This window comes from Balaenoptera borealis (genome assembly GCF_965194805.1).
Source record: "Balaenoptera borealis genome assembly, chromosome: 12".
NCBI lineage: Eukaryota > Metazoa > Chordata > Mammalia > Artiodactyla > Balaenopteridae > Balaenoptera > Balaenoptera borealis.
The window spans coordinates 41,667,233-41,807,178 of NC_138869.1; the positions used below are offsets into that span (position 1 = coordinate 41,667,233).

At 52.0% G+C, this 139,946-nt stretch overlaps 5 protein-coding genes across 31 annotated transcripts in view; 2 read left to right on the top strand and 3 right to left on the bottom strand.

Moving 5' to 3' along the window:
- DOCK3 (dedicator of cytokinesis 3) overlaps positions 1 to 8,512 on the bottom strand; it is a 384,134-nt gene extending 375,622 nt beyond the window's left edge. For 2 of the 4 annotated variants that reach the window (XM_082348082.1, XM_082348083.1), the window contains exon 1: positions 8,146 to 8,512. In XM_082348082.1, the coding sequence (XP_082204208.1) occupies positions 8,146 to 8,182 (37 nt within the window). In that variant the 5' untranslated portion in view covers positions 8,183 to 8,512. The remainder of the gene's footprint in view (positions 1 to 8,145) is intronic. The other 2 variants (XM_082348081.1, XM_082348084.1) reach the window with 2 other exon arrangements.
- A 13,947-nt stretch (positions 8,513 to 22,459) lies between these two features.
- On the bottom strand, positions 22,460 to 76,149 carry MAPKAPK3 (MAPK activated protein kinase 3). Of its 7 annotated transcripts, none has more exons than XM_082346091.1 (12): positions 75,844 to 76,149; positions 75,366 to 75,528; positions 64,804 to 65,080; positions 46,662 to 46,801; positions 45,431 to 45,495; positions 44,889 to 44,968; positions 43,024 to 43,147; positions 41,746 to 41,821; positions 41,293 to 41,417; positions 40,760 to 40,845; positions 40,408 to 40,488; positions 22,460 to 22,922 (listed from the first exon to the last, which is right to left on the bottom strand). In XM_082346091.1, exons 1-12 carry the CDS (start codon positions 76,022 to 76,024, stop codon positions 22,866 to 22,868), a joined length of 1,455 nt encoding a protein of 484 aa, XP_082202217.1. In that variant the 5' UTR covers positions 76,025 to 76,149; the 3' UTR covers positions 22,460 to 22,865. The 7 variants fall into 7 exon arrangements, with proteins under 7 accessions (XP_082202217.1, XP_082202216.1, XP_082202222.1 ...); XM_082346090.1 differs by lacking the exon at positions 22,460 to 22,922 and adding an exon at positions 38,258 to 39,701 and having other exon boundaries at positions 75,844 to 76,145; XM_082346096.1 differs by lacking the exons at positions 22,460 to 22,922; positions 75,844 to 76,149 and adding an exon at positions 38,258 to 39,701 and having other exon boundaries at positions 75,366 to 75,495.
- On the top strand, positions 70,908 to 76,150 carry CISH (cytokine inducible SH2 containing protein). The gene is made up of 3 exons (XM_082346105.1): positions 70,908 to 71,254; positions 74,079 to 74,299; positions 74,541 to 76,150. Exons 1-3 carry the CDS (start codon positions 71,235 to 71,237, stop codon positions 75,062 to 75,064), a joined length of 765 nt encoding a protein of 254 aa, XP_082202231.1. The 5' UTR covers positions 70,908 to 71,234; the 3' UTR covers positions 75,065 to 76,150.
- HEMK1 (HemK methyltransferase 1, mitochondrial release factors N(5)-glutamine) lies at positions 75,856 to 109,816 on the bottom strand. 15 transcript variants are annotated; one of them, XM_082346103.1, is made up of 12 exons: positions 109,693 to 109,816; positions 108,279 to 108,662; positions 107,897 to 107,988; positions 107,487 to 107,580; positions 103,100 to 103,234; positions 102,700 to 102,764; positions 102,351 to 102,400; positions 101,242 to 101,350; positions 100,298 to 100,393; positions 100,016 to 100,126; positions 81,776 to 81,913; positions 75,856 to 75,994 (listed from the first exon to the last, which is right to left on the bottom strand). In XM_082346103.1, exons 2-11 carry the CDS (start codon positions 108,486 to 108,488, stop codon positions 81,820 to 81,822), a joined length of 1,056 nt encoding a protein of 351 aa, XP_082202229.1. In that variant the 5' UTR covers positions 108,489 to 108,662; positions 109,693 to 109,816; the 3' UTR covers positions 75,856 to 75,994; positions 81,776 to 81,819. The 15 variants fall into 15 exon arrangements, 8 of the variants coding, with proteins under 8 accessions (XP_082202229.1, XP_082202223.1, XP_082202228.1 ...); XM_082346097.1 differs by having other exon boundaries at positions 100,016 to 100,129; XM_082346102.1 differs by having other exon boundaries at positions 100,016 to 100,129; positions 109,697 to 109,783.
- On the top strand, positions 109,659 to 120,235 carry LOC309607508 (uncharacterized protein C3orf18). 4 transcript variants are annotated; one of them, XM_082346109.1, is made up of 5 exons: positions 109,659 to 109,773; positions 113,126 to 113,498; positions 116,626 to 116,651; positions 117,205 to 117,352; positions 118,614 to 120,235. In XM_082346109.1, the coding sequence occupies exons 2-5, from the start codon at positions 113,265 to 113,267 to the stop codon at positions 118,692 to 118,694; spliced, it is 489 nt and encodes a 162-aa protein (XP_082202235.1). In that variant the 5' UTR covers positions 109,659 to 109,773; positions 113,126 to 113,264; the 3' UTR covers positions 118,695 to 120,235. The 4 variants fall into 4 exon arrangements, with proteins under 4 accessions (XP_082202235.1, XP_082202233.1, XP_082202234.1 ...); XM_082346107.1 differs by lacking the exon at positions 109,659 to 109,773 and adding an exon at positions 111,227 to 111,274; XM_082346108.1 differs by lacking the exon at positions 109,659 to 109,773 and adding an exon at positions 111,281 to 111,577.
- The last annotated feature ends 19,711 nt before the right edge of the window (positions 120,236 to 139,946 follow it).

The window sequence follows — 139,946 nt, forward strand, 5'->3', positions numbered from 1 at the left end:
ACATTTCAGCTTTTTAAGGTGGCATTTCCCAGGCAGAGAAAGGTAGTCATTGCATTCCTGTCATATTATAACAACCAAGCAAAGCGACAAAGGTAGGAGAGTTTTAGGCTTGTCTGGAAAAGGGTGAGTTGTCCAGCATATCTAAAGTGTAGGGAATGTGGAAAGAACATCAGAAACAAAACTCAAGAAAAGTTTCGTGCCACCCTTCCTCCTATACATGAAGATGAAAATGGACTTCAGATCTTTTTAATGCTAATATATCTTTATCACTCCCCACACTTAAAAGTAAGGCCACACAGACTTCAGCAGCATCCTTCCTCCTTGGCCATAGACCACAGTCTGGTCAGGAACACATCCTAACCCCGAACACTATCAGGTTCACAAAGGTGGCACAGCTGGCACTGTCATGAAGCATTCAGTAAGTCATCCTGATAATTTGCATTCAAAACACAACATAATAAAATCTACTCCTTTATAAACTGGACACTTCCCTCTAGGTAATGAAATTTTTTTCCTATTCTGTTCAACATTTTTATCAGCCACTTGGAAAAGGACAGAAGACAGGTTTATCAACTGTGTAGGTGAAACTTCAAGGAAAAGATAATAATATGTGGGATGACAAACTCAAGCTACAAAAAAGACTTGACAAGTTGTATTAATGAGCCAAATACAGAGAGCCCACCCCCCATTTAGGACCAACAGTGGCAAGCCAAATATGCTCCCCCTCAATGAAATGTAATGAAAATAAATGTAAAATCTTTTTTAAATGAAACTAAAATTTTACATTTATGTTTATTATCAATAGCACACATTCAGGATGGAGATCTAGCTTTACTTCAGTTAATATGAAATAAAATCTAGAGTTTAGCTGTTACAAAACCAGTATGAGTAATTAGTGTGAAATGGCAGCTCAAAAGTCTCCGAATATCAGGCTTTATACCACATTAACAAAAAATATCCAATTCAATGCTAAAATACATGTATAAAACCTTCTACATGCCTGGTACTGAGTTATGTCTGTCAAGAACACAAAGATACAGTTGACCCTTGAACAACACAGGTTTGAACTATGCAGGTCCATTTATACACAATTTTTTTCAATAAATATAGTACCTGTATTTTCATGTTACAGATCTTTAAATTAACTAAGCATGGGGAAAAGTTTGCATTTAATTAGAGATCACAATATGTGGAATCAAAAGAACTAGGGTTTGAGTTCTGATTCCATCCAAACTGTTTCAGCTTCCTGCCCTTGGGTGAGTCATTTTATCATCTCCTTTGTTTTTGAGGCAGAAATAGCGGAACACAGATTTCTGACTGTGTGAGGGGCTGGCGCTCCAACCCCTGCATTGTTCAAGGGTCAACTGTAAATATGGCACAATCCCTACTTTTTAAGAGTTTATAGCCTAAATCAGAGTTAACCATGGGTCAAAAAATCAATTGAGCTGCCACCAATATTTTTTAATGAAATAGAAATGAATAGAAACATCAGAGTACACTCTACAAAATACTATACCATGAAACTTTTGTTTAACTTTTTCATGTGTGTGTATAGTATAAACATACACACATAAGAGATAATAATTTTAATTGTATTTCTTATTGTAGATCGTAGTCAAAAGTTGGAAGGACATTAATCTAATGGAAGAGGATAGAATAAATATACCACTGTAAAATATAAAGTATCATAGAATAAAATCTATCTGGTTGGAGAAAGAAAGGGGTATGGTCAAGGGTCTAGAAAAAGATTTACAAAGACAGTAATACATGATAGAAGCCTTAACAGATAGGAAAGAATCTGAGAGATGAAGATGGGGCGGGGGGAGGCACCCCACAGAGAAAGAATATGAACAGAGACATGATGCAGCAAATAACAAGAAGTGTTTAATAGATGGCAAACAGTCCTGGTACACGGCAGCACTGGTATAATTAAGTCCAGACAGAAGGACTTGGGGAAAGTTCAGCTTGGCTAAAGTGTAAAATACAAGCAAGTCAGCAGATGAGGCTGAAAATGCAAATTTGAGCCATAACATGCAAGTGCTGGGCACACAGTAAACACTTAATGAATGTTAGCTATTCCACTGGCCTTACTTAGCTCTGGAGCCTTAAACCATATTATCTCTAAGATCCCTTACAATACTAAAATTTTATGAATTACTGAAGGGCTATGATGGAAGTTATTTATATGTAAACACAGAACACAAACTTATAAGAAATTACAAGGAGTCTATTCAACAAGGAAGAATGTTCTCATCACAGCTGTCTAACAGTAAAATGGGCTGTCTCAAAAAGTGGTGAGGGCACTGTCACTAGACGTATTTGAAGAAAGGTCAAAGTATGATACTAAGTCTGTAATATAAAGTTCTGCGTTTATCATACATTACTTCTTCCATCAATTTTTGTTCTCATTCATCAATCAACAAGAGCTCATGAATGAGTTCTAAAGAGAGAGGGAGAAACAGATGGAAGCAGGAGGTTGAGATTTTATTCCATTGTAGATAAGTAGAAAAACAGGAAGTTTCTGAACGACATTTCCCAACATAGTAATTATCCTTACTAGAGTATCCTAATGTGTGATATAGCAAGTCAACTGTAGTTACTTGGGCCACAGTTAAAATAATTTGGCAACGTACTTATGAAAAAAATTTTAAAGTTCCCAGAACCTTTATGTGGAAAAAAAATCTTGCTTTTCTATACAAAATCTATCAAGAGGGGGTATACAAGAGTCTTTAGAGCATAATCATAATAAACAGATGTGTTCATTATGGTAAAAGTACAACATTGGAATAAAGCCCTAATATAGCATATCCAATAATGCTTACACATTGGAAATAAATTCAGATCATTCTTATCTTCAAGAATAAAGACACAAGAATTCAAAAAAAAATCATAATACAAACTATTAAAAATTGAAATTCAGCACCAATGTAAAAGTATAGTATGAATATAAAGCACTTTCAACCTCAATGACCATTCTTTTGAGACATCATGCTTCAGAATGTGTCTAAAAATGATAGAAAAGGGTGTCATGTTTACAATTAAGCTTTATGTTTCTAAAGCATATTCTCTCATAACACTGCATGATAAAATTAACCATAACATTTGAATAGTCTATAGAATATTGCTGCATATTGACTTTCCTGTTAAAATACTGATCATTTCCTGCTGATTATTTCCTGCTTGCTTTACAGAATGGCAGATCAAAACAAAGCCATCTCGGTTTAAGAAGGCACTCAATAAATGTTTGCTGAAATCAACTTCTTTCTTCCCTACTAACAACGTCTTTAAAAGAGGGCAAAAGAACCCAACATACTCCTCAAGGCTGTTAAAAACCTGCCTTATGAATTGTCATGCCTTGAATCTGTACTCATCAGCAATGCAAATCATATATTCAGAAGCAGAACGATAAATACTATGTAGTCTTATAAAAATGTTTAATATAGAAATAAAATTCCTTAAATATAACTGTTCAATTTAAATTTGAAGTCTGTTAAAAAGGCCTTATTTTTTGAGCCAGAGACATACACTGCCGACAAATTCTTTTCAGAGGCAACATGGTGTAATGAAAGCAGCTGTGTATTAGAATCCCAAAGTCCTAGGTTGAAATCTCAAATCGGCACTTAGTTGGCTTAAGTATCTTAGATCAGTCACTTAATTTCTTTCAGTTAAAGTTTCTTTGTCATCTGTTTTCAAAAAAAAAAAAAAAAAAAAAGGAGCTTTATGGTGTAAAGCTCAAGCAGAATCATGATGTGGAAGTTCCCTGTAAACACTAAACCCCTGATCATAAAACGTCAAGCACATCCTCACTTTTCAGGGCAAAATAAAGTCCTGGGTTTATGACGTCTTCTCTACCCCTAGTGGATGCCTTTACCTCTGAGAGATAAAGATATAGGGCCTTTTCCAAGGCTTCAAAGGCTGGGATTTCCTTACAGAGCAAGTAACTAAAGAGCCCACTGCCCTCGCACTATTTCACTGAGGTGTAGCCCATTTACCAACAGATTTAGTGAAATATTGTGAACACTGGTTCTTTCAGATGTGGTTTCATGGACCTATTCCCTTCCCACCTTCATATGCCTCTGCACCACAGGATCATTAGAAGTTAAATTTCTTTTAAGGATTCAGGGCTTTTTTTAAGTGTTGTTTGGGTTTTTTTTTCCTATCTGGGGAAAATCAAGCAGAAGGAAATCAGGTAAAAGTAAGGCAGAAAATATGCATTGTTTTTAAATTAGAAAAAAAATAAATATGACATTACAAAACTAAAATAGAAGGTAATCTGGTTGGTAATGAGGAAATTTTTTCATGGTCTGCTAAGTGGGGATTAGAAAAAAATAAGCAATAAATGCTCTGAATTATTACAAAATTTACCGCAGGAGAGCAGAATAAACAAGATGACATTATGAAGCAGCTTTCACTGCTAAGATGCCAAACTAATACACATGTACTCAAATCTCTGCTGCTATTCTATTCTAGGAATTTAATTACAAACTCTTGTTTCATTTGTTGGTGGTGTTTACTGCTGCTGCTGTTAGAGGATGGGAAAAGTATTTCCTTGGTCTTCAGTTTCTATATTTGGTAGTTTGGGTGCAGTCAATATGGGAAAAGACAGGTGTTTCACAAAAATGGTTGGATTTTTCTCACCTAATTCACTCTAGAATAGGAAGCTTCTTGAAAAGGTAAAATAAAGAATGGTAAGATGCAGGACTTTCCAAGCATTTATGGCAACAGAAAGAAAAGCAGAGAATCTCTAAGAGGAAGAGACATAAGGAGTCAGAACACAGGCTAAAAGGGTTCAGTAAAGAACAGCTCCTTGTGATACTAGAGAAGTACAGTAAGAGAGTCAAGTATATGGCAAAATATTGCCCATTGCCAAGAAGAAAATTAAGGGGAATATTTAATTGTTAAAGGACAAAAAAGGATTAACAACCTCTGAGATCCAATTTCATCATCTGTGTAATGAAGATAACAACATTAAGACTGCTCTGGGGATCTATATGGTATAACATAAGTGAGAATCCCCAGCACACTGACTGGTCCATCATTGATCTTCAAAAAAGGGTAGTTTCCTCCCTTCCCTCTAAACTCAATCACAGAATATTACAATGGAAAGGGAAGCTCAGATATTGCCTAGTCCTAAGCAAATAAATCAAATAATTTGAAAGTGTTATAACTTGTACAGAATTTTTATATCATAAAAAATTTTAAAGGCATTAAGATATTACTACATGATCTCAAAAACCTTACCAATGTCAAATACAGATGAACAGCTGCACTGGGAAAAACTCCTTTGCACTGCTGCAACAGGGGACTCCTTCCCTCACCAACATCCAAGCAATTTACACAAATTGGTGGGAAAAAGATATGTTTTCCCTCCTTGCTGTAAGGATTATGGGTTAGCAAGCAGAGATAGAAATCTGTGCTCCATGCTGCTCATAAAAATCAAAGTTGAAATCTGAAATATTTTCTCATAGGAATAATGACAATGTTTAGATTTTCTTTTTTTATTTATTTTTATTTATTTATTTATTTATTTTATCTTTGGCCATGTTGGGTCTTCATTGCTGCATGTGGGCTTTTCTCTAGTTGCAGCGAGTGGGGGCTATTCTTCGTTGCAGTGCACAGGTTTCTCATTGCAGTGGCTTCTCTTGTTGTGGAACACAGGCTCTAGGCGTGCAGGCTTCAGTAGTTGTGGCACGCGGGCTCAGCAGTTGTGGCATGCGGGCTCAGCAGTTGTGGCTCACGGGCTCTAGAGCGCAGGCTCAGTAGTTGTGGCACATGGGCTTAGTTGCTCTGTGGCATGTGGGATCTTCCCAGACCAGGGCTCGAACCCGTGTCCCCTGCATTGGCAGGCGGATTCTTAACCACTGCACCACCAGAGAAGTCCAATGTTTAGATTTTCAAGCTAACAATTAAACAATGCAGCTAACATACCATTTTTAATTGACTATTTTTCTCTTTGTAAGTACAATATTTAGGCTCTTTATAGACTGAACTGGCTTTTATGGAAAGGCCTCGGAGTGTAACCCTGAAATACTTATGGAAAAAACATATTCTGAGTGTGAACAATCTACACAAGAACTTTTAGACCATAGCTGAGGAAGGGATAGTAGAAGAAAGCTGTGAGAGAAGATGATGGAGACTTTCTTTGTTTGGCAGAAAGGGCAAATAAATTACACTAAATCACAGCTGCTAATGTTTTCAGAATAACTGTCTCTCTCATTTAACAAGCATTTAAGTCCTACCCTGTGCCCAATGCTGTACCCCTCCACAGGAAAAAATTTTTCTAAAGCTAAACCCACAGTCCAAGGAATGCAAAAATTTCCTTCCATCTTCCTGAGTAAATCACACACCAAATCCTAGTGCTTTGAGAGTCACATATGCCTATCTTGATTACCCTGCATTGCCTCCATCTCAGAACCAACACACCTGAGGAAATGCCTAGTGTTGTTATTACTCTAAGTACTGTACTAAGGGGAAAAGGAGAAATTAACATTTATTAAGCATTTGGTATGCTCTCATTTGATTTTCACAACCCTGTAGGTAAATATTATCCCCAATTTACACATTAAGAAAATGATGTTAAATAACTTGCCCACAACACCAGTGAAGAGAAGCCAGGACTAAGAAATCTGCCAATTCCACTACTCATAGGTTCCAACCCGGCAGGAAAGAAATTATCACAATTAAACTGCCACTGGACAGTTGACCACTTTCACATCAATTATTTGTTATTCGAGTTAAGCAGGTCTGAGAGCAAGTTACGGAAAAGATAAACCATCAACTCTTCACATCACAAAATGTATTTAGTATTTAGGGAATGCTCTAAGAGAAAGGATAAAATGTTCCCAGAGGTGAATCCCGGCTTTTCACATCATTTCCCAATCCCATTTCAACAGAGACTCTAGCACTAGGGCTCCTTTTATCACTTCCATCCTAGCCTATATCATTATGCCCTTAGAGCATAGCTAATTAAAAACTTCAGAAAGTTACCTTTCAAAACAAGATTTTCTACCAGCACAGATCTCTCTGCAGGTCCTTAAATTTAAATACATTCAGTTCCCACATAATTTGCCTGATGGTATTCCTAAACGTTTGTTACCACTGACAGTTTAAAAGTTATTTTGTAGTGAACTGTGAACTAAACCTTGACTGAGCTGCAGTAAACATGGGAAACAAAAGCCTATGTTTAGACAGATTTCCCCATCTAAAATTTTCCATTAAAACTTAGGTGGAAAAAAAACCTGTACACGCATTTTTCTATCTGTTTCTAACTGAATGACAGGTGACTTACAATAATGCAGTGTGGCTGAACTCCTCTCTCATGTAATCACCACAAAACACTAACACCATAAAAGTAAAACTAATATTCAATCCCTTAAATTATTGAATATGCTTTTTAAAGAAGTTGAGTACTATAAGAATTATTTAGCTTCTGGAGTTTAACACTTGTAACAGATAAAAAGAGGATTCTAAGAGGAATAATGGTCTCATCTAAAAACGGGTTCGTTTGTTTCTTAACAAAACCGTGACTGTAATATACACTAAACATTGGGACATGTGCAAAAACACTTCCTATTTTAAGTAATAATTATTTATAATATTGAAGGCAAAACAAACTAAAACGGATCAAACATTTCCAGTCAAATGTCTGCAAAATTCTGAACTGGGAAAATGATGTCAACGTATTTTATCCCTTTTTTTTTTCTAAGGCTCCACTCCAAAAATAAAGAGTCAGCGGGCTTATCAACTCAGGTGCAGAAACTCACTAAAATTGAGGTTTGAGAAAGGAGAAAACAGGTTCCCAGGATTTGGCTTTTTGGGTGAAACTGCCCTGTGCCCCACACCAAAAACCTCGGGGAGCCGCTGGGGCCCTGCCCACCCCTCCCTCCGGCCGCATCTGCCGAGGCCGCGCTGCCAGCGCCCCCTGCCGCCCTCCCCGCGCCCAGGGACCCGCTCCCACCCCCGCGCCTCGCGCCCGCGCCGCCCCCACCCCGCACACACCCCGCGCACACCCCGCGCCGAGGCCGCGCAGCCTGCGGGCAGCGGCGGGAGGCGCGCGGGCGCGAATCGAGGCGGGGCTGGCGCGAGGCCGAGAGCAAGGGCGCGTCCCCCGAACGCCCGCCGCGGCCAGGCCGGAGCCTCACCTACCTACGCCGTATTTCTCTTCCTCCGTGGGGGTCCACATGGCCGGGCCGGGCGCGACCCCGCGGGCGCGGCGGCGGCCCGGCGACAGCGCGGCGGGGACAGCCGCGGGCCCGGCTGTGGCGCACCGCGAGGCGAGGCGGGGGCGGTCAGGCGGCGCAGGGCAGTGGGCGGCGCATCCCTCACAGGCCGTCCGGGATGCCACCGCCGCCACGCCCGGACCGCCAGGTTCCGCGGGCGCCCCAGCAAACCCGATCAGCGCGAGCGAGGGTTTGCCACCTGTCAGTCCCTGCCGTTCTCACGCCACCGCTCGTTCCTCACAGCTCCGCTGCTCGGCTCCCGGCGCCGCCGCGATTCGGCTCGCCTCAGCGGGCTCGCAGGACGCCCGCGCATGCGCCGCTTCCAGGCGCGCGGGGGCTCGCGCTGCCCGGGCTCGCGCCGCCCGAGCCCGCGCGCGAACCCACGTGTCGCCACCGCCGCGCGGCAGCGGAGGGAAATCCACGAGAGGCGATTGAATGGCCCCGCCGGGGTCAGGACTGGCTCTTAGGCCCAAGGCCCCGGGCGGCAGCAAGCGCTGGAGGAGGCGGGGCTGGGCAGGTGGGAGGCCCTCGGACCCCTGGGCTTCGGCGTCCAGTGCCTCCTGCCAGGCACGCCGAGATCCCTGCGAGATCCGCCGGTCGGAGACGGGAGAGCAGGGAAAGGAGGGAAGGATACAGTTTTAAGACCCATCCAGGTGTCATCCACGGCGCTGTCACGACCCCATCCCTGGAAAGGTCCCAGGAGCCACCCTGAGCAGCGCCCGGGCCCGCAGGGTGGGGTCGCCGCGGGAGAACCAAGTGGGGCATACTCGTGCCCCTCGCTCTTAGGTCTCTGGGACTCCGCCTAGGCCGAAGCCGCTAGCGCCTCCTTGGTTCTTGTTTCGATGAGTTGGCCTGCGTAGTAAATGTTTGGGGCCAGAACAATCACTGCAGGCTTCCTAGTAAGGAAGCAGTTGCTCATTGGGTTGGGGGAAGGGGGAGTAGGCGGCGGGAAGGAGGTGCTGTTCCTGCCCTGGGCACCGCCTCTGCTGCTCCTAGGTCTCTGCCTTACAGGCCATCCTGAGCTTCCGGTTCGGTCCCAAAACTTTTCTCCTTCCTCTCCTCCTTAAGAATCCATTCACTCTTAGGCCTGCAAATATCACCTTGTGACCCTAGGTCAACCGCTCAAAGACCAGGAAAGTCCTGGCAACTGCAGGACTTCTCCTTTCCACCTACATCTGGATTGCATGGTGTTCCTAGCCCTAATACCAGAAGATCTGTACAATTCTGTCACCAGCACTACCAAGTCAAAATCCTGGTGTCATCCCTCACTATCAGTTTTGGACACCCCCACTCTACAAAGCCCAGCTCAAGGCCTCACCTCCAGAAAACCTTCCCTGATCCTGCAGCTAGCATACTGGATCCTTCTTTTGCCTGGGATTCAAGCTGTGTGCCTTTGTGCCTTATTTTTCCTATAAGACTGTCAGCTCCAAAAGGCAAGCTCCAGGCTAAAGTCACCTTTCTGGTCCATCATGATGCAGCCCAGCACCTGACACACACTTGTTGAATAGGAAGCAAGACTAATACAAGAATATCTTGGTAATCAACAGATCTTGTTGATTCTTCACTCACAATATTCTTTATGACTGGTAACTCCTCCCAGGCCTGATTGTGTTCACCTGGATTATTGCCACAGACTCCTGACCTATAGACTCCTCCTCCCACCAGTGAAGGCTGCCCACTCCTGCCCCTGGAACATGTTCCGTAAATGACTGAGTTTCTCAATAGCTAGATATATATATTTTTTGATCCAAGAACATAATAAAAGACATATCCTTATTTATGTAGCTGACTATTCCAGGAAGATAGACCCCTGCCCAATGGCCACCATGGAATGTTTACCGCAGAATGAAGCCACATTCCCACAAAGTTTTCTCCAGGGAGCTATCCAGCAAGAGATGCCAAGTTATACAGACCTTCTGAACAACCTTTTTTTTAAAAAGGAAATTGATTTTTTTTTAACATCTTTATTGGAGTATAACTGCTTTACAATGGTGTGTTAGTTTCTGCTTTATAACAAAGTGATTCAGTTACACATATACATATGTTCCCATATCTCTTCCCTCTTGCGTCTCCCTCCCTCCCACCCTCCCTATCCCACCCCTCTAGGTGGTCACAAAGCACCGAACTGATCTCCCTGTGCTATGTGGCTGCTTCCCACTACCTATCTATTTTATGTTTGGTAGTGTATATATGTCCATGCCACTCTCTCACTTTGTCCCAGCTTACCCTTCCCCCTCCCCATATCCTCAAGTCCATTCTCTAGTAAGTCTGTATCTTTATTCCCATCTTGCCCCTAGGTTCTTCATGACCATTTTTTTTTTCTTAGATTCCATATATATGTGTTAGCATACGGTATTTGTTTTTCTCTTTCTGACTTACTTCACTCTGTATGACAGACTCTAGGTCCATCCACCTCACTACAAATAACTCAATTTCGTTTCTTTTTATGGCTGAGTAATATTCCATTGTATATATGTGCCACATCTTCTTTGTCCATTCATCTGTCAATGGACACTTAGGTTGCTTCCATGTCCTGGCTATTGTAAATAGAGCTGCAATGAACATTTTGGTACATGACTCTTTTTGAACTATGGTTTTCTCAGGGTATATGCCCAGTAGTGGGATTGCTGGGTCATATGGTAGTTCTATTTTTAGTTTTTTAAGGAACCTCCATACTGTTCTCCATAGTGGCTGTATCAATTTACATTCCCACCAACAGTGCAAGAGGGTTCCCTTTCCTCCACACCCTCTCCAGCATTTATTGTTTGTATATTTTTGGATGATGGCCATTCTGACCGGTGTGAGATGATATCTCATTGTAGTTTTGATCTGCATTTCTCTAATGATTAATGATGTTGAGCATACTTTCATGTGTTTGTTGGCAATCTGTAGATCTTCTTTGGAGAAATGTCTATTTAGGTCTTCTGCCCATTTTTGGATTGGGTTGTTTGTTTTTTTGATATTGAGCTGCATGAGCTGCTTGTAAATTTTGGAGATTAATCCTTTGTCAGTTGCTTCATTTGCAAATATTTTCTCCCATTCTGAGGGTTGTCTTTTCGTCTTGTTTATGGTTTCCTTTGCTGTGCAAAAGCTTTTAAGTTTCATTAGGTCCCATTTGTTTATTTTTGTTTTTATTTCCATTTCTCTAGGAGGTGGGTCAAAAAGGATCTTGCTGTGATTTATGTCATAGAGTGTTCTGCCTATGTTTTCCTCTAAGAGTTTGATAGTGTCTGGCCTTACATTTAGGTCTTTAATCCATTTTGAGTTTATTTTTGTGTATGGTGTTAGGGAGTGCTCTAATTTCATTCTTTTACATTTACCTGTCCAGTTTTCCCAGCACAACTTATTGAAGAGGCTGTCTTTTCTCCATTGTATATTCTTGCCTCCTTTATCAAAGATAAGGTGACCATATGTGCGTGGGTTTACCTCTGGGCTTTCTATCCTGTTCCATTGATCTATATTTCTGTTTTTGTGCCAGTACCATACTGTCTTGATTACTGTAGCTTTGTAGTATAGTCTGAAGTCAGGGAGTCTGATTCCTCCAGCTTCGTTTTTCTTTCTCAAGATTGCTTTGGCTATTCGGGGTCTTTTGTGTTTACATACAAATTGTGAAATTTTTTGTTCTAGTTCTGTGAAAAATGCCAGTGGTAGTTTGATAGGGATTGCATTGAATCTGTAGATTGCTTTGGGTAGTAGAGTCATTTTCACAATGTTGATTCTCCCAATCCAAGAACATGGTCTATCTCTCCATCAGTTTGTATCATCTTTAATTTCTTTCATCAGTGTCTTATAGTTTTCTGCATACAGGTCTTTTGTCTCACTAGGTAGGTTTATTCCTAGGTATTTTATTCTTTTTGTTGTGATGGTAAATGGGAGTGTTTTCTTAATTTCACTTTCAGATTTTTCATCATTAGTGTATAAGAATGCTAGAGATTTCTGTGCATTAATTTTGTATCCTGCTACTTTACCAAATTCATTGATTAGCTCTAGTAGTTTTCTGGTAGCATCTTTAGGATTCTCTATGTATAGTATCATGTCATCTGCAAACAGTGACAGTTTTACTTCTTCTTTTCCAATTTGGATTCCTTTTATTTCTTTTTCTTCTCTGATTGCTGTGGCTAAAACTTCCAAAACTATGTTGAATAATAGTGGTGAGAGTGGGCAACCTTGTCTTGTTCCTGATCTTAGTGGAAATGGTTTCAGTTTTTCACCATTGAGGATGATGTTGGCTGTGGGTTTGTCATATATGGCCTTTATTATGTTGAGGAAAGTTCCCTCTATGCCTACTTTCTGGAGGGTTTTTATCATAAATGGGTGTTGAATTTTGTTGAAAGCTTTCTCTGCATCTATTGAGATGATCATACGGTTTTTCTCCTTCAATTTGTTAATATGGTGTATCACGTTGATTGATTTGCATATATTGAAGAATCCTTGCATTCCTGGGATAAACCCCACTTGATCATGGTGTATGATCCTTTTAATGTGTTGCTGGATTCTGTTTGCTAGTATTTTGCTAGATTTTTGCATCTATGTTCATCAGTGATATTGGTCTGTAGTTTTCTTTCTTTGTGACACCTTTGTCTGGTTTTGGTATCAGGGTGATGGTGGCCTCGTAGAATGAGTTTGGGAGTGATCCTCCCTCTGCTATATTTTGGAAGATTTTGAGAAGGATAGGTGTTAGCTTTTCTCTAAATGTTTGATAGAATTCGCCTGTGAAGCCATCTGGTCCTGGGCTTTTGTTTGTTGGAAGATTTTTAATCACAGTTTCAATTTCAGTGCTTGTGATTGGTCTGTTCATATTTTCTATTTCTTCCTGGTTCAGTCTCGGAAGGTTGTGCATTTCTAAGAATTTGTCCATATCTTCCAGGTTGTCCATTTTATTAGCATAGAGTTGCTTGTAGTAATCTCTCACGATCCTTTGTATTTCTGCAGTGTCAGTTGTTACTTCTCTTTTTTCATTTCTAATTCTGTTGATTTGAGTCTTCTCCCTTTTTTTCTTCATGAGTCTGGCTAATGGCTTATCAATTTTGTTTATCTTCTCAAAGAACCAGCTTTTAGTTTTATTGATCTTTGCTATCATTTCCTTCGTTTCTTTTTCATTTATTTCTGATCTGATCTTTATGATTTCTTTCCTTCTGCTAACTTTGGGGTTTTTTTGTTCTTCTTTCTCTAATTGCTTTAGGTGTAAGCTTAGGTTGTTTATTTGAGATTTTTCTTGTTTCTTGAGGTAGGATTGTATTGCTATAAACTTCTCTCTTAGAACTGCTTTTGCTGCATCCCATAGGTTTTGGGTCATCGTGTTTTCATTGTCATTTGTTTCTAGGTATTTTTTGATTTCCTCTTTGATTTCTTCAGTGATCTCTTGGTTATTCAGTAGTGTATTGTTTAGCCTCCATGTGTTTGTATTTTTTACAGATTTTTTTCCTGTAATTGATATCTAGTCTCATAGCATTGTGGTCGGAAAAGATACTTGATACGATTTCAATTTTCTTAAATTTACCAAGGCTTGATTTGTGACCCAAGATATGATCTATCCTAGAGAATGTTCCATGAGCACTTGAGAAGAATGTGTATTCTGTTGTTTTTGGATGGAATGTCCTATAAATATCAATTAAGTCCATCTTGTTTAATGTGTCATTTGAAGCTTGTGTTTCCTTATTTATTTTCATTTTGGATGATCTGTCCATTGGTGAAAGTGGGGTGTTAAAGTCCCCTACTATGATTGTGTTACTGTTGATTTCCTCTTTTATGGCTGTTAGTATTTGCCTTATGTATTGAGGTGCTCCTATGTTGGGTGCATAAATATTTACAATTGTTGTATCTTCTTCTTGGATCGATCCCTTGATCATTATGTAGTGTCCTTCTTTGTCTCCTGTAATAGTCTTTTTTTTAAAGTCTATTTTGTCTGATATGAGAATTGCTACTCCAGCTTTCTTTTGATTTCCATTTGCATGGAATATCTTTTTCCACTCCCTCACTTTCAGTCTGTATGTGTCCCTTGGTCTGAAGTGGGTCTCCTGTAGACAGCATATATATGGGTCTTGTTTTTGTATCCATTCAGCCAGTCTATGTCTTTTGGTGGGAGCATTTAATCCATTTACATTTAAGGTAATTATTGATATGTATGTTCCTATTACCATTTTCTTAATTGTTTTGGGTTTGTTATTGTAGGTCTTTTCCTTCTCTTGTGTTTCCTGTCTAGAGAAGTTCCTTTAGCATTTGTTGTAAAGCTGGTTTGGTGGTGCTGAATTCTCTTAGCTTTTGCTTGTCCGTAAAGGTTTTAATTTCTCCATCAAATCTGAATGAGATCCTTACTGGGTAGAGTAATCTTGCTTGTAGGTTTTTCTACTTCATCACTTTAAATATGTCCTGCCACTCCTTTCTGGCTTGCAGAGTTTCTACTGAAAGATCAGCTGTTAACCTTATGGGGATTCCCTTGTGTGTTACTTGTTGTTTTTCCCTTGCTGGTTTTAATATTTTTTCTTTGTATTTAATTTTTGATAGTTTGATTAATATGTGTCTTGGTGTGTTTCTCCTTGGATTTATCCTGTATGGGACTCTCTGTGCTTCCTGGACTTGATTAACTATTTCCTTTCCCATATTAGGGAAGTTTTCAACTATAATCTCTTCAAATATTTTCTCAGTCCCTTTCTTTTTCTCTTCTTCTTCTGGGACCCCTATAATTCGAATGTTGGTGTGTTTAATGTTGTCCCAGAGGTCTCTGAGACTGTCCTCAATTCTTTTCATTCTTTTTTCTTTATTCTGCTCTGCAGTAGTTATTTCCACTATTTTATCTTCCAGGTCACTTATCCGTTCTTCTGTGAACAACCTTTTAAAAGCTCTTATTTTGTCTTCTAGCTCCACTCCATTGACTGATATACATGATGACAATCTCAGAGCCTAAGAACTAGTTTTCCCAAAGTTTACTCTCTTATTCCTTGTCTGAATCCATCTTAGATGATGGCTTCCCCATACAAAGACAATCCCAATTCATGACTGCACACTTCAGCTTAGGGGTGGGAGGGCTTTAATCCCAACTGGCAAAGGGAGAAGAAAGGGTGCCAAGGTGAGAAGGAGAGCATATGATAAATCCCAGACTCCTACAGTCTTGCTGTTTGCACTAAATTTAGAAAGTTGTCTTGAGTTGAAGCAAAAGGGCAAAGCACACGTTGTGGAAAACTGGCCTTCAGCAGGACTATGCACCTGCTCTCCTATACCCACAGCATCTGCTCTGAGCCCTTCCTCAGGCTCTCAGTCCACTCGACTAAGAAGGCTCTCAATCTACCCTCACCCCACACAAACACACCCCTCCCAGCATGTGAAGTGACTTCCAGCTTGCCTCTGAAAATCAGGACCCTCAGTGCCCTGCCCTCCCTTCCTTTCCACCCACTCTTCCATATGTTCTCACCACCACCCCTGTGGCACTCAGGATCCCCAGGAACCCCCTGCACCGCTGTTGCTCCCTGTCCCCCATTTTTACCCTGTTCTGCTCCACAGGATCTTTCTGTGGTCCCAGGTACACCTGTCCCGTTGGTACTCTCATCCCCCATTCCCTCTTTCTCCCTCCTTTCTCTATCTGACTCCAAAGGAGAATTATCCACTCCAGACCCCTTTATTTCGTTTTTCTTTCTTTTTTTATTTTTCTTTTTTTGGGGCTGCATCGGGTCTCAGTTGCAGCACACGGGATCTCTGTTGAGGCATGTGGGATCTTTTGTTGTGGCACGTGGGCTTCTCTAGTTGTGGTGCACTGGCTTCTCTCTAGGTGTGGCGGGCAGGCTCTAGAGCACGCAGGCTCAGTAGTTGTGGCACACGGGCTTTGTTGCCCCAGGCATGTGGGATCTTAGTTCCCTGACCAGGGATCGAACCCACATCCCCTGCATTGGAAGGTGAATTCTTAACCACTGGACCACCAGGGAAGTCCCCAGATCCCTTTATTTCAACACAATTTATTTGGCTCTCAGTCCTCTAAGGTCTGGTTTCTGACCCTGTCACTTCCTGGAAACTGCTCTCCCAGAGCCCCAGGGCCATCCCAGCTCCAGACACAAGCACATGCTATTCCCTGACTTGCTAGGCCTTTGCATACAGTATCCCTCAGCCCTTGTACTCTCCTCTCTTGAAACTCATTGATCCTCCTCACCATCCAAGGGCTGCTTTCCCCAGGAAAGCTTCCCCAACTGCCTCTGGCTGAAGGGGATTTTGCTCTCCCATGAGGGCTTTTCCTATAGCACTTACTCATCCCATCCTCCTCCAAGAGATCAAATATGTCCACCTTGCACATTGACAAACATTTGTTTCCTTCTTCAGTGGTAAAGATTGCTCTTCACTTATTTTTACCCGACACGGAGACTAACATAGTGCCTGCCACCTAACAGGAATTCAGCATATACTCTTGGGTGAATGATCTGCCTGTATGCTTTCTGAGACCATAATGAAATAGGATGGAAAAGAGAACTGCGAAATTTACTTCAGGAAGTCACAAATCTCCAAATTCAGAAACTTGAGTTAATCAGGGTAAATTTCTTTGATATAGGCACATTGGCTTTAATTAAAAATTCATTGAGACATGTTGCTGAGTAGCTATATAAAAGATAAACATGGTGGAGCAATTTATCTAAGAAATAGAGAAGTCTGCAAACATGTCACTATTGCTTTTAGGTTGAACTTATACCTCAGATAATAAATTGCATCATAATAAACGAGTGAAGAAGGAATCAAGTTTTCAGCAGGATATTGTTTAAGACTGGTGGCTATCAAAATTAGCCCATAACCAAACAGATTTTGTAGTAACATACAAGAAATGTGGACAGCATCATCTTTTTCTCCTAAATGGAACTTAAGTTAATCAACCATTTTTTAACATAAGCAAACTCCATAATGATGACTCCCCCATCACCTTTGGCAATTGAGACTGGCCCTCTACAAAGCTCAATGAGCTACACTTCATATCTTCTCTCCTCATTTTCTGCTGCCTGGAGAATCAGACAGCAGCATTTAAGGAGTCAGCCGGTCTGATGACTCAGCTCATAAAACAATATGTGGCCACAAAGATGATGTTTATCCAGGATGGAGGCTCTCATGACTGAAGTCAGCAAGCAGTAGGTAAGTGGTACCTGCTGCTCATTCTCCCAAGAGCTTTTGGCCATGGTGCCAGAGCAGCACTCAATTCCCTCTCCCCTCAGTTGATCTCATCTGGTGCTCTGTCCAAGCAGAATGATGGAAAAACTTCAGAGAAATGCAGTGGGTATTGAGGCAAGTCCAAGTGACATGCAGGTGATAGTAGTGACATTCTGCTTTCTCTTCATCAAGAGGTGCTGCATCTAGAGCTTATGCCCATCTGTAGCCCAGGGACAGATGGATAGGTGGCTCACAATACATGTTATCCAGCTCTGCCCTGCTGGGTTCATCTAGGAATGGGTCTGCTTTGGTTAATAAAGCATCTACAGGGCTGGTTTCCTTCATGGCAGAAAGACACCCAAGCTAGTCTCACTTCACCGCCACCTCTTATGTTCCCCCAAAGCAACACTTTTTAGGAAACCTTCTCTCAGGAGGTAACACTGGAATAAAGGGCTAACAGAATAGGTTAACACAGAGATGGCTGACAAAGTTAGGGTCCTTTCAGGTGAAGAGACCTAAGTGACTAAGATACTATTAGTATTTTCCTTTAAATTTTGTTACATCTGAATATCTTTGCAGTGGGGAGGGGATAGGGAAGGCTGTGAAAAAGAGACAGATTAAGCAATGCAATGTTTCATTATTTTCCCTAAAAGACAAACTTTAACCATCTGTTCCTATTTTACCAACCCATTCAAAATATTATTAAAATGCAGATTCCTTGCAGTTAGCCAGGGTCTTTCAAATGAGAAGTGACCAAAGCTTCCCTGATTTCAACCTCTGGAGACTGACATGGCACTTCCGGATGGGCTGTAGCTATAGAGCCCCACCATAGGAAGCACCTCCAGATATGTCACAGGTTCCTCAGCACCTTCTTCCTGCCCACTCAAGACTGTGAGCTACCTGAAAACAGTCTTTTTTTTTTTTTTTTTGGCGTCCTCAGTGCCTTACACACAGGATCTGACACACAGTAGGTAAATATTGCTTGAATGAATGCATTAGTGAATAAGTGTTTTTTCCAGAAATATAAATCTTTGTTCCAATATGGTTTTTGTTTGTTTGTTGTTTTTTTCTGGCGAGGAAAGTAAAAGGAGATAGAATCAAAAACAAGATACCCCCGGGAGGAGGAGCAAGTTGATAGAAGCTTGGCATCACTTAGTTCACCTTTCCCTTTGGGGGGAAATAACTGTGCTCTTGAATTTCTGCACTAAGTCACCAAGGAGGACTTGAAATTAAAAACGTTGGAGAGTAATTAGCAACAAAACGTTCTAATGTCAAGAAGTGAATTTTATGGGACCATATTTGTAATATTAATTGGACTTCTGTGTAGCCAAAGGGTGAAATTATTGCTCCAATACAAATAGGCCCAAAAGAGAAAAACAGCCCACAATAGCACAGATATTGCAAATCAGGACAGAGGTAATTTATCTACATTTAAAAAGCAACCAATTGCAATGCCTTTACCATTTCGCTTGAGTTAAGCACAAAACAGCCCGTTTGGTGTAGCACCACCTACCCCATCTCTGAACTGCTGTGGGGCTGGGGCTAGAAAGGGAACTCAGACTTTGTTCCCACCAGCTCCTCATACGTTTCACCTCGAAGTATGGGAAATTTTAATCATTCATCCACCAAATATTTATTGAGCACCTATTATGGAACAGGTCCAGAGCAGAAGATGTTCAGTCTTTCCCATCACAGAGTTTAACCGTCTAGTTGGGGGGAAGAAACACTGAACCAATTATCGCACAAGCGAGTCTCTAATTAGAGACATAAGTACTAGGACAGAAGAGTACACTTACAAAGGGAGCATCCACCAAGGGAACTGACCTGGTTTGATAAGTCAGGGAAGACTTCCTGGAGGAAATGATGTTTAAACTGGAACTTGACAATGCAGACGAATCAGCCAAGTAAAGTAGGAGAGAATGTGCTCTAGGCAGAGGGAGCAGCATTTGGGGAGATAGGTCAGGTGAGGAAGGAGTTCGATGTCTCTGAAGAATGGAAAGGCCAGTGTGACCAGGATGTGATGAGTGAGCAAGCAAATAAGTGAAGAGTGGGGAGAGATGTGGCTAGAGTGAGAGGCAGGGCCAGGCCTTGGGACCTTGCTGGGTCCCATGACATTTGGGCACCAACCATTGCCAGGCCTTGGGTCAGAAGCAGAGATGAAAGATGTAAGATCCCTCAAGTAGATCCTGGGCTTTTGGGGGGGGAAACCTAGGCAAAGGCCCACCCCCTTGAGCGCTGGGCTCAGAGGCACCACTGTGTATTCCCAATCCTCTGAGTCCCCGACAGAGGATGTGCAGAACCACTCCCCACCCAGGACCACTCCAGGCTTCCCTCTCCTCTTTGAGCCAATCCTTCCTTAATTCTCAAGGTGGCACACCTGAGCGGAGGCTCAGCTCTCATCTCCCAGGCTCAAAGGGGAAGAGTAACTTACCTCCTACAGAGCCACCCCCCCAGAGTCTAGGAGGGGCCCCACAGCTTCAACTGCAACCTCAACAGTTTGCTTGTCCCCCACAGCCCTGCCCATGCCGAGGGTCTAGGGAAAGAACATCACCAAACAGGGGGCTTCCCTGGTGGCGCAGTGGTTGAGAATCTGCCTGCCAATGCAGGGGACACGGGTTCGAGCCCTGGTCTGGGAAGATCCCACATGCCACGGAGCAACTAGGCCCGTGAGCCACAATTACTGAGCCTGCGCATCTGGAGCCTGTGCTCCGCAACAAGAGAGGCTGCGATAATGAGAGGCCTGCGCACCGCGATGAAGAGTGGCCCCCACTTGCCACAACTAGAGAAAGCCCTCACACAGAAACGAAGACCCAACACAGCCATAAATAAATAAATAAATAAAAATTAAACTTTAAAAAGAATATCACCAAACATTCCGAGAAGCAACTGGCCCTGAATCTGATCAGGGACCACTTCTAATCTCTTTCTTGAGGAACATTTAGAAGAGGACGCAAAAACAAAAACAAAAACCCTCTAAAGAACTCTCTCCTGAGAGCACACCTTGAATGAGTACTCAGAACGTGCAAGATCCTGACCCAGGAAGCAGCAGCACCAATACTCACCGTGTTGCCACTGAAGATGAACAACTCTAAGAGATGGAGACTATTTTGTTCTCCAATGAGCACTGAAGGTGATGGATCAGAATTTATCATATGCAGTCATGAATTATGGAATGCTCATGGAATTGACTCGGACCTGGAAACCTGCCATGCCAAGAGCCATGGCAATTTTTCTTGAGAACCTGTCACCAGGTGGCCCCTGACAAATCCACAACCCACACTAAGCCTGCCCCAACCCCAGCCCTAACCCGTCACTCGAGGCTGCTGCCAGCCCTTGAGCTTTTTCAAGTTGTAAGTGACCAAGCAACAGCAAATAGAGTTTAAAGGCTCTGGGTTCACATCCGGCTCCAGACACTTCCCAGCTGGGTGACCCCAGTTTCCTCCTCTGTCAAGTGGGAATAATAACGGCTTCTATATCAGGGACGCTTATGAGGATAATGCGTGGGAAGCTTTCAACACAGAGCCTACCAGAGGGTAATTGTTCACTCAACACTGGAACCTTGCTCCTACCCCATCAGCTCAGATTGCATCCCGGAAACGCTGGGTCTCCTTGCATTTGGGGAACCTACTTCTTCTCCAAGCCAGCCTGCAAGAGCTGATTCCATCACCCATCCAGCTGGGCTGGCCTCCTGCATCCGCCTCTCACCAGCCAGCACTTGGCTCAGACCCAGCCCCTTCTCTCTATTTAACACCAAAAGGTATTGATTTCCCTGAGCTATTTCCATAATGCAACACACTTGAGAACCGCATATCCCATCAGTTCTCCTCCATGACCATCATACCCCCTGCTCATAGCCAGTTTCCCTAGAGCCTCAGCTGCCAAGGCTAAGGTATGTTTGATTTTGCACTGGTTTAAAGGTCAAACATGAATCTCTCCCCATTATTGTACTGTGTCTTGTCACACAGACTCTCTCTGTTTCATGCATTAGTCACAGTTTTGCTATCAAATTAAATATTCCTCGGTGGTTATTTTTAGAGAAGTCTTTTTCTAACTCTACATGGTGCAGTGATGTGTGTGCACCCACAGTTCTGGAATCCAAGCATCACCAGGTGGGCTCCAAATTGTGTGAGGGCTCAAATTCTTCTAGAAAGCAGTAGCCAATGGAGCAGTGGTTTGTAACCTGGCTCTGTCCATGGAATCCCCTGCCCAGCTGAAAATAATTAAACCCCCAGACCTTGGACAATCCAATCATTCATCAATCAGTCCAGTAGACGTCCAAAGGAGACTCTTAGCACAATTGTGAGTTAAGCAAAGCATGTCTGTGCCATCCCAACTACTTGTTTGGCTCTCTACTCATTCCTACTACAAGGACACCAAGAGTAATTGCACTTCCATGCCCTGCACCTCCATGGAAGCCTGCCCTCAGGAAAGGGCCTGTTATCCTCTTGACTGAGGCCTGAGTGAATGACAGTGGTTACATCCCTGCCCACTCCCATAGGGTCTCCATCGACTCAGGCCAGCTTTGATAGAGAAATGAGGCCCTCAGAATAGAATTTCAAACTTTGCTGGGGTGTGTGTAAAGGGAGGAGGAGGGGCTTCCTAAAAGCAAGTCCTCTTCACCCACTCGAAGGCGCCGCGAGGATGAGAAGTTACGCATACCTTAGCCTTGAGGAGCTCATGCAGTTGAAGCAACAAAATCCACTGAAAGTGTCTAGAAAATAATTCAAGACAAGATTTAGCCCTTCTCCCTGGGAATGGACTGTGGGGGAGGGGTGGATTTCTCACTTCCTTCCATGTATGGGTCCCCACTGGCTGTGATACCCCAGTCCTCACTCACCCAGGGCAAGTGAGACTAGGGAACAGGGAAGAGGTCAGCCTAGTTCTGGGCTCAGTTCACAGGCCCATTTGTCCTCACACTAAGCTGCTTCCTCCCCCCAGCTTTCATCAGTGAAGAAGGTGATACTTTGGCCTCCATCTGGGTTTTTATTTCTCGAGTTCTTCAGAAGCTGGGTGGGGAACAAGGGACTACTTATTGAGGACCCTCTGAAAGAGTCCCTGTAGACTATAAATGCTACAGACATTCAGAGGCAGGGGGGCCAAGTAGGTCAGAAAAATCCAGAAGGCTCAGCTAAGGAGGCAAGATCACAGAGGATGAGTCTGATTGAACACGGCTCAGGAGTAAAGGGGGGCACTCTTTTTTTTTTTTTAATAAATTTATTTATTTTATTTATTTATTTTTGGCTGAGTTGGGTCTTTGTTGCTGCACGCGGGCTTTCTCTAGTTGCAGTGAGCGCGGGCTACTCTTCGTTGCGGTGCCTGGGCTTCTCATTGCGGTGGCTTCTCTTGTTGCGGAGCACGGGCTCTAGGCACGCGGCCTTCAGTAGTTGCGGCACACAGGCTCAGTAGTTGTGGCTCATGGGCTCTAGAGCGCAGGCTCAGTAGCTGTGGCGCACGGGCTTAGTTGCTCCGTGGCATGTGGGATCTTCCCGGACCAGGGATTGAACCCGTGTCCCTGCATTGGCAGGCAGATTCTCAACCACTGCACCACCAGGGAAGCCCCAAGGGGGGTACTCTTGATGGAGGTTTCACCTACCAAGGCACAGAGCAAAGGAGAGGCAAAGACATGTAGAAAGCAGTAACAAGGCCAGTGTGACTAGAGCCTGAGATTTCCTTGGGGGAGGCGGCAGGTGGGTGGAAGCAGATGACAGAACTCCTAGCAGTCAGTAGAGACAAGATTGGTCAGTTGGTCAAGATATGTTTCCAAAAGGCTCTGCCAGATCCAGGCCAAGTGGCTGGGGCAAAGTTGATGATGGCTTAGAGGAGAATTTGTGCAGCAAGCTGAGAAGCTGCTGTGATTATTCCATGGTTCCCTGATGTGGGGATGTGGGTCTGGCCTTAGGAGTGGCAGTGAAAACTGGGCAGCAGGAACTATGTGAGACCCTCAGGAGGAAGAATGTGACTGTGAAAACTGATTGGGATGGTGGGGGGAGGGGGCGTGGGGTGGGGGGCGAAGGGACAGTCCAGGAAGACACTAAGGATTGCTGCAGTGGGTAGGGATGGCTCTGGCAGGGCCTGGAGAGCCATTCAGAGAGCCCACCTGGAAAAGTACAAGCGTGGATCCATTGATAGGATCTGCTCCCTCCTGTGAGGGGAAATAGATCCAGTAAGGGAACGTATAGGAAAATGAGCATCTTCTCTAACCATCAAGAAAGACAGCTTGAAGTTACAATGAGACCCCTTCTTTGGCCCAACAAATAAAAAGAAAAATTTTAAATGACAGTGTGTAGGCAGTTAGGAATATGAGAGTAGCCTGCCTCATGTAGTGTTTCTCAGCAGGGTGGGTCTAGCTGACCCCCCACCAGCAATATGGCAAGTGGGTATCACAAACTCCAATAATGTTAGTTCTGTGAAAAATGGATCCAGGGAAAGCTCCACACACATAGACATACAATGCAATCCTGTCTCTAAATATTGGAAGTAACCCAAATGACCACCAGTAGGGGATGAATTAATTGAACATGGCATTAGCGCATATAATTTTATGCAACCAATAACAACAACGAAAGCTATATATCAACGTGGAAAATGTCTATTATGTAACATTCAGTGAAAAATAATCAGGCCCAAAACTCTGTTCACAGCATGGTTATAATTATGTAAGAACAATTGCATATAGAAACAAACCAGAGTAAAATATATCAAGAAGTTAACCTTTCCCTCTTTTCTGCAATTTCCCAGTGCATATGAGTTGCTTTTATGACAAACTGACCTGTATAAAGAGTGCAGCTTTCTCAGGAAAATAATACACATGGGCAGGACATGGAGCCGGGCAGCACTCTCGAGTCTACCCTCCCACCCTCCTTGGAGCTCATCCCTTCTGGTGATGAACATGGAGGATTTCTCGAAGCTGGACTCGTGATAGAGAGCCAGTGACAGCACTGGGCATGGATTTCTGTGCATGCTTCATCCTCTCCACTCTCCCCAGCCTGTCTCATCTACTCATCCACCCTGGCTGGGCCAGGCCAAAACTTCCAGAGCACATGGCCCACTTTTCTCTTTCCGCGTGGCCAGTGAGGGCTTTGGTCCCTCAGCAGATGCCTAGAGTCCTCAAGGCTCCTCACTGGGTGTGTGGAGAAAGGCTGCCACCTCCCCTTCTCTGTGCTCACTGCCTCTACTTCCATATCTACATCTCCCACCTCTCCTGTTGGGCTTTCAGCTCTATTCCTCCGCAGCAATGCCTATGTTGAGGTCACCAAAGATTTTTTTTTTTTTTTTGAAATGATGTATTTATCGGAAAGAAGCATGCTCCTCTCACAAACCTCAGGGCAGGAAGTGAAGGGAGGTTCTACCAAGGATGTTTGCGACAGAATGTCTCATGGTTGTTTCTCTGTCTTTGTCCTATTTTTCCTGCTTAGCAGCATCCAATACAGTAACTACCCCTTTCTTGGAACACTTGCTTCAAGAAACTTCCAAAAAACTATACTCTTTTGGTTTTCCTCCTACCTCACTGTTCCTTCTCAGTCTACTTTCCTGGCTCCTTCATGTCCCCCCAATCTCTACTCCAGAGTTAAGTCTCCTTTTCATCCTTCTCCACATTCTCTCCTCTCTTATCTGGTCTTGTGGCTTTAGATTCCATCTAAATCATGATGTTATCCAAAAGCTGTACCTCAAGTTCCATCATTCCAGCTGCCCTCCTGAGACCTTGAATGTCTAATAGTATCCTGAAATGAAAGTGGCCAAAGCTGCACCCTCACTCTCAATTTCCTCATCTCAAAAGACAGCATCTCCGGGACTGCCCTGGTGGCACAGTGGTTAAGACTCCACACTTTCAATGCAGGGGGCCCGGGTTCAATCCCTGGTCAGGGAACTAGATCCCACATGCATGCCGCAACTAAGAGTTCGCATGCCGCAACTAAGAATTCACATGCCACAACTAAGGAGCCCACGTGCTGCAACTAAGGAGACAGCGAGCCGCAACTAAGAAGCCCTCGAGCTGCAACTAAAGGAGTATGCCTGCCACAACTAAGGAGCCCACGTGCCGCAACTAAGGAGCTGGCAAGCTGCAACTAAGGAGCCCACCTGCCGCAACTAAGACCCAGTACAACCAAAAAAAAAAAAAAAGACAGCATCTCCATCCCTGCAGCAGCTCAAGGCAACACTCTAGCATCATCTTTGGTTCTCCTCTCCTTCCCCCACATCCATTCCACAGTGAATTCTGTAGCTCTAACTCCAAATACATCCCAGATCTCCCATCATTGCAGGTTAAACCACCCCTCTCTCTCACATGGAATTCTGCAGCCTCCTTGTCGGTCTCCCTGCTTCCCCTTCTGCTCTTACAATTCTTCCCAGGCAGCCAGAGAAATTTTTTTTTAAGTGTAAATCACAGCATGGCATCCCTGCAGTCAATAGAATGGCCTTCCAAGAAACAAAGCCTCAGCTACTTACTCTGTCTTTCTCTGCTCTCACCACTGCTATTCTACATTGTATTAGAAGTCCCAGCCAGTGCACAGGCAAGAAAAATAAAGGCATAAAGATTGGAAAGAAAAAAGTAAAGCTCTCGTTATTCACAGGTAACATTATTGTGAATGTAGAAAACTACTAGAGCTAAGGAGAAAATTTAGCATTGTCATAGAATACAGATTAATATATAAAAATCAATTGTATTTTTGTAAACTATTCATAAAATAGTAATAAACTATTGGGAAATTAAATATTTTTTAATTCTACTTACAACAGAATCCAAAAACTAAAAATACTAGGTAGAAATTAATGTAAAGTTAGATGTGCAAGACTATAAAATATTGCTAAGAAAAATTAAAGAAGACCTAAATAAATAGGAAGATATGCCATGTTGATGGATTGAACGTAATCAGGACAGTATGGTATTGGCAAATATATAGACAATCAATGAAAGAGAATAGAGTCCAGAACTATACACAGCAAGTGTTTTTTTCTAAGAGTGCCATAGCAAGAAATATTTATTTTTCTTCAAGAATGCTGCTGTCTAGATATCCATATGGAAAAATATAAATCTCAATCCTGAGCTCTCACCATATTCAAAAATCAATTACAGATGGCTCATGGGCCCAAATGTAAAAGCTAAAATCATACAGATTCTAGGAGAGGGAAAAAAATTGCAGAATATCTTTGCAACTTTGGGATAAGTAAAAATTTCTTAAAGAAGACATAGAAAACACTAATCATAAAAGCAAACAATGATAAATTGAATTTCAAAAAAATTTAAAACTACTCATCAAAAGTCATAAGAAAATGAGTAGGTCAGCCATAGTGTAGGAGAAAACATTCCCAACTCATATCCTTTGTCAATGGATATATATCCAGAATATATAAAGAATTTCCACAAGTCAATAATAAAAAAGATAAACAACCCAATGTTTGAAAATAAGGTACAGACTTGAACAGATATGTCAATGGCCAATTATCACATGAAAAAGTCCCCAACATCATTAGTCATCAGGAAAATGCAAACTAAAACTACAATGAAATAACACTACATATACATCAGAATAGCTAAGCTAAAAAGGACTGATAATACCAAATGTTGATGAGGACATGGAGTAACTGGAAGTCTTATAAATTGCTGGTGGGAATGTAAAATGATACAACCACTTTTGAAATCTGGCAGTTTCTCAAAAAGTTAAACATACACTTAATGTATGTCCAGAAATTTCACTAGGTATTTACTAGCCATTTGTCTTAAGTATTTACCCAAAAGAAATGAAAGCATGATGTCCACACAAAAACTTATACATGAATGCTCATAGCAGCTTTACTCATAATAGCCAAAAACTGGAATCAAATAACCACCAAACTGTGGTATATTCATAAAATGGAATATTCTACAGCAATAAAAAGGAACAATAAAAAGGAAAGAGCTGTTACTGCAAAAACATGGATGAATCGCAAATGAAACAAAAGAAGCCAGACACAAAAAAGCTATCTAAGGGCTTCCCTGGTGGCACAGTGGTTGAGAATCTGCCTGCCAATGCAGGGGACGTGGGTTCGAGCCCTGGTCTGGGAAGATCCCACATGCCGCGGAGCAACTGGGCCCGTGAGCCACAATTACTGAGCCTGCGCGTCTGGAGCCTGTGCTCCGCACCAAGAGAGGCCGCGATAGTGAGAGGCCCGCGCGCTGTGATGAAGAGTGGCCCCCGCTTGCCACAACTAGAGAAAGCCCTAGCACAGAAACGAAGACCCAACACAGCCATAAATAAATAAATAAATAATTTAAAAAAAAGAAAGCTATCTACTTCCATACTGTATAATTTCATTTATATGAACTTCTAGAATAGGCAAAGCTTATCTATGATGATAGAAATCAGATCAGCATTCTGTGATGGGGGGTTACTGGGGACTTTCTGAGGTGATGGAAATGTTCTATATCCTGACTGGGATCCTGGTTACATGGGTATATACATTAGTTTAAAATTATCTAATGTTACATTTAAGATTTTACTTTATATAAATTATACCAAAGAATCAAACTTTGGGAGATACTTGTTTGACTCTAACGGTGGCCAATTGACAAACCTATGGTCTGTTCTTAAAGCCCATCATAGACCCAATGCTGTTCCTTATGGAAATCAAGGTGTGGACTCAGATGCAACGTGGATGTGGTCTGGAGGGGTTGGATAAATCAGGCCTGGGAGAAAACTGCATGTATTTGATCTGATTCATTCATCAGGTCCAAGCCAGGCCTTGACTACTGGACTCAGAGTCTCAGCCCTGGAAAGCAGGAGTAGGTATAGATCTGTGCTTGGGCAGATGAACCAAGACTGCCAGGGGATGAGGCTGGAACAGGGGACTGAAGGCTTTCCATCCTTGGGCCTAGGACCAGGTGGTACCCTGAGGGTTTGTTTTGTGCTTGGGAGATGGCCCTTGGCCCTCACCAAATCTGAAGCTTTCTCATCCCTGTCAACTGGTCCTGGAGGCAGCCGGTGGGAGACTGATTTCCCAATACCCAAAGTCTGAGGGATGACATGTTCAGGAGTGCATGTGTGGCCTTTGGAGAAAAGGAATCCATCTCCTTCCTCCTCCACCTGTACTCTCCTTCCTCCAGGCTGGCTGCTGGCCTCCCAACACTGTTTTCTTCTGGCTCCCTGGACCCTAAACTTTTGATTCTTAGAAACTCTTCTGGATAAGCAGCAGACAACCTTCAATGTCTGTACTGCAAAAGCCGTGGCAGGGCATAGGGGCCTCTGGCCTCCTGGCTGCCCTGACCCTCTCTGTCAGATCAAATGCCTCCTCCCCTCCACCTCCTACTCCCCTCTTCACACTCTAAATGGTCCAGGGCCCACCACTCCCTCCAGCTCAGTTGGCGTACCTCAACTCTTGAAGCAGCAGGCTCTGAGTCCTCCTGAGAACCCTGTGAGCATCACCGTGGCCGTTTTACAGCAAGGAAATTGAGATTCCAAAGAGAGGAAGAAACTTGTCCAAGATCATGCACAGCAGCCAGACCCCAGCTCCAGCTCCAGGTGTTTCCTGACACCAAAAGCCCTTCTCTATATCGGGAAAGAGGGGCTGACCTTCAACTTTCTGCAGAACCTGGAATAGGCAGTGCCAGATCCAGGACCGTGACATCCATGGGGATAAGTCTGGAAGCTATGGAAGATACTTTGGGGGAGAGGGCAGTAGGGGAGGCTTTCCTCTCCCTCTACCCCAAGGATATGGTCTACTTTTTTGAGCTCTTTTCTAGACACAGAGAGAATCCTGAGGGCTTCCTGAGCAGTGGGGAAGCCATGGTAGCCCTGTAGGGCTGGCATCCACTGCCAGTGAGAGACCACTAGGGGTAGCCAGCTGGGGCCAAGGTCCCCAAAGTTGTGTAGCAGCATCACTCAAGGAGCCAGTAGTAAAGTAGGTGCCATTCACGCTGAGGCAGGTTCTCAAGGTAGAAGCCCCAGGGAAGTTCTGACAGGGCTGGGGGCAGAGGAACTCTGGGGTCATGGGACTAGCATGGGCTGTGGATCCTGAGTAGACCTGGGTCATCAGGGAGGTCTCAGCTGGAAAATGGGTAGAAGAGCACCTGCCTCTCAGGAGTGCTGCCAGGGTTACATGAACTGAGGTTTCTGGCATCCATGTGGCAATAATGTGAGTTTTTCTTCCTCCTTCCACAGGACAGGAAATCCCAGGGCAGGGGCAACCCACAGGGCTGGCAGCATGAGAACTGCTCCGCTTTTCTGGACAACTGACCTGGGACTCGTTTAAGAATGTCCCAAGGAGAGCTTGTTGAGGAGAAGACTGTAAACAAGGGTGGGTGTGATCCAGGAACTGATGGTGACTTACATGGGAGTCACCCTGAGCTGTCCCTGAGCATCCAGCCACAGTCCCAGTCACCCTTGCAGAGGGGTGCCTGCCTGGAGGCCATGCCACTTGAGCCCGGGAGAGAGGGTCCGATGAGTTCCTCCACTCCTGCTTCATCATTCCCAACCCCCAGGTGAAGCTGCTCCAAACCTCCCGGCTTGTCACCTCCCTTCAGCCCAAGGGTCTCCAGTGGCTCCCTGATGCCTCTAGAGAAGTGTCCACACTCAGCCTGGCATTTATTATCCCACCCTAGGCAGGGCGCTTTAGGCTGCCCCCTGCCTCTCTGCCCATCCCCAGCCGCACCCTGCATCCCCAGCCCACAGAGGCCGAAAGACCACTCCCAGGACCATGCAGTGCCCTCTTGGCTCTGACCTTCCAGAAGTCCCATCGAGTCCCAAGACCAAGCAAAGCCCCCACTCTCCTCTCATGCCTCCACAGCCCTGATTCTGTGACGACATCCCGGTCTTCACCCAGAAGAAGAGAAGGAGCCTGAGGGAGAAGTCACGTCTCCAGCCAGAGAGTGGGGACTCCAGATCAAATGGGCCATGGCTCCCAACATTTCCACAGCTGCAGCCCCTCCCCATCCTCAGGGCACAGCCGGGAAATCCCTTGTGTGTGTCCAGGCTTCAGGCAGCCCCAGTCCTCGGAGCGGTAGAAGGGGGAACATCAGCAGCCAGCCAGGAGCCTGAGGTCTCAGACTCGAAGCACCCTGGGCTCCAGCAGACCTGCACAGGGCAGAGATGGGGCCTGAAAGCCCCACCCTTCACGCCTCCAGGCTCTCTATGCACTGGCAGCCCAGCGCCCTCAGCACCAGCCTCCCTGCACACCCACCCTTCTCTCCAGGCTACAGGCAGCGCCCTGTACACCACTCCCGGTGCCAAGCACTAACACTCCCCTTACCCAAAGGCCTCTGCAAAGGAAGCTCAAGGAAGCCTAACTGAGAGCCATGGAGGCCCCAGGCACAGTCACTGATAAAGTCCTATTTAGGAACAAGCAAAAATGGAAAACAGCTCTGCAGCACATGAGAGCCACGAAGACCCGAGAGGGAACTCTGAGGCCAGGGAAGCTAGCAGACAGGGAGGCTTCATGCGGGGGGCAGACAGTTAGGCTGAGAGGCTGACTTGTGAGCCTCTATTTACTCATTTATAAAACGGGAGTTAAGGGCTTCCCTGGTGGCACAGGGGTTAAGAATCCACCTGCCAATGCAGGGGACACGGGTTCGAACCCTGGTCCAGGAAGATCCCACATGCCACGGAGCAACTAAGCCTGGGCACCACAACTACTGAGCCTGCTCTCTAGAGCCTGTGAGCCACAACTACTGAAGCCCGTGCGCCTAGAGCCCGTGCTCTGCAACAAGAGAAGCCACCGCAATGAAAAGCCCACACACCACAATGAAGACCCAACGCAGCCAAAAATAAATAAATAAATAAATTTATAAAAAAAAAAAAAACGGGAGTTAAGTGCAGTAAGGCACTTTCCAGCTCTGACCTTCCCAGGTTCTATCTATTCATCAATTCCAGCTCTCAAAGCCATGTCAGAACCACACCTGTGTTGATTTTCACTGCTTCAGGATCCACTCCCATCCTTGGAGGGCTAGGTTTGGCCGGTCCAGGAAGTCACACACAGAGGGGAGAAAGTGCAGAGGCCCAAGAGTTACCACTTTTCCCTCGAGGTAATTGTACTCTGAAGAGGAGACATCAGAAGCCCTGAAGCTGGAACCCACAGGCTCTTCTAGGCCCCTCCAGTCCTGATGCCCTCCTCCTCTACCCCCAAATTTAGGGCCATCTCCAGGGAGCCTTCTTTTGTTCACAGCTCCATTACTGTACTAACCTTGTATGACCTTGGACGAATCAGCTGACCTCTGACCACCTTCCTTCCAGAGGGCAGAACCTGGGTACCTGTCTTTCTCCCAAACCTCTTCCCATCTACTGTATCTTGGCCTACTCCAGGCACCCCTCCCAGCTTTAGATGGGCAGGATTTATTCTGCAGAATTAGCTCTCTGAGAAAACCCACCTGACCATCAGAGTAACAGAAGGAAGAAAACCTTCCGGGTCAGGCCCTGAAGGGCAGGCATGGACCACTCATCCCTTGGCAGTGCTCCCAACCCAGGCCCCTGGCCTGTATGACTCATGTGCTGGAGAGAGGAGGGCCTTGTCTCCTGCTGACTGAGATTATATTATAGTACATAGTCACTGCCGAGAATCTCTGCACACCCCACACCCTAGGATCTCCCACCCGAGCATTCACCTAATTCCAATAAGCTTGAACCCCATTTATAGGAGCTCACCAAGAGGAGTTGATCCCCTCTCTCCTGGGCCCAGAGGGCAGAGCCCTGGCTCTATAGAATCTATCTCCAGAGGTGAGTTATATTTTATTGCATCTTCTCTGTGTGGAAATAGACACAGCTACTGGCTTTGTTGATGTTAACAGCTCCAGCAAGCTTTGCATCCACAGTTTAGTGAGTTCAATTTATTGTCAACGATTAGATATTAAAACCATATCAGGGGAGTCAAGGGCCACGTAAGGGTCGACTCAAGCTGTCCTGAGCCCTAGGTCAGACCCTGTTCTGGGTGGTCAGTGGCAGAGCCTATAGAAAGGCGCTCCAAAAAGCCCAATTTCCTGGGGCCCCATAAGGCAGTCCACATACTCCCTTCTGTCCGAGAGAGGCTGGAGCAGCACTCTCCAGGCATATTGCACTCATTTTTGTTCCTCAGATACTTGAAGGTCTTTTCAGCCCCAGGGCCTTTGCACTTGCAATTCCCTCCGTCTGGGATACCCTTTCTCTTGTTCTTCTTACAGCAACTTCTTCTGGTCGTTCTTCCTCAGCTGAATTCCCCTTCTTGGAAACCTTCCCTGACCTTCCTGTCTGTGTCTGTCACCCCACTTTGGCTATGGACTCTGTCATTAAAGAAGGAGTTCTGTCTGCTTAGGTTGCCCCAGCCAATGGTCCAGGGAGGCTTGCCCATAGTAGACACTCTAGGTCAGCCCATCCCCTCATCTGGCTGGCGTGGTGACCAGCCCTGTGCCCCACATTCCCTGGATACCTTTATGACCCTGTGAGGAGTAGCTCTTCGGACCTGCCTTGGCTGCCTCCTCTGCCTCACTGTCTCCCCAGCAGCCCTGGCCAGCCCTGCTGCACAGCCCACTAGACCCTGGCCTGAAAGGGACCTTCAGAAAGAGAGGTCCCCAGAGCAGGTGGGCAGCTCACTCAGACAGGGGCCCTGACTGCAGCTTTTCCCAGGAAGACAGCCTCCTTTCTGAAGGCTTTCAGCCTCGACTCAATACTTCCCCATACACCATCAAACCCTACAGTCTTTTGTGTGAAGCGACATTTTCTAGGACCTATGATATGCTGAGAGCTCTTCAGGGCATCGTGCCTTACCTTTCACAGTCTCATAGTCCAGGGGCCAGGTGTTACTGTCCACATGTTCTAATGAGGAGATGGGCTCAGAGGAGTTAAGGGAGTTGTCCATGGTCACAGAGCAGAGCTGGAAGGGGCCCCAGGCTGTGTGACCCAGCTCAACTTCCATCTCATCCACAGGGAAATGCCTTGACCTTAAACCATGCTGAGAGGTGCCTGGCACTCCCTGCTCAGGTTTGGGGGCCAGAGAGCATGGGAGGCCCCCACCAAGGGCCCTTCCTCTAGCAGCCAGGGACATAGAAGATCAAGGAAGGGTCAGGCAGGGTTGGGATTCTTTGGGCAGGGAGAGCATTTCTGTTAGGGAGGGGATCTTAGAGCCCCATGCTCCTGGATTCAGACCCCCCGCCCTGCCACTCACCACATGGAGGAACCTGGGCACTTTATCCCCATGCTACTCAAGCCTCAGTGACTTCATCTGCAAGATGGGCATAATCCCTGCTTAGAAAGCTATTGGAAGGACAGAAAAGTAAAGGAGGTCACATATGAGACATCCTGGCATACTCTAGATGCTCAAAACATGGGCTCCAATGTGTAACTGGAACAGGCCAAGCCCAGAGCTGGGTAGCCCAGCCCCTCACTCACTGGGCCTTTCTTTGGTGGGGAGACATGGCCCATGAGTCGAGGTCCCATAAACTGGAAGTGAGGCTGCACTAGGGAGGTTCACCACACTGGGGGGCTACTCCAGAGGGCAGCTGAAGGGCCTACCTTGCTCTGCACAGAGGATCTCTTCCAGGTCTGATGGTGGATTGGCTTGCTGGTCTCTCTGGCTTGATGTGAACACAGCTGAAGGTTGGGAGTGGATCTGGGGGCATAATCTACTTTATCCACACAGCTGCTGCATCAGGGGCAGGTATTTGGGGATGAGGCAGGCTCCCCAGTGCCTCCCCAATACCTCCTCATCCCCATCACCTCCTCTTTGTCCCAACTTTCTCTCAACTCCCCACCAGAAAGAGGAAAACAACCCTGCCTAAGAGAGCCACGATCACCCCATCATCTCTACTCTCCTTATTAGCACTTGTTGCAGCCCATCAGACTGTGCAGGTCTGCCTGTCCGCATGAAGTCTGGACCCTTTGAGGACAGTGGGAGAAAGGACAATCTTGAAGCCATTTTTCCATATCAGAGCCCAGCCATGGACCCCAGCAAGTACGTAGTCATGCTGAGTCTCGGTTTCCCATCTGTAAAATGGGATCATACTGCACGATTTGAGATGTTAAGCGTCTAGTTCAATGGCCCATAAACTTTTTTAAAGCACACAAACTCTTGTTCAAATTAAATCTCAGGAGAAAATCCAGTACACAAAATAGCTCTGTTGGAAGCAGAGGCCACATCCTGAGGGTCCAGGGAGTCCAGTGTGAAAAGATCCAACTCTGGAGCCACCTGAAAAGGCCATACCAGCAAGAGGAGGTGGATAGATAGTTTGACAAACTAGCATCAAGAGCCAGGTGTATCTCTAGGGGAGGCAGATGTGGATATGGGGAGGAAAGAATGCATCCTCCACACATGAGATTGGCCAGGGAGCACTAAGAGAGAGAAGCTGCCACCAGGTACCCACTGTCTCACCCCTAAAGTCCCCACCCTGACTACCTACAAGAGATGGGATGAGGAAATGAGCGACCTCCTGCCTCTCACTGGTTAAACAGACTTGTTCTCCATTCTTCACATCCCATTCCTGCCTCCTCACCTTGCCTCCCCCATACCTGTCAGCTGGAATGCACTTTTCCCAAATCTTTGTCTATCCAAATTTGCCCTTCAAATTCACATGTCACCACCTCTTAGAAGCCCTCTATGATTGTCCCCAGCCAAAAGTAGCATCCCTTCCTCTGACCTCCTCCGGCTAAGAGTCTGAGGGCTCAGTTTCTCCATCTGCGAAATGGGAATGTGAGGACTAAGTGAGATGATCCAGGTAAAGCCCCCACATAGTCCTGGCATACAATAGGCACTCAGTAAATGGCAGCTGTTCATTATTATGTTGTGGTCTCCCCCTCCACCTAGGCAGGACCACAGCTGCCTCAGGGTCTGGCACACAGTAGGCATCTACTGAATACTCACCAGGTGATCAGCAGGTTGCCCCACACCCCAACTAACCTGTCCTGACCAGCTCCTATGAATCCCAGGAAACTGGTTCCCTTGAGTCACTGGTTGCCTTCTCCTGGTCAGGGGAAACAGAGAGAGGGCAGAACTGGCAAAGTCCTGGTAGCTGGGTGTGTCACCTAGCAGACACTTAAGTTGCATTGGTGACCAAGGTTTGGGGGCTTGGCCACCCCTCCCCTCTTCCACTGCAGTCCTCCCCCACCCTTGTGAGGATTACTCCCATTTAAGAGGTAAGAAAACTGAGGCCCAGCAAAGTGCATTACCTGCCTGAGACCATAGAGCATTCTCATAATCCACCAACTAGTGGCAGCATGTCTACCAAGGGTGCAGGGAGGATCTGGCCCTGATTAATCAATGTCTCATTTTACTGATAGGGAACCTCAAAAGGTGAAGTAGCTTTGCCCAAGGCTTCATGTAAACCAGAGCTGAGATCTCCTGGCTCCAAACTAAATAACCCCACCCCACTCCACACACAGGGTGGGAGGTGGGCTTCCCAGATCCTTCCTTGCCTGCTGGCCTCAATTCCAAGGGGTGAACATGCTGGCTGTCCAGAGGGACAAAGGGGAGAATTTTATCCTGCTGGGTTTGGGGGCAGCTGTAAGAACCCACTAGGGATTCAAAGGCTCAGCCCAAGACAGCCAGGTTCGGAGACAGCTACCCGGGACCTGTGCCCCCTCCCCACGCCTGCCAGAGAGAGAGAGAGTTTCAAGCAGCCCTGGAAGAATCGAGACCCCTGCAGAGGTTGCGGCAAGCTGCATTTTGAGGCTCAATTCCGACGCTGCAGTGGAGGGGCTGAATCGAGGGCGGAGAGGGGCTGGTGTGGAATAGCAATGAGCCAGGCTGCTGGAAGCCGGCCAGCACCAGGTTTGTAAGACAGAGAACGCTGCTGTCGGCTGGGTCAGGGGGAGCATCACTGGGAAGAAATGTCTCTCACACACACACACGTGCACTCACACGCACACACATGTGAATACACTTCTTATGGATTCTTTATTGAAAGCTCCTGGGGAAACCACATGAAGCCCGGGTGAATGCATGTGTCTGAATAGGCCCCTTGGCTTCTTAGCTCACCTGATACCAGCTAATTGTCAGCATTTGCTCCCATTTCACAGACACGCCACATTGAGGCCCCAGAGTGTGATCTGGCCAGGCATCCAGCCTCCCAGCCCTGGCTTGTGAGAGTTGTACCTGATGCCAGAGATCAGGGGGCCAAGCCCTGGGCTAGGTGTGTTGCTGGGCCAGCCTCCTCAGGGGCTCTTGGAAGTGGCCACACAGATATGGGAGATCCGCGGGCAATCCTTCCATCCTCTCCTCTGCTAATTACCTCTGCTGCACCCCTCCCCACCTAGTCATAGGAGGGGGCATGCCCCCACCAACAGCAATGGGCCAAGTATGGCCAATAAGAAACCTGGGAACGGCATGCAGACAGCTGAGCAGATGCCTCCCTGCTAGGACTACTGAAGCTCTGATCTTGCATGTTGAGAAGGCAGTACAGGAGGAAGATCAAGGCCAGCCCCCGAGAGAAGCACAGACAGGCAAAGTTGAGGGGCGCACAGAGTCCCTCTGTCCCTAAGGCCCTGGTCCTGTGATTCTGCCTTCAGCCTTGCAACCTACCAGGCACCCTCCCCAGCCACTGGGGCATAAATTACCTCTTTGGCTTAAACTGCACCATGACACCTTCTGCAAGGAAGCCACGTCTTTCTTTCATAGCAAATATCAAGTCCATGATTCAACATGTATTTGTGTGATATTTTGTCCTTCTCCCTCATGTGTGTAAACTCCCCGAGGTGAGACTCTATCCTCAGCTTCCACTGCTGCCTTCCTTGTACCCAGCACAGGGTCTCCGGGAGTGGGCACTAAGTAGCCAAGTGAAGGAGTCCGTCTGCACCTCTGCAGCTTTGTGACTAGACAGACTTTACCTGCCTCTGCAGCTGGCTAGCGTTTCACTGGGCAGAGTACATGACAAGGGTTGGTCTGAACCACAGGCTCTGTGAGGCCCCCAGAATTCATTTGGGGACCTCAGGGGCCCTTCAGAAGGGTGGGCCACCCCTTCAAGGATGAAGCCCAGGGCTGGAACCAAGGTCCAGGAAGCCCATATGATGCTGTTCTGGAGAGCAGGTTCTTGGGAGTGAGACCCCATGGGTGGAGAAAGCCTGATTTTCTGGGTGGAAAGTCCCAGAGGTAGATTTGGGGCTGGGCTGCTTTTTCCTTGAGCAATTTCAGGTACTTCTCTCCTTCCTGACAGCTAAGGATGCTGGGGTGGCAAATGGGTGCTGGGCATGAGCCATGCACCAGGCACCCCACTAAGTACTTTACACATCATCTGCCTGATCCCCCAGATGTCTCTCCAGAGTGGACATCATCAACCCCAATACACAGCTGAGGAAATCAAGGTGGGAAAGCGGGGAGGCTTGTCCAAGGTCACCAGGCTAGGAAGCAGCACTCATCTCAGGTGGCTTGCCTGTCCCTGTCTTCTAACATCTCCCGCCCTCCCCCACACCCTGAGGGGAAGGGAGGTGGGGGAAGGAGTGCTGCAGGTGTCAGATGAGCTCTTGGGAAATGGGGAGGACAGGAGCTGGGGGAATATGTCACAGTCAGGGCCCCCCCTCGAGGCTGCCCACAAGGGCTCCCGAGGGCTGAGGGTCCTCCGTCGCTGGAGTAGTCAAAAGAGTCTCCAGCGTCCCGCCCCCTCCCCTCCCCAACACCCTTGCTGCCAAATGAAATCTGGCAGCTTCTGAAAATAGCTCAGCGCTGCAGCAGGCACTCTGCCCGCCCTTCAGCAGGCTGGCACACAGCTGGGGGTGGCCACTGTGGGCAGACGCTGGCACACACCAAGCGGGGGGTGGGTGTCACACACGTAGCGCACCGGGCGGCACAGAGCTGGGGGCACGGGGCAGCTGCCATCCCTTAGCTCCCATGACCTTCCCATGCCTGGTGAGGCCAGGGTGGACCTGGAGGCAGCCTGGCATGTTTACCAGGCCTGAGGTACCCTGTCCAGCAGCAGTGAAATCATTAGTAGGCGTGAGGACATGCCCTTAGGCCACTTTTGTCCACTCATGTAGACAAAGAGAAACTCAGGAACAAGGGGAAAATGTCAAAATGTTGTTTACTAATATCTGGATGTAAAACCCAGCAGTGTTTTACAAATAGTGTAACCACCCTATTTGACGTGATCTAGGATTTCCCTGCCCGTGAGAGAAGCGTAAGGAACCAGCAAACAGGCCGGGGGTCAGGCACTTGCCAGGCCCATATCAGGCGTTCAGCACCCTGAGGATGCCTGGGCAGTGTGGGGCTGGGTGAGCCTGGACCAGCAAGGAAGGGGCACTCTCTGCTCCGACTCTGCCAAAGCCAGGACCAGACCCTCTAAGCGTCACACGGCAGCCCTCCACTGCCTCGGGTCTGACCCGGAGTATAGAAAGAGACCCCTGATTAACGGGGAGCCCTTGGCCCTGCCCCGAGCTATCCACTCTCGCAAAAGTGCACCAAGAAACAACCCTTGCCTTCAATCAAGACAGAATAGAGGATGAACAGTTAAGGAAAGGCTTTCCTGCCTGGGATCTGGTGAGCAGGTGGGGGTAGGGTAACTGTTTTAGCTTTTGTCACAGTGACATTTCCGAAGTAAAAAAAAGGGGTTAAAAATACCTCCCACTCTCAGTGAGACGAGAGGCTACTCTTTGGGTGGGGGGTAGTAACAGGATGCTGGGCCCAGGGACTCTGTGCAAGGAGAACTCCAAGGGCCCTGTGGGATGGGGTTGCAGCAAGACAGGGCTGGACCACCCAGAGAGCCAGGCAGACTGACCCTGCAGCCTCAGGGAGACCAAAGAGGGGTGAGCCTGAGAGAGGCATGCAGCGTGAGGGAGAGCAGCCTCCCCAAGAAGGCAGGCAGACCCTCAATTGCCCCTCTCCCTCCCTTGCTCACTCACTCAGCATTCAGAGACAGCAACTCTGTCCCTGGTCACCATGACAACCAGTGGCCGGATGCCTTTCCCAAGGCCAGGCCCATCTGCCCACCCTCCAGGGAGCTGTTTCCACAGAAGGAGGGAAGCCCAGCCACAACTCCCAGTGGCCTAGAAGTCTAAGGCCATGCCCAGGGCAGGACAAAGTCACAGTTCATTCAGGCCACTCTGGTCAAAGGCACTGCAGCTGCAGCAGGTGGCTCCCTAGCCCCCAGGTTTTGGCCCTTGTCTAGGGCCTGAACCTGGGCTGGAATTCTGAAGGATCAGGGTCACGTCCCCCCATCCTGAAGTTCCAAGTGACAAATTAAAACATAACAAAAATAATCCTTTTGTTAAAAACCATGAGCCTGGGCCCTTTGGGTCAGGGCCTCAGGCCCCTCCAGTGTGTCCTCCAGGCAGAGGCCCAGCTCCCCCACAGCCACATGAGCTACTGATTGTTGCAGCCCTGAGAGGCCGAGGAGCTTCCTGCCTGCTTCTTCCTCCGCTTGAGGAGCTGGTTGTTCGAGGCCTGCAGGTCCTTGATCTTCACCTGGTCATAGTCCACCCGCATGGTTGCCAGGGCACTGGTCATTTCCTCCTGGGGACAGATGTGGGTGGAGGGCAGGTACACTGACCTCAAGAGACATCACCTCCTGCCTGAGTAGCCCCTTAATAATATCAGTGATGGCAGTGACCATCTATGCTGCCCGAGTGCCCCCTGTGTACCCAGCACTGGGCCCATCCCTTTGCCTCATATGATCCTCACTCTAGTCCACTGTGGTAGACACTGAGCTTATCCAAAAAGGCACAGAAAGTATAGTGACTCCCTGGGACCACACCAAGGGTAAGTAGGACAGGGACTTGGACCAATGTCACCTGCTCAGAACCACAAGGCCTGCAGGGGACGCCATCTTGCTGTGCACCCAGGGCACCAGCGCCTGAAGATTGTGCCCTGGTTGCCGCAGGCTCTGAGCTGCTGCCCCATAGGCTCAAATCTGGCCTCCCCTAAGTCTAAAAGCAGGCTGACAACCCTCCCAAATGTTGCAAATCATAGGAGGGATTATGGCCAAAGCTTGGTCGGTTTGACCCCAAAGCCCCTCTTCACTGAGGGCATGAGCCAGGAGCACCACCCTGAACGGGGCAGTGCAGCCCAGTGCTCCAAGTGCCACGGTCAGACAACAGCTGCCGTCACTGACATAAGGCGAGAGGGGGCCGAAGACCCAGGTTCTGGGTGGTCACCACCGTGGAGTCCCTTCTTCCAAAACCCTGCTACTTGCAGGGAGGCTGAGGGAGAGTCCACTCACCTTGACTTCATCCCAGTGGTCTTTGTCCTCCTGCAGCACTCGAGCTGTGTGGAGTGGAGTCTGTGGCACCACCATCAATTGCTGGAAGGAGCCCCAGGCCCGTGGATCAGACCCTGCGGGCACCCGGGACAACACTGGCTGCCCCACCCCACCCCCTTTCTTCCAGTCTCAGATGGGGAAACGGAGACTCAGGGAGGTGAAGGAGCCTGACATGAGCGGTGGCAAAGGCAGGTTATAGGTGGGGCACTACCGCACATCTGTGGCCCACGGCAGGGACTCCGGAGCCATCACTCTTCTGGCAGCCCTGCTCAAGCTCATCACCCTGCCCACCATAGGACGAGGTGGCACTCACGTTGATCCAGGGATGGTTCATGAATTGTGTGATGGTCAGCCTCTCTGTGGGGTCTGTCTTCAGCAGGAGGCGGATCAGCTGCTTGGCTAGTGAAGAGAGGGGAGTGGTGAGGCTGCGAAGTTCCTCAGAGCCAGTCCCCGCCTCCCAGAGACCACCAGCTCTGCACACGCTCCCAAATTCCTAACCCACAGAAACAGTGAGCTAATAACTGTTCCTTGTTTTAAGGCATTAAATGTTCCGGGTAATTTGTTAGGCAGCAATAGATAACTGATATGAGGCAGACTTGTTTGTGGTTTCCAAAGGGAAAATATGAACAGAAGTTAGAGGAAGTTTTGAGGAGGCAGGTTTTGAGCCCGTTTGGCAGATATAGAAACTGAGGTTCAAAAAGGTTAGGTGACTTGCCTAGGACCACAAAGCTGGGATGTGGGGGAAGCTAGGATCTGAATACAGGTCAGTTTGACACCAAAGTGTTCTCTCCCAGAAGGAAGGATTATGGGGTCCAGCGGAGCAAGCTGGGGCAGAGATTCACTCACCATCCTCAGAGACCTCCGACCACTCAGGATTGGGGAAGCCATACTGGCCCAGGCGGATCCTCCTCTTCATCCCCGGGGAGATGGCCTGGCCCGTGTTGGAGTAGAAGGGCGGGAAGCCGCATAGGCTGGGGGAGGGCAGAGGTCATTCGGCACAGGTGTGGGGGAAGCGCCAGGGTGGACCCATTCTCCTCCCTCAAGACCCTGACTGGGGAGACAGGCAGCCAGACACCAAGGCAATAATACCAGCCCTCAGAACTCTGGTGTTCATCCCAGGACCACCATCTGCCCTTGGCATGGGGAGGCCTTCAAGGAGCCTGAAGAAGAGGTGTCCCAAGACCAGAAGGGAAGGGCAGCCTCCTTGAAGAGTGACCCACTCAAGCCCCTCACCAAGGATGGCGGGGACAGAAGTGGTTCTGAGGGTACATGGGGTTGCAGGAGATGGATGGTACTCACAGGATGTACATGATGACGCCCAGGGACCACATATCACATGACTTGTCATACTTCTCTGGACCCAGGACCTCAGGAGCTACCAGGGCAGAGGGCACAGGAGGGGCCTCAGTCCCAAGGGTCCTCGAGCCCAGGCAGGAGCCTAAATCCTGGACAAGGTGGAGAGCAGGTGCCCAAGCTGGGGGATGGGGCAGAGCAGACTGGTGTCTGGCACCTTCTGGGAAGGCAGCATGTGTGTGAAGTTGCGGGAGGAAAAGCAGCTCCCAGATAAAATAATCCCACTTTTAGACTGGGCTGTAAGAAATTATAGCCTCCTAGCTACTTTGGGCCATCTCAGTCTTGGTGTGGGAGGAGAGGGATAGGAGGGCAGTCTGGGGTTTGATGGGGTCCTGCCGTAGGTGAGAGGGCCTCAGCCCGCCAGCTGCCCTGTGTCCCTTGCCTCCTGAATGTACAGCCTAGGTCATGGGTAAGGAGGGGCCACGGCCAGGGCTCTGGGTTCCACTGTCAGCCTGGCTATCATCCCATGGGGCCTTGGTCTTCCCATCTGTTCAATGAGATGGGTAGGCTGGAAGATTTCTAAGTCAAAATACTGCAAAACACGTTCTGGTAAACAGAGTGCCATTCCAGCTGTCTCAGGGGGGCTTCCCACCCCTTAAACAGCTCTTGGAAGGCTTATCCTGAGGGAGAAGAGCTCTCTGTAAAACGAGTCATCACCCCACTCTCCGGGAAGGGGCACTTTCAGCGGGGGCTTCTCCAGATCTGGGGGCTGCCCGCTCACAGAGGAGCAGGGAGTTTTTCCAGGAAGCATGGGTATGTGCACAACCCCGGGTCCCATCCATGCCCTCACCTAAGGGACCCTCTCCCACAAGGCAGGTGGCTGGTACTCTGCATCCCTCTAATGTAGGAGGAAATGCCTGCCCACTTTCTGAATATGACTCCCAGGAAGATAAAAACCAGAGAAAAACAACCGCAGTTGGGCTCCATCCCAGGCTGATGGCAGCCTTTTATCACGTATATATTTAGAGCCACTGTGATGTCATTCAGCTCACAGGCCACAGCCAGAATTTTCCTGGATCTATTTTCAAAAGAAGAAGCTGAAGTTTGGGAGAATATTTTTGCAACCTCCGGCCCCCCAGTCACCGCCTCCTCGCAGACAGAATCCTCCCCTCCCTCCTCACTGGGCTTTAACCCTTTGGCTTCTGCACCCCACTGGCTGCCCCATACCACAGCAGGGTGAGGCGGGTGTGGTAAAGAGGTACAAACCATATCCCAAGGACTCACCCACATAATAGGGAGTGTAGCAGGGAGTCTGCAGGGCATTTTGGGTGGTCTCCTTGGCAAAGCCAAAGTCCGTGAGCTTGAGTACCCCATCTTTCTCCTTGGACGTGTAGAGCAGGTTTTCAGGCTGGGCCAGGAAGAGAAAACATTAGTCTGGAGTTAGGCACCAGGTGGGGGCAGAATCTTCCCTCATCCAGATTGATGCAGGAGGAGCCAGGTCCATCTCACTAAAAAGGCCTGGGTCTTGGCAACCAACAACACGGGTCAAATATGGAGGACACTAATGTGGCTGAGAGGTGACACCTCATCTCACAGAGGGGAAACTGAGGCAGTTGTTCAACCAAGGCTGCATATAAACGAGTGCCAAGGAGAGCCCAGGGGCAGGAAATTCTGAGTTTGAGTTGGTGATGATGCCTTGAGATGCCAAAATGAGGGTTCCGGGGGAAGGTGGGCTGCAAGCGAGCCAGTGCTGCCAAGCACACAGCCTGTACCCAGCCCAGAATGAGCCTGCAGGACAGCCCCCCTGAGGTTGCTCCGGGAGCTAAGACCCCAGGAGCTGCACAGAGGCCATCCTTCCTGGTTGCAGAGCACAGAGAGTCTGAGGGATGAAGGCAGTGGGGAATCTGCATGGAGGAGGCAGCCCTGAAGCTGGTTTTTAATGAATTGGTAGGACCTAGGCCCATGGAGAGGAGCGGCAGAGCTGGGGTAGAAGGATGGGTGTTAGATGGAGTTCCAGTTTGGAGCCAGTGAAAGCTATTTCTCAGGTCCTGTTTAAGACGATCCAACCTTGGACTGGGATTAAAAACAGGGAAGCAGTTTTGGTCTGTACAAAGGAATCTTCTCGGCAGAAGGCTTTTCTCCCCTTGGGAGAAAAAAAGGAAGCCAGGGCCAAAATAAAGCAAAGGTGAGACTGTTGCGGCTCCCCGTGTATCCAAAATCAAAGAATAACTGTATGGGTTGGCAGTAGTCAGCCAGAGGAAGAACCTGATGCAGCAGCTGGGCCCTCAGGTCTCCTCTGCCCAGTCTTAGGAGGAAATAAGCCTGGGGGTGTCATGCTCTAAGTGTGGGGCTGAGGGCCCAGGAGTTGCAGATTCTACTCTGATGGTGGCTGGCACATGCATGTGTGTGCATGTGTGTATGTAAGGCTGCCTCGGTTTGCATTTCATCCATCTGATCTTGATCACCTGTAAGAATGAGTCTTCCCTAGATAGGAAGTTTGGAGAGAACATCTCTCAAGCCCATCCACTGGAAGGGCAAGCAGGTCCAGCAACTGGGATTACCTCTGCTCCTTCATCCAGTACCCAGCAAATGGCTTCTTTCCCCTAAAATGTTGACATTAGAGGGCTCCACCTATGGAAGCTATGGCTGTTACTTCACAGAAGCCCCAACATTGTAAGGCAGCCCCTTCCTGAGGCCTGGCACATTGTCTCCACAAAATCTTTGCTGAATGAACAAATGAATGCATGAATCCCAGTGCAGCAACTGCACAGCCTTGAGCAAGACAATCTCTCTCTGAGCCTCGGTTTCCTCATCTGTCAAATGGGTAATGGCACCCATCTCACAGGGCTGGGTGAGGATTAAACGAGATGCTTATCAGGACTACTGGCTTGAAGTAGGCATTCAATTATTCTTATGGCTATTGGGATTATACAGTGTTTGAAGGAAACAAGGAGACCCATCTGGCTAGAGCAGAATGAATATGCTGGAACCATAGGAGAAAAGGCTGAGAAGAGCAGTCTTGGCCAGGGGGAAGAGGCCTTGAATGCCAACCAAGGAACGTGGCCTCCATCTAGTGGATGCTGGGACCATTGAGGGTTGTGGATGGTACTCTTTCCCCTGGTCTCCGAACCTGGATCCTGGAGCCTCACCTTGACATCTCGGTGGGCAATGTTCCAGCTGTGCAGAAACTGGATAGCGGTGCCAATATCCCTCATGATCTCTGCAGCTTCTGCAGACACAGACAGAGGAGGGGGTCACTGATGTCAGTCAAGGGTCAGGCAGCCTAGGGGGCCCCACCCTATCATCCCTCCTGGGAAAGCACAAGATGGTGCACTCCTCCCACCCAGGGCCCCCATCCCATACCCACACCCTGGTTACCCTAGTTTCCTCTGGGGATGCCCCCAGCTCATCTGGGGCTCTTTCAGCAGGCCTGAGCTACCTCTCCCCAGCTCAACTGTTGGTTGGCACCAAGAGGCATGGAGTCCTCCATCCCAAGGTCATGGAGAGCCCATCTCTGACAAGGTGTCACAGACTCACAGAACCCCTTGGGAGATAAACACTCTGTCCCATCCTCTCTTATTCAGCTGGGGAAACTGAGGTACAGAGAGGAGCAGGGCTTTGCCCAGCATCACACAGAAACTCTGTGTGAGCCATCTCAGCCCAAATCCCTAGTGCAGCTGCATGTACACACCTCTCTCAGTGAAAGCTTGGTGGCCACGCTCCTGAATCCTGCTGAACAACTCACCGCCTTCCATGCTATTAGAGAAAGTGGGCAGGGAGGAGGAGAATCAGGCATCAACCTGCCCCAGCCCCGAGTCATGGGCCCAGGCCTCCAGCCCTGCTGCTCTTCTCCTGGGGAATGGTCACCTTCAGCCTCCCTGTGCCCTGCAGAGCCTGGTGCATGGTGGGCTGTTGGCTTGGGTGGGTTGAACTCAACTCTTAGAACTAGGGGAGGATCTTAACCAGGGAGCACCTGTGTTCCCAGGGGCACTGCCCCTACCTGGCAGCCCCACCCTCATCCAGGTTTCCCCAAGTGAGGAAGGAGATGTCAGTTATCATCGTCATGGCCACTGTTTTCTGAGCACCTACTGTGTGCTGTGCCCTAGGCAAACCCTTTGTGTGTACTGCTGTGTAATCCTGGGCTGGTCCTTTCATCTCGCAGTGCCTCACCTTCCTCTTCTGTAAAACAGGGATTATAGCACCAACCTCACAGAGTTGTGAAGATTGATTCAGCAATACACATAGAGCACTTAGAATGAACAGGGTGAATGCTATATTAAGATCTCCCTCCACATTTTACATGGGAGTTACAGCGATTCAGAGGTTAGCAGTTGCCTGAGGTCACACAGCTAGTGGGTGGCAGAGCCAGGATCTGAACCCCAAATCTGACTCAAGAGCTGCTACACTGTGGGGTGAGGGGGAACTTTAAAGGCAGACAGGGAGGAGCTGGAGGTCAAGACACAGGGCCCAGGGTCTGAGGAAGGTTAGGGTTGAGCCACAGTGCTCGTGGGAGAAGCCCAGGGTGGAGGAAGCTGCTAGCTCCTGGATCTAGGCCCTGATCACCCAGCACCTGGTGGGGCCGTGGGAGCACAAATCCAGGTGGGAAGGAGAAAGCTGAGGGGACAGTGTACATCCCACTCTTCCCCACATCTCTTCCCCACCCCCTACATTCAGCTCTTCCAGCCCCTCCTCACAGAGTGGAAATCATACCCAGGGAGGTCACATTAGAGCCCCTGTGGATTCCTTCCCACCCTTGCAGGAAGGCCCTTGTGGCCAGCTGCGCAGGTCCGCGACCATTCAGAGGCTGGGGGGGGCCTCCCGGAGATGCTATCTGAAGAACAGAGACAGCCCCTAAAGAATGGTGGGAGCCTGGGGGCCACAGGGGTACTAATGAGGCACTGAGGCAGGGTGGGCCAGCATACCATTCCATGACGATGAGGAGACAGCGTCTGCTCTGATGCATGTTCTCATACACATCCAGGATGCGCACAATGTGGGGGCCGCCCGAGGCTTGCCAGTGGTGGTCCACCTCCTGCCGGGCCTTGGGGCTGTCATACAGGAGCTGCGGGCAGGTAGGCACAGAGAGTGTCAGGCCCAAAATCCACTTCCCCAGGAGCCACCCAGTAGTGCCACTGCCCTCACTTTGCAGACAAGGACACGTAACCTCAGAGAGGCCTGTGACCTGCCTAAGGTCACCCAGCTTATGAAGGGCAAAATGAGGATTCAAATCCAGGTTTCCCTGATCTGTGGTCCAATGAGCCTCTGGACTTGATTGAGGGTCAGCTTCAAGCAGCTTAGCCGGTAGCTCAGGCAGCTCTGGAAAGTAGCTGAAAGCTTGGAAGGGCTCAGAGGCCAGAGAAGTCCCTGCCTCCCTTCTTGGGGACAGCAACTGAAGTGGAAATTGAGTGGACTTTGTAGTCAAATCACACATCACCTGTGAGGCCCCAGGCCAGGAGCCACACATCCCCAGAGCCTCATTTTTACAGTGAGATGGCATGAGGGTTGTGGACCAGAGGCAGAGGTTGGCGGCAAGGAGGACCCTGCTCGAGGGAAGTGACTGCCTGGCGGGGTGAGGTCTGGGCTTGGAGCTAAATTCCTCCAATGACTCATTGTGACCTCAAGCAAACATTCACAGCTCCAAGCCACAGCCCACAACTCTGTAAAATGGAGTAATAATAGTCATCCCCACAGGATGCATCACATCAAGGCAGGCAGCACGTGGGTGGGCGTCAGGATCCTTGCTCAGGTTAACTCAGTCCTGGGCTGTGGCTGTCAACCTTAAGGCCAATCACCGGAAATGAGCAAGACCCTGAAGTGGTCATGCTCAGAGGAGGTGTAGGGGGTGGAGAAGTCAGCCTGCAGCGTGAGGTGGCCCAGAATGGGGAGAGCAGGGACAAGCCATCCCCCGGGTAAGGCTGCTCACATTTGCTTCCTGGCTGAACAGGGCTGAAGATCAGGGTTGGAGCCCAAGATAGGCTCAGACCAGCTCCATCTTGCTCAGTACCCACCGGACCCCGGGCTACCCTGGGCCTTGCTTTCTTCTTCTGCAGGATGGTTTCCCCTCTGCCAGGGCATGTGCGGGCAGGCTCTGAGACCAAGCTCTCTAGGCAAAGATCAACTGGGGTGGAAATGAAGGCAGTGGGTCCCTGCATCTGCTTGCCCCTTGGTCTCTGGAGCTTGACCCTAGTGTGGGGTGCAAGGAGCTGGGCAAGCCCCTCCACCAGCTCCAGGGTTCCTTCTCCACTAACCAGTCCAGAATGGGGGTGTGCATGGAGACGGCTGTAGGCAGACACTCCCAGCCTGGAAACCATGGATCCCTTGCTCGTGCTGCCTTTGCCTCCTCTGTTCTGCCCACACAGCTCCCATGTATCGGCTTCTTACTTAACAGCACTGGGGGTAGAGGCTTGGTCACCCCCACTCACCACATCAGCTCCCCCCACCACACTGTGTCCTGAGGTGACTCAAGCCAGGGGCACCTCAGGCTTTAGCCACAGGACCAAAGATGCACCATCCTCCCTCCCTGCTCTGTCCTCTCTGCACCCCTTCTCTCCTTGGCCTCCTAACACTTCTCCCTGCCCCCTGCCACCTCTTCCCTAGCCCACCTGACCATGTCCTGCCAGGGCCCCCAGGCAGGCTCCTGGACCCTCTCCTCACTCTGCCCTGCTTCTGGTACCCAACCCCGGTACCAGGGTCCTCTCTCTTCTCTCCTAAAATCCCAAGCCCACAGCTGAAATGCTTTCGGTGGGGTCCTCAGCCCTACCTCTTTCTCTCTGGTCCTTCACTACCTATCCCCACCCCCACTCTAAATCGCCAGCCCTAGTGCTCCAAGTAAAGGCCATCTCCTCGCCTGGCATCCAGAGCTCGTCTTCCTCTCCCAGCTCATTTCCTGCTACCCTGGCCCCAGAGCACTTGGTTCTGGTCAGAATGATGTATGTTCTGATCCCAAACAGGCCTCACTCTCTGCCTAGGCCAGGTGCACTCTTGCTCCATCTCCTCCACTGGGCCAACTCCCTTTTTCTGAGGAAGGTTCTGGGCTCAGTTCAGATGTCTCCTCCTCTGGAAAGTGCTCCCAGCACCTCCCCCAGTGGTTTTTGCCTCTGTACCTCCACCAGGCTGGAAGCAACTTGAAGGTAGAGACAGGTCAGGATTACCTGGGAGTCCCCAGCTGGGGTCTGGCAGAAAACACTGGGCTCCTGAACAAACAAAGGATGGGATGATGGGCATGGGGCTGGAAGGAGACGGGGGTGTGAGAGGGAAAGGAGGAGGAAGATGGATGGCCTGAGCCTGCACCTTGTGCTTTGCTGAGGAGGAGGAGCAGGTGGAGCTGTCCTGAGCTGGAGCCTCTCAATGCCTCCCGCCCTACTCAGTCCATATTTAGGATCCCATTTACCACATGGATTAAAATAGTCCTTCTCTGAGTGCCAAGGGCCTGAGAACAGGCACAGGGGTGGGGAGAGAACTGCCCCTAGAAAACACAATAAATGCCTCCAGGTCTCTCTAAAGGGGAGGTTACAGAGCCCTGCACCTGGGCCCACCCAGGGCCAGCTGCCAAGAAATCTCCAGGGCTGTCTCTCTTGATGTCTCAGGGTGACCTTGAGTGCAGCCCCAGACCTCTTAGAGCCTCAGTGTTCTCATCTTTCTTCCCCCTTGCCAAAGTCTTCTCCTCTCCTAGGAGTACCGCCAGATACACCTCCTCTCAGAAGCCCTCCCTGACAACCCTGTCTAAAGAGGACCTCGAGGGTCCCTTATTCTCCCTTCATCCTTTATTTTTCTTTCTTTCTATATATGCTTGTTTATTGAGGTATACTTTACATACACAGACCTCAAGAGTCCAGTTCAATGAATTTTGACAGTTGCATACACCCTGTGACCCACACCCCCATCAAGACAGAAAATGTTGCCAGCTCCCCAGAAAGCTCCCGCATCATCACCCTTTTTTCCTCTCTCCCGTGCATCACTTGCTCATGACCTACAATTAACTTGTTCCTTTGATAACTCTTTAAACAAACACACACATATAGATGTTACACTTTCAATATGCCTGGCTCTGTTCTGAGCACTTGATAAACATTAGGAGGAAGGGACTTTATTACCACCATTCTTTAGCTGAGGAACTGAGGCACAGCGAGGTGAAATAACCGGCCCCAGATCATGCAGCCGTTTCCCCAGTCAGGCTGGCATTGTGCTGCCTCCGGCCTCACACTGTGGGCCCCCAAGGGCAGGGCCAGTCTGCCTGGTCACCTCTGGGTCCCAGTACTGGTACAGAGCACTGGCTCAGATAATATCTGTAGATTTCATGAACAAATCTATAAAGTGGGGATAAAGGGAAGAAACCCTCACAACTCATCATGAGGAGAGAACAAGATTAAATTGAGGACCCAGGAAGGCTCAACAAATGAAAGACATGACAACCTGGACAGATTTCCTCCCCACTGTACCTCACCTACCCTCTCTGGTGAACTTCACCTCCTCTTCCAAGGAGCCCATCCTGACTCCTCCAGCCCACAAGGCCATTGCTACAAGTTGACTTCATTCATGCAAGTATATGAGGCTTCACTATCCTTCATGAAAGGTGTCCCCAAGCAAGAGCCCGTCTTCCCAGGCATGGGAATGAGCACAGGGCTAAGAGACAGGAGCCCCAGGTTCTACTCTTATTCTCAGTGTGACCTGGGGCTGGTCCTTTGCCTCTCTGTGTCTCTGTTTCCCTTGTGTTAAGATGCAGGGCTTGGGCTAGACTGGGGGTGGGGGGGGTGGGAACCACAGGGAGGACCTCTGGTCAGGGGCTCCTTGCAAAGTGGGGTCAGTAGCCCCACTCCCACAGCATTGTCCCCATGGAGCAGCCTCTGGTCTCCACTGACCCCATATTCAAATGCCTGAAGCTGCTGGGGGCCACCCGGTGTCTTGGTCCCCAGCCACAGCTGGGAAGAAAAGAAGATGGGGTGGCCTTCTGACAACCCAACAGACCGGTACCCCGTCCTCACTCCCATCCTACATCCCCTGAGCCCCCCAGGGGTCCACGAAAGCTGGAGGGTCTGTGATGGCTCCTGGACAGCTCCACAGCTCCAGCTAGTGCCCAACAGGCTCCCTTATACGCCTGTCAGACGGAACCCTGGCTTCCTCCTAAGGGAGGGCTCCCAGCTCTGCTTGAGTTGTGGGCCCCCACTGAAGTTACACAAGCATCGAATTTGAGACCATATTTCTTTGATCAAATGACAATGCTCTAGCCTCAGTCTTTGATTATGTGGTTTCCACCTCTCCCTTCTCCCCTCACTCTCCTTTGCCAAATTCTCTCACCTACCCCTAGAGCCCGTAGCCAGACAGCTGAGACCCCTGCCAACCACACCAGACAGTGGACCCCAGCAAAGGTTGAGGGCAGAGGGACCCACGCCCCTCCAGCTCTCCAGATGGAATGGGAGCCTCAGAACTGGCCAGGCCTCCTCCCTACCTCCACGCTGTGTCCCTTTCCACCCAAGCACAGGGTTTACATGCAGGTGGAGGAATTCTTGAGTTCGGGAGCTGGGAAAACAACAGCAGCTTTTGACTGTTTGGAAAACAATTTACAGTTTACAAAACACTCTTTTCCCTTATCTCATGGGAATGCTCGGTGCCACCCTGTGAGGCAAGCAGGGCGGGGACCGTCAGCCCCAATTTATAGAGTGAGGAAAAAGAGGCTCTAGAGGATGAAGTCATTGCCCTGGGGCCACCAGGCTGGAGTAAGGTAAGGCAGGACAGGGAGGAGAACAGGACTCCTGAGAGAGCATCCAGACAACCCCTCCCTGAGGGGAAATGAGAGGAGGGGGTGGCCCCGAGTCAGAGAGGCACTGGCCAAAACTACTACTTGCAAGACTTGGGAAACTCGTTCTGAAATAAATGTGTGCATAGGTGCATGGGTGTGTGCACGAGCAGGGATGTGAGTAGGTATGTGTGTGTGTGCATGGAAACATGGGTAAATGTACACAAGAGTACATGCACATAAGGGGTGTGTGTACGGGTGTATGTGGTATGGGGCTGGGGAATGTGTGTCAGTGCGTGGGCCATGGTATGTTTGTGTCTCTAGACTCTGTGATGTTGATTTTGATCCCCTCAGAGAATAAGGCCCATCCATCTGTCCATTTATTTGTCCAACATTTTCTATTTCTCTGAAGTGCCTAGCAGAGAACTGGGCACAGAGAGGCGCCCAAGAAAGACTGGGGGTCTTGCTGCTACAACTCAACCTGTGACAGCCTTGTCTGGGCAGGTGACCAAGCCTAGACCCTCTGCTCAGACCTCCTCTCCCACTGAGGCCCCATTTCCACTGCAGGAGCCATCACCTCACATTGCCCAGAGCTGTAAAAGTACTCTGTCTGCCTTCCTAGAGCATCAAACAGAGCTGGGATGTCTGCAGTGACTCTGTAAGACACAGCCTTGGGACCAGCCCCCAACATCCTTCTCCACCCTTCTTCCCAGGCCCACATGCCCACCCACACAGCCAGCGTCCACATCCAGCTCACCCCAGGATGGGCTCTTTTCAAGTAGAAGTGTTCACAGTATCTGTCTCACACACACACACACACACACACACACACACACACACACACACACACACACACACAAGGCCCCAAGGCCCCGGGCTGGACAAGCAGCCTCTCCCACCCCATCCCAACCTCCACACTCCCAGCCAATGAACCTGCAGCCCAGGCCAAACTGCTGTGGCCTGTGCCGGAACACCCACTCCTTCCAGGGGAAGAGAGCTGGTTTATAATCTCTCCCATCAGTGAGGCAGCAGCAAATTAAAAAATATGAACTCTGGATTTCATGACAGCCCACAGCCCAAGAGACATTAACCCTACAGCAAAGGGAACCTCATGGAGGCCAGGGATCCACTTCCTCTCACTGCTCTGTGGGCCACTGAAGTCCCATTATTTCCACTTTCTTGGGGTTCCAGCTTGGTTTGATGCCAGAGGATAGAGAGGAGAGAGGCAGGAAGGACTGCTGTGTCCCCCAACACCTTCTCTCCCACCCTGCAGGTCTCACCCCAGCCTCAGGCAAGGGCAGGCTGGAACACTCAGGAGCTGCATCTCCAGGCTGTCGATTACACCACAGTTACACACGCTCAGCGCCAAACACTCAGGCAGTGGAACTGAACAGAATATTATGGGAAAATCTAGGTTTGCGACTCATTTTTTTCACTGTGGAGAACCCCAATTCTCTACAGAGGGAGGTTATAGATGAGAAAAAGCACTTTGAATTTACTAAACTCCCTCCTTGTTAGGAGTTTTTCAATTCAGCCATATCTGAGGTCCCTTCTGGCTCCCAGTTCTGTAATTATTTGGGATTATTTTCCCATGGGAACATATCTCTAATTTTATGAGAGACACCACTGGAAGAGCAGGATTCATTTTACAGCCAGCTGTTGAGACCACCCTGCCTCGTGCTGTTAGCAGCACGGGTGGTTATTAATACTCTGCACCCTTGCCCCTGGCCAGCTAGTGGGACCCTTGCTGGCTGCTTTGCCTACATAGAGCAGAGGCCATAGCCTCGGGATGGGGTGGTACAGACTGACCTCAAGTTCAGGGTTTGAAGCAGGAGTTTCCTTTTTAAGGCCTCAGTATCTTCCTTATAAACCCAGACTCATCCCCCTGTCACTGACTTCACCCTCTCCCTCCCCGCAAGGGCACCAGTGCTATTTGGAGAGTTGCTGGTCATGTCAAATCTAACTTTTTAGCCCTGGTTTCAAATTAGAGCCTCAGACATGTGCCATTATTCTCTCACGCACTAATTTCCCCAGCTTTCATAGCTCATTAAGGGAGCTAACGGAACCGATTTTGCAACTATGGATTAGTTGGCCCCATGCCAGATCAGACCTCGCTTCATTAAGTTCTGGCCATATCCTGTCCTCCGTCTCACCCTGTCTGTTCACTTCTCCTCCTCAGCAGCTTAAGTTCCAGGGAGGTCGGCTCACATGATCTACTGACCCCAAATGCCCAGGCCCCAGCTGAACGCCTAAGGACTGACGGAGTCAGGTCAGGGTTAGCACACCCTTCATAACAACCGTCCCTCCCTGGTGCTTGGCCAGTGCTGTGCTGGCCACAGTGCGTGGTCACAGATACCGCCTCATTCAGTACTCATCACATCCTGAGAAGAACCAGCATCATCCTTTTCCTGTGGGGAGCCTGTGACTCTGAGAGGTTAAGTGACTTGCTCAAAGTCACATAGCTGGGTAGTGAGAGTCGAAACTTGGATCCAGACCTGTTGGCTTCTAGGCAGTGAGGGCGATGCAGGCGGCTGCTTTGTTCATGTGTGGAGCTTGGCCCCACAGCCCTGGGGCTAGACCAGGCTCTGCCCCTTGGCGGTCATTACAACGGTGGTGGATGTTCACAGAGCCCCTGCCATCTGCCAGGCATGTTACACACCTGTTAGCTCTTGCCCTTCAAAAACGGCATTACTGACCATCACTTTCAGCTTAGGAGACTGAGACTCAAGGATGTTTTATAGTGACTCTGGGTCACATGGTTTACACATGGCCACCTCCGAGCCCAGGAGTCCTTTGGACACCAGGATTCAACCCTCATGCCCAGGGAGGACTGCACATTTTACAGATGTCTTCCTGACCCCTACAAACATTTACTGGCCCTGCCTGGGGGCCAGGCCTGGAGCTGCGGCTAGGAATGCTGCCACAGGCACTCCATACTCAAGGATTTGGGGGTCTATGGATGAGTTACTGCCAATTAGGATGCTTGATGAGGATGTAGGCCCTAGGGAACTGTGCCTGGCTCCTTCTCTTCCCTTCTCCTTTCTTTCCAGATCCAGAACCTGGCAGAGCAGGCAAGATGGGGAAGGCCAGCCCCGAGAAGGAGGGCCCCCAAACAGCTGCTCCCATTCCAAGCCAAGGGTGGGGTACCTGATGGCCAGGGCGGTGGGCGTTGGCGGGGGACCGGGAGGAAGTGGCTGACTGGCTGGGAGCCTCCCTAATCACCTCCCACCAGAGTCCTGGGAGGGGAGGAAGTGGCTGGGGCTCTAGGCCCAACGTCTTTCCAGGAAGCTCTGCCAGCAGGAGAGCCAACACGTGTTTTGAAATTGTCAAATCTCAGGAACACAAGAACTCCTTCAATTTGCTAAATTTTGGTGGCCTCAGTTTGTCTGCTTCCTCCCAGCCCCAGAAAACCTGGAAACAAAGGCAGAAGTGCCAGGTCTGGGTAGGAATAGGGAGGGGTCGGGGAGGGGAAGAATGTTTCCAGAAAGAGAGAGCTAAGCTAGGCTCCCAGGCAGGGAGGGAGAGGACCAGTGGGAACATGAGTGCTAGCTGGAGCAGGCCCAGGTCCCAGTGCCCCAGGCCAGGGTCCATGCACTATGAAAGACCAGTTGTGGCCACAGGGCTCTGGGTCAGACAGACCTGCATGCCAGATGCAGAGGCCAGTTCCATCCTCCACTCACCTGTGGCTTTGGGCAGGCCATTCAACCTCTCTGAGCCTCACTGGCCCAATCTGGAAAATGGGGACAGTGACAGTACTCATGTTCCCAGGTGGCCATGAGGACAGAATGAGAACACACAGAGAGCTCAGATTAGCACAGTGCCAAGTGCACACTGAGTGGAAATGGGCTTTGAGGTTTGCTTGGCTTCAGGATTCCCCTGGGTCTTGCCCTGAGGTGGTCTCACACTCTTCACCTCCCTATTCTCCAGAATTTGGGGAAATTCAGGTGCAGCCTCTGGGACCCAGGGAGGCAGACTCCCTCCAATCCAGCAGGTCACAGAAATGGTCTCAGATCCTGAGAGGTAGACCAAGAATCAAAAGTCTATGGATACTGCTGCTATGAAAGGCTCAATGAGGAGGGGCAGACCCTCCAGGGTGGGAAGATCACGGCTAATCTCAGGGGAGGGACCCTGGGGCATGGGAAGCAATGCTGAGAGCTAGGGACCTAAGCCAGGGAACTAACCCAGCCCTCAGCTTTGGCAGACTGGAGGAGAGGGCACATCCCCACTCTCCCACGTGGCAAACACCTTTACATCCTCAACTCCTCCATGCATCCTTTTGGGCAATGTCCCCTTCTGCAAAGTGTGTGGTGACCTTGGGCCTGTCCCCTAATATCTCCCTGAGCCCCAGTCTCTCATCTGTGAAATGGATATGCACTCTCCTCACCCATGGCAACGAAGGGAGGCAGGCAGGCAGGTCTGAGACTATCGGCACCTGCTTTACAGGCAGGGAAAGAGGCCCAGAAAGAGCTACAACCTCCTCCCCCTCCCGGAGGTTACACAGTGTGTAAGTGGCAGGATCAGAACTCCCTCTGCCCCAGGCAGGTGCCAGATCCCAGCATCCTACCCACAGCCTTCCCACAGGGGGCTGAGGAGAGGCCACACAGGTACCTTGCGAGCCCCCTGAGTGCATACTCAGAAGGTCCAGCTTCTATTATCATCTAACTTCTTAGAGGAAAAAAGGATTTTTCTGTCAAAATCAGCTACATAATTGGTGAAATGTTACCCTGGTTCTATTTCTTCTGTGACAGTGTAAAAAGAAGACATCTTCATCATAAGACTGGACAATTTTTAGCAAACGTAAGTGTTTTATTCTAATCTCAAAAATGTCTCTTCAATGGTCCCTCCTCATGAGGAGACCCCACCTTGGCCACAGAGTCTGTGCCCCCAGCTGGCCAGCTGTGCTGCAGTGACGCCCGCATAGCCCGTGCAGGGCGACAGAGGACAGGCAGCGACCAGGGCGAGTGAGGCCATGCCCAGGCGACCCCTGCTGAGGCACCCAGCTTGCCATGCCTGTGGTCAGCTCTGGAGAGGGGACCCAACACACTCTAGCTCTCAGAAGAATGACAGCTGGTCTCTTTCCCCTGGAGGAGACGTTACAAAGATGACAAAGGAATAAGAAGTGGGGGGGTGGGAGGATGGACCACACCACCCCCAGAGACGTGGTACAGAGACCCTTGGGAACCTTCTGACTCCACCCTCCAGACCTGCTCTTCCCAAAGCCAATTTCATATCTGCTCTGCATCTCTCCTGCTTCCCTTGGCTTCATCCACGTCCCTGCAGCTCCCCACACAGGCCTGGGTGAGCACCGGCAGCCATCGCCCTACTCAGGCTCCTCCCAGGGGAGGCAGGGAAACTGGCTGCCCAAGCTTCTGGCAGGCCTTGGCCCCTGATCCCTTTCTCTCTCCTGCTCCTGTTCAGCTAGAAGGCTCCCACGCCTCTGACGCCCAGCTGGCTCCTGGGAAAGTCTCCTGTCTCTGGAGCCGTAGCTGTGAGGAAGGGGAAGTGGAAGAGGGAGGAAGGCCCCGCCCTCTGGGAGACCAGGGTGGCAGCCAGGCAGCACTGAGGGACACTCCGGCCATGGGAATGGACTGCAGTGACTCACCCGCACTCTCTCAGGCCTTTCTAGGGTAAGGACACACCCTGGTACAGGCTCGGCTGACTCAAGGATTGAACCAGCCATAGGGCGCAGTGCAGAGGGGTCTTCAAACCTGAGTCATAACCCCCTGAGCTCCTGTCCCTAGCAGAACACATACCCTGCTGGTGGTGTCACCACAGATGACCAGGTTCCCCTGGCAATACCATTGCTAGCTGGCTCAGGAGAGGCATCTCGGGGCACCCTCTAGTCAGCCTCCGCGCTGCCTGTCCTCTTGCAAGAGTGGCCCCAGCAGCGGGCAAGGGGGGCCCCACCACCTGCCTGCTTGCCTGGCACTGCCCACAGTCGCTGCCCACCCAAAGGGTCTTCACAGCCAGAAGGGGGGGCCCTTGTCAAACAGAGCGCCCAGCCCCTCATCTTACAGATGGGCAGACTGGCCTGGGAGAGGGGCCCAGCTCCTGATACCCACTGAGCCTGGCACACAGGGAAGGATGGCTGAGAGCCACCGTCTGGCTGCCAGACAGGCCAGGGTTCCAGGGTTACTTCGCCTTTCTGAATCTCAGTCTCTGCATCCATGACATGGGGGTGATAACAACCCATTCTTAGAGTCTGCTGTGTTTGTGTTTAGCATGTCGGAAGCATTCAAGGGATAAGTGGGTGCTCTTATCCCCATCCCCACCCCCACCCCCTATGCTGCTGCCTGCCAGAGGGCGTGGAGAGCACCGGCCAGTCCCTCTGACACATCCTGAGAAGGGGGCTTGTTTATTTGGGGAAACAGCTAGGGAACAAGCTATGAGTCCTTAGAGGCTGAACCCTTAGGAATGGGGCGATGAATGTGGCAGGTCAAGGCTCTGATCCTTCACGCTCCTGAAAACAGACTGTGAGCTTTGCTGAGGTGGGGGTGAGGGCAGGTGCAGGGTGCAGGCTAAAGAGCCAGCTGCTCTGGGGTGCTTCTCCCAGCTAGTGCGGGGCAGCGCACAGTTGCACAGGCTGCACCTGGCATCTCAAGCCCTCCTAGCCCCTCTGCAGGCTCCTTCGGCTGGCTCCAGCCCCTTCTCTCCCCAACCTCATCCCAAGAATCCTTAGGAGTCACAGTGCTCCTGGTCCTGCACCACTGTCCCAAGCAAAAGGCTCAGACCATTGAGCCATAAAAGGAGACCCACAGGCAGAGGCCACAGCCAAGGCTGACCTCCCACACTCCACAGGGGGATGCCTCAGGTTACAGACTTGGCCCAGATGCTCCTGACTCCACTGCTCTGGCTGCAAAGGCAGCCAGCAGCTGGTCAAGGCCAGGAGCAGGAGGAAACACTGCGAGCGGCATGGGTACGGCCGGTGCTCCTCCTTCTTGTCCTACCCCGACCCTGTCCCTAGGAGGTGGGGCAGACTTTCAGGGTGACTAGGATGAGTCCCGAGCACCTGACCAGCCCCCATCTGTCCTCTGCCTGCCCTCAGCCTGTGGGCTGCAGGGGAAGAGGCAAACCAAGCCCAAAACCCACAAGACAGAGTGGCAGGGCCCGAGAGGGGAGGGACTGAGTGACAGCAGGAAAAACAGAGATGGGAAAGAAGGAGAGGGACAAGGAGGCAAAGAAGACCGAAAAGGGAGAGCAGCACAAAGAGAAAGTAGCAAGGACAAAGCCCTAGTCTAAAGAAAAGGGCAACCCTAATCCCAAACCCGCAAATAAACCCAAAAGCAACTTTATCAGTGTCTCTGGTCTGTCCAGCACTGAAAAGGCCTCCTGAGGCTCCCAGTTCCCACAAACAGCCTGCCGCAGCCTGGTACTCCAGCCCTAAACACACCCCCACGGTTCCCACAGAGCAGAATTTTAATCACAATTACACTGGCCCTAATCTACTTAGTTCCAAAAGGGCTGGGGGGCGGTGGGGGGGGGGGGCATTTCTTTCACACCATTCTTTCCAACCCTGCAAGGAGCTGGCTTCCCCAGGTACAGGGTGAGCCCAAGTGAGTCCTCATGAAGGCCAATAATGTGCCACCAAAAAATGCACCCAGGCTGCCCCAAAGGAGAGCTCTGCCCTCTCACAGTGCCTGCAGGCCCCAGCTGTCTCACAGCAGGAACCTGGGGATAGTTAGCTACCAAGACTGAATCCTGCTTCCCACCACATATTCAAACCCTGCATTCAATGGCACCACAAAGACAATGGTTTTGCAAAAAATTCCAAAACTGCCTTTTTCCAAGGTTACTTGGGGAGAAAGTAGCAGGAAGGACTTCAAGCCCAGAGCCCTGCTCCTCTCTCAACCCCAGGCAGCCTCTCACGTGGAGCCACACGAGACCTCGAACAGGTGGGAGGGAAGGCAGCAGAACCAAAGTTCTCCTGGGAAAACATGGGAGCCTGTGGGAGTCCCCTGGAGCTGTGGTCCCCTTGCCCTGAGAGCAGTAGACCCACCTATCCAGGTAGGGCCTGGTGCGCACTTTTACAGCACAGATGTGTGGGGAAGGCGCCCTCGCCTAAGTATGACCACCGTCCCCAGCTCTTGCCTGGTGGCCTTCACCTATGGACACGTGGCAGCCAGGCTGGGACCAAAGGAGGCTGGGGGGCTGCAGAGCCAGATGCTCCACCTGCTGCACCCTCTCAGGGACCTCCTATGATGGTGTCCCAAGGAGGCCCTGGGAGAGGAAGACGAGGGATCCAAGTAGGAAACCAGCTTCCCCAAGTGCAAACCTGGGGAACAGGCAGAGACAGAATAGACCTCTATTGTCGTGGAGACCAGGCCCTGAGCTGAACAACAGCCCAGGTGATCCAGAAGCCCCTACAGCACCCCTGGCAATAATACTCCACAAGGGTCCCAGTGATGCTGTGAAAGAAAGCTCTGGGAGAAGGAGGGAGGATTTTTGCCCACCTAGTGATGGAGGGCAACAAAGACAGACAGAGGCCTCTGGTGGGATGAGGTATGAATCTCAGTTGTGGGCAAATGGAGAGGGAGAGTCACAGCTGACCACTTCCCCCCATCCTTTAAACCCTACGTAAATGCCTCTTTTTCCACAGGGCCCTTTGGTCTCTCCACGGCTCCCCAGAGTTTGCCAGGGCCTGGACACCAGCCCTGCTGAGATTAGCCACATCCTACCAGGACACAAGACTGGGAGTGGGGAAGTGGTACTCCACAACAAGTGCTGAACTGTGCAAACCAGGCATGCTGTCGCATACACCCAGTGCCCTCCTCTGTCATCCACATCCTTCTCAGACCAGAGGCCTGCATTAAAGCTGGCAATCTCTTCCAGGAAACGTCCCCTGGCTGGCCCAGTCCTGACAGTTTCCTCTCGCCCACTCACCAACCTGACTTCCTGCCTGTGGCACCCTGGACTTCGCTGGGCTGGGCTTGTCTGAGACTCACAAGGCTTGAGATGAACCATATACCCTTTCTGAGGCAGTCCCACAGCCATCATGGTTCCTGTGCACTGGCCTTGTGGGACCACCACCTGTCCACTTACAGGCATAGAGTCCTGAATAGTGAGGAGAGCTGGGCAGATACAGACAAACACCAGCAGTATCACTTGGGGCCCAGTGGAGTCATGGAGGACGTTTCTACCATCTTTCCAGGAGCCAAGCCTCAGAGACCCTCCCATGTCCCCGTAGACTTGCATGAGGCATGAGGTGACTTAGGTGCTAAGACTCTGGCATCAAACTGCCTGGATTCATGTCCCAGCCCTGCCACTCACCAGCTATACACCTTGGGCAAGTCGTTTACCTCTCTGAATATCAGTGTCTTCATCCATAAAATGGGAATGAAAAGAGTTAGGGAAGATAACATGTATTGCGCACTGGGGACAGGGCCTGCCAGACAGAACGCTCTGGAAAACTGTTAGCCATTCACGAGAATATTAGACTCCATACCACCAAGGCCTGAAGCTGGAGAGATGGCATCAGTTCCTGGGGGGTGGGGGTGGGAAGAAGATTCTGGAAGTCCCAACAAAGGGGATCCTGACAGTAGGCTACGAGCACAGCTTCTAAAGCTGTGAGCGAGGCCAGCTGGGCAGGATGTGAAGAACCTCCAAACAATCCCCCTCTGCCCCAAAGTCTCACTATTTACATTTTGTAGAGTTTGATGCTCTCCTTAGGATCCTCATTTAAAAAGCAAGTTGCCCACTCCTGGCAATTCAGAAGGCTCCACTTGAGTGTGGTAGTGCTTGAATTCCTCAGATTCTTTCCTTTCAGGAGAGGGGCAGCCTGAAGAGATGCTTGGGTACAGTAAAACCACTACTGGGGACTCCGTTGTACAAGGCCACCAGCCCTCCACATGCTTCCTAATTTGCTGACTCAGTAAACAAGAGGTCCTGCCGAGGCTGATCTGACCGGTCTGGAGACGGTAGGTGAAGGGGTGGCAGCTCCAAATGAGGAAGTACCTGGCCTGCCTGGCAGCCCCACCCAGCCTCAAATCCAGCTCCACAGCACCAGCTCCAACAGGCCAGCCCCACCCATGGAGCAATGCAGGGATCTCCTGGGCATGTGGATCCAGCACCCCACCACACTACTCTTTGACAAAGATGGGAAGATGAGGGCACTGGAAGCCCCAGGGGCCTCCAACATTTTTCAATGGACCCAGAACCCAGAGAGCAGGGCTAGGAAAGACTCCCACTGCAGACCCCCTCAGTCTCCTCAAGGCTTTGTTTTTATTTATCTAAGTACCACTGTCACTTCTGCCTGCCAGGAGGCTGAGGACCACAAGGCGGCTTGGCAGGAAGTCAGGAGGGGAGGGAATTCAGGCCTCTGCTATAATCCCCCATCCCAATCAAGCCACGTGACTTCTGACCACTAACTCCAGGTCCTGACTTTCATATATGGGATAAGGTTTGAGAGGCTGGGTATCTAATGTGATGGGGTGGCTGTGTCCAGTTAGGAGTGAAGATAAGGGGTGTCAATTAACCAGTTAGGCCTGGAAGGGGTCACAAGCAAGAGGTCAGTAGGAGGCAGTCCCCTGCCCCAGATACTTGGCAGGCAGACCTCTAGTTCCTGCCAAAGGGACAGCAGAAGTGCTAAGGGTCGAATGGAGAGTGGAATGACGGCACTGGTGGCAGAAGCTGGCCTTGGGAGAGAGTTCCTGAGTATGAGTGAGGCCAAGATGGACCAAGCCAGCGGTCAGGGGCTGAGGGAAAGGGGAAGAGGCCCAGCTCCCCAGGAAGGAGAAGCCTGCTTCTCTAGGGCCCCCAAAGAACAGCAACAGCTATCGGGCCATTGACCACAGCTCTTCCTGTTTTATGAGTGCCTGCTGTGTTCCAGGCTTTATGCTAAGCACTATCTACCACCCTAAGCAACAGGGCCAAGAGGACAGATATGGGAGAGGTCACGACACGAGGCCTAAACCAAGAATGGCAGAGATGGCCTGGACAAATCCAGACCACAAGACAAAGACGGGCCAGCCTGGTAACCTAGGACGTAGGTCCAGGGAAGCAGAAAGGCACAGAGCCCAGGGCCTCTACTTAGGCTGACCTGCAGCAATTGGGGAGAGGGCTAGGCAGAGGCAGAGAGAGGGCTGAGACCCATTCATGGACTGGCTGAGCTCCTGGGGCCCAAGCCAGGTGACGTGCTGAGGTCTCCTGGTCCTGGCCCTCCTGGGCAGGGGGCAGAGGCTATAAGCATAAAGGTGCCACCTACCTTGTCAAGGCTAGAGCCATCACTCACAGTATAGGTATGATGTGCTAGAGGCTGTGCTCATCCCATCTTGGAAGATGGTGAGGCCCTACCTAGCTGGGTGGGGACTTGGTCACTGGAGGGGAGAGGGGGTTATCAAGAACAGGAAAGTGCTTGGGGGGGCACATCTAATCCATGTCCCCCCTTGAGGGCCAACCTAGCACCAGGTCCTGAAGGTCCCAAGCCAATAGCCCTAGCCACGCTCATCCATGAAGCCTAAAGTGGTACAGTAGGGGAATCTGTTCTAGGCCTGCCCCATTCTTAGTCCAGAACAGAGAGCACTGAGGCCCTAGATTCAAGAGGAGGTGCTTTGGAAGTTGTTGCAGACAGAAGTTCCCCCCAAGTCACTTGTCAGACACACGGCACCTACAGGGAAGGGCCTAGGCCCAGGCCTGCTTAAAGCCAGTGCTGCCTGGAACCATGAACTCCAGCCTCTCACTCCACCCCTGCCTCACTCACAGCATCTAGGGTACCACAGGGGGTGGTCAGAGCTCAGCCCTGGCTCACAAGGCCAAAACCTTGGTATTAAGAAGAGGCCTCTGTCGTCCCCTTGCCCACCCAGACTGCACCATGACCCTAGCAGGAGTGAAAGGGCTAAGATGGTGCTGAAGGAGAGAATGAAGACTCTCACTTCTCACTTCCTTAGCCCCATCTCCCCTCAGAAGAGCCTCCTTTTCCTTGAAGGACTCAGAGAATCCCCTGCCCGGGGCTCCAAAAGGGCCTCCCAACCCCACTCCACTGCTGGGTTCATAAGCAAAGAAGCTGTGCCTGAGACCCAGCCTCACCTGCCCTGCCCTAAGCATCTTCCAGACCCATCCTCATGATCCCCTCCAAGACCACCCTGGAGAGATGACCCCCTCTATCAGTCCTAGGGCCACTGGGAAAGACACAGGGAGCTGGGCCCAGGTCCCCTGCTCAGATACTTGCAGACTCTGTGCCCTAAATAACTCCTGTAGCCTCTCCAGGCCTGCACCAGGCCCTGTACCAATTACTCTACATGCATCATCTCATTCCAAGCTCACATCAACTCTTATCTTATCAACCCTTGAGCAGAGAAACCTGATTTCAAGAGTCCAAGACCTAGTCCAAGGTTATGGAGCTGGCAAATGCAGGCCAAAGATTAGAGCTACATCTGCAGGACTCTGTGCTTGGCCTCATAATTGCAATGTCTGTAAAATGAGACGATCCTTAGCTGTATTCTAACCTCCAGGAGCCACTCTCCTTGCCATACTCTACCTATCCAGGTGGCCACTGGTACAGGCTGCAATTAAGTAAAGTTCTCAGTGATGACAGATTCAAGGGATTCTGGGTACGGGGCAGGGTCCTGGGTCCAGAACTATATGACCTAAGCCAGAACTACATGGCTAGATCAGCCACCTCCAGGACTCCCTGGGCTCCACATGTATCAGTGAGGTCTTAACCAGGCCTATAGGGAGCCTATGGTGTGACGTGGCTAGATGGCTAGCTGCCCTCTGCCCAGGAAACAGGGTGGGTCAGAACTGGAGCAGGGCCGCCCCCTCTCAACATGGGTCTAGTGACTCATCTGGAGCCCATCAGCAGCTTCCTGTCCACAGGTGCAGTGGGCGTCAGCCTTGCCCACCAGCAAGCCCTGGGAGGCTCCCACCACTCCAGCCTAGGCAGCCAGGGGCCTCAGGAGAATGTAGCCCCACCCCAAACTTTCGTGAGGACACAGCCTCAGGCAGAAAGAAACTCAGACCCATTCCAGTCAGAAGAGTTTCTCATGGAAGGAGGAGCCAAGCTGAGTGAGGGTCCCCCTTGGGCCCAAACTCATAGGCCCAGCCAGAAACCCAGAGTCAGGAGCCCCTCCTTCCCTGCTTCCGGGTACAGCAGGCTCTACCCACACTGACTCCACCCCTTGACCCCTTGCTCCCTGGGACACTCTGAGCTTAGCAAGGCTAAGCCTGTTTCCCCATCTGTAAAGCAGAGAGAACCAGGAGTCCAACCTTACAGAGGAGTAAGAAGATGAAATGCTGAGCATAAGAAGCTTAACAGGGGCCCTGGTCATATCCTGTACCCACAGGTCTTTGCTGTTGGGCCCTCCGGGTCACCCACGCGGCAGTGAGGGGTCACTGACCTTCAGGGCACACTTCTGCCCGGTGCGCCGGTGGAAGCACTCCAGCACCTTGCCGTTCACACCCAAGCCCAGCACCTGCTTGGACAACTGGTAGTCATCGGTCACTGCGTACTTCTTGGGCTCCCGCCGCCTCCCGAAGGCGGGAGCGCCGGCTGAGCAAGGTCCGCAGGGTGCACCTGGTGGGGGCGCAGGGCCCCCCTGCTCCTCTGCTGTCTTGACATCCATGGCCCCCGCGGGGCGCTCAGAGGCGGCCCCAGCCTGGCGCGTCCAGGGCCACCTGGTAAAGAGAGGAAGAGTGACTTCCGCTCAGACTTCTTCAATACACCCCAGCCTTGGAAGCCCTGAGCCAGAGTGGGCTTCGGGTCGGGGACAGGGCTGGGAATGAGGAACGAACTGTCGGAGTGTACGGACCCGCGGCAAGGGGAGGTGGTCACGCAGCCGGGCACAGGCGAGTCCTGCCCGGCCACCTGTCAAGAAGGGAAAGGCCCGCGAGGTCCCGGAAGTGGGAGGTGGAGGGGGCCCAGGCAGGGCGTACCTGGCGAGGGCGTACCTGACGGCAGCGCACCTGGCTGCGGCGCCGGTAAGGGGCAGGGGCGGCAGTCGCCGAAGCCCGCGGCCGCGAGCGCTCAGAGCTGAGAGTCACCCCGCCGCCTGCCCACGTGACTGCTCCCCTCCCCCGCGCGTCCCCGGCTTGAGGCCGGGCTTGGTCAGCCTTAAAGGGCCAGGCGGGCCCTGGCAGGACGGGGCGGGGCGGGGCGGGACGGGGCCCGCCTAGAGCTGAGGCAGAAATAGGGGGCGTGGCTTCTCAAGGGTGCAGAAACCTCCTAGGCTCCGCCAGCCTCCGGGGAGACTCCAGCGCTAGCGCAGCCGGGTTCCGCGTGGGCTGTGCGAGCCGCGAATTTTACCAGCCACCAAGGAAGTGGCAGCACAGGAAGTCTTGTTTTTCTTGGAGTCTCAGGTAGCCCCTTGAGTCGGGTGTTTTCTCTGCACGCTGCCAGGAGACCCTCCAGTATAATCTTAAGGCTTGCAACTTCCTTAGTGGTGGCCCACCGCCAGCGTATCTAAAGTCTTAATTTTTGCCAACAGGGCAAGAGTGCAATAGAATTTTGTTGTGATTCGTGTCTCTAGCTCCTGGTGGCTCTGCGCGTCTCTCTAGCACTGGCATCTCTACCCTTCTGTGCATCTCCTGCTCATATCCCTTGGAATACAGCGTCCTAAGACCAGAAATCCTGAATTCCCGTTTGGTCAGATCCATCAACTTTTCACCTTATGGTTTGAGCTTTTGGTGTCATGTTTAAAAAGTCTCCTCCTCCCACCACAGTGACAGATATTCTTTATTAGCTAAGTGGTTTTCCCTTCCACATTTAGGTCTCTACTCTGAGCCCACCTTAGATTACCTTACGTATTTCGAACGGGTCTTCCCATCACAGACTGTTAACTCTTATTTCACAGATGAGGAAGCTGAGAACCCCCTAGAGGAAACAACTTGTCTAGAGCTGCAGCGTGTGTAGCTGTCTCCTTGGACAAATCTGCACTACTCCTGCACTTCCCTCTCGCCCCACAGCCCCGAAAGAGGTGGCTCACTTGGGACAGGGAAGATGTGATTTGGGGCAGGATCCCTGTGCGGGCCTCTGCTGCCATCTACAGGCCACTAGCAGGACTGCAGGAACCGCGGCCTCTGTCCCACCCGTAGGTAACTCCTCTGTATACCTAAGTATCCAAAGGTATCTTCTGGCTTCGGAATTGGGGCCCAGCGAGCTCCCTGCCCCTAAGCCCCAACACACACATGCATGTGGACGCACGTGGATGACTGGGCAGCAGCTCCAGGAGAACAGGCACCCTCTGTGTGCAGGCATTGAGCTGGATGAGGGTGTGAGGGGCTCTTCCCTCTCTCCTTGAGGCGACCTTCAAGCTAGGAAGGTTCAGTAAAGCAGAAGCCCAGATGACAGCCTCAACTAAGCGTACTGAGCTCTTCTTTTGGACCAGACACGGGGTAGATGCTCTATCTGGGCACCCCATGATCGCACTGGGACTGGAGGAGGGAAGGCAGTACCAATCCCATGCAGCCTACACCAGACACACGAGTGACAAGCCCTGAGAGGTCAAGCGACCTGCCTGAGGTCAGTAGCTACCATGGCACAGCCCCTATCCCAACCCCCAAAGAACAACTCCAGGGCCCAACTCTCACCTTCAAACTATGCCTTCTTCTCCTGTGCCTACCTGCCCCGCTCCCACATCCACATGTACACATTCTCACACGTGTTCACATGTGCACACACATGCAATCACACCTTTACACGTGTGCACATACGCACACAGAGATACACAGGCATACACATGCACACAACACACACACATTTATGCCTAGCTGGAGCCAGGACCTCTGTCCTTGAGCCCCACCTGAGAATCTGATCCAAGATCTCAGAGCCTTGCAGGAAGCCCTGTGATCCAGAAGCTACCACTGCTTGAAGGCTTGGAGACTAGAGAAGGATTCTCCTTCTCCTATGGAGATGACTGGTTTGAGCCAGATGAACCCAAAGCTGAGCAAGATCTCATTCTGGACAAGCAAGGCCCCACCCATAAGCAGAGGTCTAGAGAGCTGAGGGTGGAGGCTGGCCACTTGTCGTAGCCCAGGTCATCTCTGCGTGCTGTGGTCTCTAAGCTATCTTATTTTCTAAAAATGGAGTTAGATTACAATTGTTCTAACATTTTTGTATTTGTATTTTTTTGACCACAAAAAAAATCTATATTTTTATATTGGCGGGAGGAAGTAGAAAAGAAAGTAGCCCCTATACTGAGCCCTATTCAGTGGCAGCTTTTTGTTCCATAGGGTTAAGGAAGACTTTGAGGAAATAAAAGTTGTTTGGAAAAATCCAGGTGTAGTTGCTTTGTATATTGTAATGGGTAGAAGGGATGAAGTGAAGGGTGAAGGACCCTCACACGCTCCATATTGCCTCAGACTATGTCCTGGAAACCTGAAGTGGAGAAAGCGCCACTTTCATTCCTGCTTCTTGGGACTGTTGATGGCCATGTAGTGATAGAGAACGACAAGCAGGTTGGCGAAGATGGCGAGCTGCACATCCATGATCGTGGCTGATCAGCTGGGCTCAGCTCCAACGTGGCCTGTGCGCTCTGTATCTGTATTTTTTAAACTGGTCTCTTTTTATTAAAAATTTTAATTGCATAAGCAAAACTTGCTTGTTATAATAAATTCGAACCATATAGAAATATAAAAAGCAAGGAATGACAATGTCTCTCCTCTTGCAGTGTCCATACCAAGGCCAATGCTTAGACAAACACACACGTTCCCCACATGGCTTCATCATAGACACGTGTTTTGCAGCTGACCCAGGGGAGTCAGAATGCATGGTTTCCCCTCACTGCTCACATTCCAGCAAGCATCTGCCACCTGCAAATTGATGGGAGGATTCAGTATTGGGGATGGCTGGGCCAGGGCAGGTGGGTACATGGTGGCAAACTCTGCCACACAGCTCTCCATGAGAGCTGTATGTCCAAGGGGATGAGGGCTGAGAACTTTGGAATAGCTTACAGTGACGAAGGAATCCAGTGAGTGCCTGGGTGGGGTGGTGGGGCAGCTGAAACCCCTCTCTCAACACACACACACACACACACACACACACACACACACACACACACACACACGTGTGGACGTGTGGACTATTCTTTGGGGAGAGGAGAGGCTGCATATGTGAAAGTTTACAGACCAAATGAGCCAGACCCTGAGGAAGGCACTGCTGTATATTCTTGTGACCCATTTTGTGTCTGTTCTGGGTGGGGAAGGGCAGAGAGATCCTGCAGCAAGAATCTCGGGTGCACGGGAGGGGTTTTTCTGGAAGGAAGAATCCATGGAGATGTGGCACATGAAACTATGAGAGGAATTGCCACTGGGTGGCAGTGTGGGCCCAGCAGTCAGGGCAGGAGCGGTGACAATTAGATGGCCAGAGGGACCCACAACACCTGGGGCAGGCAGGCACCTCGGGTAAAACAAAGGCACACCACTCTTCCCAGCATTCAGGGGAGGTGCATAGTGCTGTCAAATTTACAAAGGGCAGCTGGAGGGCAAAACCCTTGGGTCCTTTAGTTTACACACAGAACTGCACAATCACTGACTTCTGTAGGGGGCGCTTTCAAGGGGACACCTGTGGTGCCCTGATGTTGACTGTCCTGGAGGCAGGGAAGCTTCACTGAGGACCTGAAAGTTGGATCCTGAAGGATGTCTAGGAGTTGGCTTATCATAGGAGCCTAGAGAGGAAGTGGGGGAGGGGTTGGGCCTGTGAGATCTAGGGTATATTTTAACCTCTCTATGCTTCATTTTTATCACCTGTAAAGAGGGGACAATATGTAGTAGTTAGGCAATGAAATGGGGCTGGAAATTGCTGAGAGCATCTGGCACATAGTAAGCATTCAGTAAAGTAATCACAGTTAAAGGGAAAGGGCAATCTCGGGGTAGAGAGCTTGGGATTTGTCGCCAGGGGGACCAAGGTTCAAATCCTAGCTCTGTTGCTTGGCAGCTGTGAAGCCCCTTTGTCTTCATAGTATGTGGGGCAGTAGACAGTTCCTACTGGAGAAACAGCACCTTATACAGGGGCTCCATGCTGGGCTCTCCAGGTGCCCCAGCCATCAAAGTGGTAATGAGGTCTCCACACCCATCTCCACCCCATGCAAGCAGCTTCTGGCCTACTCAGGACTGGTGGGGCGACACTGAAGCTCAACTTCCCTTCAGGAAATTTACAGAGAAGTGGGTTTCCTGAAGTCATTTCTCATCTTAACCAATTATTTTGTCATTTTGTCCTGTTCCACAGGGTTTTGCTTTTGGACCCCCTTTGTCTTCCATCCCCTCCCAGGAAGGGCAAACTCAGCCCTGTCTGCCCTGGGGAAAACCTGGATACTGCCATTTAGGCTTCTGGACCCTGCCAGGAGTCTGTCATCCCTGCTAGGGGACCTGAAGCTTACCTTCTTTCTGGGGAACCTGGGGGTACACACCGGGAAGTGGGAAGTGGGGAGTGGACCCTGCCACTTCTCCAATTCTCTCCCTCTCCTTCTGGTCCAAGGGCTTAGAGGAGGTGTGTGTAGCCGCTATGGTCTTTCAAGATGTTCCCTGGTGAGTCCAGTGAACTGGGAAAAGGTGGAGAGGATCAAGGGTAGGAGCATGGGCTTCTGACTTTTGTTCCCTGGGGCTCAGCATAATGGGGGTAATACCAGCTGTTGAGGATCAAATGTATCAAGTGCTCCATGTAGATGGGAGGGGGTGTCACTGCTCCTTCTCTCTACCTTTACCCCCCACCTTCAGTTTATCTCTGGGTGTTTGGAGCTCCAGGTCTCTCTCCCACATTTTTAGAGGACCCACCAACCCAGAGACACATGTGAACTGTCCTGTGGGGTGAGCTGGGGGCCTGCCTGCCCCTCAATCGGTAGTCATTTCTTCCTTGATTGGAGGGCCGGCCAGAGGCCAGGCTGGGGCCGAGACTGGATGGCCCTGCCTGGTGCAAAGGTTGGGATGGTGCCTTCTCCCCCAACTCTCAGTGAAAACGTTCTCGCCTGGATCCTCTTGGCTGTGGTGGCCGCAGGCTTGACCCCCGTGAAGCTCCTCGTATCTGAGTACTCCCTCTGTACCCCTTCCCTCCCCTAATGTCCCTCTCCAAACCACATCCCTTGCCACCCACCTCCCCAGACACAGAGTCCAGGGGTCCAAGTGCAGCCCACAGGGGGCCCCTGCACACCAGACAGACCGCCTTGGAGGAGCCGCTAGCTGGGCAGACAGGCCGGTGACCGCGCCCTCGTGCTGCCACCGGTTCTACAGAGAGATAAGGGGGCCTGTCCCCAACGAAGCGGAGTGCCCGAAAGAAATCTGGGCTCCGGTAGGTAGAGCACCTGCCCCTGCCTAGCCCTTTTCAACCGGGACTTTCCCTAATGTTCTCTAGGTCACTCTCAACCCGGCTTGGTCACGTCAGCCTTGGGTCCAAGCGCTGTAATTGGCCCTGCCTGACCACTCGGCTCCACCTCCTGCGCTGCGATTGGTCGGCGAGCGCGGCCCCGCCCCATTTTCCTGGAAAGTTCTTGGAAATCTGTCAAAGGTGTTTCCTTTAGCGGCCCTCGGCCGCAGACCAGGGAACCGACTCTCTCGCCTGCACCCCTCCCCGCCCGGCCGCACAGCCGGCGGTTCTAGGAAGACGTCGCTTCCGGGAAGGGCTGGGACACAGAGGACAAAAGATTAGGCTGCTCGCCCCGCCCTCCCGGCCCGCCCCACGCGCCCTCCCGGCCCGCCCGCGCTGCCACCTCTCAGTCCCGGCCCGCCGCCCGTGCGCCCCGGGAGCCTGCCTTGAGAGCGCGACCCGCGCCCACTGGCTCCCTCCAGCAGCCGCCGTCAGGCCGAGCCCCAGCTCCGGAGCAGCCGCTGCCGCTGCCGGGACATGGTCCTCTGCGTTCAGGGGTAAGCGCGGCTCTCCGCCCCCACCCACCTCTGCGCCGGCACGCGGCAGAGTTACTGGCCTCGTGCTAGCTGCCGAGCATTAAGAGGGCTTGACCGGTCGGAAATGATCGAGCGCGGAAAGACCTTGAGAGAAACAACAGGGAAGGGTGACAACATCGTCACCACCTCTACTGGCACTGTGGGTAGGGAAACTGGGGGTCGGCTGGCGACAGGAGAAACAGGGTGGGCTAAGCGTGGGTTCTGGCTGGAAAAGGTAGACGCCTCAGGCAGCGCGTCCTCCAAGGCGTGGCTCACCTGCCCAGCCGTTCTGGGCTCGGAGCGCTCTATCCTAGCCTGCCGGCCCAACAGCCTACTGTGACCTTGGGCCAGCCCCTGCCCTTCTCTGTCCTGTCATCCACTCTCCTGCCTCGTCTAGCAATTAGGCTGTTCTTGGGAAGCCAACCTGAGATCCTTGCCTCTCCCCTGGTTGGCACCTGCTGAACAAGCAGCTGTTGGGAGAGCCTAGGTTTGGCCCAGTCCTGCCTGAGGCACCCCCACAATGTCCTCAACCCTCCTCTCAGCCCAAAATGGGATCCCAGTGTGAGAAGGACCTTGGCTCCTGCCTCCCTTCTCCAAGTTTCCCAAAATGTGGGGGTGGGGTGGGGACTGATAAGACAGAGTCTTGGCCTCAGCTGAGCATTCTTGGTACATTCCTTCTGGCCAGAGCCTCAGGATCCCCTTCAACCAAGGGTCTGATGCTCTCCAAACTGATCTGACAGGAGCTCAGAAAGTTCCAGGGAGAGTGAAAGAAGATCACTTGTGATCTTGTCAAGTGACAAGATCTTGTGTGAATGGGTGCTCCACAGCAGGGAAAGCAAGATTTTTAAGACCTACACACACACACACAGCCACAGACCAGCTGGTGCCCTCCTGAGGTAGGGCGCAGGGATTCCCAATTGTAGGTATGGGTTGTCAGCTTTGCTGAGGGATCCCCCCTCAGGGCTGAGTTTGCCTCATTGGCTTATGTGCCTAGGCAGAACTCACAGGCTGGGCTCCACAGCAGGCACACACACATACTGGCCACCCACACCTGGAACATAACAGCCACCGCCAAGACAATGACACCTCCCATACTCCTAGAAGGCTCCTGGGCCTGAGCTGAGCTCTGGGTCCCAGCAGGCAGGCCATCAGCCAGTTCCTTGAAACTCAGCCTCTAGCTCCCCAACAGGGATTCCAGAGCTCCTGTAGTACAGCCAGGGTAGGGGTGGAAAAGTATTAGCAGGCTGTGGTATGCTAGGGTCTTATGGCCCCTTCTTCTCTTGAGTGGTCATGGGCCCCTGATTTGTTAAAATCTTCTAAGAGTCACCTATAACCTACACTGTATAACTTACACTGTCAGATCTGGTACCTCTGCCTGACTCCTGCCGCCGGTTCCTGCCCACCTCTTCCTGCCTCGTAAGCAGTACCTGTCATGTTTACCCATGCCATCATCTCTGCCTGTGGTGCCTTCCCTGCTACTCCTTCCTTTAGCCTGGCAGACTCAGCTCAGGAACAGGCAGACCCTGACTTCCCCATAACATTCTTTGCTTTTATGACTTTGGGTTATGAGTTTTCCTTTAGGGTAGGGCCCAGGGTTTCATTATTTGGTATCTTGAGGCCCAGGAGAGAACCAGACCCAAGACCCGAGGATTTATTTTGTGATGAGTGGGAGAGGACCAGCAGTCTCTTCCTTGGGAACCAGGGCCATGCCCCTCACTCCCAGGAAGCCCCAGGATCACCATGCTGGGTGGGCTTCCCCTAAAGGGAAGCTACTGCTCAGATTGGGGCCAGTTCAGCAACCCAACTCTAGCCACCTGAAAATATGGTGTGGCCGAACCCCTCAGTGTCTGGGCTGGTAGGACCCCCTCATTGAGGAGGAGGGGAAACTGACGTCTAGTGAAGAACAGTGTTTGCATAAGATCATAGTGCTTCGTAGGGCAGGCTCATCAGGGTAGGATTTGGAATGTGGGATGAGTACCCTGCCCTTTGGTGGGAGCTCATATTTATGGGAGGTGGGACTTGTCAGTGCCTTTAGAGGCCACTGTCTACCCTATACCCTCAGCTGGGAGGAGGAGAGAACGGGATGGGTGTCTGACCTGTTTGGGGAGATTATTCCAGCCTCTAAGCCCTGGCCAATGTGGACCTAGGTCCCTCAGACAGATACTCCTATCTATGGGGAGGTAGCATGTGACCAATCCCTCGGCTCAACCAGAACCAGTGCCATTTAATTGGCCCACCACTGCCAGGAGGGCACCACTGTGAAGCCTCTTTGTGCTGGATCCCATCAGTGTGGTGAGAACACCAACTGGCAACTGTGAGCTAGAGATGCCTATAGAGAATGAAGTGTATTTGGTTGGTGCAAAATAGAAAGAGATTACAGTTGGCCCTTCATATCTGCAGATGCGAAACCCATGGATATGGAGGGCCCAAAGTATTCACTGTACTACGCCATTCATATAAGGGACTTGAGCATCCGCAGATTTTCGTATCCACGGGGGCTCCCGGAACCAATCCCCTGCGGATACTGAGGGATGATTGTAATTACTGTTTAATAAATGCAGGAGGGTGGAGAAGTCTCTTTCAGAAGAGGGTTCATATGTGGGGAAAGTAATCAAGGGGCCTTTTGTGATGACAAGTGGGAGGTGGGGTACTGGTCTCATTGAGCCCATGGGTGGGCAGAGGGGAAACTGGGGCTCATAGTGAGATAGACTGGCCAGAGGTCACATAGCCAGTCTGGGGCAGAGGGGATCTCTGGAAATGGGGAGAGCACAGGGCCTCCACTCACTGCCCATCCACCTCTTTCTAGACCTTGTCCTTTGCTGGCTGTGGAGCAGATCGGGCAGCGGCCCCTGTGGGCCCAGTCCCTGGAGCTGCCCGAACCAGCTATGCAGCCTTTACCTGCTGGCGCCTTCCTGGAGGAAGCAGCAGAGGAGTCCCCAGCCCAGCCAGAGGGTGAGCCCAAGGTGCTGGACCCCGAAGAAGATCTGCTGTGCATAGCCAAGACCTTCTCGTACCTTCGGGAATCTGGTGAGTCTGAGGAGGGAGGCAGGACTTGTCCTGGAAAGTCTGATGGGGAGAGTTTAGCTCTGCCTGTTGTGTCTAATTTGAGAGGCATGGCTCTGGCCAGAAGAGTCTGATGGGAGAAAAGGGGTACAGCACTCCCCAGGGAGGTGTGAAGAGAGAGGCTGAGCCCTGCCTTGCCCGGGGTTGGTGCACCCAACTAATTTCCACTGTGACCAGTCTCTTAGCCCCCTCTCCATTTGCCTAGGCTGGTATTGGGGTTCCATTACGGCCAGTGAGGCCCGGCAACACCTGCAGAAGATGCCAGAGGGCACATTCCTAGTACGTGACAGCACCCACCCCAGCTACCTGTTCACATTGTCGGTCAAAACCACCCGTGGCCCCACCAACGTGCGCATTGAGTACGCCGACTCCAGCTTCCGCCTGGACTCCAACTGCCTGTCCAGGCCGCGCATCCTGGCCTTCCCAGATGTGGTCAGCCTTGTGCAGCACTATGTGGCCTCCTGTGCTGCAGATACCCGAAGTGACAGTCCTGACCTTGCAACCACCCCAGCCCTGCCTACCCCTAAGGAAGATGCACCTGGTGACCCAGCACTGCCTGCTACTGCTGTACACCTAAAACTGGTGCAGCCCTTTGTGCGCAAAAGCAGCACCCGAAGCCTGCAGCACCTGTGCCGCCTCGTCATCAACCGTCTGGTGGCCGACGTGGACTGCCTGCCACTACCCCGGCGCATGGCTGACTACCTCCGACAGTACCCCTTCCAGCTCTGACCCAGCCGAGCAACCGCCTAGCCTCACCCAGCCAGACCCTGGAGGGAACACCGGCTCCAGCTGGACTTGGGCTCCCACTATCCCTCCTCCAGTCATCCTGGTGCCACATGCATCTGGCAGCTGGACCAGGAAGGGTCTGCAGGAACAAGGCTGGGGGTGAGGGGTAGGGAGAAGTGTCACGCGACTTGGAGGTCAGCGCCCCCAGCTCCCATGTGGCTCCACTGTGGCGGGCCATGTGACAGAAGAGGGGACTGGCAGCACCTCGTCTCACCCTGTGGGCTGGGCCCAGGCCCCCACTCACCTGCTGTGGCCTCCTGTACTGCGTAGACTTGGCCAGCTCTGGTTTCTCAGTCCACAGGGTGGGGCAGGCCCCCTCCTTTCAGCCAGCCTCTGTCTCAGGGGGGATGGCAGCCAGAGGAACTGAGGTTGACAGTGACAGTCCCCTGGTGCGGGAGCAGGCCAGGCTGGGGGACGGCACAGTTATATAGTATTTATTTATTTATTCTCCTTGGGTTGGAGAGCCAACCCCACCTCTCTGCCTGAGCCCTGAGTGCTCCAGAGACCCCAGCCCTGCCTCAGCTTCTCTGGTTCCTCCCGGCAGAGAGCCTCATCCTGAGATGTGTTGCTGGACCCAAGGCAGTCCTGGATGTCCTGGCGCTGACCCACCCACCTGTGAAGGTGTCCACCCTCTTCTGCCTCCAGCCCTGTTTTGGGAGGATGGATGAATAAACAAGAAAAGGGAGCCAAAGTGTTAGGGCCTTGCAGAGCCTGCCACTCACCCCCTTGCAGGGCAGAGCCCTGTCTGCACAGAGCTGGTCTCGCTGGGGCACAGGCCCTGCATGAGTGTGGGTGCCGTGTCAGGGAGGGGCATGGTAGTTTGAGGACTGCCACTCCACCTCTGCTGGGTCTGCTTCCTGCCCAGGAAGGTGCCTGCACATGGAAGAGGGAAAGAAAATACATATCTGATAAGACTTTATAAAATAATTATTTCTAAAAAAAAAAAAAAAACCCCACAGTTTGGTAGTCTTTTTTTTTTTTTTTTCACTGATTTTTCTGTAATGACAATAAAATTGTACCTTTCATTTATGGAGCCCTCAGTGGGGCCTCTTTTGAGTTGTACACAGTTTGTCCCCTTTGATCTTACTATCATTATCCCCCACTTTACATCTGGGTCAGCAGAGGCCCAGAGACCTATGTGGCACAGCAGGCCCTGCTAGGGCACCCAGTAAAGAGTGGAGGGGGTAGCGAGAAGCCTTTCTCCACTCATTTCCTCTTGTCCCCTTGGAGGGTGGGATGCAGGAGATGAAGGCCAGTTGGATTGCCTGCAGGGTCACTGCCCAGTGTCAGGTGGGGGGTGGTGGCAGAGGAGCACCAGATCTGAGAGATGTGTAAACAGGAGATGTCAATTAAAGATTGAAAGTGGAGAATACTAGGGGGATGGGGACTGTGGACTACTCCTGGGGGCAGCGTCTTTTGAGATGAGGAGACCAACAATCAGAGAAGTCAGGACCAGTCATTCCAAGGAGAAGGTACAGGGCATGCAAAGGCACCAGGGCGTGACTGGGAAGCTTATATTCCTGACCACAAGGAGGACTGGGGAAGGGTCATTCTGTGCAGTGGGGTGGAACAGTTGAGTTGTGGATAGTGGCCAGTAAGCTGGCAGGGTCTGGCCTGGGATGGGGCTAATGGGGCTCTGGTCTAGGCTGATTGGGGTTTGGGGACTCTCTCACTCAGGGCCCTGCATATCAGAAGTAGGTGAAAAAGCAATTAAAATGAAAACGCTCTCCATTATCTGATGGTCTGCCTTTGGAGCACTTCAGCACCCGGAATCCCACTATGTCCTGAAATTTTCTGCATCTTTACTTGAGTACCTCACAGGAAGGCTCCTGTGAACCTCATTCATAGCCTTTAACCCTTATTTTAGAAACAGTTCTAAACTTTCTATCTTCTTAGCCCTTAGACAATTAAAAGCTGAAGATTAGAAGAGGCAAATGTCAGCAGATTGAAGGCAGGAAGGTGTGAGGAGTGACGTGTTGATGACAAGGAGCAGGCAGGAAAGGATAAAAATCAAGAACTATGGCAGCACAGAACCTTGGGGGGCATGGAGATAGTTGTGGGAAAGAATGGAGCTGATGTTGGGTGAGAGTGAGCAAGAAGTGGGTGAGGGCTGTCTTTATCGGAGCGGTGCCCAGGCCCACGTGTCCCGCCTGGTGCCTTCTCCGTTGCTGGCTGCAGGGCCCAACAAACACCTCCTCCAGGTCACCATGGCCCTGCCAGGGATGTCTGCAGTTCCTTATTGCTTCAGCCTGGATCCCAGCCCCTTGATGACTCCCAAAATGCCTGAGGTGACCCCTCTGTCTGCTCCACCCCCAGATCTGAGTCACCCAGTGGGTGGGTAGCAGACACAGAGGGGCCAAAGACAGGCTCTTCCCCACCTGGTGCCATGACCCAGACAGAAAGTGCTGGAGCAGGAGGAAGCCCTTCGTTGTCCACAGAGGGGACAAGTCTCAGGGTGCCCACCGGGTGCTGGCAACAGACAAGGGCTTTGCACCTCATGTAATGCTCACCACAACCCTAGGAGTAGGTCTAAATATTACCCATATGTCACAGAAGAGGAAACTGAGGCCCAGAGGGGGCAAGAGACTGGCTGAGGAGGTGAGGCACAGAGCAGAGCTAAGCCTGAGGGGTCCTGACTGCCCACCTGCCCCTGCACTGCTACATGAGGTGGCGAGGACGGGCAGCTGGGGTGGGGGGGCGGCTTTCAGGTGAGTTGTTCTTGGATGCTGGATTTATCCCCTTGCGTTCCTGCCTGCTAAGGTCTCTGGAGCCACTGGCCTGACCAAAAGGGTCCTATCCCGTTCCCCGTCGCCTCAGCCCAAGCCAGGGTCCAGCTCTTGCCTGAGGAGGGGCTACCAGCTACTTCTGACCCCTGATACTTTGTTGCTTCAATCTTTTTTTTTTTTTGGCTGCACCGCCCCGCATGTGGGATCTTAGTTCCCCAACTAGGGATCGAACTCACAGCCCCTGCCTTGGAAGCACAGAGTCTTAACCACTGGACCGCCAGGGAAGTCCCAATCTGCTTCAATCTTATTTTCATGTTTCCCTACCAAGGGAGTGAGTGACGCCTACTTAGAACAGGATCAGTGGAGAGCATGTCATCGGGCCCCAGACCCAAGTCAGAGACCCAGCCTAACAGATGCTGAAAATCCTCTGGTCACTGCAATCACCCCTGGGTGGTTCTGGGCTGGTGAAAGGAGCACACCTACCGGCACTGACCAAGGAGGAAGAGAGGAGCTGACTGGAGGGCACACAGGACCCTGCACAACATACAAACAATAACTGATGGGAACCCTTTACCGATTAAGTCCTTTACCAGCACACATGCTCTTTGGGCACAAACTGGGCCAGACTCCATCTGGGCCCTGGGGACACAGCAGGGAATAAGATGGACACACTCCCCATCCTTGTGGGACTCGTGGGCTGGTGGGCGAGAGATAATAAGTAAACAAATGGGCACTCAGGATGAGTTTTGAGAGTGAAATGAAAGCAAAGCAGGAGGCGGGGAAGAAAGTGCTTTGGGTGTGGGGACACTGCTGCCGATGAGAGGGTCGGGGAAAGCTCTGGAGCAGAGTGGCACTGAGCCTGGACACCCGAGCAAAGAGCAGGAAGGAACTGGCTATGCAGACAACTTAGAGAAAGGACATCCCAGGTGGAAGGAGCTCCAGTGCAATGGCCCTGAGGCAGGAAGAAACCTGGTGTGACCAGAAGATGGCTGGCTGCCCAGGAGGGCTGAGGAGACAGAGGGCAGGTGAAGAGGGCAGAGGGTGCACATGGATTGTGCTCTGGTGCGATGGAGCGCCCCTTCAGTGTTTAGCAGGGACAAGCTATGATCCAATGCTCAGTTCTAAGGAGTGAACCTGTCAGCTGGGGGCGATGGCCCCACAAGGGCCTGGGGGCCAGAGGCCAGAAAGGAGGTTGAGAGGTATGGGGTATGGAGGAGTAGGGTGTGGTGGAGAGCAGAGGAGGCGAGGTGATCCTGGGTGGGGTTCGTGCCCCATTAAGTTCTCACTGCAGCCTTGCACACCAGCAGAGGTTGTCCCCATTTACAGCAGAAGAGGTAAGACTCGAGAGAGGTGGTGGCTTTTTCAGGGTCACACAACTTGTGAGGGGCAGAGCCGGGGTTCAAACCCTGACTCAAGACCTCATTTGTATAAACTGCTCTTCTGCTCTGCCTCCCAGGGGCTGGCATGCTAAGGCCTTGGCCCTCACAAGGCACTGGGGACATGCAGAAGGCCAGGCAATCCAGGAAGGCTTTTTGGAGGAGGGGGGCTGGGGACTGCCCTAGAGGATTCTGTCAGGCCACGGGGAAGTGGGTTTGCAGATTGATCCTTCGTGGTGTCCATCCTCGGACTCACAACGCCCCTCTGGAAAAATTCTGGGACAGAGATGCCACTAGGCCATTCAGGTTTCTCTTGTCAATCAATGAGAGGTCTTGCTGGGAGGCTTCACCCATGATCACCGAGTGTCCTAACACGCCCTGAACCATCGGGGTCTCTGCACCTGGGCCCAGCTTCTAATCTGCCAGCTAAGCAAATCTTGCTGGATCAAGGCCGAACATGGGTCTGAATAGGTCTGCGGACATGGCCAGGCTGGCTCCACTCTCAGATGGGAACCCTCCTGCCCAGCACAGCTCCACAGTGAAATAGAGGAGCCAAGAGCCTGAAATAAGTCCTAATCAAGAAGGCAGGAGGATTCTGGGACCTCACAAAGGCCCTCTTTCTTCAGGAGAAGTGGAGCCTGCGCAGGCCTGGGCAGCCCTTTCATACCAACCTGTTAGACCAGTTTTAATATAAAGCAGGTTGGAGCTTTGCCAGAAATTCAACAGCCTCTCCTGGTGAACGTGTCCTCCCCACCCCAACTGCAGGGTATGGGGCCCCCTCCCCAGCTTAGGCAGGCTGCACAGCCAGCCACCCAAGGGGCCATTCCAATGGTCACTCTGGGGCAGCAGGCTGGGGATCCCACATCTGATACTTAAGACAGGAGGTCCCTGGAGATTTACTCCTGGCTAGCATGTCCCTCCAACCCTGGTTTTACCCCCACCTCCCCTCCAGTCTGGATTATGTGCTGTACACTTGGTTTGGGGGGGGGCTGTTTCCCTCAACCTCACTGAACCTCAGAAGATTCCTTAGCTGTGAAATGGGGGGAGTGACAGCACGTCTCTCAGAGGGGACATGGGGGGCCCAGGAGGATTTATAAGTTGATACTGAGGAGAGCCTGAGAGGGTTCAACCTGGCAGCTGCTGCAGCTGTCACTGTAACTATTCCTTGTCCCTTGTTTTAATCCCATTTGAGAGGCGGGCAGGGCAGGGTTTTTTTTTTTTTTTGGCTGCGTCGGGTCTTAATTGCAGCATGTGGGATCATCATTGCGGCACGCGGGCTCTCCGTTGCAGCATGCGGGCTCTTCGTTGCAGCTCACGGGCTTCTCTCTAGTTGAGGCGCACAGGCTCAGTAGTTGTGGCATGTGGGCTTAGTTGCCCCATGGCACGTGGGATCTTAGTTCCCCCACCAGGGATCAAACCTGCGTCCCCTGCATTGGAAGGCGAATTCTCTACCACTGGACCACCAGGGAAGTCCCCGGACAGGTGTTGATGTCCCCTGAGGTCCCCATGGGAGCTGCAGGGGAGCTGGCTGGAACTCCCTGGAGCTATAAGCAGCCCCTCACCCCACCAGCTTTGATGCTGCCCTGCCAGCCCAGCCCTCCACCTTCAGGCATCATTTGCCAACCAAGGCCTTGGGTTCCAGTCGTGGTAAATAGACCCTTTGTCTGGCCTCTGCATGGGCTGGGGTGGAGGCTAGACCAGCCTAACCTTCTACCAACTTCCCTTGCAGCTCCAGTAGAGACTAGGCCATCTGCTACCCTTGGGGGATGGGTCTCCCTCAGGCCTGTTACTCTCCACGCCCTCAGTGGTCTATGCCCTCAGAGGTGAGTCACAGGTGAGGGAGGTGAGCTGGGTAGCACCTCTGGGTCTGTCCCATTTCAAAGCTGCAAGCCTGAGACCCAGAGAGTCAGGGTAATTTGTCCACAGTCACCCAGAGAGGAAGTGGCCATACGGGGCTGGAGCCCAGGGCTTTGAATCCCAGGCCAGGGCCTGTCCCCCTCACCCTAGAACTCTTGAACTTGAGTCTGCTGCCTTCTGACTAGGAGCATGGACAGCCTGGTTCAAGGCCCTCCAGACTCCCCCTGTCCAGACCTGGACTCTTTGCTGTCCCCTAGACATGCCTCCACAACCCCCACATGCACACCCCCCCCCCGCCTGTTGATCTCCACGTCCGTCTACCTTGCCCCTGGTCCTTCTCAAGCCGCTCTCCTGCTGCTCCCCATGGCTGCCTTGCCCAGATCTAGCCTTACCATCACTCACTAACCTGACTGGACCATCCTGATGGCCTCCTCACTGGCCCCCTCAGCACTACCACCATCTCCAGAGTGAGGGGCTTGCAAACCCAAACTTGTCCTGCCTTCCTCATTTAGTGATATTCACAGGCTCCCCTCATATCTTGCCTGTGCCTTACCCCAGGCTCCAAGACATGGATTCCCAAACTGCCAACAAGCCATTTCATTTTGCTTCCCTCCAAACAGCCCTCCACATACCAGGATGTCATTCATCCTGGAATGTCCTCTTCCTCAGTTCTGCCAGGGCAAACTCTTACTTACCCTTCAAAGTCCAACTCAAATGCTCCTTTTCTGAGAAGTCTTCCTTAACTTCTCCTGCATTTATTCATGCCTGTGTTGGGCACCCAATGCATCCTAGGGAATCTCCCTGGAGACTGAGTTTTCCCAGGTCTCTCCAGCCTGGGGAGGAGAAAACATACTTTCCATAATAAATTCAAAACAGCCATTGTTTGACTAAATTTCTCTCTCTCTCACACATACACACCATGCTTCCCATGAAAGTCTCCTGGGGATGTCTTTGAAGAGGCAAATTAGCCAAGTGGAAAGAACTCAGGCAGAGTTCAAATTTCAGCCCCTCCAAAATCACTGTAGGATCTTAAGCGAATGGTTTAACCTCTTGGAGCCTCAGTTTCCCCATGTCTTTTTTTTGCTGCGTCGCAGGTGAGGTGGGCTCTGGCTCCCTCTTTCCCCGGCCAAGCAGCTGCCTCCTCCACAGCTCCTCCTTGGAGTGCAAACAGCCAAGAGCTCTTTTTTTTTCTTTCTTTCTTTTTCTGTCCACTCCGCATGGCATGTGGTATCTTAGTTCCCCGACCAGGGATCGAACCCACGTCCCCTGCACTGGAAGCACGGAGTCTTAACCACTGGACTGTCAGGGAAGTCCCAGTTTCCCCATCTGTCTAACAGAGATAGTGGAAGTGCCCTGCCACAGGGGGGTTGGAGAGTGGCTGTGCCTGGTTTTGGGGGAATATGGGGTGAGTAGAAGCTGATGCTCATCTCTGAGCAGAAGATGTGGCAGGCCCAAAGCAGGAGGAGCCTTTTTGTGTGGCCAAAGCTTTATGCTCAATGTAAAGACAGTTGCTTCCATGACTCAGGCCTGGTTGAAGCAGGCAGGGCCCAGAGTGCAAGAAGTGGCCTCTGAGGGCTGAGGGAACTTGGGATGGCCACAACTCCTCCAGGCAGTCCTCTAGGACTGTTCCACTGCACAGTCCCCACTAGGGAGATCCACACTCTGATGGTATGGCTGGAAGGGGAGTGGCACCCAGCAAATGCTCCCCAGGCACAGCCCTGTTCCAGGGACTCCCCACACCCAGCACCGATGAGCCAGACTGGGCCCTTCCTGTCACCAGAGCCGGGCTCCTCCTCCATCAGAGGTGAGGATTTCACTCATAGTTTGGGTTGGGCCAAAGCTTTGTTTTTAAAAGTGCTTCTCGCCTCTCAGCCTTCTCCTAAGAAGCACTTCTCCCCTCCCCACCCCCACCAGCCCTACTTCTGAGCAACATCAATGTGTGTGTGTGTGTGTGTGTGTGTGTGTGTGTTGACCTTTCCACTTGGCCAACATTCCTTTGTATTTCTCAGCTCCTTTGGGTAGATGGCCATGGTAGGAGGAGTTGTTAGGAGAGCAGGTTTTCAGGAAACCTTTTCTCCAAAGCCATAGAAACATGGAGCCCAAGGAAACACTAGAAAATGAAGGCTTATCCAGAAGGAGATGGGTTTCCGGAGCAGTTAGAGGAGTGTGGGTAAGAGAAAAAGAGAGTTCTATTGCCAGTGTGAGTGCCTGCGGGGTCTGGCCTCTGGGCATCCTTGCGAGGTCAGTGTTGTCAGCCTGGCATCTAGTGGGCAGGCTGAGCTTAGGCAGGCAAAGCTGGGTGACCCTGGGCAGATTGCTTTATCTCTCTGAGCCATACATGTCTTAAAGTAGACCAAAGTCCTGGGTTTGCTGTCAGTGCGATCAGCTCACACTCTCTCTACCCCAGAGGTGCTCAGACTGGGTCTCTATAGCCCTTTTTCTCTTCAGAGCCAGCAGGTGCCTGATGGGGGTGGCTGTGGGCTTTGGGGCAGTAGCACCTGCTCTTAGCACCTTGACAGTCACCCCCTTTCTCCTCTGGGTCTCAGTGGGTGAACTGGGGCATGCTAGGCTCCAGGAGTATCCCTGGGCCTCACGGAGGGCAGAGAACTAGAGGGCAGAGAAGGCGTGGAATGGGTACCCCCCACCCCCACACTGGGTGAGGTGTTTTTGCTGGAATCGCAGCAGCTGTGGCTAGAGGCCTCTTCCCAGGAAGAAAGAGCAGAGCGCCTCTTCCAAGAACTCGGAGGAGGCCTGCAGGCAGGGGAGGGGTAGTGGGGGAGTTAATTTTAAACCAAACAGCCTTCAACGCTTCTCAGGAACTGGTTGCTCAACATGATCTGGCAGGTCCCAGACGGGTGGGCAGGCCTGGTGCCAGCTCAGAGGTGGCAGGGGTGGAGGACACGCCCCAGAGTGGGAGGCCCAGTGACCTTGAAGGAAGTTGGGCCCTGTCCTTGCCCATGAATCAGGGCCTGTCACCCCCAACCCCCACCCACCTTGCTGAGGGTGTCGGATGGGGTGACTTCCTCTGTTATAATCAGGCAAGGTGAAATTGTAAGAAGATTAATAATACAGGTGTCATGTCCTTCCAAGGACCGACTGTCCCATCCCCCCTTCACTGCTCAGAACCTGCCACTCCTGTCCCCTGGTCTATACCTCTGGAGGTTATCTGATGAAGGCCTGCTCTGAGGCCAGAGAAAGGCTTGTGTCATTTGCCTATGAGATGGGACCCTGGGATGGGGGTCGGGGAATCGAGGATGGAGTGTAGCAAGCTGACCCCAAGTTCTGGGTCCAAGTGGTGAGCCTCCTGTGTGTTCAGGGAGGCTGTGAGCTGAACTCACTGGGCCTACCCCGCCCCCTAGCTGACTGGGAGTCAAAGTGCCTTCACACACATTGACCTCCTGCCCCCCGACCCTAGTGTGGCCACCCTCTCTGGGCTGACAGCCTAGGCCCACCTCCCAGCGTCTGGACTCTACAGAGGCCCCCGCCCAGGGCACCCCCTCCTTCATTCCCTTTGCCAGCTGCCCAATGAGACCCCAGCAGCCTGGGTGGGGCGAGGCCTATGTTCTAGGAAAGGATCCTGAGCAAGCGCTGCCAGGAGCCGCGGTTCTTGGAATCGGCACTGCAGAGCGAGGGGACGCTTCCTGGAACCCGCTGGCCACTCCAGGGAGAGAGGCTCAGAGGAGGGGCAGTGACCTAGGTGAGGGGGAGGGGGAGCTGAGGCCACAGCTGGGGTCCTTGCCTCCAGGAAGCCCTCCCTGACTGCGGGTGCCTCCTTAGACTCCCCTCTCTCAGCACTGAGTCTGCAGGGTCCCTCTAAGGGCTCTGCCAGGACAGGCCCAGGTCTGGCACAACCTCTGCGGTACCCAACATCCAGCCCAGGGATAGGCACAGAGTGGAAAACCAGAAACAATAGGGAAAAGGGGGGGTGTGCGTGCCTGGGAGGAGGGGCAATAGGCAGGTGAGGGGGCACAGGTGAAAGTGGGATGTTAGGTGCAAGTGTACTGCCCAGGCTGGTGAGCAGTCAGGGCTACGAAGGCTAAGGGGGAGGAGGAGGGCAAGCAAGGTGGGATCAGCAGTGCCAGGCCCTGCTCACTGAGTCCCTTGCTGATGAATGGGAAACCTCTGGCCAGGACTTCTGTCTCTCCTTCAGGCCAGTCTTTTCCTACAGGGTCTTTCCCCTCAGATCCCTGTCCCACAGCTGGGGTACAGGTCCCAGCCTCAGCATCAGGCCACCTGGTATGGTCATAGCACCAGTGCCCAGCTGTGCAGTCTTGAGCATACATCTGGCCTGTTGGAGACTCAGTTTCCCTACTGAGAGAATGAAGAGGAGAAGCTGCAGGGCCCCCAGGACAGCTGTGCAGGTTGTGACCTGGTTCTGGGACTGGGTTGGGACCTAGTCACACTTTGAGGGAGTAGCCATGAGTATTCCCATCAAAGGGTCCTGGGGACAGCAGGGGTCTTGAAGGGGTGCTGGAGGGCATGTCTAGATGGGCAGAGAGGGGAAATAAGGGCCTCCCTCTCTAGCTGGGTGACCTTGGGGCAGTCTTTTAACCACTCAGGACCAGTTTGCCCTCAGAAGAATGGAGAACCCTCCCTGGCTAAGGCTGGACAGAGGTGTGGGCAGGGATTTGCCTCTTCCCTCATGCCCTCAGGTCACTCCTTGGCTCTCACTGAGCACAGCTCCAAGCCTGCTGCTACCCACCCACCCCCGACCCGACATGTCACAGAGATGGGGCCCCCAGCCCATCCTCCAGAGGCCAGTCCTGGGGTTGAGAAAGGCTGAGACTCAGTGCCCAGGCGGGGGCTGTGAGGCAGGGTTGTGACACAGAGGCCCTTTGACCCCTGCAGGAGGATGGTGGGGCACCCTAGGGACACAGTTCACCATTATGCTTGCGCTTTGGAGTGCTGGTTCTCTGGGGCTACCTGAGGCAGCTGGCAGTGTAGTGCTGCATTCTCCACCACTTAGCAGCCCTGGTGCCTGCACCCAGGTCAGGTTGGCCTTGACTGGGAAGATACCATGGGAGGACTGGACCTGGAACCACCCAACCTGAGTGGGAAGAGCTGCTGGGTGGCACGTACTGGGTTTGCAGAGGACACTGGTGCCCTGCTCTACATAGGTGGCTCCAGAGCCAGGCACTCTGCATGACTTGAGCCAGTCATGACTTCTTACCTTACAGAATCATGGTGAGGAGTAAATATGTTTGGTGATTTTTCTCCTTGGGGTCTCCTCCCTGGTCCCAATCCACCCCTCCGGCTCCCCCTTGACCATAGGCCCAAGTAGACAAGAGCCCCAGAAGCACTCTATCTTTGGCCCTTATTGCAACAGGAAGAACTATGGACACATCTGCTCTTCCCACTGGAGCACAGGCCCTGACATTTGCAGTGCTCCGGGCAAAAGGACAAATGGAGGCCCACACTACAGAATCTAAATATTTAAAATCATAAATCAAGCTACAAACTGCTAATAAAACACGTTCTATCCTCCTACTCAACAAGTAAACTTTCATAACAATAAAAAATCTATAAATCTGTGGTTTTTGTATGTCTGAAAGTCATAAAAATATCAGAAAGTCAGATATCAAAGATGATTGAATTTAATGATTATTGCTCATGTTCAGGTGTTCACTGATACTAAGTGAGTAAGAAGATACAGACATGCCTAATTCATAAGGTATTATATACTTATTCTGTAACATTCACTGTTCTTACTTTGATACCAGTAAAACTATTGATCATGTTGTTATAGTCAAGATTTTCACATAATTACTATCCTATTGGCAATAATGATTTAAAAGACTAAAATAAAATATTATATTCAAAGAGCACAAAAATATGAATTAAATTTAAAATATTAGAAATTGAAAGTATTTAAAATACACTCCAAAAAGTTATTTTTTAAATAATCAAAATTAGTAAAATTAAAAGGAAAAATACAAACTATAAGTTATAATGAACTAATATAAAAATTTAAGTCAAAAAGATTTAAACTAAAATTTTATTCAACTTTTCGAAATTTTTATTAACTGTTAAATATTTTTATAGAAAGAAACCTTCCCAATTCGTGTTCAAATCCCCTGCGAACTCTAAGGCTGGTTCACAGCCTCCCTGCATTTCCCTGGGGTCTGAATGGTGTCATCACGAGTGGGTGTTGGGTTTGTCTCACATTGTGCCAGCGCTGAGTGTCAAATCCCCAGTGATGGTGATGCCCATGGGTTCTTTAGTCCATTTATTGTGAATTGATCATTTGTGTGCTTGTGATACATTCTGAATAACAGCCTCCAAGCAGCTTAGAAGAGAGTGGTGACAGACCAGGCACAATTTCCAATAAATGATATTGATCCAATATCAATCCAATAATTGATATTGATTTGGGAAAAAAATGAAGTCCAATGTCTACCTCACACAGGGAAATCTCAATAATTCTAGATGGACTAAATATTTAAACATGAAAAAATCACACCCTAAGAGTCTTTTAGAGCACCTCCTTAAGAGTCACAACAGTATCGATTCTGGGTAAGGAAACTTCTTCCTTCATGTGGCTCCCCTGCATTACTTGCAGGACAGGTCTGGAGAAATGAGAGCCAAGCCAGAAATCCATTACTGCCCATTTAGTGTCATCTTCCAAGTCTTGGAGGGTTTCCCCCAGAGGCAGGCTCAGGGACAAGGATCCAAACACAAACAGCTTATTTCAGAGGTGATGTCAAGAAGCACCAGTAGAGGATAGGGAGGCAATTTTTCCTGGTTATCTCCCATTTCTGTACACTTGCTGGTAGAGGCACTGACTGCCCTTGTTCCGAACAATACTTTCAAAATGGGTGATTATTCCAGTGAACAGCCTTAGAAGATAGAGATAGCGTCTCCCTCCAGGGAAAAAGGCAGATTTGTTTACTGTCCAGTATAATAAAGATAATATCTGCCTCTGGAGTGAAGGGTGGGCAGGTTTGTTTATAGTCTATTATAAAAGATTTGGGTTCCCTGATCTCAGGGTTCCTCTCCTGTCAACCCACGGCATGCGCAGGCATCATCTGGCCCTTACTGGGTCACTCTGCAGGAATTGGGGTTCAGGGAAGTGGTACAAGAAAATGCTGATACTCTGTCTACTGTTACTGTGGAAAGTAAACTGACCTTTGTTTCTCAAGCAGGAATCTGTGTCTTCAGCCAACATCCTCAGGAATATGGCAACTTGTTAGCTTGTTGAGTTGGGTGAAATCTCAGAGCCTTCCCAGTTCCTGACATAGCGGACAGGGGAAGTGAGACAGGAAAGGAAAGGAAGCCAAAGCAGGTGTGTTAATGAGTGTGCTCTCTCTGTGGACAACTGAGGTCAGTCCTCGGTTGAGAGATAGTGTAGAACACACATCAGGGTTGTCCTACCCGAGAGGTAAGGAAGCTGGGATGTGTATCCACCAACTCCCACTCTTCACTGGCTTAGGGCTGCTCCAGGGGGTGAACTCCCTGCCCATTTCACCTACCAAGCTGGCCTTTGCCATAGAGAAAGCCTCAAGCTGAGCACTGCAACTGCTGTGTGGGAACCTGAGTGGGAAGGGATATGCTCCATGTGAGCAGGGCCTTATCTGAATACTGCCCATGCCCAGTGCCTGGCACAGTGCCGAGCAGACAGTGATCAAATGCATGCCACATGGGCCAAGGATAAGGACCTGTTTACTTGCCTCTGTTCTCCACTAGGCCATGAACTCCTTATGGGCAGTGTCTCTGTCAATTTTTCCTTCATACTCTAGCACCAAGGGTAGGCCTGACAATTAACCTTAGGCTCCCAGTTAGGGGTGTAGGGGAATGAGGGGATAGCCAGGCAGTGATGGGGCTCAGTGCCGCATGGGGCAAAGGCAGACTCCCTGCCTGCCTCCTGAGACCAAGTGGAAGGGAAGAGCTCTGGAAAGGAGCAGACAGCTCTGTCCAGGGCCATTTAATGAAAGGGCGGCACCCAACAAATCTGAGGTTTCTCTACTCTTTGTTCAACCCCCACCCTCCACCCCACCAAACACAGGCCTAGCCCCCAGTTGAGGGGTACTCAGGGTGTGGGGGAATAAACAAAAGCTGGAATGGTAAACTCCGAGGGATCAATCTTGCCGAGAGTACAGTGCTCCAGGCTTCTGGGCCTTCAGGGAAGGAGCAGAGTTGGGGGCAGATGGTGAGGCCTAGCAGAGGTTCGGTTTCCTCTCCTAGCTCCAGGGCCCACCCCAGGGCCTGGCAAAGTCTGGAGGGCTGGGCTGGCCTGGGTGTGGCTTCCACTGTCTCAGCCTCTAAGGACCCTTCACACCCAGCCTAGGGCTCTAGGGGTCAATTTTATGTTTAGTAGGTGGGTGCAAAATGGGTGGGAGTGAGGGGGACAGAGGCTGAGGGAGGCTAGAGGCAGGGGAAAGTTCCAGGGGGTCAAAGAAGGTATAGAAACCATTTAAACAGAATTTGGAAGTTTGGATTTTATTTGCGGAATCAGAGAGAGATAGACAGAGATTGAGAGAGAGAGGGCATTCCAGGCAGCTAGGACAGCCCAAGCAAAGGTGTAGCGTGGGGGAAATTCCTAGAAATGGCAAGGCTTGGGAGGACCCTGTGGTTGGTCCCTAGGTGGGTTTTCTGGGAGAATCAACCCAGAGTTTGATGCAGTGTGGTCATCAGGGATTGCCAAGCCCCAAACGCCAGGCCAGAAAGGTCAGGGATGTGGACAGGTGCCTAGGTCTGGCCCATTCCCCTCCCAGATCTCCCCTAACTTGCTGTGTGACCCTGGGCAAGTCGTGGGCCCTCTCTGGGCTTCAGCTTTCTTTTCCAAGAAATGGGGGCATAGTACTCAAGCTCCCATGAGCTCCCATAACTCAGAGGCAGTAGTTGGGCCTCCAAGACAGGGTGATACCTCATAAGAACCTCAGTCACCCCTTCTCCAAGTATGGAAGACAGCCTCGGCCCTCAGCAACCTGGCGCCCCTCACAGAGGCCACACACACAAGGTCCTGACCTGGTTCCCAGAGCCTGGAGCTCCCCCATCCAATGGAAGCCCTGTGTGGACACACCTGTGATCATGGACATGGACCCACATGCTCAAGTCCCACACCTGTGCACATGCACATATCTATGGCTACCTGTGTAGGGGTGTGCAGGTTTCTATGATGGGCATGTGTGATGTGGCCTGGCTCCCTACTGCTGACCAGAACAAGCCTAAGGACACAGCCAGTCATGAGGGGCCTGTCAGGAGGAGTCCATGTCCAAATCTATGAGTTCCTCAAGGACAGGGCCCCATCTGAACCACCCCACCTGGCTTACAGTTGGTGCTCAATGCTTGTAGGTGAACAGTGGGGCTGGGGATGGGGGAGAGACAGGACACTAAGGACCTCAGTCACCCATTCTCCAAGCTTGGAAGGTAGCTTCAGGCCTCAGCAAGTCAGGGTCCCTCACAGATATTGGCAGGAAAAGAGGACTTGTCCAGATGCTGTGTCCTCACATGACTCTGAATTCCACCCCACCCAGATGGCCCCAAAGGAGGCAGAGGTGCTGGGCTCTTGGCTATGACTCAGCGGAAGGAAGACAGGAAGGGGGGTTGGTGGTGCTGGGGCCCTAGGGTTTTGCTTCTCATTTCTCTCTTCCTAAAGCATAGCAAGTTCCCAGAAATGAAGGTACAGAAACCCCAGGCTCTCAGGGGCACTGGGTTCCCCAGTCCTCCCACCCCTGGAGATCCCACATAGGGCCTGGGGAAGCCCCTAGTCCCTGTCCCCTCCTTGGGACCTTCTTCCCTGCCCCAGAACCAGGGACTGAGTACCTGGAAGGTCCACACCAGAGCCAGGAGGGAGTCGTGGACTCCTCAGACTTTTCAGAAGTATGTGGCCCAGATTCACTTGCTGAGACAGATGCTGAGTGAGAGGAGGCACTGGAACCTCCTGGACAGGTAGGGGTGGAGCAGTCAGGGTGGGCTTCCCAGGAGAGACAGAGGCTGCCCTCACCAAGAACCTGAGTGAGGGCATCCTCAGATACCCCATGTGAGTTCCTTCTTTCTCCTTCCCCTCCCTTCCCGTCCTCCTTTCCTTTTTTCCCCTCTCTCTTTCCCTCTTTCTTTCGTTCATATTTTTAACTATTGGAAAAAGCCCAGTTTAAAAAAGCACACACACACTCAAATGGGCACAACACCAAACTATGATACGTTAGAATCCTACCCATGTGTCCAGAGAACCAGGTTTGGGCTGAGCTGGACATAAGCCTTCTCCTGCTGTCCCTGCAAATGAAAGAGACTGCAAGGGGCCCTTCAGAAACATGCTACCATTTGTAACCACTTATCTGTGAGAATCACTTGGTGGGGTCATTTGGTCCTGTGCCACCAAAACCAAACACTGAAAGACACTGAACGCTGAGGCTGACATAAGACTGCAACTCCCATCCTAGCCCCCAGTTCAAACGTCAGTGCTCATCGCTGTTCACCTTGATGGACTTAATGCTAAGAAAGTGTTGAGAATTTGAACTTATAAAATACATTTGTTTAAAATGATGCTTTTATCTTTTAAAAACTACATAGTTGAGTTCCACGTGAAACTTGGTTTGAAAGAACAAACTCTACAGCTCTAGGGCTCTGGGCAGGAGGGCTGGGCAGAATGACAAGAGACAGAGGATTTCTGTGCAAGCAGAGAGAGTGGGGAGCCCTGGTCAGTTCTTGAGCTGTGGAATGCCTTCAAGAAGGGTTTTAGGCACATCCACCTGCACCCTCTCCCAGAACCTCCCAGGCCTGGGGACCTGAAATGTTCCGCCTGATATGGCAGGCTTTACACCTCCTTATGCTGAGAGGGGACTCACTTTCCTCACCCACCTGTCAGCAGGGAACCAGAGTCTGGGTGTCTGTCAGTCCCACCCCACATCCGGAGTACATCAGAGCCTCCTTTCAGCAGCAGCCACTTTCACTGCCCTCCCCTCCCCCATGGGATCCTCTGCTGTGGGGTGTGAAAGTTTGGCACCAGGGGCAGCTGGGAGGGGAGGAAGCTCACTCCACATCTGGTGCTTTCTGTTTGACTCACCACTTTCCTCTTTGCCCTGGAAGCCCATGTCAGCCCTGGGGGCACCCCAGCTGGGTATCGGGGGCCCGGGCTGCAGCTGGCCTCTGTGGCCTGCTCACTCCCCTTCCAGCTGGGATGTCAGAGGACTGGGTTCAAAGCCCAGCATGGCTACTTCCTGCTTGTGTGATGTTGCACCAGTTAAGTCTCAGTTGCTTCATCTGTCTAGTGGGCCAAGGAAGGCTCCCCTCATGTGCAGACTGAGGATTTATGACAAAGTATGTGTAGCACGGGGCACCATTACACATGGAGATGCCCAGTTACTGTTGTTGACAGAGCTCAGGCCTGGGAGGGTGGTCTTCACAACTCCATCTAAAGGGCTGCCTCTAGGTTATGTCCCCACATGGTCACATTTGGATCTCCAGACACCCCTGCCCACTGCCCCTGACACTGCCTATGGGATGGCCTGAGGGCACCCCACTCTCTCAAGCTGTCTCTAGTACCCCAGTGCCCAGTTCAGGGTGGCTCCAGGGCCCCCAGGTTCCAGTCAGAGCCCTGGGCCCTATCGTGGTCCTGGCCACCCCCCACCCTACATCCAATCCCTCAGCAATGGTTGTGAGTTGGTTCTGTTCCAGAAGGGCCTATTGCTATATACCACTGCTATAGCCCCTAGCAGCTTCTAGATCCTGGCCCAGTTGCAGCCTCCTACCCCAGTCCCCTCTTCCTGGCAGCTAGAGAATATCCTCAATGCCTACCTGACCCTGTAACTCACCCTGAGACCCTTAATTTAGGCTCTGGTACCCAGAAATGCATTCAGAGCTCATCCAAAGGCACCCACCACGACCACCACCTCGCCACAACACAGTCCTCTCCATGTGCCTTCAGGCATCCAGGCTTTTGCCCAGACTGTCCTCACTCTGGGCCTGCTCTATCCCTGTCCTGCACCCTACCCTCTTCAAGCCAGGTGTGATGACCAAGGCCTCAGGCCCTGGGTCATTCGGCTTGCACTGGAATCCCAGTTCAGCCAGCATATAAGCAGGTTCCTTAGCCTTTCCCAGTTTTAGTTTCCTCATCTGTAAAATGGGAGGGTTCACTGACTTTGCCTTATGGGATGTCTTGAGAGTGAATAAGATAATCCCAGAAGCACTTGGTTCAGGGTGCACCATTCAATCTCCATATTTTACAAGCTCTTCTGACTGGTGTCATCTACCCAGGGCCTGGCACATAGTAAGGCTTGGGAGACAGAGGCCTGAGCCTATGCTGCACACACCCCAGGAGAAGGGCCCACCAGGGTAGGCACTGGGCTTCTGGAAAGCCCTCTGGGAACAACCCCGGCAACCCCTGCTCCTGCTCTGAGGATCCACAGGCCCAGGTGGACCTCTGCACTAAGCTCTGCAGGGGGCAGCCCAGGACCTAGCTATGCTGACCTCAGTCTCTGACCAGTCAAATGGGCACCAATGGTGGCCTCACCCTCCCTTCCAATCCAGCGGTGAGACCTGATCCGTGACTGCACCCTGCTGAGCCTTGGTTTCCTCATCACGGAGATGATTAAAAACCCAGTCTGTGAGGTTGTGTGAGGATTAACACCAATAAATGTAAAGCAGCTGCTTGGGGCCCAGTGCCCAGCAGGAGCTCAAGAAATGATGGCAAGGAGATGGAGGAGGAGGAGGAGGAAGGCCCAGGGGGCTGCCCAGATACTTCACTCAGCTGCAAGGTCTGAGGGCAAACAAGGCCCAAGCAGCTCTAGCTCGGGGTTCACTCTACTTGCCCACGTAGCTTGGCCTCACACTGACTCCCAGGAATGGCAGACAGGACTATTCCTGGAAAGCAAGGCAGGTTGGGGGTCTGCAGCTGATAAATGGCTGGAGGCTGGGAGGCAGAGAAGAGACCTGGGTTTGAGCCCCAGCCCTCGTCTGCTGAGCCTTAATGTTCTCATTTGCACACAAGGATCTTTGTGGGTGCTTCAAGTCCCAATAACCTGCTCCTGGGGCTCAGTAGGCTGGGAGACCTGACCCCTCCATTCCCCTAGATGCATGCCCCAGGAGAGGGCTATAGACGCAGCACAGCAGGGGGCAAGACAGTGGCATCCCTTGCTCTGAAAGGCAAAGTCTCTGAGAGAGACCCCAGCCTCTGAGAAGGAGCAACCAGACAAGGCCTGCCTTCTGCTGGGCAGAGCTGCTCTGAGCCACCTCACCCTCTCCGCTCAGTCATGGCCAGGGCCAGGTGGAAGCCAGCTCAGTCCAGGGCTCCCAGTGAGGCTGAGGTAAGCTTCCCTTGCCTCTCCTACTCTGTGAACTGTAAAACTGGCCTTTCCCCACCGTTTCCCTATAGGATGATTGAGAGGAGTGTCTTGGAAGGGGAGTGGTCCCAGAATTTGAAGCTCTTACACATCGGATTCCTGGTTATGAGGCCAAAGATGCTAAAGGTTCCTTGGCAGGGTGCATAACCAGTTCTCTCAGGGAGGGATGCAAAGAGGAACCCCTGCTCTCCTCACAACTACCATCAGGGCTTCAAATGAGACCCAGATCTGCCCGCACACCCAAGGCTGTAGTTGGGCTAATGTGGCTGACATCAGGGATAGGGTTGAAGGTTCCAGGTAGCCACTTCAGCTCTGGGGATCATGAAGCTGAGAATCCTAGGAATGACCCACTTCTAGCCCAGCCACACAGCCCAGCACAGGCTTGTAGCACGAGCTGGGCACTGCCTGGAGGCTGGAAGGAGCCAAACCTCCATGGCTTACATGGAGGGATCATCCTGGAGTCAGGGGCTGCTGCGCTCATTTCAGGCACAGTACCTGCTCACCCTCACACCCTGTTCATTATCACACACTCCAGGGGTGCTGGGTCAGCCACGTGACTCCATGGGAGTCAGGACCAGGCTCGGATCCAGTCTCTGAGGTCCCCTCTGAGGGCCTGGGTGGCCCCCATACCACTGGAGATGGACCATGGAGGCCAGCTTTGCTCTCTCTCCCTGATCCCAGTTCCATTCCCCACAGCTCCCAGTGCCTGGGCCAGTTTCTCTGGGTCCCACCCTGGGCAGTCTTCTAGTCTCTCACTCCAAGAAAGGGCCAGCTCTAGGGAGCCTGGGCAGCTCAGGTCTCCAGGTTGTGAAGGGTTTCCCACCCCCATCCCCACCCACCTCACTGCTCAGAGGAAAAGTGTTCAAGGCAATCTATCATGCACCTCAAAATCTTTCAATCTCTGCCCATTTCCAAATTCCAATTCCAAAGCCACTTCCATTTTTAGGTATTTGTTAGAGCAGCACTTCACTTCGGGTACCAAAATCCGTAATAGTGTCCTATTGTTGCTACAACAAAATGACCACAAATTTAGTGTTTTTAAACAACACAAATGTATCATCTTACAGTTCTGGAAGTCAGAAATCCAAAATCAGTTTTAAGAGGCTAAAATCAAGATATTGGCAAGCTGGCATTCTTTCTTAAGGCTCTAGGGGAGAATCCATTCCCTTGCCTCTTCCAGCTTCTAGAGATCGTCTGTATTCCGTGGCTCATGGTCCTTCCTCCAGCAATGGCATCACTTTGACCTCTGCTTCCACCGTCACATCCCCTTCTCTGACACTCCTGCCTCCCTCTCATAAGGACCCTTGTGATTATATTGAGCCCACCTGAATAACCCAGGATAATCTTTCCATCTCAAAATCCTTAAATCTGCAAAGTTCCTTTTGCCATGTAAGGTAACAAATTCACAGGTTTATGGGATTAGGACGTGGGCATCTTTGGGGCCATTATTCTACCTACTACAGGAGGGGGAAGATTGCTTTACCAGTCCCAATCCCTGCCCAGATGGCCTGTCCTAGGACTGGGGGGGTCATGAGGGGGGATCAGGCTGCTGTTCTGGCCAGTGCTGGCTGGGGGCTGGCTGGGGTCTGGCCGGGGCCCAGAGCTCCAGGAAACCTGGCGCCTGCCCCTGCTGCAGACAGGACAGCCTGTACTCGGCGTGGCCACTGTGCAGAGATCAGGTGCACTGTAGCCCAAGAAGTGGCTATGGCTCAACTTGAACAGCTGCCTGGCTCGGGTGGGAGGCTAAGCCCTCGTAGCTTCTTCTCCCTGCTGACCAGAATATGCGAGAGCTGCTGTCAGGTACGATGTGAGCCACATGGGAAATTCCAGCTCCATTCTAGAAAACGCATACTGTTGGCTTACTGGTGGACATTTACTGAGCTTAGGGTATGCTAGACCCACATGGGACCCCAGAGAGAAGACAGAGACAGGAAGGCTTCCAAATGCATGAGACAGAATGTCATTGCTACTGGGAGAAGTGGGCTAGGGTCTGGTGGGGAGAACCCAGAGGTCAGATGGGTGTTCGAGGAGAGAGCATTTGTGTTGGAGCCTGAAGGAGAGGATTATCTGGACTACAAGTGGTGGGCAAGAGCATTTCTGATGAATGCACAGCCTGGGCAAAGGGAAGGAGGGGTGTTTGAGGAATGGAGAGTTCTGCAGGGAAGTTGGAGTCTAGGGCAGTGGAAGAAAGAATCCAAAGATGGATGGGAAGGGACATGCTAGCCTGCAGAGGTTAAAGCAGTTCTCAAAGCCAGTCAGCAGTGGAATACTTTGTTCTGATGGAAGCTTACTCAGAGCACTGATGAGGCTTTGGGAGGGCTCCCCAAGACCCTTCCCATAGTCATCCTCCCCTACCTCTTCAGATCTGGACTCTGCAGGACACGGAGACCACATTCAGGTCATGGGGAGCCAGCCAAGGATTTAGAGGAGGGATTGGGAGAAGTTAATGGCCCAGGGTCCAGGTGGGGTTAGGGGAGAGCAGAAAGGGTACATGTCAATAAAGCAGCTAGATGGGCCCAAAGGAAAGAGCCATGGGCAGCTGGGAAAAGCATACAACTTGAGGCAAAGTGTCAGTTTCCTCAACTGTCAGAAGAGGAGATGTAATTGCTCTTCCAGAGTACATCCATCAAGGACTCCTACACCCTCTGCCCACGCTTGGGGCTCCAGCTGACAGAGGCTGGGTGGACAGCAGGCACATCCCTCAAGACCTCAGGGGCCTGTAGAGCCTGGACTCCACCATCAGCCCCACATCCTCCTGCTGTTGTCTCCTGGGCTCCATGACACATGCTAAAGGAGGCAGCTCATCTCTGCTCTGGCCCCAGTAAGGAAAGAGGAGACGGGCAGGTGAGACTGGCTTTCCCTGGGCTGGAGCCACAGGCTGCTCTGGCCTGGACCTTGGGGCACTCAGGCCCTGGTGGAGAGGGAAAGGAGGGACTGAGGGGAGATCTGGCTGCCAGGCTACCAGCCTCTTGGTGGCTCCATCTCCAGAGGGCAGAGAGAAGTCAAGAGCCCGAGACTGAAATGCCTTCCCTTCTTTCCAGACTGCCATGTCTCTGCCTGACTCGTGTTGGTGCCAACCACAAGACACACACATGAGGGTACAGGGTCCTCCTTATGTCTGCCCTCCAAGGCAAGCAGTGAAAACGGTCACAGTGCCCCATGAAAGGTGCAACCCATGGTCTCTTCAAAATCATCATATTAAGATAAAGAAAGCACTTGGTCCCATTTCTCAGACTTAGAAGCCAAGGCTGACAGAGTTGAAGTCATCTACCCAAGGACATACCCTAGTGAGGGGCAGATGCCAGGATCTGCACCCAGGCTGGTGTGGCTCCAACATTGGAGCTCAACGTCCAAGTCCCAGTCAAGCCAGTGGCTGCAGGCTTGAAGCCTGGCCCTGCCAGTCCACTTGGCCTGCACCTCTTTCGCAGGGGAGTCAGGCCTCATGGGAGGAAGTTGTCCCCACGGGTGTCTCCTGCTTCAGTGACCCCAACTACGCCTACACTGTCACTCCCCATTATTATGTACTATTGGGGAGCTATATCCACATGCTTGCCAAGGCCCTTCCTCAGTAACGGGCCTGAAGCCAGGAGGGTAAGACCATCAGGGAAGCCATCAGTGGTTGAGGTGTGGGACAAGGAGGCAACAGACTGCTAGGTCAGGGCAGCTACCCTGAGATGCTGCGAAGAGAGCAAGAGCCCAAGGACACAGGTAGGAGGAGAGGAAGGGCAATACTGGTGAGGCGGGCCGAGATCTGAGAGCACACGGGGGCTCTGAAAGCCCACCCCACTTTTCCAGGTTCCTTTTGGAACAGCCATGGCTGGGAGTCCCTGGCTCCTCCTCAAAGGAAGACATGGGCGGCCTGAGGTCCATGCAGCTGGGTCTGGGCAAGGAGCAGTATACGGTAGCCCTGGGAACTGCAATGTGGCCTCTGCTAAGGCAAATACAACCCCCAACCACAGCGAGGGAGTAGCTCAGGCCAGGTATGACTCCAGCAATACAGACTCCCCCGAGGCAGGGACCTAACTTCCTATCTCCATTTGTCCTCCTCCCATCATGGGACCTCAGGCAGGCCATTTCTTCTCTTGTGGAGTCCCTGCCTGGGGAGTGGGCCCTTGAATACCAGCTACATACTTTACCTGACTGACTGAGAGTAAAATGAGGCTGCCATCTTGCACTGGCCTTGGAGCCAGAAGAGCCAGCTTCTCACAGGGAAGGGAGCTGCCCAAGGTCCCACTGCAAGACACAGCTCTAGAATCCAGCATCTTGGCTCCATCAGAGGATGCTGTCCACCAGACACACTGCCTCTGGCCACTGCATCACCAGGTCAGGCCCTTGAAAGTGCTGGGTTGGGGGGATGGGAGGGGAGACCTACAGAATGAGCTAGCCTAGTCTGCCATGTTCCTTGAGACCCACCCTGATGCAGGCTAACACCAGCATCTGCCAACCTGGAGGTTTCCTGTTGCTGTGGACAGAAGGGCCTTTAGGCCTCCTGGCAGCCACAAGCCTGCAGACCAGAGCTAGGGTGGAGGTCAAAACCTGGTGCCCACTCTGTCTCAGCTTCTCACTCTCCCCAGCTCCAACCAGGGACAGATGGGTTTTCAGAAATCCCAAGGCTTGGAAGGAATGTTTTAGCTCAAAACTATGGGAATAAAAAGTAAACACAAGCCCTGTTCACCCCTCACTGGCTCAAGCTTTCAGTTAAATGAATGTGGACATGTGACCCCAGAACTGTGCAAGGCCCCTCAGCCCCATCCCCACCAGGAAGTAGGCTGCCATCCCCAAGCTCAAGCTCAGACGAGGTTCCTGCGCTCAGAGCTTAGGCCCAGTTAGGGGAGTGTGTGTTGAGTGCACCTGGGCCACTGAAGGGCTACGCCAGCCCTTGGGAGGGAGCTGATCAGTGCCAAGTACCTTGGCTTCCAAGGCCAGAAGTAGCAACCATGTGCCTTTCTCCACACTGCTCCCCACACCACCAGCTGGGGCCTGCCAGCCAGCCCTGCTAAGGCAGAAGGAAGCTCTTACCCCCAGCACTGCCAAGGGGCAAGGGGTCAGGGGACCCACAAATCACAATAACAAAACATTAGGTCACCACTTGCTGGTCTCTCGCCACTTTATTGGCTGTGTCTCCCAACATCCCTAGAGCAATCCACCCACAGAGACACAGCAACCTGCCTTGGCCACACTGACACGATGGGGCCAGACTGGGAATCCAGTCTGCTGAGCTTCTAAGCTGGATTGTGGGTGCTCTTGCTCTTTGCTGGCCCAGGAAGGACACCCCCGCCCTTGTGCCTACTCCCAAGTCTCCTAGAAATGTAGAGCGTGGAGAATCACAGAGCCATGGGAAATGCCACAAACATCTGGGGTCTGGAAGGCACCATCCATCTCCCTCCAAGTAGCATTCCAGGTAGAAATGTCAGCCAGGCACTCTGGCAGGTTGGGGCCCTGGCCAGGCATCCACAGGGCAACCATGCTGTGGCCCACACCTCCTGATATGTAGGAACCGGGGCCTAAGGAGACAGGGACAAGGGGCCAGTTACTGCCTGGGCCCTGGGGAATGAGCAGGGGGTGGGAACCGCACGCTTGCCCCACAGCCAGAGCTGTGATAGTATGAGTGGAAGGACCAGCATGGCTGTGGGGACTGGGGGCAGGGTAGAGTCTCACCTCCCACAGAAGTCCCTGCGCACAGCCACAAGATTGAGGGACAGGTCAGGCTGGCTCTGAAGCCAGCTGCCGACGAGCTCTGGGTGTCTTGAGTCCACTTCCAAGAAGATGCTTCTAGGTGGGGGAGAAATGGGTCAGCTCAGCTGGGCAGGGCTGGACCTGCATTTCTGGGTTGTCCCAGCTGGGAGGGGTGGAGGCAGAATGACACCCAGGGCAGGCCCAGTACATACTGGGAGGGGAGGAGGCTGTTGAGGTCAGACTCAGGAGACACCCCATCCATACCCAGAGTCCTTCAGGAGCCGAGGTGCCAGGGCCAGGATGTGGGTAATGATGTCCATGCCCTCCTCCCCACCGTCCAGGGCTAGTGGATCTTCATAGCTGAAGGGGAAAACAGTGAGAGCTAAGGGCCTGGGATGGGGTATCTGAAAAGTATGGAGAAGCTGACCAGGACTTCCATAAAGAGGGCTCTGTGGAACTTACACTCTGCGCTGAGAAGAAAGTCTGAGGACCCCGAACGATGGCAGCTCCGATTCCCCCACCTCCTACGTGCAGCCCCCTACCGGGCAGTGCTGGGCATGCTCAGCGAATCCCATTGACTGACTACCACCAGGGCATGAGGGTCTCCCCACAACAAGGATGTTCCTATTCTTGGCTTGGGGAGGCCTAGAGCTGGCCCTGACCACTCCTGAGAGCCAGGAATTTGGAAGCCAGCACCCTGACACTCACTACCACTGCCTCATCCAGAGGCTGCTGGGCTACCCCTGGTTCTCAGGCCGTTTGAGAACAGGATGGCTCAGTGCAAAGCCTGGAGTAGAGTCTTAGTCCCAGCTTTCCTGCTAAGCCCCCACACAACCTTGGACAAGGTCCCTTCCCTCTCTGGGCCTCAGTCTTCTGGAAAATGATGCACCCATCTGAGCACCTTCTATGTGTTGTACACTGTAGTCTGATATTTTAGTCATTAGCGAGTCCTCCCCATGGCCCAGCAAAGCTCTACCACTCCCCTTTCAGAGGCAGGAAACTGAGGCTCAGAGAGGTTCAGTGGTCTTAAGTGGGAAGGCAGATGCTGAACCAAAGTAGGTCTGTGGGTTCCAGAGTGAGCCTCTCTTTCAACACCACTGCCCCGTTCAGCCCCCCAGCCTCCCCATCCCTCCTGATAGTATGGTCCTCCAGGGCAGACCCATCCCATTAGGCCTTCTCAGGCCTGGCCTCTCTGGTCTACCCCACACCTGAGGATCTCAGGGGCCAGCTTCTCCATGTCCCGGTGGAAGACGTAGGGAGGGTTGCTGACGACCAGGTCCACAGGGCCCCAGGGTAGAAGATGTGCCCAGCTCCCCTCTGTGGTCAAAGGGAACACAAAGCAGAGAATGGGAGGTAAAGGGTGGAAGCTCCACGCACTGTTATGTCCCTTGGGTAATCCCTCTCCCCAAGCCACAACTTAGGCCTATCTCTGGACCCAATAAACTAAACTTGTAGAGTAGTGTCCAGGGTCCCCAGCCAGCAGCCTGGCTGGGAGTGTGTACGCTCTGACACGGCAGTTCTCCCCCTGGAGTGTCCTTGCCTTCTCTTCTTCCTATCAAAAACCTCCTCAATAAGCAAGACTCAGATCAAGTGCCACTTTCAGGCAGCCGTCTCTGACTGCCTGACAAAGCAAGCGCCTCTGTTCTCTGCCGCCCCGCTGGCCTTGCCACACTCTGCCTCATAGCCAACATGGACTGAGTGTATGGAGGACAAGCCTGGCCTCAGTTGATTCCTAGTGGCTCTGTTTACTGGCCCCACCCTGTGCCAGGTATCACACTCCATGGAGAGGGCACATGAAGCTCAAGGATGCTGTGGGCATGTGATAGAGCCAGAGCTGGAGCCAGAACTCCAAAGGCACTCCGTAAAGGATGCAGCCAAGTCATGCTGTGCCTGGGCCAGGCGGGGGCGGGCAGACACTCAAGTATTTTGGTCCCAAAGGCTTTCTCTTGAGCTTCTGCTTACTTCTTGACAACAAACAAGCCCCAGTTAAATTAATTAATTATGGGGGATACGAAAGGTAAGAAAGATCCTGTGGCTGGTCCCTTCATGGGTCAGGTCAGCCCAGGAGGCAACAGGGACTTGCCTGTCCTCAGCAAGGATTGGGGGTGGGGAAGGGGTGTGTGTGTGTGTGTGTGTGTGTGTGTGTGTGTGTGTGTGGTGTGTGTGTGGTGTGTGTGTGTGGGGGGGGTGTGTGTGGGGTGTGTGTATGTGTGTGTGTGTGTGTTAAGCCCTCCCTCCATCTCTGCAGAGTGCTTCATCCACCCATCAGCATCTGGACCCAGGATCCCCACCCAGGGAAGATGGGTGGGGAAAGTACCTAAGGTCACATCGAAGGGGATGATCCGAATCCTATCTTGCAACCGAAGCCTGGAGAGATAGGAAGGTAAAGGTGAGCATGGGGAGGGGGAGAGGGGGTGGGGGCGGGGGTGGGGACAGACTCCTACCCTTGGCTACAAAGAATGGGAGAATAAACCCTTCTTGGACCAGCAAGATACCTGGTGTCCACTGTCCATTTGTAACCCTGTGGGACCTACGCCAGGCCTCCCCCACTGCCTCCTCCTTCTTGGGGGTGGACATCGGCAGGTTTGATACCTGGATAGAGGTTGAGATCAGGCCCCAAAGTCTGACTCCCCCTACCCTGACCCTCTGCCCCCAAGCCCCCCTACCTCTGAGCATTCTCATGGGCCAGGCAGATGGCAGCTTCTCCCTTGTCCACAGCAATGACTCGGCTCTGCCCCAAGAACAAACAAAAGGTACATGGGAGACAGGGTGTTCGGAAAGGCCAGGCCTGGGGACCAGAGCCCTCTTCCAACCCTCTGCTAGAAGAGGAGGGAAATACTCAGTAGCTTTTCTTCCTCTGTGGCCAGGGTCTGGCCAGATGCAAGGGGATGGGACTTAAAGGCTGTGACCATGGTGGGCTGGGGCAGTTCTGTCTTCCTCCTATTTTCTGTCATTTCCTCTCAAGTAATTCTAGCAGAGTGGGTTGGGGAGGGATCAGCAGGAAGGACAGGAAGTGCCAGTCACAGTCCACCCAGGGTCGGGTGGAGGGATGCATAGGGGGCTCACCTGTGGGAGCTTGCTCAGCAGGCTGAGGGAAATGGCTCCTGATCCACAGCCCACCTCCAGGATGAGGGGGCCACCTTGAGCTCCCACCACATGGGGCCCTTGGGTCACCTCCTCCAGCACCCATTCAACCAGCTCCTACAAGGTAGATGGATCTTGATCAAAGTTGGTGCTTACCTGACCCCTGTGGGTCCTGGCACAGAGGCCCAAGCATAGTTAGCCCCTGTGTGAATGTAGAAGGGGGATGGTTAAAGCCAGACTGAACTTCGTTGTCAGCTGGGGCCATGGGCAGGTCACACTGCCTCTCCATGCCCCCGCTTCCCCATCTGTAAACTTGAGCACAGTTGAGAATAACCCACCTCATTGGGGGCAGGTGGAGATTAAACAGAAGCACATTCATGAAGCACTGATCTCATGCCTGGTACATGGTAAGTGTTCAGTAAGCCCCAGCTAATCCTTTTACAGATATCCTCTTGTTTTGTGCTCACAGCAATGTTAAGAATCATACTTAATGGTCCCTGGCCATCCCCTCTGTGCCTGGCCCTGCTTCTGGAGGTTTCCCTGTATTAATCTGTTAGACCCTCATGAGGAAAGTGAGGCCCAGGGGTCAAGACCCCGCTGGGAACCTGGCCTGCAGCTCATGGTGGCCAAGAATCAGGGGCCAATGTGTCCCCAGCTTCCTCACAGCCTCCCCAGAGAGGCTCCCAGGTCAAAGGGACAGGGAATTCCCTCCATGGAGGGGCAGGGGGATGACAGCCCTACCTGAGCCCCATATCTGAAGGGGACTGTGGCACACACAGGGCATGGGGTAAGTGGGCATGGCATGGGAAGAGGTGCCTAACTGCACCGTACCTGCTTTGGTGGCAGGGGGACACTTTCAGACACTGTCACTTTAGAAACAACAGAGTTTCAAGTCTCACCCACCCATCTGTCACCTGAAGACCATGCATGGAAACCGATATAGGGTGAGGGTGGAGGGCCGCTGCTGCGCCTTGGCCAAAATCTTTCTAAACAGCAGTAGAGTGGGGGCCCAAGTAGCCAGGCATGGAGCAGGGAAAGGGCAGTGTGTCCCTTCTCAAAGGGACCTGCCCTTTGGATGAGGGCAGGAAAGGCCCCCCTAAAGGCTGAGGATTCCTGGGGTTCCAGGCGGGGCTGGCTCAGGGAACGAGGGGAGGAGTCAGGAAGTGGGTGTTTCCCTCATCTGAAAGAGATCTACTTCCTCCAGGCTCTCTCTACCATGACCTTCCTCACTATGGGCCTAAGGTCTAGGATGGGGTGTGCTTCTCCCACCAAACTGAATGCTCCATGACGTGAAGACCAGGAATCTAACCCATCATGGCGTTAACCCACAAGGGCAGGGCTTGGCCCACAGAGCGGCCTCTTGGCTACTTCCCAAGTGCTGGGCAAGCCCTCAGTGGCCACAGGAAGCTACCCTGAGCCTCAGACCCCCAGCTTCCCCCAAGCCCCAATGTCAACAGTTAGGCCCCGATAGAGCAGAGGGCTCCAGATCACTCAGACTCATTTTCCACATAAGCTGCTCAGTGCTGAGTCCCCAAAAGTATTTCATCCTTCATCCCAACCCGGGAGCAAAGTTCACCTGTCCCCAGGGTAGCAAGTCCAAGGCAGGTGGAACTTGGCCAGTGGGTCCAACCTTTTCTGTTCCAAGCCCCTTCTGCACCAAACAAGCTACTGCCTATGAGTGAGACAGCCCGTCTCCAGCCAGAGAGGGCTTCCCCTCACTCGTTCCCACCAGCCCTGTACCAGGCACTACTGGAGAACTGGAGTGCTGGCAGCAAGCTGCGCCCACAGCATTGGGACCAGCACAGAGCCAGCAGTCTAGGGCTGTGGCTGGGAGCCTGCGGTCACAGTGGTGAGGCCACATACTAAGTGGCCAGCTGGCCAGCTGAAACTTATCAGGGGCATGAACTTCTCTTGGTTTCCTGACCACAGACAGACCTACCTGGCTGGAGAATGACCCCTTAGTCGACCACACTGGCCAGCCACCTCAGAGAGACATCCTGACCTCAGAGACACACACCACATGTGTGAATGGCTACCCTGGGCAGGGCATGAAGATGAGAGACTGGGCCCCCACTGCCACCAGTGCCTCTTGGCCTCTCCCTTACCCTCCAGATCACGGGAAAGATCATCTTGGCTGTAGGACCACTTTGGGTTTTGGGGGGGGTGGGTAGGGATGGAGACCACTCCCAGCAAGTCCAGAAACTCTCTTCCTCACCTAGTAAAGAGCCTCCTCAGCCTAGAGTTGGTGGCTCCTTGGGGGAGGCTGAAAATCGAGCTGGTCACAGGCCCAGGGCACTTTTCCCAGGTGAACAAGGGGAGAATCCAAGAACACTGCAGGGTCGGAGCAGAGGGGAATGTGGGAAGGAGGCAAAGAGCAGGCAGCTGTTGGCTCTGCCTGGAGCCACTGCCTCAACGGGACTCCACACCCCTCAAGAGGCTGGCACAAGGCCTCAGCAGGACCTGAGTGCCATAAGGACCCTCATTAGGATTACATTCTGGATGAGGCAGCCCCAAGAAGGCAGCATTGCCTCCCTCAAGCTAATCACAGACAGGGCACTGAGCCTCCCACACCTCACAGAGCCTCACCTTGCCAAGCTGGGCAAGAATGGCTCACACTTCCAGCCTTAGTTTTCCCACTGTACACACTGCCAGGCAGGGGACTGAGCCACCTCCCCATCCCCAGAGAAAACCCAACTGGTCAGGCCACTCACCACCTACAACTTTGCATTTCAGAATTCTGCACCCATCATCAGAAACCACCCTTCAATGGATGGAGAGAACGCAAGCACCATGGTCCCTCTCCCCTGCACTAATTCTCCCCACTCCCCACCACAGGCCACGTCCTCTCAAGTTCTTGGTAAGGCACCCCCCAATGCGGCTTCACATTGGGGCAACCGGGCAAATTCTGAGAAATGTCTGTACAGTGAGGCGAGGACCTGGCCTCCCAACCGCAGCCTCCCTCCTCTCCCCCACCCCTTATAGCAGAGTTGCTCTCCTGGCCCAGACCCACCCAGGAAAGGGGGGGCCCCCACATGGGAGCCGGAAGTCCACACCCAACACTCAGAACCCTGGAACACATGGTTGGTGCCAGGTCAGCTCTGAGGGGACTCAAAGGTCATCGTGGTAGCTTCCCTCCCATGCCCTGACCCTTGGCAGCCTCAGGGGATGGTGAGTGACCTCCTGGCCAGAGGTCGCATGCTTGGAGGGGCCACAGGTTGGCCTCCCAAAAGTCTGCAGGTAGCAGGCTACATCCTGCTCTGGGTCTCTGCACCTATTCCAGCTCATCCAATCCCCGATGGTTCAGCCCCTTGTAAGGTATGGGGCCCTGACCCAGGAGACAGGATGTCTGAGTGCTGCCCCCATGCTCGCTGCCTTGGCAGCCCTGTGACTTCAGCAAGGTCTCAGACTCCCTACTGTTCCTGCCCTGACACTGGGCATTAAGGCAAGGACCTGGCCTCCCAACCACATGATGCAGGGGGCAAGTGGGGTCAGAGGGTTTCTTGGCTGAGGGAAAGAGGCTGGGAAAGTGAGAAGGGGCTCTGGGTCCCTGGCTGGGGCAGGTGGATGAGGCCTGATCTTTCCCAAGAATGTGTGTGCCTTTCTGGAAACACCCCTTCTCAGAATCTGGTGCCGTCTGGCTTGCCCACCAGCCCCCACCCACACACCCCTCCACCTGCTCTGCTCTCTCTGGCTCCCAGCCCTGCCACCTACAAGGTCATGGGGAAGCCCAAGAAGGGCCATAGAAAGCATTTCTCCCAAGACTAGGGTGTCTCACCTACAGACAGCACGCTGGGACCACACACTTCCCAGTACTAGTAATTTGAGAAACACAGGCGATTACCTGACTAGATAGTGAATGTAAAAGGTAAAAGGTCCCAACCAGTTCCCTAGTCTGGAGGCCCAATCCTCTCATCATCTGGGCCCAGAGGGGGCAGTGACCTACCCAAGGTCACAAAGCTGTACCAGGCTTCCAGATGTTCAGCTGGAGCCCTCTCCACTTCGCCCATGCCTCCTGAGGAAGAGGAGGGCACTTGTTTCCCATGGGTTGGGTAGGCTATGGGCCCATGGGACAGCTCCTAGCGAAATGACGGGAACCGGCTGAGTACTTGGTGGGCAGCACTAGTTGGGGCATCTTGAGCCACTGCCAGCCTAGGGGCTGGGGCAGTGGCTTGAGAAGTGAGGACAGTCAAGGAGGTGAGCAGGAGACCTCTTTCCTCTTGGCCCCACCTACTCAGCCAGCCAGGAAGGGCGCTGCCTCTAAAGGACAGCAGTCATGGGGCTCCAGCGCCCCCTGGTGAAAGTCTGGGACAAGACAGGTGCCCTGAACCCCCTTCATTCCCATCCTGCCCAGTTCTGATGGCACACCTACCTCTGTTTCTGGCCGAGGGATGAACACTGGGGGCGCCATCTTCAGACTGAGGCCCTGAAAGTCCCACTCACCAAGGATGTACTGCACAGGCATCCTGCAGAGGGGGCAGCAGGGTGATCATCAGTGCCAGCACCTGGACCAACAAGACTATGTCTGGGTTGGGATACCACTTGTGGCCAAAGGTGTCGGGTAGGGTCATGTCTCCTATGCCCCAGAACTCCTAGCCGAGACCTTCCTTCCCTCTCTTCTTCCTGTTTACTACCATGACCCCTCTCTCATCACTCTCTCATCCCAACACCTCCCTAGTCCTTGGACACTTTCTTCCTCCCTGACCATGAACTTGGTGGAGCTGAAGGAAGCAGGACCCTGCCCCCCACACAGAGCCCTCTGGTTTGGCCCATGGTGCTCACCTTTGCAATCGGTAGCTACTCAGCTCCTGGACATACTGTAACTGCCAAGGGGTCAGGGGCTGGGTCCAAAGTCCTGGCCTCAGGCTCTGAAACTGCCCCAGAGAGAATGTGAGTGGCTGGCTCCCCTGACCCAGGTTTCTTTTGTAGACAATGCCAGTGGGTCCAACACTGGCCACCTTGGTGATCCCTGAACCCCTAGTGCCTGGCACACACTGTAATAGTTTGCTGGATGAATAAATAAGTATCTGCCTAACACATTCCTCCAGAAAAATCTCATCATTCTCAGCTCAGCACTCTCAGTGGAATGGAAAAGCCTGGATGTCTCTTCCCCAGAGTCCTCCCTCCCCCCACTTCCTGCCCTCTTGACAATACTGCACTTAACTGTTTTGGCTCCAAGGACATGAGCCACGATGTACTCACTGGATTCCCGGGCCTCAGGGATGCCCCTTTTCTCAAAGACCACTGTCCAGTGGCTGACTAGTTCTGTGGCATTCAACAACCGAGCCGGAGGCAGATGGGGTTGCTGTGAGCTGAAGGTGCAGCCCCAAATACCTCCCCTCCACCCCAGGCCAGATAGGAGGGCCCTCAGCATTCTGCCCCAACGTTCCACATCTCAGGGAAAGGATCCCTTGAGTACTTCCCCAAGGTCCCCAAATCTTTCTCGTGATGTCAGCTGCTGAGGATGGTGGCTGGCTTCAGCTGGAGGGAAATGGAGGTCACAGGCTCTGGCTCCTCAGCATGGCTCTGGTCCTCAGATGTGGCTGCCCTAGAATCGGGAAGGAGAACCAGGAGAGCAGCTGAGACTTGTGGGACCCACTCCTCTCTGACCTGTTGCCTGAGAGAGGGCATGCTCTTGCTCTGTCACCTCTTTGACTCCATTTTAGACCCTCACCCACCTATTTGAGTTTTCTTGTCTTGGTCAGTGACATTTTCTTCATGTTTTTGGCTCAAGTGATCTGAACCCATAGCTCAGTGCCTGCTAATAAATGGGCTGATGTGGATCAGGGCCCAGGCTTGGGGGTTGGACAGATCTATCTGACCCAGAGGGTGTGACCTTGGGAAAGTCATTATTTCTGTGTTTCAGTTTCCTCATCCATAAAACGGGGGAAATAACACAAACTCCACGGTGAGCAGTGCGTCGGTCAATGAATATCAAAGGCCTGGGAGCCAGCTCAACACATAGAGGAACTCAATTTTATATGCTCTTGACTAATATTACTAGGAGGAGGAGACTGCCCTTGCTTGGGAGCTTTGCTTTTGACATTTTGCATGCACTATCATTGATTTGTATGCTGAAAATCACCCCTCCACCCAATTTAACCCATAGTCCTAAACACGAGCATAAACTGCCAGGTAAAACATTGACAATTTTTGTTAATTTTATATGTAAGTTATCACAAACAAATTTAACTGAAGGTTTAAAACCAGTGGTCTCCTTTCCTCTTACAGAGACCAGGGTTCAAACTAGCCTTTACTGAACACCTGCTGTCTGTTCAAAGACAGACAGAGAGGAAAATGACACTCCGAGACGGGAAGCAACTTGCCCAAAGTCACCCAGCTAGGAACTGTCCCAGTCAAGACACAACTCCTTCAGACTCCAGAAGCAGCTCTACCAGAGCGCCGCCCAGGGAGGAGCCGAGGCCTTAAGTCAGGGGCGCAGCTTCCCTCTCAGTTTCGCACCGCGAGGTCGCCTCTCCCCAAGCCTGTTTCTCCATCTGTACAACGGGGCTATAGACTTTTTAAGGAAGGCTGCCAGAGCTCTGACAAACTCGAGGTCTCGAGGGTGTTACGCATACCTGCCTGAAAAGCTTCCCCCGCTCGCCCGCCAGCCTGAAGAAACTGCCGCGGACTCGGCTCCCGGACATGCGTGACCCGCGGTAAGCTCCCTCCGACGCTCTGCTTCCGGGGTTGGCGCAACTGAGGAAGGGCTCGGGCGGACCCCGTCGCCCAGCTCCAGAGTTCCTAGAGCCGGTGTGTTCCACCTTGGAAGCCCCTGCGGCTAGTGGGGGATATGAACGCCACGCCCACTACGCCCGCAGGCCACTGGCGGGAAAGTGCGTGGTTGGGAGTAGGGTTGCTCCCCGGGGGCCTGGACCGGACGGTCTTCCTGAAGGTCGAGGCAGGGATAAGGCTCCAGCCTGCGGTGACTGCTCCGAGATGGCGTTTGGGTACCCGGCCGGCCGGTGTGTAGCCAGCCCGAACGGAGACATGTCACCAGTCGGCTCTGAGTTCGAGAGTTGGGGCGCGATGCCCAGGGACCTGGTCTAACGCAGGCTGTGTGCTGGTAGAGCGGCACATGGGCGGGTCCCAGTGTTGGGGGCGGGCACTAATTTGGGGGGTGGGACCCAGTGTCCAGGACCTGGGGTTCAGGTGGCAATTGGACCCCAGGGCCGCTCTTGACCCTCTAGCTCCCATTATCGAGCAGGGAGCTCGAAACTGGAAGTAGTAGACCAGGGTTTGAATCCTGACTCATCGTGAGGCTTTGTCCATGTGCCCCTCTGTGGGCCTCAGTCGCTCCAATAAAATTCATGGCAGTGTTTCGCAAAGTATGGCCTGCCAATGCCACCCCCTCGCCCCCTCATCTATTGTTAACTAGATCACTGTTGACTAAACTACTATGAAGCATGCAGTTTCCCGGGCTCCATCCCAGACCCGGGGATCTGTATTTGTAACAAGCTACTCCGGTGATCCCCATAAGCTCCTTTGAAAACCTGAGGATTAGAAGGCTCCTCTCCAGAGATGATCGAGCTCTGGATTGGAGGGGTGTATGTAGGCTTGCTTGGGTCCAGTTGTCCAATAATACCACTCCTGTAATAAAAATACAATCCCGCCCCCCAACTTCTCTGAAGATGTCTCATTTCTAGCCTGGGATGGGTATCGTTTAACAAGAGCCCTCACACCAGAGCCCATCTGAGCAGGAAGCTGAGACCCAGGGAAGAGAAGCATCTTGCTCCAGGTCACTAAGCTAGTGGAGTGTCGAGCCGGAGTTCAATGCAGACTCAGGGACTCCTGGTCTAGTGATCTCCCCAAATGTGTGTCCACCTGCGTTTGCGGAGCGCGACTCTGTCCTGGCGGAGATGGAGCCCAGGCTAGCCGGAGACCAGAGTTGTAGCCCTTAGGAAGGCCTGGCCATCCACCGTCCCCCTCCCGACTCTGGCACAGCCCACGGGCAGTGAGGAGTGGTCTCCAAGAACTGCGACCCGGCTCCCCCTCTTGCTGGGGGCAGAGCCAGATCCGAGCGGCAGGCCAGCGGGCCAATGCAGGGCAGGCTCTGGGCCTGACAGCCAATCCGGGGCCGGGGGCACGGAGCTGGCAGGGAGGAGAGGAGCTGGAGCTTCGCGGAGCCGCGAGGCTGCTCGCCTCAGCCCCACCCCCGAGGTGGGTCCCGGCCGGCCAGTCCCTGTCCAGGCTGGCAGAGCGGGCGCTCTCGGCTGTGGGCGCTGTGACGTCGCGGGCCCAGCCCAGGGAGGTCCTCCCAGGGCGCCCAGGGAGGGCGGACCTTGGGTCGGACCCGCCGCCCCCAACCCCGGGGCCTGGGGGTCCCCCTCACCTTGCCCCGGCCTCCTGCCAGTCGCCACCACCCCTAGCCTCTCCCGCTGAGTTCGGCGCCCCAGAGAGGATTAAGTAAGTGCTGAGGTCGCCGCTTCTGTGCAAGAATGGAGGAATCACAGAGTCGCGAAGGTGGGGTTGGGGATTGGGGCAGGGAGGACTGATGAACCTGGTGGAGAATGGTATGCGGGTTCTTGGAGGTGGTGGTGCCCACCCCTTTCTCTCTGGCTTCCTTCTCTTGCCCTTTGGACCATGAGGCGTTCCTGAACAGTGATGAGCAGGGCCCTTTCTCTCCTTTGGAGGGAAGAATAAACAGAGCCCCAGAGCAAGTGTTAAGGGTCTGGCCCAAGGTCACATCTGGGGTCAGCGGCAGAGCCAAGAAAGAGCCTGGGACTCCTGACGTGCCCAGCCTAGCTAGAGGAGGAGGACAGAGAGGGACGATGAGCTTCTCCCATCCCATGTTTCTGTGCCAGCCTTGCTCCTTCCTAAGAGGCCATCACTGGTGTGTGCACATCTCACACACACCCATACACCTGCACAGGGAGGCATCCCACATACACCCGTGAGCTAGCGCAGAGGTGTGTATGCAGCCATGAGCTGTGCATCCCTCCTATCCCTCGGCCTTCCCTTCTGCAGTTTGGCTGGGACCTCTTCCCACCCTGCCTTACCCAGGGCCTTTTGGCCTGGGAAGGCCAAAGTTACAGCCTAGACTGGGCACATCGCCCACCCTCTGCTCCCAAGGGAGGAGGGAAGGGGAAGAGAAGGCATCTCAGAGTGGGAGCTCCATCCCTGCCTCTGAAGATACGCTCCCCTTGATTTTCTCCTAGTCCCTGGCAGCCCCTATAGGGAGTCCAATGACCCAAGAGCCTACAGAGGAAGCCCACCAGAGGACCTGACTTTAGCCTCTCTCTCCTTCCTGTCTTCTGGTCTTGCCACACATGTCCCTGCCCTTACTCCAAGCACAAGCTGGACCACACAGCAGGCTGGGTCCAGGGGCTTCTGGGGCTCCCCTTTCCCAACTGGAGTGGCCAGAGGGAGAAGATCTAACATTTATTGGGTGCTTGCTGTGGATGAGGGTTGTACTGAGCTAAGTCATTTCTAGGGACTTGTTCATTCTGATATTTCAGTGACCCTATGACCCTTTCCGTGAGGGAGGTGTTCTTAATACCCCTACCTTAGACTCAGGAAAACTGAGACATGGAGAGGTGGAGTGACTTGCCTAGGGTCACCCAGTTAAGTGGCTGAACCGGAATTCAAAGACAAGCCTGTCTGACTTTCATGCAAGTGTTTTCCTCCAGGAAGGGAAAAAGCTGCAGTATTCTTTTCTCCAAGCAGGAGGTGAGGGATGTGGGGGGCAGGAAGTAAGAAGGTGAGCAGCATGGGGAGTAGGGGCTGGGGGCGGGGAATGAACTTTTTCTTTCAAACCTCCCCACTACTTTTCACATCTTCCAAGTATGATCACTATGATCATCTTACCCACAAAGAGGGGGCAGGGCTTCATTTTCATGTTCCTAAATCCACGTGGAATCCATAGATATATAAAGCACATGTCCTGATGTTCCCTGAACTTGGCCTTGCCCTCAAACTTTTATTTCCCCTGTGCCTTCAGGACTTAGGGGGACTTCATCTCCTCACAGAGTCCCATCCTCAGCCTCACGTTTTTTATTTTTTCCTTTCCAGCACCCAGGGAGGCAGGGAGCTCTCTTTATCCAAGGACGTGGCCCCTTGTATGGGTAGTGGGGGCCACAGGCTGGGACACCCCTGATGTCAGAAGTGAGTGGGCAGGTTGACTGACCGCAAGCAGTCCCTCAGCATCAGCATGGACTCCAGGATCCCATCTGCTAGGAGCTGGGTCAGCAGCCACCCACCCACCTCTGAACCTGACCTGGAGCCTGCCACAGATGGGCCAGCTTCCGAGACCACCACACTCAGCCCAGAAGCCACCAGCTTTAATGACACCAGAATCCCTGACGTGGCTGGTGGCACAGCCGGCGTGGGCACAATGCTTCTGTCCTTTGGGATCATCACAGTGATTGGCCTGGCTGTGGCCATGGTGAGAGCTGGGGCAGGCTGGGGCTGGCCCAGATGGCCCTCACTTGGCAGAGGGCGATCATTGTTTAGATTTTAGAGGATCTAATCAGAACACAATTGTCTGTTAGTGATAGTACAATCCCTTCCTTCCCCAGAGATTTGTTTATTGGGGTCCAGAGACCAGAGAGGCTGCCTCCAATTGGAAGAACCAGAAAAGGTTCTGAGGAATACATGGCATTTTGAGCTGGGCCATGAAGGCCACATAGGAGTTGGGGAGGAGGGTGTTGCAGGTGGAGGGTCCTGAGGGGCAAAAGTTTGGAGGCAGACAGGAGGTTCTGTGAGCAGCAAGCAGGACAGTGAGGTAAGTGAGTGTGGGGATGCAATAGGAGTAGAGGCCAGAAGGCAATCGGGATAGATCGTGGACTGTAGAGTCCGAATGGGATGATCTAGGCATGGCAGGCTGCTGGCAGTGTTCATTCATTCATTCATTCATTCACTTGGCAATTATTTACTGGGCACCTGCCCTGGACCAAGCCTTTGTGACCCCAGGGACTAGGGAGAAAAAGTCCTTCCCTGCAGTTCTTACAGGGAGTGAGAGATAGATAAAACCAAGGGTGCCAAGGGAATCCCGTAGGGACTGGATTAGGGAATTGGGTGGGGGTTGGGGGGACTTCCCAGGCTGGGTGGTCAGGGACAACTGAGGAGGCAACATTAGAGCTAAGACCTCACAGTGGAGGCCTGGCCCCAGTGTCACGGGAAGGGCAGAGTTGGGCAGACATCAGGGCAGAGGTGAGCTGGGGTGAGGGCTGCAGGTGTCCCCTGAGAGTGGATATGATGCTTCCAGATCTGGTATCTGCCTCTGAAGATATGGACTCTCCCCTGGGAATTCCCTGGTGGTCCAATGGTTAGGACTCAGCGCTTTAACTGCCGTGGCCCCAGGTTCAATCCCTAGTCAGGGAACTAAGATCTCACAAGTTGTGCAGCATGGACAAAAAAAAAAAAAATATATGGACTCTCCTCTTAAGATGATACATGGACACTCAGAATGTCACCGAGGGCCCATTGGAGATTGCGAGGACTGAGACCTGGAAGGTGGGAGGTGCACCTGAGGTCCCCCAACAGACCTGGCAATGGTGGCATTCTGCCTGCTGCCCCTCACAGGCTCTGATGGCTGGCCTTAGACTCAGGAGCATGTTGCTGTGACAAATAGGGCTGGATGATCCATTCATGGCTGGAGCTGCTGGTAAAACAGGGTCACCATATGGGCCCCACAGGCTCCGGATTGCTGCCAGGGACCAACTGCTGGCCAGTGGGCAGAGCCAGGATGCAACACACAGAGTGAGGCCGGGGCCTGAGCAGTCTCCTGGGGCAGGGGTGAGGCAGAATACCAGTGTTTGGCACCCATGTGGTGGTTAAGCAGGCTGAGACACCCTAACCTCAGGGGCAAAGCAGGGCCTAGAATCTGCCTTTGTCACTCTTGGCCAAAGATTTTGTCCTGGGAACTTGGGAAGACTTCCTTACTCTTCATTCTGGAGGAATATTCGGAGGGCCGGGGTGGATGGCCTTATCACCAAAAACGGAGAGGTAGGGAAGTTATGGGGCAAAGGCAGTGGAGGGCAGGAAACAGCTCCTGAGCAGGGGACAGGTCCGGAGATGTTCCTTAAGTACTACTTCCTCTCCCCTCATGCCAACCCTGAGCCAGGCCATGCTGGGTGCAAGGAGGAACAAATCAGTGCCAGGCCGTGTGCCTCACGTAGGAGGAACAGTGGGGGAGGGCTTCCTGGAAGAGGTGGGGCTGCAGCTGGACAGTGAAGGGTAAGGAAGATTTGGAAAGGAAGGTATTTTGGGGGAGGGTGTTAGTAGTTGGGGCAGAGGGAGCCCCAGAAAATCCTGATTCTTGCCTCAGCAAGGGCGAGGGGTGGAGATTGGTTCTAGCCTCTCTTAAAGATCCTTCTGTATCACAGGGCAGGCAGGAGGGCTGAGAGGCGCAGGAGTACAGGGTACTGGGGCTGGAGCTGCTGCTTCAGGGCAGGCAGGGGCTATGCCAGAGACCTGGAGCTCCTGTTGCATCCCACCCACAAGAGAGCAAGGGCCATGCCAACATGTGACCTCCTGGAGGGGATGGGGGAGCAAGGGGCACTGCAGTTGCTTTCCGCCTTTGGGGTCCCCTGGGAATGAGCAGCAGGAGGAGCTCTGGGCCAGGCTGGAAACAAACCAGATTCAAGCTATGAATGGGCCACAAAGAGTGTAGGAGCCACAGGGGGGTTGGGACAGACTCTAGGGACATGGCTTTCCCCCAGGCAGAAGCAGTCATGCTCCTGGTAGTCAAAAAACACCAGTTTAGGGATGAGCGAGATGGTGGCAGAGGTCCCTGGAGTTCCTGCTCCAGGTCCTGCAGAGGTCCCCAAGTCTCACCCCCTCCCTCCCTCCCCTTAGTGCTTTGTACCAGGATTTCCTGCTCTAGCCAGGAGCTCTTGGGTCTCAGATGTTTCCTCAGGCTGCCTAGGCCTTTATCTTCAAGTCATTACGATGGGGGTTAGGACCCAGGGGTCTTCCTAGGTTCCTCCAGCATCAGGGTTCAGGAGTTTGGTCTAGGCTGATGTCCAGGGGCTCAGCCCCTCCTCAGCCCCTGAGGGCCATCAGCCTCCCATGGAAACCCCAGGAAGCCAGCCCAGAGCCTTGCCTAGAGCCACTGCCCTGCAGTGTCTGGCCACTGCCTATCCTCTGTTCTTTTTGCCCATACATGGGGAGAAAATTTGGTCCTGGGGACAGCTGAGAGGAGGGGGTATGCTGAAGTACCCCCCCACCACCACTTCAGCCCTGAGGAGTCCAAGGCAGGCACTGAGTGGCTGGAGCCACAGTCAGTTTTGGCAGGGGTGGGCCCACGAGTCCCTAGGCCAGGCTTACCTGTGTGGTCTTCCCAGGCTGGCCTTCTCCCCACCTCTGAGTTCGGGCACTGTCAGCATCTAATAAACGTCAAATGGAAGCACAAATTTAGGATGTATGTGTCCCTGGGATGGGGTCACTGAGGACATGGGGACCTAGAGTTCTCCCGTTCATCAGCCTCAGCATGTCCCCTGTCCTGAGGGACTGCTGGATTCATTAGGGCCTCCTTTCCTGGCCATTTGATGCTGCTCCTTCTCTTGCAGGTTTTGTACATCAGGAAGAAGAAGAGGTAACTCCCCATCTGCCACCCAAGACTCCAGCCCGTGGGCAATGCTGGGCTGGACTCCAGGGGATGTGGGTGGGAAAGGAGAGTCCCTCCGCCATGAGGGTCCCTCTCCCTAGTGAGGGAGTCAGGGCCTCTTCTGCCCACTCGGGGTTGGGGGTAACCATTTTCCGCTGGGGAGGGCTGAGCCACCCTCGCCCTGCTGCCCTGAGCTCATGGCCACTGACTCCCCTTTCCCCACCCCGGCCCCTCAGAGGCTGGGGATCACACAAGGCCCTGGCTTAGGCAGTCCCCATGGCTCTCATGGATGATAGCTCTGTGGCCCATGGCCCCATCTGGTCCCACGAGTGGGTAACTATCCCTCCCAGGCCACCCATCCAAGGGGTAGAGCTAGTACTGTATGTGCAAAAATGTCTTTCATTGAATCCCAGGGGAAATTTTAGGACCCTAAACATGGTGGCGTCAGCTGGTCAGCAGGCAGCACCTGGAGGGCTGGTGGGAGCGAAAGGGCCTGCCCTGCCAGCCCTGCCTGCAGCAGTCTCTGCCCCCACCCCCCCAGGCTGGAGAAGCTGCGCCACCAGCTCATGCCTATGTATAACTTCGACCCCACGGAGGAGCAAGATGAACTGGAGCAGGAGCTGCTGGAGCATGGGCGGGACACTGCCTCCGTGCAGGCCACCGCCGCTGTGCAGGCCACGCAGGCCAAGGTGGGCACTGACCAGGCTCCTCCACCCAGCCTGCAGCCTGTCTGTGGCTCTTCCACCCCCACCCTCCCTCCTTTCCCGTGTAGCTTTCTAGCACCTGCCATGTGGTCAGTGGCAGCTATCGGGTATATGGATTTTGTCAGGTTTGTTTAGAAACTAGTAGAATTGCTCCTCGGCCACCCACAGACTCACTGTACAAGGCCAGGCCAGGGCAGCCCTGGGATCCAGCCTGGCTCTGTCCCGATAGCCTGGTCACCTTGGAAGCTCCACTGGCCTCTCTGAGCCTCAGTTTTCTCATCTGCAAGTGAAAATCCTGATTCTTGCCTCAGGTATGCCCCCTCAAACTAGAGGGAAAGCAGGAGAAGACTCATGGGAGGGATTGTTAGGGGGCTGAGACCCTGGGTTCTTCTGCTTCCTGAGATCCCAGTCCTGAGTGGGTTGTGAATGGCATCAGATTCTGGGGCAGTGGCACCTCTGAGCAGATTGGTGGGTTCCTAGTAGCTGGCAGACCCCAGGCAGGTGCAGACCCTAGCCAGACTCACCTCCCATGTCCAAAGTGTTGGGTACCTGTGTGGTTATCCTGCCAGAGTCACTGGGCTGCCTGGCCACTTGCCACCAGTCCCTGAAATCCCCAGGGGCCAGAGCACCATGAGGAGGCCTGGTCTCCCCCTGACCCATGATACCCCTTTGCATCCCTCCTTGCCTTGACTGTACAGGTTGCTAAGGAACCTGGCTCCACAGTGGCAGAATTAAGAGACTGGGCTCAGGAAGAGTCCAGGCTGGGAGTCCCCTGGTTTTGCTACCAGTTCTTTGTCACCTGGATCAGGACTCATTCCCCCTTGGGATATTCAGGAAATTGGGCTGAGAACCTTGGTCCACCCAGCTCTTGGGACTACTGACTATTTGACGGTTGTTTCCTGTGCATCTCCATTGTGCCAGCCCCTGTGCCGCGGCTTTGGGGCTTGGCGGTACAGAGGTGAACACTGTCTGCTGGGGGAGGTCGGTACATGCATAATTAATCCAGGCCCTGGGACCTGGGTTAAGTGCTGCAACTGGCTGAGGTGGCAGGGCAAGCTGGGGATGGCTGGGGGGAGGAGTCATCTGAGCCAGGTCGTATTTCTTGGCTGAGCTTGTGGGAGGGCATTCCAGGCAGAAGACATAGCTGGTGCCAAGCGCACGTGGGCACCAGAGGGTGGAGGGGACTGGGCCAGAGAGTGCATGGCCTTGGTCAAGGTCCCTGATGCCCCTGACTGTCTCTCTGCAGACCACTCTCCCCTCTCAGGGCCCAATGCAGAGGCCTAGCCGGCTGGTGTTCACCGATGTAGCCAATGCCATCCACGCGTGAGGAGCCCAGGGACAGGCCTGGACCTCTGATGAAGATACCTGACACAGTGCCCTCAGCTGCCCACTCTGAGATCATTAGGACCTACTCTAAGGACCTGCCCTGCCAAGGCCTCAGCTATTTTGAGGACCCAGCTGCTGACTCTCCAGGCTCTAAAAGAGGCCCCTGGCCAGGTTGGGCATATGGCCACTGATGTCCCCTGACCTGAGGGCCCTGGCATGCAGAGCATCCCTCGTAAGGCTTCCTTATGCTGTCTGGCTTCCTTGTGCCCTTCCCAGACCCCTCACATCAGGGTCTGCTCCTCTAATGTGGAGGAAATGGGGGGAGATGTGGGATGGGAGGGGGAAGGGAAGGAGAGTAAGGGGGTTCCCGTCCATCAGGGAGAGACGTATCTTTGGAATCTGGAGTCTCCTCTGGGGTGGGGAGAGGCAGCCACCCAGGTCTCAGGCACATGGTATGGTGGTACCCTGGGAGAGGCTCAGGGATAGAGCTGAAACTGCCCAGTGGACAAGGATGCCAGGAGGAGGGCTACTCATACCCAAGGTCAGTCCATATTACAGGGATCCATGAGGTCTTCCAGCCATCCCTCCATGGTGGTCGGCTATTGGCTGGGCCCAAGCTAGGATGAGAGCTGAGGGGGAAGGGAGGTGGGGGAGCAGGTGTGGAGGGATGCAGTGCCCAGACCTGCTGGAAGGCCTACTGCATGCGCATGAAGGTGCCCACCTGCAGACATGTGCCTGTCCCAGCACAGGGGGCAGGATGGAGACCCCTGCACTGGCTCCACCCTCCAAGCCAACCCCCACCCCATGGTGTGTAGAGGAACATTAAGTAGGCCACCTTCTCCACCTTCAGTGTTCAGGGACTGAAGGGAGAGGGAAGCAAAGGCAAGGGTCCACTGCCCACCACATCCCTTCACTGGGCTCTAAAAGCCAGGTAACCTGCTTCTGGAACAGTTCCCTGTCTTGGTGTTTATCGGGGACCTGGGGTTGGGGGAGAGACTATTGGTCGGAGGGCGGTGGTCGCCAGCTGCAGTCTAGCAGGGGAAGTCCTCAGTGCCTGAAACAGGGTGGGGATAGCCCCTTGGAAAACAGACCTAAGAGACCTAGTCTGGGTTTTGATCACACAACCCACCTACCCATTGTCCACCCACCCCATGCCCCGCAGGAATTCTGCCAGGTTGGGGCATCTGGGCAAGGCACTGGGTCAAGCCAGACCCCAAGAGCTGGGCACTTCTCCGCTGGGCACGCATGTGCACCTGAGCAGGCACAGACGCACGCCCCTGTGCCCAGCCTCGCCACCGTCACTGTCCTCTGCTGGTTGGCGGGGACGTGAGGGTGGCAAATGCGAGGTGTCAGGCTATGAGGGCCTAGGAGGACTTCATGGGGAAGGTTCTGGATTTATTTCCTCCTCTAGATGCTATAAATACGTTAGCATTTGAGCCAACTGGAGGGCTGTGGGTAATTTAGGATGCACAGAAGCTGTAATTTAACTCATAGCATCTCCATGTGAGAGCATTAAAGATGTAATTAAGACGTTTACACAAAGAGAGTGTGAGCCTGTGACACTGGGGATGTGAAACCCCAGGAGGGGTGGGATGGGTGAGGGGCTGCGGGGGGGATGGTCGCTTGGATCCCAGCTATGAGGCGGAAGCCCGGCTGGCTTTCCTCGATCTATCCAATGAGTTGCCTCTGGCCCTGAGTTCAAGGCTGCTCTGGGGCCTCGTGCCTCAGCTGTGGAATGGGGTCACAATGCCTGCCATCCCCTTAGTTGGAGAGGCCAAGTGGACAGGACCTATGGGACCAGAGGAGGGAGGAGGCTTGAGCCCCAGGGGCCAGGGGGAGGTGCGGTGCCTCAGGACCCATAGGAGCTGGGTGTGAAATACAAAAGAGAACTAAATAATGTGGTCTTTCCCAGAGCACAGGGGTGCAGGGGATGGGTGGTGTTGGGAAGCCACAAGGGTTATGTGTGGGGAACCCACCTGCAGTGTTCAGAAGGGTTTGGAGGGGTTGGTCACTAGTGTGACCTAATGCCCTAGTTTTCCCAGGACTGCACAATTTTAGCATTGAAAATCTCACAAACCAGGACTTTAAGTGACATCCTGACCCTCTGCTAAAGAACTGAGCCTTCAGGCTAGCATAAGTGGAAACGAGGAGGGGGTGAGCCCCAATCCCATGGTGGAGGGCTGGGCTGGACCTGGGGGTTGCAGGACAGGGCCTTGGGTAAGAGTGAGGGCCCCAAGCATCCCATGGGCCTCCCACACTGGGGTCAGACAGCCGGGCCTGTCAGCGACAAGCCTGGTCTTGGGGAGGAGTCTCCTTTCCTCAGCAGACTGACAGAGGATTTCTGAGGGTGAGGGGAGACGTGATGTGTGGGCTGTGCACCCCCATCCTGTTGGATAGCCCCTCAACCCAAGAATGTGGGAGCTGCAGAGGACCCAATGTCTGGGGGACCCTAAAAATGGAGTCCGGAGAGTAAGGCTGGCACCCAGGGACCAGAGCCTGGAATGGGGGCTCCGGGAGGACCCCTGTCCCCATTCTCTCCCACTGCCTGCCCCAGACCCCTGTCCTGGTTGGGTAGGTTTGGCTAGGTGATGGACACAGGGCAGCTTTCTCTGGGTGATGGGGGCCGCTTCCTCCTCCTTTGTCCCCTCACGTCACCCCCTCTTCCCTTCCACCCACCTTCTGTTTTCTAGCTCTCACTCCTGGAGGAAAACCAAATGCCCCCCAAAGTTCCCAGGTCTTCCACAGAGTGTGGGATCAATAAACAATGGGATAAAATGTTTCAGGTGACGTGTCCTCCATGTGACCACGGGCCTGGTGGACTGACCAGAAAGCTCCTCACTGCCCTCAGCCCGGCAGACGGGGTGAGACGGCGCTGCCTGCCTGCCATTACTACTCCTGGTGGTGACTGTTACAAGGGGGCCCTTGGGAGCTGCTCCCCTGGCCCCCAGCCCTGTACGCACATCAATACATGAAACCCCTCCTCACGGGTAGCAACCGGAGTTTTGGGCAGAAGCTGCGGCGGTTACAGTGGGTGGTATGAGGGTGGATGTGGAGCGGCGCCTTCAGAGGAGGCCATCTTGCTTAATCAAGTGAAGTGTCACCTTCGAGCCAAAGTGAATACAATAATCCCGTTGCCTGGCTGCAGGCAGATGCCAGAGACGCCTTCAGAATGTAAAGGAAAGTTCCTGTGGGGATGAGCACAGAAACTCCTGTAGAGCAGTCTGACCTTGCAATGGGTTCCTTCCAGAAACATCACTGAGCCCCACAGGGGGCCCAGCACCAAACCAGTCTCTGCATCGCCATTTGAGATGGGAGGAAACAGATGTCAAATAGGAAGAAAGGATGAGAGAGAGAGAGAGAGAGAGTGTGTGTGTGTGTGTGTGTGTGTGTATGTGTGTGTGTGTTTCAAGTGTATCCACAAACACTCTAAGTCTACAACTATATGAAAAAGAAGGCAGGAAGAGGGTCCAGTGTGCCTGGGGGTGTTCAGAGGCTGAGAGCAGACACTGCCACCCTATCCTATCCAGCTGCACTCTGCAGCAGGCCTCAGTGTGAGGGGCCTTGGCTGAGAATATCTGAGGGAACCCCAGGAGCATCCCCCTCCTTCCTGGTCTCCGAGGGCTCAGGACAGGGGGCAAGTGCAGCCAGGGGCATCTGTGGTCATACAGAGGACACTCTTGAAAGGCCAGAGATGCTGATACCCACAATGGCTGGGGGAGGTGGGCTGTCTCACTCCTGTTTCATCAGTGAGGAGCCAGAGGAGAGTAGCCCAGGGCTCTGTGTACAGCTGGTGCAGGGCACGCTGGGGCCGGGGTTTGAACCTGGTACATCCTGGGCCCACAGCCCACAGCTCATGTGGCCCAGGCAGGCCTTGATATGGAGGACAGCAACACAGCCTGCACCTACCAGCGTGGCCCAAAGTGCTCCAACCTCCTACCTCCCTTTAACCGGACAGGAGGCTGGGCATGTCCTGCGACCTATGCCTAGGTATTTCAGGGGAAAGGGCCATAGATTCAGTCCAGCTTTCCAAGGCCAGGGCTAGGACTAGGTCCCCTTCGAGGCTCCGTGACAGCCTGGATCCCAGCCCCATTTCCTCCAGGTGTACATATGTGGCGCGGAATGGGAGGCCATGTCCTTGTCTGCACCCCTCTGTTCTAATACATGGTCGCTGCATACCAGCGGCTGCCAAAGCCCCACAGATCACTATCAAGGAGCACCCAGTCTCCCAGTCTCTCACACCACTAATCCAGCTCCCACCTTCCTGGATGGCAACATGGATGGATGTGCCCACCTGCTTGAGCTTCCCCAGTGCTCTCAGTGACATCCAGGCTGAGGCCCAGTCAGTCCCCTCAGCTTCTCCTACCCAGCCACCTCTGGGATCTGACCTGTGAGAATGTAGAGAGGGGACAACAGTAGATGTCCCAGCCCTTGGGGTTGATGGGCCTCCTGTCCTCTGGCCACTGGTCAAACAGGAGAGGAGGGACATTCACCCTGGCCATTCCCACCCACCCAGCCCTTACTGTACTTCTGTTGGAGGCCTGGAGGCCTGCGTTAGGAGGGGTAGGCAGGTCTACTTCCTGGGAGTGCAGCTAGAGATAAAGGGGCTGCAGTAATAACAGTGTCAATAATAATAACAGTAATAATAATGATGTGTGGTTTATTGAGCTCCTGCCACGTGCCAGGTACAGTGGACCGGCTCACTGAGGGAGGGCCAGGTCAGTGTTCCCCACTGCCATTCACATGTGTTCACAGCTGGACAATGGCCAGAAAGGGCCTTGGACCACCTCAAGGGCCAGAATCTGGTCCCAGTAACTGCTACCTTTGATTGGCCTCATCCCGGCACAATCTCACTTTATTCCCAGTGTCCTTCTGTGGGGTATACTGTCACCCATCTTACAGAGGAAGAGATCTAGCACCCAGAGACTAGGGTCATCAGGCTCAGGCTCAGAGCCAGGGGATTGGCTCTTCCTCTATGCCATTTGAGAAAGAAGTGTCAGACAAGGCCTAGAAACAGGAGGGTGCTGGGGCCTGATGATGGGCACCCAGGAGGCACGGCCCACTTGGCTCCCCAATCTGCCTTCCAGCCTCCAATGTGCTCCTGTGCTGCCACCTGCTGGCACCTATGGGCACTGCAGGTGGCCTTCCTGTCCCCCACCGTCAGCCCAGTCACCCATTTGGTGGCCCCGAGTGCACCTCTGGCCCCATCCTCGGTTTCCTCCCCTGCCTCTCCCCCATGTGGTGTGGAGAGCAGCCCTCACACTGCAGGTCCTGACATGGGGGCTCATCTGGCAGGGCAGGGACTAGAGTGAGGTGAAAGGGAGCATAGGGTTCAGAATGTCAGGAGCCACTCAGGTGCTAATACTACACTCGCACCAACCTGAACGTGAATGTCTCCTCAAATCTGTGCCCTGGGTGCCTCATTCGCCTCATCCTAGTCCCGGCCCTGCTATTCAGGCCCCTCTTGGTCAGGACCCAGGAGGCAGACACTGAACCTCCGTCCCACCACCACTCACTCCCATGCCAGCAGGCTGGAGGCCCCAGAAGGCCAAGCAAGGGGAGTGTGGGCCTCTCTCTGGCAGAGCTCGCACAGATGCTCTTTACCCAGAGGAGGCTGAGAACACCAGATTATGAGAGACTTAAGGGACTTAGCAGCGGCTCAATAACTAGTCAATAAGGTGATGCTCTGAAGCCCCAGGTGAAGGAGGAGGACAAGATTCCTGCCGTAAATCCCTGTGGGCAGCTCAGACCTGAAGTGTGTGTGTGAACCTCCCGCAGCACTTGCAGACAAAATCAGACCCCATTTAATCCCCCAGCAACCCCAGAGTATGGGCACCAGTTGTGCCCTCATATTATACATGGGGAAACTGAGGCACAGAGCAGTAGGGTAATGGCATGCGGCAGGGCCTGGATTTTACCTCAGGTGGGTTAACCCCAGAGCTCACACCCAAGACTCCCAAAGAAGGTAAGAATGTTCTCTGGAGAAAGAGCTGCCCCCTCCTCTCACCACTTGTTCATTCTCTTCAACCATTCCCAACTCCTCCACACCAGGCCCTCTGCTGGACCCTGGGGCCGAGGTGCACCCAGAAGGGGCTGGCCTTAGAAGAGTCCTACGCAGCGTGTGAGCCAGAACAGCAACGATGACAGCAACAACTAACAACTCACCCCTCTCTAGGAAATGACAAGAGACACAACATCACTTCTGGCTAGGGGCAAGGCAAGGCTTTCATTGTGCCGGGCCTTGTGCTGGGTTTGTTTGGACACAAGGTCACAATGGATGTTTCGGGCTGGGCAGGGGCACGGTGTAAGGGACGATGGGCTTCCTCACAGCCATGACACTAGCAATGGAGATGACCCCCACAAACATGGGGCGCCTACCTTGTGCTGGGCCAGCCCTATGTGCCACACCCTCTCTGCCTCTCTACTGAGTACCCCCTTTCTTCACACCGGTGCTGTTAGGGGAGTGGATCTGTCAGACTGCTCTGTGAGGATCACCAGGCCAAGGGTGCTGCTGGATGACTCCCCCAGAGAGACCACACTCACCTCCACTCCGCCAGAGGGACCCAGGAGGCCTGTTCCCACACCCAAGTTGTCCCCTGCCCAAGCCTCAGTGGGTAAGTGGACCAGTTTCCTTTGGTGGAGGAAGGCAGGAGTACTCTGTTTGGAGCCCTTCCCAATGTGACCAACAGATGGCGGTGCACTCCCAGATTATAGGCCTGGCTTGTGGGGCCAGTTTGAGGAGTGCTCTGGATGAAACTTGGCCTTGAGCCCTTTTTCAGGAGACTGGGAGTCTAGGTGGCTGGTGCACTGAAGCTGTTTGCTTCCTCCCTGCCAGGAGCAGGTCTGGACTGGGGCTGGGTCATGGAGACTGTCTACTCATGGCTGTGTCCTGGGCCTCCAGAATGGAGCCTGGTACCTAGTAGGTGCTCAGGGTTATCCACTGAACGGAGGATTGGTAAGTGGTTCTTGCCTCATGAGAATTAAATGAGTTAATATATAAAAAGCACGTGGAAAGACTTCAATAAATGTGTGCACGTCTTTGAACTTTTATTATGGATGGTCCCCACCCATTTTGGAAAGTCTAAGCTGTGGGCCCCATCCTGGTATCTAGACAGCTTCTCCCAGCAGGGGATAAAGACTGAACCCCAAAGCCTCACCATTCAGCAGAGCAGCCCTTGTGGGCATTTGGAGACAGGAAAGGTCTGTGCCAAGCCCTGAGGGTGGCACAGGGACTGGGGCCCCCTCTACTTCACCAGGCATCTTCCATAGGCAGAGGAGAAAGCCAACCTTCTCCTGTCCCTGACCGGGCTGGCCTGATGACAGGTTCAGCTGCTGGAGGTTGGGCAAGGGTGAGGCTGGGGGCCATGGTGCCAAGCCATGGTCATGGCTTGACCATGGTCGTGGTCATGGCCAAGCTCACGGTATCTGCAGGTTAACTCCCTCCTGGAACTTTCTCACTGCCACCTGTGCCTGCCCTGGGATCTCTACTGTAAATTCCTATCCCATCTTTATCTCAAATCCTAGCTCCTTTCAGTGCCCACCAGGGTATCACACAGAAAGATGAAAACCCTCTCTCCCCTCCCCCCATTATGGAGGCTTCTTGCCACTGATTTCTTACAAGATCAATTAGCTATCCCACCTGTAGCTGAGTTTCAAGACTAAGTGACTTGTCTTCGGTCACAAAGGATTTGAACCTAGCTCTGTGGGAATCCTAGGCCACACTCTGAATGGGTCTGGTTCATCCCTGCTTCCCCCATGGCAGGTCCCGCTCTGGGCTGGACTTTAGGTGGATTCCTGGGTATGTCACCGAGAGTTCCCCTCCTTTTAGCTCCTGTATCCCCATGAGTGAACACATGAGATGGGGCATTTGCTGCCTGCAGCAGCTAAGCTGTATGGCTGGGGAGGGCAGGAGCTGCACCATCTCATCCCCATACATCATCTCCAACAAGGCAGATAGCAGGAAACAAGCAGCTCCCGCAAAGTGATTACTGATGATAAAGTGCCACAGGCAGCCTGACTCTGAAGAAGAGGTGGTGGACCTGGCTCCAGGCCCTCCTTCAGCTATCAAGAGGGGTATAACTAATGGCAAATCAGCTCTGCCTTCCACTGTGGGTGCTGGTGCCAGGTGTCCCAGAGACCCCACCCCCACCCCCCCGGGACAACTGGACTTACCTGAATGCCCATTGCTGCAGGAACCAGCTGGTCTGAATCCCAGTTCAGCCACCATGTGACCCCTGGCAAATCCCTGAACCTCTTGCCTCAGTTTCCTCATCTGTAAAGTGTAAAACAGGTCCTACTTGATAGGATTAAGAGTTCATGTTTGTATGAAAAAGAGATTCAGGAACAATGAGGTCCTGCATGGAGAACAAACTATGAGCTTTTTCTTTCCTGCCTACACATGCTCTCCCCTCACACAGATGTCCATAAACTCTGCTACAGCATAGAGTAATTGGGCCACACTGCCCTGCCCCTTCCAATCCCATGTAGAGCAGACACTGTTGCCTCCCCAAAGGCAAAAGGACCAAAGACAAGCAGCAACTCTCACCAGTGTACCAAGCAGTCCTCGTGCTTAAACCGGGCCTAAACTTAGAATCACCTGGAGTTAAAACAACATGGATACTCCCACCCAGTTCAATAGACAGGCTCTGTGGGGAGGGCACAGGTGATGTTATTGCTAAATACTCGTCATGTAATACTAATGGGAAACTGCATGGGAACCACGCAGCAAACATTTCTTCCAAAGCTTTAAAGTGCATACAAATTTGGGGGGAATCAGGACCCCACTCTAAGTTATGATTCTCCTGTGGGACTCACGAAATGGCATCTTTAATAAGTTTTTTGTTGGTGCAGATGTTACTCTCTCAGACCCGTATCCAGTAGCACTGAGCTAGAGTTATCAGTCAGAGCACACCTGAGACCACTGAGTACCGTGAAGGTTTGGGTTAAGAACTTCCAGAAGTGCTGGTTCCCTGGGCCTGATTCCTAGGGGCTGAGCTCCTCCTGGAATAGGTGCGGCTTTGCTGTTGCCTACGGGAGATGCTGCTGGGTTGGTGGAAATCACATGGTGGGTTTGTTTATTTTTTTTAATATTTATTTATTTATTTATTTATTTTGGCTGTGCTGGGTCTTAGTTGCAGCATGCATGTGGGATCTAGTTCCCCTACCAAAGATCGAACCCAGGCCCTCTGCATTGGGAGTGCAGATTCTTACCCACTGGACCACCAGGGAATCTCCACATGGTGGGTTTAGGGTTGTGTTAGGGGTCGCCCTTAGAAATCTACCCAAAGGTACCCTTAGTCCTCAGGTCCTTTAGCCCCCTCTCCTCTCAGGGCCCACTTCACCCACAGGACTACCTGGGAGCAGGGCATGACCACTTGTCCTCAGGTGACCTGAGACTCCATACCCCGAAAAATCCAGAGCATGAAGTTGTTTACATCACAGATCTGTTTGAAAATAAACCAAAGGCAGCAATGGAGGGTGGATTAATATTTTGTGCTGGGAATGGACAGAAGCCTTTGAAAATGATGCCATGGGGCTTCCCTGGTGGCACAGTGCTTGAGAATCCATCTGCCAATGCAGGGGACATGAGTTCGAGCCCTGGTCCGGGAAGATCCCACGTGCTGCAGAACAACTAAGCCCGTGCGCCACAACTACTGAGCCTGTGCTCTAGAGCCCGCGAGCCACAACTACTGAGCTTGTGAGCCACAACTACTGAGCTTGTGGGCCACAACTGCTGAAGCCCGCGTGCCTAGAGCCCGTGCTCCGCAACAAGAGAAGCCACTGCGAAGAGAAGCCCGCGCACCACAACGAAGAGTAGCCCCTGCTCACTGCAACTAGAGAAAAGCCCACGTGCACCAACGAAGACCCAACGCAGCCAAAAATAAATAAATAAATGAATAAATTTATTTTTTTAAAAAGAAAATGATGCCATGAATGCATATTTGATGATTAACAAAGGAATTTGTGATCTATGTTAAGTAATAAAGCACATTATAACTGAAGAAAAAGAAGAGTTCATGTTTGTAGAGGGCCTGGAACAGTGCCTGACACATAGGAAACACTAGGTAAATAATTTGTTAAATAAATAACACACTGAAGATCCAAATGGTAGTCCAAGGGGTACAGGCCTTCACAGGAGTGGGAATTTCTGAATCACGTATAGATTCAGCCTTCCAGCGCCCTGGGGCTGCAGGTCCACCTGGTTCGGATTGTACCTCCTGGCTCAAACTCCGGTCTTGCCCTCTAAACTCTCCCAAGGAGCCCAAGATCTAAAGTTGCTTCTACCCAGCAACTGCTTTTTCCTCTTAGATTCTACTTTATTTGGTAAAACTCAGAAACTAACCACCAATTCATGTTCCCCCATCTCCTTCTCTCTGAAGAAGGCAGTTCCCCAGAGACACTTGTGGCCCCACCAAGTCCCCCACTGCCAGGTGGGTGCAGGGTGGGGGGCAGTCTCCTGCTCCATACCTGACCTGACCTGGGGCCTCCTGGAAACACAGCCCAGCCTCTGGGATCTGGCCTGGGAGGGGTAACTGGAAGCAGCTGGGCCAGGAGAGAAAAATAGGGCAGGGCCTGAGCTCTGGGGCCAGAGAGCCCTCTAACCTGGCTCCACTCAGTGGCCTTGTATTTTTTTCCATTGGGAAGGATGGGATCTCTCAGTTTCCTGATAGTTCCTGAAAATCAGCAGGTGGCAGAAGCTACGTGGCCCCTTCCCCAGTCACTCCTAATACAAGAGTCACAGACAGGGTCAGGGCCCTGGAGGCCTGGGGGTCCACAGGTCGCAGGCGAGGGGCTAGCCCCTTGCCCCATCTCATTCTCTGTCGGGTTCAGAGATGCCAACTTCCTTCCTAGTTTCCAGGCAAGAAACTGGCACTCTCCCCGAACCTGCAGCCCCCAAGGCCAATTAACTCCCTCCCTCCAGGTTTACACACAGTCCACCTGGCCACCTTTTCCTGGACCTCCCAGCCACCCCAGCCAAGCTCCCAGCCATCTGCCTCCATGGCCCCTCTATCCTCCACTCACAGGCCTGCAAGTCTTCCCTGAACTCTGGAACCTCCAAGTTTGGCTTCCAAGACTCTCAGCCTACTGCTTCCCATTCTGCCCAAGCCATCTGCTCAGCCTGCAGCCAGTGTCCTGTCTCTGCCCTCTTGCCCACTGCCTGGGCCAGGGTTACCCACCTCCCTGCCCCGGACTGGGCCTTGCCCCTCGTGGACCTCCTTCCCTGCCCTCCTCCCAGCCCTCTGGCAATTACCCAAGTGACTAATGTGGTAATTAATTTGGTAATTAATCATGCTCCGGCTGCTCAGGACGCTTCTCTTCTGCCGGCCTGGCCTGGAATGTAATCTGCTTGGCTTTACTTTTCCTGGGAAGGGAGGCTGAATCCTGGAGGCAAGAGGGATGGAATCCACTCTGAGTTCCATTGCCTGCCCGCCTCCCCCTGGCCCTGCCAGGCACATGGGGGCTGCTTGTAAATGTGGCCAGGATGAGATTTAGCTGAGTGAGGGATGCTGAGGTTCTATGTGCTGGGCACTGGAGGAGAGCCATGGTCACGGCGCTCAGCGAGCCCTTGGCCTCTGGAAGCCTCTAGACAGGCCAAGTCCCCCCATCTGGCTGGAGCAACAGGGAAACCTCCTGATGAGACACCATTTCAGATGGGCTTTAATCAGTAGCAGGATTTGGTGGCCCAGGAGAAACTGAGTCCTGGTCCCTGGTGGGTTTGGGGCACATCGAACCCAGGTGGCCCTGACCTTGCTGTGGGCTCCAGTGGGGCTAGCCACCAATGTGTGGCCCTGCAGGTACAGCTTCCAGATGCACCTCCAGGACGGGGTCCCTGTGGAGCTAATTCTGTGGCATTGATTGAAATGCCCCCCTGCCAATTAGGATTTTTTTTAAAGAAATGTATAACGATTCCTAATTGGCACCCTCATTAGGTGCCAATTATACACTTAAGCATTTCTTACAAGTTTAACACATTAATAAGGCAGCTCATTACATGGTAACGAGATTTATTTCTCATATTTATTATATTGTTTCACCACGGCTGACAGCAGAGTTATTTTTTTAAACATGGCTTCTTACTGATTGTACACAGTCCTAGTCCTACCCTGCCCCAACCAATAGCCTGTCCTACCAGGCCTCTCCCTTGAGCCTTGGTCTCCAGTCCCCTGGGTCCTCCCTGGCCTCTTTTGGTCCAGCCTCCCAGAGGTGAGTCAAGCAGGCCACCTTCTTCCCCAAATCTGGAAGGACCAGAGCTGGGCCCTGCAGCAGAACAGACTCCGAAGAGTTTCAGAGGCCAAGAACCTTGGGGAACCTCTGTCCATTTAGCCAAACTGCATTCCAGGAGCACAGGTAGGAGGCAGGGAAGAGTGCTCCCTGCTTTCAGGGCAGGAGCACAGCAGCCAGGGGAAGACAAGGAGGTCCTTTGAGGCTGTCCCCTGGGGCAGGGAGGAGCGTTGAAGGCAGAGGGAACTACGCTGAGACCAGGGCCTGGGAGAGCTTTGGAAGTATAGAGAATGGACAGCTGGCAGGAGCAGACCCTCAAAAGCCATGGTGGGGCCTCATGGTCCATGGTCTGTGGTGGGAATCTGGCTTCTATCCAGAGGGCAGTGGTGAGCCACAGAATGTTTTGAATAGGGAGGGATGTGACCAGATCTCTGTTCAGAAAAATCAAGAGGAGGATTGACTGGGAGGGGAATAAACATGGACATGGGAATAAACATGACCCCCTCCTCCTGCCTGCTAAGTTCCTGCTGGGCTCCCACTGTCCAGACCTAACACCAAGAGGGCAGAGGCAAGCGAATGCCACCCATGCAGCTCAACTTCGTGGGACAGGGCGGGGGGTTGGGGAATGGGGGCTGAGAGGTCTGGAGGGTACTAGCAGGGTTCCAGAACACTTACTCTTCTCCTTTTAAAAAAACATTATGTTACATCCATAAAATAGATAAGCAACAAGGATTTACTGTATAACACAGGGAACAATATTCAATATCTTGTAATACCCTATAATGGAAAATAATCTGAAATACATATATATATATATATCTGAATCATTTTGCTGTACACCTGAAACTAACACAATATTGTAAATCAACTATACTTCAATAAAAAAAAAAAGAATCCCAAGCCTTAAAAAAAAACCCCAAAACCAAAAAACATGGGTTTAACATCCCATACATATACTATACCTTGTTCATACATCACTGCATGTGGCACTGCCTCACCCTCATCATTTTAATAGCTGCATAGAATATATGGTGAGGATGCTCCGTATTTACTCAGCCAGGCTCCTCAGGGTAGGCTGTTTCCAATCGATTACTCTTAGAAACATCACACAGCGACCACCCTGGGGTGTAATTTCACATGTGTGTGAGTTTATCTGTAGAATAAATTCCTAGAAGTGGTCAGTGCTAGGCCAAAGGATCTGTGCATTTTTAATTTTGATAGATATTGCCAAATTGCTTTCACGGAGGTTACAAAATTTATACTCTAACAAGCAACAGACTACAAGTTTCTGTTTTCCCCTGTGCTTACCACAAATGTGCATCAACCTTTCACAGCTGTGCCTATTTAATTTGCATTTCTCTCAGAGGAAGGAAGTTGAGCATGGTTTCAGTGGGTAAGTCTTTTGGATTTCCTTTTGTGTGACTATACGTTCCTCTCTCCTGTCCATGCAGTTTTCACTAGGATTGTTGGTCTTTTCCTTCTAGATTTATAGGGGCCCATATTATATATATTTGTATATATATATGATCTGTAATTTTTTCCGTCAGCTTGTTGTCTTTAAGCTTTGATTTTTTTTTTCCCCACATGGAAATGTTTGATTTTTATGTAGTCAGACGTATCCTACTTTTTCTCTTGTGGCTTTTCTGCTTTTTTGTTATACTTAGAAAAGTTCATATCAAATAAAAGCTGTACAAAAATCCCCTTGTTTTCTTCTAGGAATTTGTTCTTCATTCTTTAGTCCCTCTAGCTTTGATCCAACTGGAATTGGTATTTGTTTTTTTGGTTTTTTTAATTTTAATTTTATTTTTTTGGCTGCTTTAGGTCTTTTTTGTTGTGCGCGGGCTTTCTCTAGTTGTGAGTGGGGGCTACTCTTCGTTGCGGTGCGCGGGCTTCTCATTGCAGTGGCTTCTCTAGTTGCGGAGCATGGGCTCTAGGTGCATGGGCTTCAGTAGTTGCAGCACACGAGCTCAGTAGTTGTGGCGCACGGGCTCTAGAGCACACGCTCAGTAGTTGTGGTGTACGGGCTTAGTTCTTCCTCGGCACGTGGGATCCTCCCGAACCAGGGATCAAACCTGTGTCCCCAAAAAAAAAAAAAAAAAAACCTGTGTCCCCTGCATTGGCAGGTGGATTCTTATCCACTGCACCACCAGGGAAGTGCCTGGTATTTGTTTTAAGGTGTAAGGTAGGGAGTCAAGTTAATTTTTTTCCCCCAGGTTATCATCCAGTGATTTCAACATCATCTTTTCTTGGAGGTTATTCTCGACTGAATCATTGAGATTTTAGGAAATGTACCACTGGGGAAATAGCATGTTCTGTGGCAGGTAGAGAGAGAGAGACCAGGAGGGCAGGATGGCAGGGTGGGACGTGCCTCCTGGAGGTTGAAAAAAGGGAGAAGAAAGTCCACTTGAGGGGATGCACTTGATTTTTTTTCCCTTGGACTCTAAGAAGGTCATTTTTGGTATCCAGTTTTAACTTTGCCTGCCACACCATAATTCCTTCAGTAGATTTGGTGACCTTGACATCACCTTGATGCAGTCAGAGTGGTGGGGAATTGAGGAGTAGCAGGAAGGGAAATCTGTTCCTTCCCGAGGATCCTCTGCTGAGACCAGCTGGCCGAGGCCGGTGGATCCTGAGCAAGCCACCCCACCCCCCATTCTGGAGCAGGGAGGGGGTTTATTACAACACAAGTAGGGCACTTCAGGATGCTGGAGAGCCTCATGGGACTCACTTCAGGTCTTACAAACAGAGAACCAGCTGCATTTGTGAGTAAAGCAAGGACAGGACAGGCAGGGCTCGGCTGGGCTGCACCCATCTCCCTGCTCCCCCTGCTCCCTGCTTCCTTCCCAGCTCCCACTCCTCCCCCTCTTCTCTGCCACTAAGACCCATCAGGATTGGCCCTGGATGCCATTCAGGCCCTGGGTCCTCCCTTAATACAGTGGAGGCCAAACAGGCCACCTCTGATGCTAGATCTGCTTTGAAGACATTCTGGAATATTCTGGTGGGCACATGTCAGATAGCACCTGGGGAGGCTCTGATCCAAAGCAAGTGAAGCCCCAGGTTCCTGGCCATGATGCTAGTGGGAGACGGGGCGGGGGTGGGGGGGGTGCATGTCTTACCTGTTCCTCTGCCCCCAATCCTGACGAGTGTCCTTCCCTCCACCTCCTTCTGGGAATTGGAATAGCAGATGCTTTGCCTCTTTCAGCCACCAGGTGGAAGCAGTGGAAGCCATATTCAGCCCCGCTCCATCCTTTCTCTTTGGATCTATGGACTTGACCTTCCAAGAGACCCTGAGGTTATCCAGCGGCCCAGGACCTCCAAGGAGCTAAGGAAAGATGGGGCCACATTCTCTCCAAGCCACAGGACCCCCTTCCATCTCAAAAATATGAGGGGCTTGTGGCCCTGACTCCTTTCCCAGCACCTCCCCTGGGGGCTGTTGGAGTAGTAGCTGAGTAGAACAGAAACTGGGGTGGTACTCAGGAACTTGGCTACTGGAGACACCCACAGCCACACCCCCACCAGGCCCACTGATCCCTAGACAGTAACCAGGAAGACCCTTCTTGGAGCCTGAGGACTCTGGGAATGTAGAGGGAGAGAGAAGACGGTGGAGTAGGTGGGGAGAGGAGCCACGACTGCTGGGTGGGGTTCCACGGCCCCATGCTGGTTCCCCACCCAGGATTCAGCACCAGGGTGGCATTAAAGGCTCTGGCATTGCCCCTCTGTGGGCTGAGGCTGAACTGGGCCCTGAAGTCATCCCCCCCTCATCATCCCGCCGCAACCTGTGGAGCACATCTCCCCTCTTCTCCACAGAGGGCAATGGGTGTCCTAGAGGGATTATAGATTCTCCCAGCATCTCGTCTCCCACTGCCTTGTCCCCCTCCCCAAACTCTGCATCACTCAGGCTACACCAGCCTCCTTGTCATCCACTACAGCTCCAGACATCTCTCATTTACCTCCATCATGTTGGGGGTGGAGGTACCCAGATTTGGTGCCAATCTTCATGTGCATCCTCTCCAGGCTTCAGCCACAGGGCCTAGCCCAGGCAGGGCTTGGGGAACCTGCTTTCTGGGTGTGTAGGGTCCTTGGGGTCCTGGCCACCTGCTCTCCCTCTGACAACCTGGATCCAAAGCTTTAAACCTTTATATGGGACCCTCAGAAATGGGCAGCCCATTGCTCTAGCAACAGTCTTGTTACTGGCCCGTGAAGAGGTCCTGCCTTACACTGACCTGAGTAGCCCCGGGGACTTGAGCAATAATGGAAAGCACTAAGGAAAGCAGCTGGCACCTGGCTCCTGGGGAGGGCTTGGTGAGGTGCCTTCTCCTTTGGGCTCCCAAAGCCTGTGGGAGACAGATGATAAACAGATGAACCAGCAAACAAAGTATGTTTAGGCTCTGAAGGAAACAAACCAGGATTGTATGGAAATAGACAATGGCAGGGGACAGCTTCAGAGGGGCAATCAAGGAGGAGAGGGCACCCGAAGCACTGGCACTGTATGTCAAGAGTTGCTGGCCATGCAGACACCTGGGGCAGGAGGGCTCCAGATTGGAAAAATAAGTAAATAAATGAATAAATAAATAAATAAATAAACACCAGCAAAAGTAAAGGTCCAGAGTCTTCCTGAAGAAACAGCCAATAAGCCAATGTAGCAGAAGGAGAGTGACATGGGCAAAGAGATGCCAGGGCAGAGGGGAGGGCCTGGCCTCCCTGGGTGGAGAGGAGTTTATAGCAGTCTGGAAAGGACACCAGGGGCAGGCATGGGAATGAATGAATGAATGAATGAATGGACAAAGAAAAAAATGAGGCCTGGGGCCAGCCTCTAGCAGGCCAGCCCTCTCACCCTGAGGTCTTTGTGAGGAGGGTCTTGGTCTACTTGACAAATACACCAAGGAAAACCCACTTCCTGCCCAGGATGGGGCTTGGCCCACCAGGCAGTTGAGGGCCCAGCAGAGCCTCAGCTTCCACACATGCAACAGGGTGGGGCCAGCCCCTCCCCTCCCCCAAACTCTCAGCCCCGGTGAAGGTGACCTTGGAAGGCTGTGGACAACTGGATTCCTGCTGCCCAGACAGATCCACTGCAGGAGGCCTCCTCGACTTCCTGGACAACCCTGAGTCTTCCATCAGACCCAAGGCCACCTTACCCAGCCCTGACCCCACCCAGGACAGGACAGTTTATCTCCATCAGCTGCTCCCAGCAGCCAGGCTCTCCACCAGCAGGTCTTATCTCCATCCCATGGGACTGACACTAAGCAGCCCTTCCCTGACTCTCGGTCTCAGCAGATGGGCTCCCCCAGGGACAAGGCCACCTTAGGCAGGTCCCTCACAGTTCTAAAAGGGCCTAGACCAATATCACTGATGAACATAGATGCAAAAATCCTCAACAAAATACTAGCAAACAGAATCCAACAGCACATTAAAAGGATCATACACCATGATCAAGTGGGTTTTATCCCAGGAATGCAAGGATTCTTCAGTATACGCAAATCAATCAATGTGATAAACCATATTAACAAACTGAAGGAGGAAAACCATATGATCATCTCACTAGATGCAGAAAAAGCTTTCGACAAAATTCAACACCCATTTATGATAAAAACCCTCCAGAAAGTAGGCATAGAGGGAACTTACCTCAACATAATAAAGACCATATGTGACAAACCCACAGCCAACATCATTCTCAATGGTGAAAAACTGAAACCATTTCCTCTAAGATCAGGAAAGACAAGGTTGTCCACTCTCGCCACTATTATTCAACATAGTTTTGGAAGTTTTAGCCTCAGCAGTCAGAGAAGAAAAAGAAATAAAAGGAATCCAAATCAGAAAAGAAGAAGTAAGCTGTCACTGTTTGCAGATGACATGATACTATACATAGAGAATCCTAAAGATGCTATGAGAAAACTACTAGAGCTAATCAATGAATTTGGTTAAGTAGCAGGATACAAAATTAATGCACAGAAATCTTTTCCATTCCTATACACTAATGATGAAAAATCTGAAAGAGAAATTAAGGAAACACTCCCATTTACCACTGCAACAAAAAGAATAAAATACCTAGGAATAAACCTACCTAAGGAGACCAAAGACCTGTATGCAGAGAACTATAAGACACTGATGAAAGAAATTAAAGATGATACAAACAGATGGAGAGATAGACCATGTTCTTGGTTTGGAAGAATCAACATTGTGAAAATGACTATACTACCCAAAGCAATCTACAGATTAAATGCAATCTCTATCAAAATACCAATGGCATTTTTCACAGAACTAGAACAAAAATTTCACAGTTCGTATGGAAACACAAAAGACCCTGAATAGCCAAAGCAATCTTGAGAAAGAAAAACGGAGCTGGAGGAATCAGGCTCCTGGACTTCAGACTATACTACAAAGCTACAGTAATCAAGACAGTATGGTACTGGCATAAAAACAGAAATATAAATCAATGGAACAGGATAGAAAGCCCAGAGATAAACCCACGCACATATGGTCACCTTATTTTTGATAAAGGAGGCAAGAATATACAGTGGAGAAAAGACAGCCTCTTCAATAAGTGGTGCTGGGAAAACTGGAGAGCTACATGTAAAAGAATGAAATTAGAGCACTCCCTAACACCATACAAAAAAAATAAACTCGGGCTTCCCTGGTGGCGCAGTGGTTGAGAATCTGCCTGCCAATGCAGGGGACACGGGTTCGAGCCCTGGTCTGGGAAGATCCCACATGCCGCGGAACGACTAGACCCGTGAGCCACAACTACTGAGCCTGCGCGTCTGGAGCCTGTGCTCCGCAACAGGAGAGGCCGCGATAGTGAGAGGCCCGCGCACCGCGATGAAGAGTGGCCCCCGCTCGCCACAACTAGAGAAAGCCCTCGCACAGAAACGAAGACCCAACACAGCCATAAATAAATAAATAAATTAAAAAAAAAAAAGATAAAGGACTTAAAAAGTAATTATTAAAAAAATAAATAAATAAATAAACTCAAAATGGATTAAAGACCTAAATGTAAGGCCAGACACTATCAAACTCTTAGAGGAAAACATAGGCAGAACACTCTATGACATAAATCACAGCAAGATCCTTTTTGATCCACCTCCTAGAGAAATGGAAATAAAAACAAAAATAAACAAATGGGACCTAATGAAACTTAAAAGCTTTTGCACAGCAAAGGAAACCATAAACAAGACGAAAAGACAACCCTCAGAATGGGAGAAAATATTTGCAAATGAAGCAACTGACAAAGGATTAATCTCCAAAATATATAAACAGCTCATTCAGCTCAATATTAAAGAAACAAACAACCCAATCCAAAAATGGGCAGAAGACCTAAATAGACATTTCTCCAAAGAAGATATACAGATTGCCAACAAACACATGAAAGGATGCTCAACATCATTAATCATTAGAGAAATGCAGATCAAAACTACAATGAGATATCATCTCACACCGGTCAGAATGGCCATCATCCAAAAATATACAAACAGTAAATGCTGGAGAGGGTGTGGAGAAAAGGGAACCCTCTTGCACTGTTGGTGAGAATGTAAATTGATACAGCCACTATGGAGAACAGTATGGAGGTTCCTTAAAAAACTAAAAATAGAGCTACCATATGGCCCAGCAATCCCACTACTGGGCAATATACCCTGAGAAACCATAATTCAAAAAGACTCATGTACCACAATGTTCATTGCAGCTCTATTTACAATAGCCAAGACATGGAAGCAACCTAAGTGTCCATCGACATATGAATGGATAAAGAAGATGTGGCACATATATACAATGGAATATTACTCAGCCATAAAAGGAAATGAAATTGAGTTATTTGTAGTGAGGTGGATGGACCTAGAGTCTGTCATACAGATTGAAGTAAGTCAGAAAGGGAAAAACAAATACCGTATGCTAACACATATATATGGAAATCTAAAAAAAAAAAAAGGTTCTGAAGAACCTAGGGGCAGGACAGGAATAAAGACACAGACATAGAGAATGGACTTAAGGACACAGGGAGGGGGAAGGGTAAGCTGGGACGAAGTGAGAGAGTAGCACTGACAATATATACACTACTAAATGTAAAATAGATAGCTAGTGGGAAGCAGCTGCATCGTACAGGGAGATCAGCTCGGTGCTTTGTGACCACCTAGAGGGGTGGGTTAAGGAGGGTGGGAGGGAGACGCAAGAGAGAGGAGATATGAGGATATATGTATATGTTAGCTGATTCACTTTGTTATAAAGCAGAAACTAACACACCATTGTTAAGCAATTATACTCCAATAAAGATGTTAAAAAATAAATAAATAAAAAATAGAAGGGCCTATAAGAGGGACCCCTTCCCACCAAGCCCCTGGGAGATTGAGCTTCTAACAGCTCAGAATGCATGCACCCCAGACATCTGTGAGTGCCCACTGCATGCCCACATGGGTTGGGAATTGGGTACAGCACAGCAAGCAAGGCCAGAGGCCCACCCCCACCCACACAGAGCTGTGTTCCGCTGGCCAGGAGGGACTTGGTTCCCAGGCCCAGCCCCACGACGAGTGCGAGCTCAGGGAGCCTCAGGCCTGGGCTCCTCCGGCTTGGGGTCTGGGGGCCCAGGGGCCTCCACAAGGGGCCTGCGTCAGGGGCTGAGGACAGGGGTGTCCTCAGAATCTAGCCCTGAGAATGACGGCATGCCATGCAGGGCTCTTCCCTCACTTGGCACTGGGCCCAGCCCGGCTGGTACGGGCATGCCTTCACCTACCCCAGGTGAGAGGCCACAGGTACCAAGCAGAGTATAGGAACCCTCAGAGATCTGCATGGCCATGAGTGTGTGAGGACACAGCTGTAGAGGACACACGTGTGAAGCGTAGCCAAACTCCACCAGGACAGGGACAGTCCTTGTTGCGGCCATGGGCTGGCACGCACGCCTGCCAGGGTGCTGGCATGTCAGGTTGGCATGAGGATGATGGGCCATAGCCATGACTTGTCTTCTTTGATTGGGGGAGAACACTGAGCTCAGGGGATCTTCCATGCTGCCCTGCCTGGGCCAGAGACCTGGGCCCCCCTTAGTTCACTG

Excerpts from the sequence above, each read along its gene's own strand:
- CISH (XM_082346105.1), top strand. The coding sequence starts at position 71,235 with ATGGTCCTCTGCGTTCAGGG. Across the intron at positions 71,255-74,078 it reads ATGGTCCTCTGCGTTCAGGG|ACCTTGTCCTTTGCTGGCTG; the intron begins GTAAGCGCGGCT and ends ACCTCTTTCTAG. Across the intron at positions 74,300-74,540 it reads CTCGTACCTTCGGGAATCTG|GCTGGTATTGGGGTTCCATT; the intron begins GTGAGTCTGAGG and ends CCATTTGCCTAG.
- MAPKAPK3 (XM_082346090.1), bottom strand. The coding sequence starts at position 76,024 with ATGTATTTTCTTTCCCTCTTCCATGTGCAGGCACCTTCCTGGGCAGGA. Across the intron at positions 65,081-75,365 it reads AGTACAGGAGGCCACAGCAG|GTGGCCCTGGACGCGCCAGG; the intron begins GTGAGTGGGGGC and ends TCTCTTTACCAG. Across the intron at positions 41,418-41,745 it reads GGCGTCATCATGTACATCCT|CCTATGCGGCTTCCCGCCCT; the intron begins GTGAGTACCATC and ends GCCCTCCCCCAG.
- HEMK1 (XM_082346097.1), bottom strand. The coding sequence starts at position 108,488 with ATGCTGAGGGCCCTCCTATCTGGCCTGGGGTGGAGGGGAGGTATTTGG. Across the intron at positions 102,401-102,699 it reads GCCCATGAGAATGCTCAGAG|GCTTCGGTTGCAAGATAGGA; the intron begins GTAGGGGGGCTT and ends CTATCTCTCCAG. Across the intron at positions 81,914-100,015 it reads CGCAGGGACTTCTGTGGGAG|GCTGGAGAGACCTGGGAAAA; the intron begins GTGAGACTCTAC and ends TCTCCTCCCCAG.
- LOC309607508 (XM_082346109.1), top strand. The coding sequence starts at position 113,265 with ATGGACTCCAGGATCCCATCTGCTAGGAGCTGGGTCAGCAGCCACCCA. Across the intron at positions 113,499-116,625 it reads TTGGCCTGGCTGTGGCCATG|GTTTTGTACATCAGGAAGAA; the intron begins GTGAGAGCTGGG and ends CTTCTCTTGCAG. Across the intron at positions 116,652-117,204 it reads TACATCAGGAAGAAGAAGAG|GCTGGAGAAGCTGCGCCACC; the intron begins GTAACTCCCCAT and ends CCACCCCCCCAG.